At 49.4% G+C, this 139139-nt stretch overlaps 5 protein-coding genes and 2 long non-coding RNA genes across 17 annotated transcripts in view; 2 read left to right on the top strand and 5 right to left on the bottom strand.

Moving 5' to 3' along the window:
- Nucleotides 1-1270: 1270 nt before the first annotated feature.
- On the bottom strand, nucleotides 1271-8623 carry MRPL22 (mitochondrial ribosomal protein L22; the record flags this gene model as incomplete). The annotated part of the gene is made up of 7 exons (XM_048320289.1): nucleotides 1271-2998; nucleotides 4107-4176; nucleotides 4989-5066; nucleotides 5377-5442; nucleotides 6562-6697; nucleotides 7923-7968; nucleotides 8497-8623. Coding segments are annotated over 7 exons (735 nt in total), but the record flags the coding sequence as incomplete, so codon positions are not given.
- A 59-nt stretch (nucleotides 8624-8682) lies between these two features.
- On the top strand, nucleotides 8683-25756 carry GEMIN5 (gem nuclear organelle associated protein 5). The gene is made up of 28 exons (XM_048319430.1): nucleotides 8683-8855; nucleotides 9042-9196; nucleotides 9696-9877; nucleotides 10204-10355; nucleotides 10573-10704; nucleotides 10870-11002; nucleotides 11399-11558; nucleotides 12163-12375; nucleotides 13056-13141; nucleotides 13620-13714; nucleotides 14405-14541; nucleotides 15730-15803; nucleotides 16188-16369; nucleotides 16476-16615; nucleotides 17037-17208; nucleotides 17431-17658; nucleotides 18151-18264; nucleotides 18460-18588; nucleotides 18905-19000; nucleotides 19279-19416; nucleotides 19773-19920; nucleotides 20033-20152; nucleotides 21033-21243; nucleotides 21798-22055; nucleotides 22711-22873; nucleotides 23478-24051; nucleotides 24489-24585; nucleotides 25152-25756. The coding sequence occupies exons 1-28, from the start codon at nucleotides 8711-8713 to the stop codon at nucleotides 25305-25307; spliced, it is 4590 nt and encodes a 1529-aa protein (XP_048175387.1). The 5' UTR covers nucleotides 8683-8710; the 3' UTR covers nucleotides 25308-25756.
- A 947-nt stretch (nucleotides 25757-26703) lies between these two features.
- Nucleotides 26704-34551, bottom strand: CNOT8 (CCR4-NOT transcription complex subunit 8). 2 transcript variants are annotated; one of them, XM_048319441.1, is made up of 7 exons: nucleotides 34462-34551; nucleotides 33010-33212; nucleotides 31575-31768; nucleotides 29969-30130; nucleotides 29063-29207; nucleotides 28315-28425; nucleotides 26704-28009 (listed from the first exon to the last, which is right to left on the bottom strand). In XM_048319441.1, exons 2-7 carry the CDS (start codon nucleotides 33124-33126, stop codon nucleotides 27860-27862), a joined length of 879 nt encoding a protein of 292 aa, XP_048175398.1. In that variant the 5' UTR covers nucleotides 33127-33212; nucleotides 34462-34551; the 3' UTR covers nucleotides 26704-27859. The 2 variants fall into 2 exon arrangements, with proteins under 2 accessions (XP_048175398.1, XP_048175399.1); XM_048319442.1 differs by having other exon boundaries at nucleotides 33010-33209; nucleotides 34462-34532.
- A 253-nt stretch (nucleotides 34552-34804) lies between these two features.
- Nucleotides 34805-51478, top strand: FAXDC2 (fatty acid hydroxylase domain containing 2). 7 transcript variants are annotated; one of them, XM_048319437.1, is made up of 13 exons: nucleotides 34805-34986; nucleotides 37126-37318; nucleotides 38526-38657; nucleotides 40048-40163; nucleotides 41465-41529; nucleotides 42645-42692; nucleotides 45061-45152; nucleotides 45253-45350; nucleotides 46065-46186; nucleotides 46504-46709; nucleotides 47599-47704; nucleotides 48749-48915; nucleotides 49871-51478. In XM_048319437.1, the coding sequence occupies exons 4-13, from the start codon at nucleotides 40091-40093 to the stop codon at nucleotides 50025-50027; spliced, it is 1134 nt and encodes a 377-aa protein (XP_048175394.1). In that variant the 5' UTR covers nucleotides 34805-34986; nucleotides 37126-37318; nucleotides 38526-38657; nucleotides 40048-40090; the 3' UTR covers nucleotides 50028-51478. The 7 variants fall into 7 exon arrangements, with proteins under 7 accessions (XP_048175394.1, XP_048175391.1, XP_048175390.1 ...); XM_048319434.1 differs by lacking the exon at nucleotides 37126-37318; XM_048319433.1 differs by lacking the exon at nucleotides 37126-37318 and having other exon boundaries at nucleotides 38537-38657.
- A 1090-nt stretch (nucleotides 51479-52568) lies between these two features.
- Nucleotides 52569-97398, bottom strand: LARP1 (La ribonucleoprotein 1, translational regulator). Of its 2 annotated transcripts, none has more exons than XM_048319432.1 (20): nucleotides 96981-97398; nucleotides 81211-81237; nucleotides 68325-68386; nucleotides 66722-66787; nucleotides 65810-65978; nucleotides 65093-65224; nucleotides 64776-64919; nucleotides 63950-64112; nucleotides 63575-63719; nucleotides 63181-63355; nucleotides 62167-62336; nucleotides 61536-61895; nucleotides 60273-60396; nucleotides 59465-59670; nucleotides 59263-59369; nucleotides 58746-58897; nucleotides 58328-58472; nucleotides 58037-58146; nucleotides 57417-57544; nucleotides 52569-56856 (listed from the first exon to the last, which is right to left on the bottom strand). In XM_048319432.1, the coding sequence occupies exons 1-20, from the start codon at nucleotides 97321-97323 to the stop codon at nucleotides 56635-56637; spliced, it is 3150 nt and encodes a 1049-aa protein (XP_048175389.1). In that variant the 5' UTR covers nucleotides 97324-97398; the 3' UTR covers nucleotides 52569-56634. The 2 variants fall into 2 exon arrangements, with proteins under 2 accessions (XP_048175389.1, XP_048175388.1); XM_048319431.1 differs by having other exon boundaries at nucleotides 65810-65981.
- Nucleotides 97399-98357: 959 nt separating this feature from the next.
- On the bottom strand, nucleotides 98358-99779 carry LOC125333811. The gene is made up of 2 exons (XR_007206975.1): nucleotides 99516-99779; nucleotides 98358-98588 (listed from the first exon to the last, which is right to left on the bottom strand). It is a non-coding gene; the product is annotated as an uncharacterized LOC125333811 (long non-coding RNA).
- A 33024-nt stretch (nucleotides 99780-132803) lies between these two features.
- The window catches only part of LOC125333985, an 8705-nt gene continuing 2369 nt past the window's right edge, over nucleotides 132804-139139 (bottom strand). Inside the window, exons 1-5 of one of the 3 annotated variants that reach the window (XR_007207038.1) lie at nucleotides 138060-139139; nucleotides 134673-134852; nucleotides 134346-134421; nucleotides 134126-134260; nucleotides 132804-133777 (exon numbers count right to left, since the gene is read on the bottom strand). The exon at nucleotides 138060-139139 is cut by the window's right edge and continues 591 nt beyond it. This is a non-coding gene — a long non-coding RNA (uncharacterized LOC125333985). Of the gene's footprint in view, nucleotides 134261-134345; nucleotides 134422-134672; nucleotides 134853-138059 lie in introns of all 3 variants that reach the window. The other 2 variants (XR_007207037.1, XR_007207036.1) reach the window with 2 other exon arrangements.

Genomic DNA, 139139 nt, shown 5'->3' on the forward strand with positions numbered 1-139139 from the left:
AAAAGGAAAAAAAAAACCAAACCACACAGGTCCATAAAAATATCAGGCTGCCTGACAAAAGTACTTCTACTTTCTCATTGGATACTTCAAAACATTTATGAACAAGCCCAACAGCAGGTTTGCAAGTTTTTCCTCAGTTAAATCTCACATTGCTGAGCAGAGCTCACAGTTCTGCTCTCTTCAGATTTCCCTTCACATGTACTTGCTCCTTTTCCCATTTCTGTACCACCAGCACAAACACACATCAGTGGTGAGTTTACAGTGCCCCCACCTGTTAATCATGAAATCAGCACCAAGTAGAGGCCTCACTGCCTCTCCCTCCTGGTGACAGTTCATTTAAAGACATTCTTTTACAATAAATTATCTTCTGCTAAAAGCTTGTTGCAGTTAGCATGGAATTTTGTGTCTGAATCTGTATCAAATACCTGAGGTGCCAATGTACTAATTAACAAGAAAGCACAGTAGAATCAAACCTCTAAAATTTATATATATACAATTATATATAGAACTTGCCAGTATAAAGTTGTATATCACTAGGTCTTACTGAATTGGAAAAGGTTCAGGCTCCCAACACGCTGATGCACCTACCACAGAAACCACTCCAGACATCCTTACCATCCTACCAGGGAAAGGCAGGGACCAAGCCAGTTCCTCAGCTCACCCAATCCCCCATCACTCCTGTTACAGCTGTGGAGCTTCCTCAGCCACCTCTTTAAAGATCAGCTCTGGGTTATGCATGTTTAAGACAGCAGAAAAGGCTATTAAGGAACAGAAGAATACTAAAACCATGCCAAAAAGGAATTTTCCCACTTATGGTCTTGAGGAAGAAAACAAGCATGACAAGCAACAACCTTGCTTTTTAACTGAGAAATTCTTAAAGCCCAGGTCTGTTTGTTTAAAGGAGTTTCAGGGCCACCTGCTACATCATAAAGAAGCTGGAAAATACATCAGTCACATTCTCACTTCCCTCCCTGTCTGCAGATTCATAACCAGAGTAATGATATCTCTAAGGACACAGCCTTCTCTGGAGGTCCAGAAAAGACCTGAAGCAAAATCTACAGCATGCAGGAGAAATAGGTACTGGAATAAAATTCCTAGAAACCAGGTTTTAGATATTTAGATGTTTCTAAGCATAATATATGTGAGTGCTTATTAAACTTGGATTATTTTGCAATTCTTTAGTCTTCTCCCAGATCACTGATCCCCAAAAAGATTATGAGCAATTCAAGTTTGCTACAACTTGTAAGAGATTCACTCTGACAGAGAGGAGTTTAAGGGCAGCTGGCAGAGCCCAGCACAGCTGTTTATCACAGTACAACAGAAACAGTTCTTCAAACACACATCAGGGACTACAGAGATAGAGAGTTTTATCAGAACACACCTTTCAGGCAAGTTACTAAATCGTGGCTTTACAGCAAGAAATGTGTTTGAAAGTGCACTGCAGAAAACCAGACTGCAAATACACCCCCATTAATGGTACTGAGCTCTCATCATGCTTGTTGTGTAACTTCACCATCCCCTCATAATCTTCAACATCATAAGACCCTTTCTTTGGTAGCCAAAAGAAATCACTCTGTACCAACATTTTTTAAGACAATAAAAATAATTTGTTTCCTTATAGGAACTGTCCCTTTGCCATCATCCAAGTACTGATCAAAGTAAACACATGTAAGAAAAGCTACCATGAGTTGGCGTGGCAGAAAGACCCAAATGAGGTAAACAATCTATCTCCCACTCTAATGTTCCCAGAATGGAAAAGAAAGGTCTAAATATCAGACATTTGCATTGACAAGCAGTTGCCCATTCACTTTTTATGCTGATGTTCATCAACTCTGGCCATCTGGATTTGAAAATTTGACTGGGTGAAATGAGATTCCCCCTATCAACCTCAGTCTTTTTCTCTTCAAAGAAGTAATGATAAAAATGTTTTCAGAGAACAGAAAGCCTGATTTGTATATGCAACAAGCAATTCCATATTCAATCCATGGAGTGTTTTACTTTCCTCAATGCTAAAAAAGCAATTTGTTTCCAGACAATGCAGAATTAGTTCACTCTTCACCAAAACAAGCTTTTCTCCATAATTTGCCTGTTACCCACACTGAGTTTCCAGAGAGAACAGCCTGAACTCCATGCCCATATCAGATTATTAATGCCAAGGGCAAAATCCAAAACGGTTTGACCATGCTGGAAGTTTTCACTGCCACTTCCTCTCTGACAAACTAAACATTGCCACCTACTGACTCCCAAAGCCTGAACTTCCACGGATTTCTTTTATTTTCCACTCCCAGACACAATGTCCAAGATGCACAACAAAGGCTGTTATAGCCCAGATAAACCAAAAATTGATGTCTAAAATTCTGAAATATTATTACTTGGTTTTGCCCACTGTTACTTGTTTTTTTCCAAATGCTGTAAACTACTTTAAGACGTCAAATTTTAGTTTGAGGCTTGATCTTGCAACATGACTGTCAAGCACACAGTTTTACAATAAAAGACCCACCATACATAACAGAGACACCAAGCTTTATCACAGTACCATATTTTCTAGATTTGGCAGTCCAGGGTCGAGCTTGAATAATGTGGTCCAAGTACCTCAGAAAAAGTAACAGCTGCAGCTCCAAGATTTTTCCATACCCACGACTTCACAAATAAGAAAAAACCCTATGATTGTTCTCACATCATCCAGCTCCAGCAGCACCAAAGATATGACTAAACCATGATTTTAATCATTCTTTTACACAATTACATTGCCCAACCAGAGATACCTATACAGCCACAAGAGTGTGTCACAGTGTATGAACAAGAGTTCTGTTTCGCAGCTGCTGCACATATTCCTTTGCTTGGTCAAAGCCAGTCCTTGGTGGCTCTGGGGGAGGAGGAGGACCTTCCACCAGCTTCACAAAGTAGTGGCACCTGCTGATTTTCATGATGCCAAACATGCCCTTGCCGTGGCACCGCACCCGCTTCACGTAGCGGCCTCTGCCCGTCAGCGACTCCGCTGAAGTGAAAAGGAGAGGGGAGAGAAGATTATTCAGTCAAGAACAAACTGCCACAGCTGCAATAAAACACCTGTCTTGCCAGTGTATTTTTCATGGCTGCTTCTAGAAAGTTAATTCTACTCAGGATTCTCCCCTCCATCTTTCTTCTGTTACATTTAGCAGATCACTGCTACAGAGAAACCCGTGAGCTGCACTTAACGCTCTTCAGGAGCACCAAAAAGGTGAATTTAGAAAGCAAGCACACCAAGATAAATATGTGGGGAAGGACAAATCACACTGAGCATTTACTAGATTATACAGCTCTTCTGAAGGTGGTATTCATTTCATTGCCTTTCAGTAGTTTGTCTCATGAATTCCTGTGAAGTCTTACAGACTTCATTTTCCCTCCTTTCTCCCTTTATTGCATTTATCACAGGTATTTTCATTATCTGCACATCCAGTCCTGCACTAGCATCTCAGTCTTCTTGTGGCAGAGGCCTGGAAGGCTCCAAAGAATTCTAATCAAATCTGCTTTACCGTCCAGGTGACTTTTAGCTTATGAGGTCAGTTTGGTAAAATTTATACCATATTAGACAAAATGAGTATGTTTTTCTCGGTCCTAAAAACACCTATGAGGAAACACTTCTATAATATTTTTCTAGATTAAAAAGTGCTTTAGTTACAAGCTTATCCTGCAAATCATCTATAGCAAAGTCTTTTTATTAATAAGTTTACAGTCAATACCCATTTACTTTTATACTGTTTCTGATGGAAGTTTACCTTTGATCCTGCAAATCTAATTGTACCAGCCACAGACAAAGCTCCCAGCATCTCTGACTGGCAACATTAAAAACTAGAAACAGTTTGCTTCTTGCTGGTCTTTCATATTCATGGCAAGCATCTTCCTCTTCAGGACCTTATGTTCGATAGGGAGCAGAAATTCTGCTCTCCATCTTAAAAATGCTGCAAACATGTGCCTTTCACATTTTGGTAAAGTTTAGCAGAAACTGTCCTCTATTCACTTCTGGTGATTTGAAGCATCAAAACTTTATTAAATATAAAACATTTTCATAGGGTAGGATAGAGTAGGATGACATTTTTCTAATGTACTAAATTTTAAAAATGTACCTATATGTAAATTTGATTTGAATTCCACATTGTGCTTTCTTACAGCCATTTCCTGTGCTTCTAGTAGAACCTGTAACAAAAAGAAAAGAAATAGAAATACTGAGGAGGAATTTAAGCAATGGTATTTCTTATCTCTAGATAACATGGAAGCAATTGAAAGTTTAAGTAAGTGATAGAAAAAGTATTTCATAGAGATAAAAAGACAAACATCTTTTAGGTAAGATGTTCCTTGCATAGAATGAAAAAGCCTCAGGACAATTCTATTACATTTTTGGGGAGATGGTTTCCACCAGCATTAGTCAGCCTTCCATCCATGGACCTTTGTGTAATTAGACATCAGACTAGAAATAAATTCCAAGGTGGGCAAAATGAACTTGGTCCATTCAATATTTTCAGCTAATACAGGACACCTCTTTGCCATGACTGTCAGAAATCAACGCTTCAGCCAAGAAAATGAGTAATTTGAGAATCCAAACTACTGTATTCAAAGCTTTTGTGCCTTTAGAGAACTCAGCAGCCTCCTTAACAATATCCTTCATCTCACACAGTTTAAGAACCAAAGCATACAGATGTAGCAGCCATTAGTGACCAGGATTCTGCACCATTTACCATGAACTTAACACCAAGCACTGCTAGACAGGACACCCACATGGAATTTCTCATCATGACAAATTAAAACAGCCAGCACAAGTGAGCCCAACATATTCATAAGCCACAACAGTACATGATTGCAATGAAAATATGTTGCTAGAATGTGCTCCCAACAGGCTTACTTGAAACATAAAACCCCACAGAAGTAGAAACACCTCCAAACTTCTGGTGACAGGTATTGATTTTAAAGTTTTCTGGAAACCAGGAGTGTTAAAAAATACTTCTACTTACCTCTTTGATCACCTTTGCTCCCTTTTTGTCACTGAATTCCAACTGAGCGAGAGCCTGATCAATGGACATTCCTTTTATCTGCAATCAAAGTGTTAAAATTAACTTCTGCAATTACAAATATTTCCTTTCTCTTATTCAGAAGACATTCCTTAAATTATACTGCTATTATAAAAGCAAAAATACTGTAGTTTCCTTAACTACCATTTCTTCAGTGTAATATCTTACAGCTAAACCAAACCACAGCCATTCCCTGCCCAGATCCATGCTCATCCCCAGGACTCTGTTATAAAGACATTGATTAAACTGTGATTGAATGAGGCTGTTAAGACAAATACAGTAATTAAATTTTGCATTCTAACAAGCCCAGTACAAAGTACTCTTGGCTTACCAGTTTTGCCAGATACCACATCTTATCTTTGCTGTATTTTATTTCCCTCCGACAGTGATATATTTCCTAGGGGCAAAAAAATAAAAAGTGAAAGGATGAATAATTTTGCTGTGAAAACAGAATGGAGCATCCATGTCTGATCCACAATCTATGTTCTTACTAGGAATAAAAAGGCATGGCTCTGCCTACTATGAGAACAGCATATCAAGCATAGCTTTGACATTTGAAACTAAAAGCACTAAAAAAAGGTGCTGGCACACAGGAGATTTTAATACAATCTTATGACACTTCGTTTATAAGCAGAAGTCCCTGAAAAGGATAATCAGAAGGTTTTTCACCATCTTTTCCTCTCATCCTCTCCACCTTTAGAAGCAAAGACTGACATGCCCATTCAGCCTTAAAAATATTACCCTGCTGTCAACTCAACCTACTGGCAGAGCAAATAAACAATATTACCAGAATGAACTTAATTAGCTCTTCAGAAGTGAAGGGGGTTTCAAGTTTGATTGGCACAAAAAGCTGCCTCCACAGACCCATTTAACATTATTACTAACAGGGACCAACACCAGCTAGTAGAATCTAACATCAATACAAGTTTGAAAGAGATGGCACTCTATGAACAGGTAAAACACTGATTTAATAAACGAGTCTGTCAATAGCTGCATTTTCACACACACTGCATCAGTCAGCACAGTCCACAGCAGGGATTTTTATGTCCCAGGCCATAATGTTCACAGGAAAAATTACTAAATGCCCATGGCCCACAAAATACATGCCTTAAAAAACCCTTTCCTTTTGAGATGTAAATACTTTTACTTTGCTGAGCAGTGTGTCTAACAGAAGCCACAACACATTAATTCCCAATGAAGAAAAATTATAACAATGGAATTCCAAAATATCAGTTGTTTGACAGTACAAATTCTACCTCCTTGTAGTTCAGAGACTTCTACAGAGGATGGGCCCCTTACAGCTTGAACCACACAAGGCTCCAATATAATTTAGAGATGGAACACATTCGAAGTGATATTAACTTCTACAATACAGCCAAACTGAATAAAATCCTGAATAATGAGCAAATAAGCTTTCAAACTAGTGCCTTGTGCAGTCACCCTGTGCAGACAGTGACAGTCTGTTCAGAAATTGCCAAACATTCACAGGTAAGGCCATTCACAGGTGGATCCTTACAGCTGGTCTGCGAGGCTCTCCAGGCAGCTGTGGAGGGTAAACAATCCTGTTCTTTTTCTCCCACTTCCCAATTTTCTGCAGAGATGTGCTTGTGTGGATGCATGACAGAGGAAAAAGGCTACCAGATGCCAGCCACCTGCAAGACAAGACCACAGCCTCAGCTGCTGAACACAAGAGTTCTTTGTCCCTGCCCAGCCTATCTGGAAAATTGTGAATTTGCTGTCTTGATAAAGAACTGACACATTTGCCTACTCACAAAATGAAATTGTTAAAGTCCTTTATAGTTTATGCTGAAAGGCCTTTTTAATTCAACAAAAAGCTTCAGGCTTCCTAAAGCAAGCTATGAACACTGGCATATAATGAGATTCCACATTAAGTGTCCTCAGATTGCCACACAAAGTCACAGCCACCTCTGTTCTGATGTTCTCATGGGGCTCAGGACTGACACAAACCATTTATAACTTTTCCAAGGTACTTTCCATACTTAACTTTTACCAACAACATCTTTAGCAGTCAAAACTTCTAGCTTTTCAAGGGGCTGAGTATCTCAGAGCATCAGAGGTCAATAAACATTGTGAAATTTGAAAGGAGAGGTGTTCTAAAGTACTTCCAAAACACAATCAACTCAATACAAAAACCAGACAGCTAATAGCAAAAACTGGTTTTCAGGCATTTTGCTCACCTCAGATTCTGAAAAACCAAGCTGCATTTTGCCCCCTGCTGCCTGGATAAAGCAGCACTGGGCAGCCACTCCTGACTACAACAAACAGATGAGTTCAAGACCAAATACTGTGGGTTTTACTAAGCCTTGAACGTCTTTGTGTGTGTGGCCAACCCGTGCAAAGCATCTTAAAAATGACAGGCAAACAGAGCATGCTGATTTCAAAAGGGCATTGTACACCATTGTTCACATCCTAAAAGCAGAGATTAGCATAACACACATATTTCAATGTCATGGAATACTTTTTTCAGATATTTGCAGGGATACAGCTGGCAGTACCAGTGCACCTACAGCACAACTATGTGATTCCTCCAGAAAGAGGGGAAACTTCAGCAACTAAGAAAAGCAGTGACTGGGGACAGCACAGGTACCACATTACTGTGACCCGAACCATAAAGTCAGAGAAAATATGGATGTCCAACAGAAAGAAGTGAGGAGAGAGACGCTTCCATCATGGCACAAGCTCTAAATACACAGAAGGACACCACAGGGACAGAGGGTTACCTGTTCCCAGCTCCAGGGCTGGGTGAGAAGGCCAAACCAGGCAACACCAGGCACCCAGCCCCAGGTACCCCTGAGCAGGGCAGTGCCTGTCCCACTGCCCAGGGCAGCGAGGGATGGGTGACAAAGCTAGACTCACCTCTCTGGTCGTGCCCAGCTGAGGAGACCCCGCGCCCAGGCAGCTCCTGAAGAGAAGGAACAGTGAACGAGGCATGAACAGAACCATAAAATCACTGAATGGTTTGGGCCGGAAGGGACCTTGAAGAACATCTAGTCCCACGCCCTGCCATGGGCAGGGACACATTCCTCTATCCCAGGTTGCTCCAAGCCCCATCCAGCCTGGCCTTGGACACTTCCAGGGATGGGGCAGCCACAGCTGCTCTGGGCACCCTATGCCAGGGCCTCACCTCCGTCACAGGGAACAATTTTTTCGTAATATCTAATCCAAACCTACTCTCTGTCAGTTTGAAGCCATCCCCCCTTGTCCTGTCACTCCAGATCCTTGTAAATAGTCTCTTCCCGTCTTTCCTGTAGGCTCCCTTCAGGCATTGGAAGGCTACAACTTGGTCGTTGAAGCTTCTCTTCTCCAGGCTGAACAATCCCAATTCTCCCAGCCTTTCCTCATAAGTGAGCTGCTCCCTCCCTCCGATCAATTCGGTGGCCTCCTCTCAAGCGAGACCCCCCAAACCAGAGCCGCGTCCCCTCAGCCTCACCCGCGCCCAGCGCCCAGCGCGCCGCCATCTTCCCGGCCTCGCTTTGCGGCAGAGCCCCGGGCGGGAGCACGGACCGGGGCGCGGTTTGCGACAGTTTGCGGCGGCGTGCGCGGCGCTCGGCGGCAACGCCCGGGGCACGTGGGGCGGCGCGGGGGGACCCGGGGCGATGGCGGCGGGGAGCGGAACGGGGACGGGAACGGGGACGGGAACGGGGATGGGGGTGCGGGCACTGCCCGCCTCCCCCAACTGGTACAGCAGCCGCTGCAGCGACGCCAGCAGCGACGGCCGCCTCTTCGGCTTCGCGGCGAGGCACCGCGTCTGCCTTCTGGATGTCGCCGCCGCCGCGCCCGCGTTTTACGGTACCGTCACAACCTTCCCTCGCGTCCCTGTCCCCCGCGCTGTACAGCGGGGACGTGGGGCCTCCCCGCCACCGGGAGCCCAGGGAGGGCACATGGGAGGCGGCGGCGGGAGCCCCGGGATTTTGGGATCCGGGAGGTATGGGAAGGCTCCGGGTGTCCCGTGACGATTTCTCGCTGTCGCTGCAGGGGAGCTCATCGAGCACACGGACAGGATCTCCGGGTTCGCCTTTTGCCCCTGCCCCGGGCAGAGCAGCCTCTGCGCCAGCAGCTCCGACGACGGAAGCGTCAAAATCTGGGACACCGGGACGCTGTCGCCGGTGCTGGAGTACAGCCTGCACCAGGTACAGCCGGGCACGGCGAGGCAGAGGCAGAGCGGGGCACTCGCGGGCGGGGGTGCGGTGTATTAGAGCTCGCACTCAAAGCACGGTGAGGCTGCTTTGCCCGAAAGTGAATTTCAAGCCCGGTGGAATTAAATCCGTTGGATTTTGCTGGCCGGCTCTTTGTTCTTAGCCTGCAGCGCTGTTGCATCACCTTAATGAGCTGCTGGTTACCATCAAAGCCGCAGTGAACCAGCGTGCTCGTGCTTTGGACTCATTGCCGCCTAAGCCAGCTCGCTTAAAATGATCTCAGCAAGTTACTGTTGCCCACAGGACAGACTGAATGTATATTTGAAGAAGTTCCTGTGGCTCAGGATTCCCCATCAGCAGCTACATCCATCCTAAAAGAACTCAGGAACAAACAGAACTGGTGCTGGGGAGTGCTCACAGATTATTTTCTGCCTGTTATCCTAGGCTAGATAGTAGTAAGCCAGCTTTAAACGTTTTCAATCCTTTTTTTCAGAATGCAATCTCGGCGCTGCATTGGTCACCTCTTGTGAAAGATCTGATTGTGTCTGGTGATGAGAAAGGTGTCATTGTTTGTTACTGGCACAACAGAAATGACAGCCAGCAGTTCTTCCCAGAGCCTCGGACAGTTTTCTGCCTCACCTGTTCTCCTCATCATGAAAACCTGGTGGCCATTGGGTAAATGCTCATTAGTAAATATTCGTTATGTTTTGTTTTCCACTCTTCTTCTGCAAGAATTTATTGGGAGGTTTTGCTACATGGTTGAAAGACTAACTTTAAGAGGTCTTGGTGGCTGTTCTTTTACTTTAGGAGTAAAACAAATTAGAAATAACATCTAGATGTGGTAAACCTGCATAGGCAAAGCACTCTGTAACAGTGTAATGGTACGGGTTGTCTTCTCTGTGATAGGGTGATAGTGACCTGGAAAGAGCTTGTAAATCACCTCAGATATTATTCCACAAGCATCCAAGAATCTCTTCATTTGTTTAAATCTCTGCTTTCAGCTACAAGGATGGCATGGTGGTTGTAATTGATATCAGCAGGAAGAGAGAAGTTGTGCACCGGCTGAGAGGCCACGAGGATGAAATACATTGCCTGGCCTGGTGCCCTGTGCCTGGGGAAGAAAGGTTACCTGCTTGGCAGGATGAGCTCCAGGGTATGTAGACATGATTAACAGTTTGTGGAGTAGTTTTTAGTTCATGTAAATGTCCTTCCAGAGGACTGAATTCCTTACAGAAGGCTAGTAAGTAGCTAAGCAACTGATAAGTTCAATATCAGAAAATACGTTCTGATACAAATCAAGGTAATATTCAGCTCATTTTTATAAAGCTTTGAATTTGAAAGCATAATAACATGATTTCAATGGTATTCAGCAGCTCCTTCAGAGGAAGGCAAGGTTCCAAATGGGGAGCTGACACAGGACACAGCCACGAAGAAAGGTTGTTACCTGGCCTCTGGAAGCAAGGATCAAACCATACGAATATGGAGCTGTACCAGAGGCAGGAGTAAGTAAGATATAAACAGTAACAAGGTGTGGAACAGCTCTTGAACTGCAGCCTTGGTGTGCTTAAAGCATGGGGAATGTACTTCAAGCTGCAGATTCACAGAACTCCTCTGTCTGTGTGAGATTTTTGATGTGTCAGGTCCAGTGATCCCTCTTGGTTCTGCAGGTGTGATGACTCTGAAGCTGCCACCCACCAAGAGGAGAGGTGGAGCTGTGGATCCGGCGGTCAAGGAGCGCATTTGGCTGACTGTGCACTGGCCTCCTGGCCATCCCACTGAGATTGTGTCCAGTGGCTTTGGGTAAGTGGGCCACTCAGCAGCCTGGGGACCAGCAGCAGCTGCATTCGTTTGTTGATACTGAAGGAAGTACTGAATAGAAGACAACTCCTTCCTTTCCAGTGTAAGAGCAGAAAACAGGCCAAGAGTTCAGACTTTGAGAAAGTTACTGTTTGTCCCATAATTTGTCCAAGAATCTGACTGAGTATTGACTGCTAATAGCACTAATTGTGGTTTATGCCCATCTACTGGGAAAAAATGTCAGTTTTCAGGTGGTGTTTGTGTGTGTAGCTTTGTACAGGCATTGGATGTCTGCAGAGCTCTGTTACTCCTGACTTGTAGGGTATTTGTGATATAGTCTGTAAAGAGCCTGTGTTGTTCTTCTGAAGTGAAGAATCTAAATAAATTTCAATTTTGCAGAGGAGAACTGCTCCTTTGGAATTTGACCCAGCCTGGCAAACGCAAATGGACTCTTCTGGGATCTTCAGAAGGACAAAACCACTCCCGAATTGTGTTCAATCTCAGTTCTGTGAAGCACCAAGACAAAGAGCTCCTTTTTTCCATTTCAATGGACAGAGATGTAAGAACCATTTAAAAATTAACATAGAAATGCCTGTACTATGCAGTTTGAGGGAGTGAGAGTAACCCTTTTAGGGCCACAGTTTTTCTCTTGAAGTGGGTTAATTGCAGCAATTTATAACATTTGTTCTGAGCACAGGTTGTGTATGTTTCTGTTAGTTTATAAGCTCAACCTCTTACCATGGTGGAATGAATGTTTATGATGCTCTGGACTTGCATAGTACGGTTTAATGAAAGGTGTTTTCCACTTCATTTCCTCTATGTTTCCCTTTTAAAAGGCCTGGTTTTCCTTCTTAAAATCATTTAATTGTACAAAGTAATGCATCTATTTTTTTATGGGGTTTTTTTGCAATCTTTGGGGTTTTACAGGCAGCAGAGTGTCTCCTGTTCTGAAATTGGAAGAGCAACTTAGTAAAATGTATTCATTGTGTCCATTCCAGTCTTGCAGCTACTGCAGCCCTGTCTGTGACGTGGAATCCTCTGGGATCACATCCTGTCAAGCCTTGCATTCGACCTTTTGATTCTTCATTGCACTTCTGCTTTGTTCTTTCTTGTCCTATCAGTCACTGTATTTGACCACTCCTTGCTCCTTAAATATTCTTCAGGTGAAATGCTGGGATCTGTCAACTCTGGATTGCAGCTGGACCATGCCCTCCCTTGGAGGATTTGTCTACAGCCTTGCTTTCTCCCCTGTGGACACAGGCTGTCTTGCCATCGGGGTTGGAGACAGCATGATCCGCGTGTGGAATACTTTGTCCATGAACAATATTTATGATGTCAAAACCTTCTGGCAAAGCATAAAGTCTAAGGTTACAGCAGTAAGTGTGCTTTGGATTCCTGTTTTTTCCCCCTTATCTCTTCTTTTCAATGAATTTTTTTCAAGTATGTTTTTCTCACTCTGAAGGTTTTTCCCAACGAAAACGAGATAAAGCCAAGTTGTTCATTTTATACTCAATTCTTTCTGTATACAATACATTTTAGAATCTGGCAACAAATTTTTAGACCTATTTACAATCCTCGAAGCTTGCATTTACATCTAGTGGAAATAAGCTGAAGTCCAGCTGGCTGTTATGTTACTTTTTCACTTTTATCCTCCATGATTCTTCCTTGCTTCATCCGTGGTTACCCTTGCTGTGCTAGGAAGTTTGACAGATACAAAAACCAGTACAACCAACACAGGTCTCTTCAGCTGGGGTTTAACCAGTGGTTGGTCAAAAGTTACTGCCTGGTAAAAGAGCTGGTAGCTATTTCTGTTTTGTAATGTAGGTATTAAATAGCATTTTAATGATTTTAGTCCCTTTCATCTTATCCTATCAAAAATGGAAGGGGGAGAGCCTTTGATACTCAGAGCAGAGTGATCAAATCAAGTGGCTGTGGTTGGAAGGGTGGGTATAGGGCATGGTCCTTCTTCATCAGTTTCTGCATTTTCCTTTTGTTTATTGTTTAGCAATAAAGTGTAACTTAGGCCATTATGTGTCTCTTTCTGTTTTTCTCACAGTTATCCTGGCATCCAACTAAGGAAGGCTCCTTGGCTTTTGGAACAGACGATGGAAAAGTTGGCATATTTGACACCTTGTCCAGCAGGTAAAAAAGCAGCTTTCAAATTCATTAGTGTCAGATCCTGCTGGTGTGTTACCATACAGGGGTGTGGTGTGGTCTTTCCTGAGAGATACCTTTGCTGTTAGATGAGTAGGATTTAATTAAAATTAGTCGAGCAGTTGGATTTTTTCATCTGCATTATATCTGAGCTTCTGTGGTAAACTTGCCATAAGTTAAAATTGCATGACCCGAGATCACCTGTGGGAGGACATCAGTTCAGGAAGACTTTATCCAGAAAGACATTTTCAGGGAAGGAGGAGCAGCAAGGAGGAGAAGGTCACCAGCACAATTGGGTTACAATTTTAGTAGTGTCCTACAGCAGATTTTAAAGAAAGCTTGGTTGAGCCATGGCTTTAGAATATTAAAGCACCTGGTGTCTCAAGTATGTTGCTTTGATTCTATCTTTTTTTAATTTCTATTTGGTGAAATGTGACTGCCCCTGCTTCCTTATCTTCCTGCCCAGTGCTAAGAATAAGCCACCTCAGATCTCCAGTACTTACCACAAGAAGACTGTGTACACATTAGCCTGGGGGCCTCCAACTCCTCCTCTGACTTCTGGTGAGTCTTCCAACACCTTGTGGCAAAATAAAACGCCCATGCAGAGCACAGGGATGCCATGAAGCTGCTATTCCCTCCCTTCTTTGGAGAAGGAGCCCCATTTGCTTGGTGGCAATCCTTTAGAGCAGCTAAGAATGTGTTCTGCTTGAGGAACTCGTAACAGTTTTGCAAGGGTACAAACTCCTGTAGTTTGTGAATTCTGGTACCTTCAGGAAATAGGTGAGAGTAGTGCTCCACACCTCTGGGCTTGCTTCAGGGTGGTACAGACCAGGAACTTCACAGGCTTCCTGCAGCAATTGTATCAAATCAAATACGCCTTCCAGAGTTTCTGCCATTTGAACTTCAGCTCTTCTCACACAACTTGGATTTTTTTTTCTTTTAAGGACCAAAATTTAAAGGAAATTTTAGTGTTTGCAGTGATTGTGCTATGAGGGATCTGTTGGTAGAAATGAGAGCTCCTTTCAGAGGGTTGTACTGTGAGAATTTCCTGCTGCTGGACTGCAGGCCAGATGGATACTGCTTTTTAAAGCTGTGAATTGTGTATATGTATATATATATATACACACACACACACACAGAAGGATGTATATTGCTTTTTGAAATAATGTTTTGATTTATAGTGGGAGGGATTAGTTCTGTGAAGACTGATGAAGAACAGAGTATAATTAGCTCTTTTTCTCTGTTGGATAGGAGAAGAAAGTGAACAGCCCTCTGTAACTTTGTACAGTTGTGCTGGAGAAGGAATTGTTTTTCAACACAATCCCTGGAAGCTTAATGGAGAAGCAAATGACATCAACAAAGTCATCCGAGACACCAATTCAATCAAAGTGAGTATGAATTTGAGGGGGTTTTATGGATTCATAGTAACCATGCCAGAGTTACCATGGCCTTGTAGTTGTAAGTTTCTGATTTTGCCTTTGTGATGTCTATAACAAAAAACTTGAACCCCTCAGTCTCCACAGATGAACTTCAGAGACACTAGCTGACTCAAACTATTTAAACAGTTCATATATTTGTGTCTGAAGAGGGTGGTTGGTATTTTTTTTCTCCCAGTGTCAACATGGCACATCTTTTTCTGGCATCAGTTGCTTAATTTTCTACACTATAATTTGCTTAACTGGGAAAGGTAAATTGGAGGATAGAGTTTGGTTTTAAAGCTGTGTGTGGCTGCTTAAAGTAGTAGGTTCATACAGAGCTTTCCAGCTCCAAAGCACTTGAAGTGATAACCTGAATCATGTCCTAGCTTTCACCACATCGTGGGCATGCATAAGTTATTTACCTCAATTCCTTTAGTTCCCTTGCTTCAACCATGAACCTTTTAAGACAAATTTTTCATTAAAAACAATTATGATTTTGCAGGAGGCTGTTTCCATTTATACTGCAGCCAGTGCAGAGTGGTTGGTGATCACTGAGTATCTTCTCAAGTGTGATCAGTCATTTCCTAGTTGAAAGTATAAAATAAGTGGAGTGGGTTGGATCTTCAGTTCTTTTAAGTCAGTTGAAGTTAGTCAAAGGGTATTGATTTGTATCAGCTGGGTTTTGGCTTCTTTCTTGAGTGAAGACTCGTTGGGAGTTAAGAGAGTAATGTTACAGGCATTGAAATGATCATATTTAGGCATCTAAATTGTAAATTGTAAGTACTTTTTGTCTGAATTAGAATGAATAGGGATAATTACAAGTAAACTTTGGTTTCTTTTGAAATGCGATAGAATTTGGTTGCAATGTCTGGTGCTTTCCAAGGAGTGTAAGGAGATGAAACATCCAGGTCCTACTGGAATCCAGACAAAACTTCAAAATATTTCCCAGAACTGATAGAAACAATCATTGGTTCTTGCATCAGTTCTTTCAGTCTTAATTGCTCAGGTTTATGTCACTGTTACAAAAGCAATGGACACTTCTATGATTTCCATTTTGCAGACTAATTGCAGCTCTGTCCAGTTGCCAGCCTTGTTCTGTTGAATGTATATGAGAGAGATTTAAGAGGTTTTGGCAATAATTGTGTCTTCTTTCTGCAGCACAAGCTGCCTGCACGTACAGAGATCAGCTGGAAACCAGATGGCAAACTCCTGGCTCTTGGCAATGAGGATGGGTATGTTCCATTTGTAGGTTAAGGTGGTGTCTGTGCTGATCTTGACTGGAGTCACTGTGGTGAAGCAAAAGCACTTTTTGTTGCCCTGGTTTGTATCTGTTCTTCCACTGCTGATGTGTTTGAATCATCATAATTCAGCATTCCCTGCTGTTATTTGTTGTACCTGCTCTTGGCATGGAGGATCCTCATTATCACATTAAATTCTTTTTCAAGGATCCACTCATGGTTGAAATGCACTTTTGCTGGGTTTGAGTTGAATCCAGAAAGCACAAACTCAGTGACTCTTAATTCACGTGCTCCAATTCTGCTCATGCAAGATAACAAAAAAGTTTTCCCATTTTCTCCAACTACTGGAATTCTTACACTGTTGTTCTTATATTTCAGCTCAATTGAAATATTTCAGGCACCAAACTTGAAGCTGCTCTGCACTATCCAGCAGCATCACAAGCTGATCAATGCCATTCGTTGGCACCATGAGCACGGGACCCAGCCAGAGCTGAGTTACCTGATAGCTTCAGGCTCCATCAATGCCACCATTTATGTGCATAATCTGAAGAATGTTGTAGGTAACAGTTTGCAGATTATATTCCAAGTCTTGGCATATTTTTTTTTTTTGTTTATTTCTGTTTTTGTCTTTCTGGCCATACTTAATAATTTTCTTTTTTCTTTCAGAGAACTCTTCAGAAAGTCCTTTGACAATAACAGAGCCTTTTCGAACTCTGGCTGGGCACACAGCTAAAATCACAAGTCTTTCTTGGAGCCCCCACCATGAGGGGAGATTGGTGTCTGCTTGCTATGATGGCACTGCACAGGTATTGTCCAAAGCATCTCAGAATTGTATTTCAAATCATCCATTCCACAGCTGACTAAAGAGCAAAACTTGTTTTTGTGACATAAACTTTTGAAGTACTGCAAATTTACCTTTGGTAACCATCTGCTGGTTCTGGATACCTGATATCCAGATTACTTTGTGATTTGTGAATTGATTTTTAAGTCCAGTCATTAAGGTTTTCGTATTAGCACTTTCAGATCCTTAGAAAAGGAAGACATTGTGCAGCTGTATCAGTGCAAGCAAAGGAAGCCCTACATTTTCTCCATTTGCGTGTTGGTATTTGAAATACCCCTGCAAAATCCCAATAGAGAAGTTCCTGCATGTGCACATCATGAGAAAATGCAGAGTATTAGGTGAAGAAGAGACTTTCTGAGTAAGTGGATTTCTGTCTTGTTGCCAAGGTGTGGGATGTGATGAAGGAAGAGCCACTCTGCAACTACCGAGGGCACCAGGGCCGCCTGCTGAGTGTCCAGTGGTCACCAGTGGATTCAGATTGTGTTTATACAGGAGCAGATGATTTTTCTGTTCACAAGTGGCACATCTCCAGGCAGGAACATACACGGCCTCCTCAGGGTGAGTGTATTCAAACAGAAGACCTTTCCTGAAGGTGATGTTGGAGCTAAGAAATGGAGGGTTGCCTTGTTGAAATTATGCAAGTTCTTGTGCTGAATTCCAAATCTGCTTCCTCTTCAGGAATAAACTGTGTCTAGGTTTACATTGAGTTTTATCCTTACTTGGAAAGTGTTGATCTTGAGATACAGGCAGCTAATTCACTAAAATTGCCACCTTTTACAGGCAAAAAGAGTGTAGAATTAGAGAAGAAAAGAAGTATGCAGCCAAAAGTCAAAGCCAAGAAGAAGAAAAAGCCAACAGGCAAGAGTCCAGGCAAGCAGGATGCAAATGATGCCATGAATGGAGATGACAGCATGAAGGAAATGTTGCTGGAGGAAAATGGAGTGTCAGACCATGAAGGAGAAAAAGAAGCTCAGGAGGCAGAGTTGGCTGATAAAGTCTCTGTGACTGGTAATAATCAAATCATCTTAGTTCAATGTTTCCAGACTGTTCAGCCCTCAGAGCATCACCAAGTTTAATTTTCATGCAGATTTTCTCATTGTATGGTTTTATTGAAATTGTCCACTTGAAGGAAAAAGGCTCTGGAATGCCTTTTGTAATTTCCCAAACTAGTTTGGGGCTAGTTGTCTTTAGATAACAAGATTCTGGCCTCATGAACAGTTACCATGTTTGGCTTGAAACAGTGTCATTTTTGATCAGCAGTGATAAATCTTATAATACTGGTGCATCTTCATTGGTGTCTTTTGACATCTCATTTAGCCTTCTGACAGTTCTCTGTTTTCTTGATGTTTCCTTTCCCTAAAAAGCTGTTAAGTTCTACGGCAAAGCAAAGCTTGGTTTCTGTATGTTTCAAAATTAGTGTACCAGAATGTGAATATGTGAATTATTCTGTGTGCATTTCCATTCATTGCTTTTCCTTTTTTAAATCACTTGGCTCCACAGTGTCCAGGGATACATCTTCATCTGCATGTGATTATTCTTCATTCAGCTCACCAAAGCCTTTTGTGACCCAGAAAGCTGCTCCCGTGAAAAAGGATCCACCTAAAGAGAAGCCAGGTTAGTATGTTTCAGGGATTTTTTACCGTCCTGTATCAAGGCAGAGTTCCCCATTCTGGACTTGTTTGGCTGGAGCTTCTCTTCTTAATGTGACACCAAATAAATGCCAGAGAAAGAAGAGGGTGCTTTTAAAATATGTTGAGGAGCTCTGCTGTAACTGCAGCAGCAGTGACTAAAATGTGTCTGATCTTTCAGCTCCTGATGCCTCTCTAAAGAAGAAGAAGCCTCGTTCTATTCTGCCCTTCAGCACATTAATGGATCACAGATCAAAAGATGAATTGCATCAGGACTGCTTGAAGCTGGCTGCATGTCTGAAAACTAAAGGTATCAGTATAAAACTTAAAATACCGAGAGGGTAGGTGCTCTCAAGTACTCAGAATAAGTGTCCAGGGACTTGACTTCAACCACAGGACATTATTTTTCTTAAATCCTCACCTTTATCAAAGAGTGTGACTAGTTGTGGTATCAAACTTACATCTAAGTACTGAGTGTTGACCAGCAAATTGTTAAATCTGCTATACAGGAAAGAAAGTAGAAAACAGAAGTACTTGCCAACAGTTGAGTGGTACAGTGACTTGGCACATTCCAGTTCCCAGTTTTGTATTAAATCCTAAATATTCATTCTTCTTATCTGGTTTAGATAATAATGAAGATGTATCCCCTGACCTCAAGGATTGCATCCACTTGGGGCTGTTCACAGACAGGGATTCTCTGCACAAGATGATTGATATGGAAGGTAAGTGGCATAAAGAGTGTGTCCACTCTAACTTGTATTCAAGTAGAAAATAAATTGGGAAAAATGCTTGAGTTTTCTTTACTGTGGATTACAGTCTAGGATTAAGAATGCAGCTCTGTGTGAGAAGATACATCTTTTTCCCAGATAGTTTTTACATCTTTCAGTTGCAAACCTGCCATACCTTAAGCTTGAGTTATTTCACTTCTCCCAAGCTATTTTACTGTGACAAATGATGCTGTTGCACTCATGCTGATGGGAAGTGTGTTTGCTTCCAACAGGAAAGCACCACTTGGAGAATGGGCACGCAGAGCTCTTCCAGCAGCTCATGCTATGGAAAGGAGACTTGAAGGGTGTTCTCCAGGCAGCTGCTGAGAGGGGGGAGCTGACAGACCAGCTCGTAGCCATGTCACCCATGGGTATGTTTGCTCTTGGCATCACATAAGCTGGTGGAACTGGCTGCCAAAGGTCCCCTCATTCTGGTGGTTCTGGACAGAAGCTCAAGAATTGGTTCTTTGTAATATGATTAGCATTCCTTACAGCTTGCTGCTGGCTTAAATATCCTTGTAAGTTATTTTACTGGCAGTGAAGTCCTGCAGTCATGTTCAAGGCCTAATTTTGCCCCACTTCATTGACTTGTGTTAGGATGGTTAAGAAATAAGAAACTACTCTGGGGCAGAGAAGAGGTACATATTGAAGAAACAAGTGATGGTATCCCACAGGAATTCTTCCAGTTATAAAACTGTCTCCAATGGTGTTGCCTTCTCTTTTACAGCTGGATACCAGGCCTGGGTTTGGACAGTGGAAGCCTTTGCCAAGCAGCTGTGTTTCCAGGAGCAATATGTGAAGGCTGCCTCCCATCTCCTGTCCATCCATAAAGTCTATGAGGCTATTGAGCTCCTGAAAGTGAACAATTTTTACAGGTTGCTGTATATTTATGTTTATCTTGGTTTTCTTGTGGGGTGGATTTGTCATTTTGGTTCACTCTTTGCACACAGATTAACTTTTCTGTCTGGTTTCCCTTATGTGCATTAGGGAAGCGATTGTAATGGCTAAGGCCAGGCTGCGTCCAGAAGATCCAATTCTGAAGGATCTCTACACCAGCTGGGCAGCTCTGCTAGAGAAAGATGGTCATTATTCCATGGCTGCCAAATGGTGAGTGTTACTGGGGAGAAGACAGAGTTGGTTCTATGCCTACAACAAAGAAAGTTCTTGGGTTTGTAGCAGTTGAAATCTGTTAACTGGTCCAGTCATTGGTTGTATAAGGTGCTTTCTGAGCCTGATCTCACTAAATTTCCTCTAATATAGGTAGGAAAAGAAGCTCCAGAGAGCAGTTCAGAGCAAAAGATCCAAATGTCATATTACAGTAGAGCTATCTCTTTCCACAGACATTACTGGAAGTTTTTGAAAACTAGTCTAGCAAGACTAAGATTAGGTTGTCTACAAAAAGACTATGTGAGATTTCCAACCTTTCCACTGGAAACATGCAGTGCAGCAGTTCATCTTGAGTTTCTTGAAGCCTCATCTAATATCCTGGTCATTGGGTTATCCTGCTCCAACTGGAGTGTTTATCCTTTGTGACTACCAAAATTACTAATACCACTTGAAATATTTTGGCTGGAGTAGTGTCCTCTGCTTGATGCTGATTTCAGTTCTGGCATTTTTGTGGATAATCACAGTTGTGAAAGGATTTGCATGAAACCCAGACAAATGCAGTAGGGACAAACAGCTGCATATAACCTTTGTCTATTGAATCTGTTTCGTTTTATTGCTCATCCAAGCCATGTGTGGTATGCAGACCACCAGAAATTTCAGTCCCTGACTTTAAGGCTGTGTGACTTCCCCTTGGTAGCTTTGCATCAGATTGTTCACCATATGTCTATAGTAAACTTTGATAAGAAAAAGTGGTGAGAGCTCTGAGAACCTGTGGAAAATCCACAATCATCTTCATTTGCATATTTGTGATACTGTGTTGCAACACAATTTAAAAACTATTTTAGTAACAATCAATTTGTTTTGCTTTTATCTTTTTCAGTTATCTGGGGGCTTCCTCACCCTATGATGCGGTTAAAGTGTTGTCAAAGAAGGGGGATGTGACATCCCTTAAAACTGCTGCTGAGCTTGCTCTGATATCTGGGGAGGAGGAGTTGTCAGCAACTTTGTCTTTGAGATGTGCCCAAGACCTGCTGTTATCCAGGAACTGGGTGGGAGCTCAGGAAGTCCTTCAGCAACATAAAACTTTATTTGTGAGTCTGGTCCTTTCCACCTTCTTCAGTGTTGTCTCTCTCTAGATTAACTTAACTTGGCACCACTTCCCATACCTGAAGAGTCCACAAGTGGTCCTTTGAGCTGGTTTTGCCTCAAAATATTTTTCTGGGAGTATATTGCAATGACCCTGTGGAAAAGTGTGCACCTTTGCAGAGGGCCATGGTGGGGTGGTATGTAGGCTCTGCTTCTTAGTTACATGAGAGGTGGTTGAGAAAGTGGGATTCATTTTTAAGTGTAATACTGATCATGAGAAGAAAGAGGTAAAGCATTTGCTGTTTACATTAAAGGAACAAATGAGCCAACTCTAAGTCCATCTGCTGGAGGTTTGAATTTGAAATCTCTTGTGGACTCAGAAGCAGGTGGCTACCTTGGCTTGCTCTGACGTTCCCGTCTGACTTCCCTTAGGCTCTGTCACCAAGAAGCTGCTACCAGCCATGATGTTCTTAAGTCACTCTACCTGCTGTGGTCAGCAAGGGATTGTTTTTCGTGTTGCAACAGCTCAGTGGTTTGTTTTTTTTCCTCCTTGTCAAAGGGACAAAGCCTTGTTTTCTGCCTGAACGAACTGCTCTGCAGGTGCCTCAGTGAAAGGAATCCCTGTGAGCGAAAGAGCCCCGTGCCCCCCTGTTACCACAACTGGGAGCTGAACAGACAGGCCTCGTTTTTTGACATGGTGACAGAAGTGTGGCAGAATGTGCTGGGCATGGACACCACTGAACGAGCCACATGTGCACAGGAGCAGCTGCACAGGATTGAGCATCCTCCTTCAACCAGCAACACACACCCAAAGCAGGTAAATGGATTTCAGTCTGTGCAGGCATGAAGCCTTACTGTGGCATAGGCAGTAAACCCAGCCACTTTGTGGTGTTGCACCAGCCATTCCCAGGGAACTGATGTCTGCACCCCGCTGCAGCATGGGGTTATAGTCTGGGAGAGATGATCAGCAGCTGGGGCAGCTTTGTGTAGCCACCAGTTAGTTTCTGCATTTGTTTGTGTGCAGGGTAAGAACTGACATAGGGTGTTGGGAGTCAGCCTGAGGTCACTGAGATGTGCTGGCTCGGAATTACTGACAGAGCTGAGGAGTCTCAGCACTGATTCGGGGGTTGTAGTGGACTGTTAGGGAGGCAGGGCTGCTTGTTGTCAAAAATCCTGGTGTTCACAAGGTCTGTCCATAGACCAGTGCTCCTGCAGCTCCTCTGTGTGACCACAGTGAATCACCGCTCCCGCTTCTCATCTGCTTAGCAGGACACAGGCAAGCACAGTGGCTGATTTTGCAGCTCAAAGTGATGTAGAAATGCTCTATCTCCTGCATGAAGGAGACTGTGTAAATTGCATTGTCATTAAAATTGCTTTTGGTCAAGTCATGTGCTCCTGGGCTCTTCCATGATGGTCATAAGCTCACACTTGGCAGTATAACTTTTAACTGTGCTCTCTGGTGCTTCCTGTAGGTGCTTTTCCATATCTCCCATGACCTGGCCCTTGCAGCCCTGAGCTGTCACTTGGGTACGTGGGATGAGGCAGTGAAAAATATTCTTGGAGCTGTGACCCGCAGTTTTGATGCTGGGAATTTCACTCTGATGCAGGAGATTTGCAGTATCATCCTTCCTGAGGGTAAGTGTCCTTGTGTCTCTTCTGCTGGCACTGACAGGGCTCTTCCTTGCCAACACAGCTGTGTCCATTAATGTTCCTAGGCTAAACAATGTTTGGAAGCAGCAAGACATACACATATGTGTGGAATTTGGCTAGTGAAAAGGCCACTGGGCGATGAAAATTCCTGACTGTGGAAGGAAGCTCAGCTATGTCCACCTGGTGTGAGTGATGTAGGAAACTTGAGTGAATTCTCTTCTGTGAGGGAGATGGGGAACATTAGAATGCTGTGTTCATTTCGTAGCTACACATACTCCAACCTGTCCTCCATTCTCTTTAGAGTATGCAGTGCATTTAGTTTGTGGCTCTTGATTATGTGAGTCTTGTGTTTTGCAGCTTGGGACCAAGGAAATTTGCTGTAGCTGATGAGAACATTTTAGCTAGAACAGAGTATTGTGTTCACAAAGATGCCAAAGATGTTTTTGCTTTCATACTTAGTGTACTGCTCTGCCAGTATCTGAGTAAATCCCTGATTGGGGTTTCCAGGGTTTCCTGGTTCATTTACCAGATCTGCTCTTTGTCTTTGGAAAGTTCTATGAACTATTTGTAATCCTTGTCTCATTATTAGGCTGTGATGACCTGAGACACAAACTGGACAGCACAAATTCTCAGAGCATGGATGCCTGCAGGAGTTTGGAGGGCTTCGTGGCTTACAGACTGCTCTATGACCTGTGGTGGAACCCACCCAAAGACTGCCTTGGCCTGCAGAAGGCTGTGTTGGGTCCTGTGCTGTGTCCCAGTGAGCAGACAGCTCCTGAGAAGAGTTGTGTTTCAGGTGACCCATCCTCTGAGGAAACGGTTCGAACTGCAGCTGAGATGGGTGAAAACCTCTGCAGTACAACTGACGTTCACAAGTGTGAGACACAAAGTGACTCAGGAACTGACTCGACTGATATGGTAGACAGACAGTCAAAACTGAAGGGTTGCCAAGTGCTCCTTTCAGAAGAGATGGCTGCCTTGCAGAACACCCAGAGAGACATAGCTGAGGTCCAGGAGACTTTAGCAGAAATGATCCGGCAGCATCAGCAGCAGAGGAACAATCTCCAGGAAAACACAAATGGAAACACGCAGGGAAGCAACCTGGAACAGAGTTCAGAGACTGAATCAGACAAACGATGCTCTGACAGCAACCAGATGAATTGGTAAGATTCAGCACATAAATGAGTGGATTAAAAAGTGCTGCTTGTTTGTGTGTTTGTGCAGGAAATTTCTTGTTTAGCCTAGACTAGCTCTAACCTCAATCTCATCCCCCAGGGGCACTTGAATATACAGCTCAGAAATCTTGCATTTCCCTTGGGGTGAACCACCATGTGCATAAACTCAGCTGAACAGTTTTGTGATGCATGAGGTGTTGTTACAGTGAATAAACAAGGCAGCTTGAAAGAGGGAGGATAATGAAAAGGCCAAGCATGACCTAAGAGTTCTGTTTCTTTGTTGAACATTGATTTGGGACTTTGGCAAGAACAAGCTCGAGCATAAAACACTTGGCCAGTTCTCTCCTGTGCTCCTTGTCCAGGAGGGAGGCTACACAGGCAACTAACAAAACAGTTACTCATGACACCTGCTCTTCTCTTGACAGCAAAGATGAAGTAAAGCAACCGATTACGCTCCCTGAGCTCACAAAGCAGCTTCTGAAAGCAAAGCAGAAATTAGCTGAATTCCCAGACAATTTAAAGGTAAGTTTTCAGAAGAGCCACTGCAGTTCTGAAAAAAGACAGTCATTCTGTAAGGGCAGCATCATCACAGAATCCTTTTTGTACAGATAGGAACAGTGATGTTCCTTGTGATCCTGTGGCAGTTTTGGGAGAGAACTGACACATGGCATCAGGGTGGTATTTTTCTTTCAAGCGTAATTTTCCCCATGCAGTCGGAAAGCATAGCTAAAGTTCCTGTGTGGGAGAACTCAATGAGACATCCTGTATGGATCATCCCATGCATTTTAAGAGTAATCCCTTGCTACTTATGTATGAAAAAATTTATAAACAATGAAATCAAAACTTTAAGCTATAAAATGGCCTTTATAGATTAGGAGCTGTAGACAGTACACACCACATGCTTGAAAATATGTCACCGTGGTGACTGGGCAAGAGGAGGCAAACCTGGATAAATGTGAGGAGAAAATGCATCTCACTCCTGACTGTTCTGAGGATGCTACAAAGCAGTGTCTTTAGAGAGCTGGCTGATTATGTGGAACAACTGTAATATAAACTTTAGACATCATCTCATGTTCCTTTTTTTGCAGGTCTTCCCCTTCCCTGACGTGCTGGAGTGCTGCCTTGTACTCCTTCACCTTGGATCCCAGTGTCCTTCTGAGCTGCAGGAAGAGGCTCTCGCTCTCCTTAGGAAACACGGTAGTGCTGGGATTTACAAAAAGGCTGGCAGGAGCTTCTTGACATGACATGGAGACCACACTGTCTCCCTTGAGCTGCCTCCAGCTGCTTAACACCAAGGCTGTTCTTTCTTCAAGTGAAGGCTTCTTTTGATGGCTGTGGCTGTTACTGATACAAAATGTCAGGTTTATACACATCCACTTGTGCTCATCCACTGATACTATTTAAGGAGACTGTTAGAAAATTGAAAAGCAGTAGAGTGTGGGCTTGAACTGTTATAATGGATTTTTGTATAGTTTTTTATTTGTTGGACATTATGCTAATGAAAGCTCTTGCTCTTCACGTGCAAGAGAAAGTTTTGAGCAGCTGTATAGTCTTTCAGCAGAGGAGGAAGAGTGAGCTGCCCTCAGGAAAATCAATGGTTTCTGTAAGCAAACTGACCCTTAGGCCAGTATTGTTCTTTAAGCATTGTGAGTTTATTTTCTCTCCTTTAAATAAAGTCTTCTACCACCATGAATTGGTATTAAATTTGATGTACAGAAATTAGTTCTCTAGACCGGTGCTATTCTAGACAGTGCCAAAACCAATCCTGGATTTTGCAGTCTTGAACATGCAGTATTTTGACCAGTCTTGCAGCTTACTTAAATGCTTTGTGTGGCTTGTTAGAAAAAGTAACTTTTCCCATTAAAAACACAAGGCTGCATAAGTGTCAGTGAACACAGCATCTGTCTTAGTCATTTTTAAAGGCAAGGTTTTAAATGCAGCAAAGAAAGTTGATGGGAGAGCATGCATCATGAATTTAGAAAGTTTCAAGTAAAGATTATTGCTTAAGAGTGTTTAAAAGGAGGAGTGATGGATTTTTTAGATCAAAAACTATTCCAGATTCTTCCAGCCAAAATGCAGACTTAATCCTGACAGAATTCCTGCTTCAAGCTGAGTAAAGCCTGAGAACAACTTCCAGAGCAGCAGGTGAAAGCCAGGGGTTAGACTGAAACAAGATCCTGCTGTAGATGTGTTAATCAGTAAAGTGTTGCCACCAATTTGAATTTGCTAAATTCTGTACGAAGCACCCGAAAACCAGGCGGGGGAGCCAGTGCTTAACCAAACTGCCTTCCTGCACTTACAGCAGGAGCCACTGGAGTTTAGGTGGAGCAGGAAAACTTCACACACAAGTTTGTCCCTTTAAGTGGCCACTCTGCACTGCAGGAATACTGCACCATACTGTGAGCTGTGCTGAGAGACCAGCAGGGAGAGAATACAACTCTCCAGAGCTCTTCAGCTCAGCTTTCCTCAGCTACTGTACAATAAGCTCAAAAGACATTTTACTAAGAACTACCCCAGTAGCACATCATAAACAGTAAAAGAAACAAACTTGAGCATCTTTATGCATGTATCTCCCAAATTCAGACTCCAAAGCCTCAACTGTGGAAATTTTAGTGCTTGATGGAAAATCCGAAACAAAGCCTGGTTTAAAAAAATTTATTTTACAAAAAATAAAAACTAGTCTTTACAAACATTTCAAATACCAGCTCTAAACCTCAACTTTTAATAGTGGATTACGTTTGTTCAAAATGCCAGTCTTAAAAATTTTTAAGTTTGACATGTCCAAAAGGGTTTGTTCTTTTAAGAAATGTCATTACAGAGCTGTTGAAAAAAAAATACTATAGAATGTTTTTCAAAGTCAGAATCCCAAGTTCTTCATCCTCTTAACTACTTTTCAGGTGATTATAATGAAAAGAAACAGCTGTTTTATCTGTTAAGCATGCCATAAAATTAGGGGCTGGAGAGGCAGGGGGGAACAAATATTTTTCCATCTGCTGACCTAGTTGTGTTGCAGGAGAAGAATAAAATTTGTAGGTTTAAGTTGAAGAAAACTGAAGTCAGAGTATTGGTCCAATCCCCTGTCAAAGGTGAACTTGTGGGCCTCTGAATGTATTTCCAGAACAGTTCCTTAATACCCGTAAGAACAAAGCTGAGGCTTAGTATGGGTCAAACCTGTAACATAGAGAATTAGAAACTAAGGAGTGCTGATCAAATCAGCTCCATTACTCTCCATTCCCTCTGTTGTTAAAGCAAATCTCTGAGTATTTTTAGCTGCAAGGATCATTTTTAATGTCATCCGTTCCCAAACTTCTGCAGTGATCAAAGGGAGCAATTTCCACAGAGAGAGATAAAATAAGCAACACATGAGGTGAAGCTGTCACCCTCACAACATGCAGAAGTTTTAAAATAAGCTTTATAAAACACAAATTACAAATTTGTGTGTATGTCTGTGTCCATTTTCACTGCATTTCCCAACCCATAGCTCTACCCAGTATTCTACCGGTAAACCTTCCTTGCAGATTCTGTACAGTATAAAGAGGAAAAAAACAGAGGTATACACAGTAGATTCTGTCCTTTGCCCTTGGTATTAAAAATATGGCAAACCACAAATGCTGGCATTAGGAATTCAGTCAACTCTTCTGGGTTTCAAAGGAAAATGCAGCTCTTCAGCAAAACTGCAGGCTTGGTGCAACCTGTGCACTGAAGATGCTTTTTGTTTGAGATACTGTTTAGGGAAAATGGCTGAGGACAGCAGCTGCCAATATGGTAAACATGTTCTGCTGAGGGGCACCGCTCATCACGGGTGCATGTTGTTGATAATGGCCAAAATGCTCATTTTCTCTTGGGCTGAGTCCACATCTTCATTTTGTTTCTGAGCCACTCCTGTGCCAAGGCCATACAGTCGTCCACAATACTTTGCATCATCAATTGTATCCTCAAAAAATAACTGCAGATTTAAAAAAAAAGAAGAGAAACAGGTATTGTTTAATTGTGCCTCTAAATCAGAAAACATCCAGTGTTAATTAACAGCTCATTTAAATCAGCCACCTCCAAGATGGAGTGTGTAAATTAAAGTAAGTACATGAAAGGTAAGTAAACAGAACAAGTCTGTGCCAGTATCAGCAATTCCTATTCCTGACAGTTTGAAGTGTAACGGCCACAAGGCTCAAAAATCCCAAACCAAAACAAACACCACATTGTACATGTTGACAGTTATGGATAGGAAGTGGAGAAGGAGGAACACTGCAGTACCTCTTTCATTCTGAAGAACGCCATTCCTGTGAGAAGAGAGTCTGATCCTGCCTGGTGCTGTCGTCCAATTCGCTGCAAATCCAGCTGATCTGCCACTTCCTGAAGGCCACCCTGCAAAGAGAACAGAAGAGATTTTATTTTGGCAGATCCATCTCTTGCCAAAATTGCCACGTTTCTCCAAAACATGAGGGCAAACAGGCTGTGATGAACCAGTGCAGATCCCAGCAGTACACACACTCCAGCTGTGAGCAAAACACAGTGGGAAATGGTGTTCAAGAGTCCATAAATAACTCTTTGGAAATTTAGGTGCCTTCCTTTCCTGTTGCAGATACTTGAGATAACTGTGGGTACATTCATAGGTTACACATGCTGGGCCTTTCCCTCCCTTTACTCAAGGCTGTGATTCAGTAGATAAATTACCTTCAACCCTCTTACCAGTTAATCAAGTCAGAGTATTTCATGTAAAAGAAATAGCCTTGCATAGGAAGCATAAATACGCTGAATTATAATTAGCCTCTGATACACAAACCAGGAGGCTGTGGCAATGTCCCCTTTATAATAAACACTTGGTAAGTCTGAAACTGGGGAGGGCAGCATCCATTAGACACAAACTGTGTCTCAGGTGCTTCTGTGTCAGTACTGGCTTTTATACAAATTCCAGTTCTAAGACAACATCTGCAGGAGTTCTGCCACTTGTATTCCTGTACATTTAGTGTTGATGCCCATCACCTGCATGCTGGGGAGATACCTTAAGGTTTTTGCAGCTCTTCATTAAGTACTTCACATCATAGATAGATGGGAAGAAAAGATTTAAGATATGGAAAAATTCATGTTCCTCTTCTGGTAACCTGGAATCTGTCAACAACTTCACCATGTAGCCAAAGTCATAACCACTGAAAACAAAACCATAGAGAAACCAGGTAAGCAGGCAGCACCTATAACCCAATCAGTCCTGTATCTCCTTTTTCAATAGCATTTTACTTGCTGTGCCTTTCAAGCCTTAACATTTTCTGACATTCATAAAATTCTAGATCCCAGCCAGAACACATCCTGATTTTCTATGTCAATGTAGGATTTTGGGATGCTCCCCAAGTGCCTTCACTGGCCTTTTGTGGAACAGCTAAGCCATTGGGAAGGATACACGTTTCTTCCCAACTCTGTACATTTCTGCAGCTAAGGGCAATACAGAAAAGCAGGAAACCCTGCAAGTATCTGTTGAGGGAGAAGGAGGTGGTGCCAAGTCCTTTCATTTGTGATAGTATCAAGGACCAGAGGCTTCCTAATCAAGTTGGTTGAAATGCTACAAGAAAGATGTCTTAACCACACAGATGGAAGTTCAGAGCACCACCAACACTGGAAGGAAAAAGAAACAAAATCCTTACTTTACAATGCATTTACTAAGTGTAGAAATCACATTTCAACTTGTTAGTAGCTTCTTCAAGAGAGGGAGACTGTAACAGCAAAAGGATTCGCAAGCAGTCAGAAAGTCAGACTATGAAGTGTCCTTACTTCTTAAACTTGGCCTTTGTATCTTGATGTTTATTTTAAGAACTACAGGACTGCTAATTTTTCTCCTTAAAATCTGTCAATTTCCATGGAAAATGCAGAGAATTAAGAAGAGATTTAACAGGGTCAGTGACCATCCTGGACCCACCTGTGGAAGGACAGCCATTTCACACTGTCACTGAGAACAACCCCAGATGTCATCAGCAACTCAGCAAAATGCAGGGTATCGATCCCTTCTTCTTCATGCTTCTGGAACTGCAGCCCAGAGCTGGCAAGGAGGTCTATGGAATCCTGAGAGTACATGTCTTCCCTGAAGGGAAAAAAAGCAGGTTTGCACTCAGGGTGCTGCCAAGACAAGCTCATTTTAGAAAAATTCTCCCCACACTGTATGTCAAGAATTGGACTAACCAGTAGGATACCTGTGGGTTCCACTCTGTCTCTCTAGAATTCAAACTGACTCAGTTTTAATACCACTACGGCAGCCTCCTACATCCGTAACAAGCTGTGATCACAACTAGTTAACAATTCCATTGCTAGTGCAAATTCCAAAGATTCCACCTCCATAGGACTGAAACTGAGAGTTTTGAACAATGTCGCTTCTGCAAGGCGAAGGGAAGCACCACAGATGAGGGCCCAGAGAAAAGGGGAGTTTTCCCAAACGGGAAGATGTGCAACTCTGAAGCACTGACCATCATTCCTGTCTACATTTTTCCATTTCACTCCACAGCAGGTACCACCTCATCAGCACCTCCACTTCCATCTCTGGGAGTAAACAGAATTGCATCATCCTTGACTCAGGAAGGAGGACAAGAATGATGCGCTCGGTGGAGAGCTGAGCAGGAACCTGACTTCTTTACTGGTTTGTGTCATTTGAGGGGGAGGAAACACACAGAGCAAAGTTCTATCAATATGATAACTCATTTAATGAAATGATTACACAGCAAAAACCACCTCACTCTGATTTCTATACTTTTAAGAAGCTCACAAATTTGTGGAGTAAATAGTGAAATTTTTGGGTTCAAGAACTGGATGATCTGCACATAGTAGCTACAAATTTTTGTAATGCTTTCCAATGAGAGTTTCATAAAAATAGATTGATTTCCTCTACACGTGTGGTTTTGCCAGATAAACCCTTTCTTTATTTCCAGACAGCTCTAGTGGTAATTATGCTGAGTTTATCTTTATAATTACAGGGGAAGGGATAATGAAACTTGTTTCAGCTGCAACCCAGAATATTACAGTATGGAGGAGACAAGAATGGCCACACTCCATTTAATGGCCACACTCCATTTAATGGCCACACTCCATTTAATGGCCACACTCATTCTCCTGAACAGATGTGATGATTACACCAACTTAAGCATGCATCTGTAAAGAGGTCTTTTTCTTTTTGATGAGACCAGCACATCCATTTATTTTTAGCAGAAAGAGATGGAGTGTGCATATATATATATATATATATATATATATATATATATATGAAGTTTCAAACATTGTTCCAGAAAAAAAAGGCACATAAAATTATCAAGAGAAAGGGTAATAAGGATAGAATTTTAGCACGGCTTTGAACTCCAGGAGCATTGTTAACTCCTGGCACTCCAAAATAGGTTCCCACATAATCTGTATTAGAATCTAAATTCTTATTACTCAGAACCAGCCAGCAATGAGGAGCACATGGACACTGGTATTCACCAAAGGAAAGCATCACTCCAGCAGAAGGGAACAGGAAATTATTCCCTAGCTCAAAGACTCACGTAAGGTTGAATTTGAAGTTGAACTGCCAGGTATTGATGCCAGAAGGATATTCCCCTTTCTCATTTGTGAAAGTCAGGCCCAGCTGGATAATTTTCAGCAGGTCAACGTTACAGCGAAGGAGCTGGTACTGATAATCTATGGAGCTGCGGAATTCACCGATCGGCCTGACAACAACTCCAGGAAACTCCGTGTCCTAGGAGAGAAGGGAAAATTGATTTCACCATGGATTCTATTAGGAGTCATTACTAGCACTCTGTTAGGAGGATAGTCCAGACAGTGAAAACCTTCACTGCTTCTGAGGAACAGTCAATGCCTACATTAACAAAAACTACTGCCAGTCAAAACACATGTTAACAACAGCAGCCATCTATTAGATGAAAAGCCTCTTACTTAGCCAGTGATTGTCTGCTGTCTTTGCTGAAAACCAACCTGCCACGCTATTTTTACCCTCAGATTAGGTCACTTAATTTCTACTGACTATACACAAAATCTTTCACAACGAACCCAGTGTTGTGCACCTGACACAATCTCTTCCTTGCCCAAGAGGTATTTCTGTCCACTCTTACTGCACAGCCACTAAAGCTGGTCCTAAGCACACTTTCAGTGAGATTATAAAGAAGCAAAAAGTTAATTTCCCATTGACAAATGTTAACAAAAAAATCATATTCACTTCCAAAGCTGAAATTGACACCAAAATCCTACACACTCTGCAGAGGCATCTGTCTTTATGCCACACTTTTAATAAGGACTTTTCCTAGCTTGAGTTTCAGTGTTCCTAAGCAAAACTGACAGAACTTACAGTATCACAGCTAAAACCAGTTCTTTATCTAACACACTGGGTGCTGCCAAGCAGATACAGACTTGTAAGAGCAGGAGGAGATTCCTCCCACCTGGGGGAGATTATGCTCTTCTTAAACAAAGCTTTCTGAACACTGTCTTATCTATAGCCAGAATACTTTTCTTCCCTAAGAATCAACATAAGCACTCATTAAAAGGGAGGCAGCCCAGCTGGCTGGCAGTCACTTGCAGGCCTTTTGACCTCCAGTCCCATGGCATCTTCCATAGCCAAATGGAGAAACATGTACACAGGACAAACACACCAGTGGAAAAATAGGGATTTAAACCCAATTGTGACTTGTTTCATTTTCCTGTTGCACAAAGTAATACACAATGAAGAGGTAAATATTAAATAAATTCCTGTTTTTAAGTTGGTCTCCCTCTTCCCCTTCTTTCAATCAACCCATACTCAGCATTGTATGTTTGTATTAAATTCTGGAAAGCTACTGAACAGCTTTTTATTTTTTCACCTCTTCTAGTTCAGTTTGACTGGGGGTAGGGAGAAATACTTTCACCTTCTCACTCAATAATCAACTTTGTCCCCAACCCAAAAAAATCCCTTGACTAAGGCAATTAGGTCAAGTATAAAACATTTACCATGGCAATGTAGCTGTAACTCAGAACAATCTCCCGAATTTTCCTCATTTCTTCCTCCAGGTTGTTGGCCCATACTTCACAGATAACCTGGCTGTTCTCTGCAAGGGCTGCTGGCATCTTGCAGGGACCAGAAGAAAGGCAGCTGATGCTGACCTCAAATGATAGCGTAGAATCACAAGCTGTGCAATCTTATCAGTGTGCTGCTGTAAAGAGATAAATAAATAATGCTTTAAGTGAAGGAAGTGACATGTGAATAAATGCTCTGTAGGAGTCAGCCACACATCCACCTTCAAATAACCCATTTAAAGCTTACACCAAGTTCTTTCTTGATCACTTTCTGTAAACATGCTGAATGAAATCTAGAGCATTTGTTCACAATATAAGAGCAGATGCACAGTCAACAGTGCAGTTATTTATGTAAAGAATCATTATCCCTATCTTCCTTTTCCTGGCATAAGCTTTGAAACTTCGGGCACAAGATGCACAGGCAACGAATGCCCATCTTTAATCCTCAGCTACTGCTCCATCCCTGGAAGTGTTGAGGGCCAGGCTGGATGGAGCTCTGAGCAACCTGGTCTAGTGGAAGGTGTCCCTGCCCACAGCAGGGGGGTGGAATAAGATGATCTTGAAGGCCTCCTTCAATCCAAACCACTCTCTGATTCTATGATGAAGACAATTGTTTAAACACAGTAACAGAACGCATTAGAGAGAACCCTCAGTGGCACGAGTTTCAATGTGTATGAATACCTAAAGGGCGGGTGCCAGGCTCATCTTGGTGATGCCAAACAATAGGACAAGAGATAATGGGCAGAAACTGATGCACAGAAAGTTTCAGGGGAAACCCTGAACACGAGGAAGAACATGACCAAAAACCGTGCAGTGACCGGGAACGGACTGCCCAGAAAGGTTTAGGAGTCTGCCTCAATGAAGACATTCCAGAACTGTCTGGACACAATCTTGTGCTATACGCTCGGGGATGACCCTCCTCGAGCAGGGAGGTTGGACCAGGTGACCCACTGTGGTCCCGTCTAACCTGCCCCATGCCGGGATTTTATGGTTCTCTGACGTAACTCGAGACACTCCGCACCGCGGTGTTTCAGCTGAAACCACCGGCAGTGTCCGAAGTGCTACAGCCCGGCTGAGCCCCCGGCTGGTGCCCACTTCCCGCAGTAACACCGGCGAACCGCCCCCAGGCGCCTGCAAGGGAGCTCCAGCCCAGCCCACGGCCGGGCCCTGCGCCACCAGTTACCCGGAGGGACCGAACGCACCGCCACAGCCCGGCGCGGCCCGGGGTCACCTCAGGGTCCCCTCACAGCCTGGGGGCGGCCGGACACGGTTCATCACGGCCGGGAAGCGGAAAGACCGCTGTCCCCGCCGCCGCCCCAGCCCCTCAGTGCCTGCCCCGGTGGCTGTCCCGGTGCCTGCCCGCCCGCCCGTCCCAGTCCCCGGTACCTCCCGGCAGCCTCGGCCGGGCCGCGCCGCTCTCACCCCGCGCAGCCGCGATGGCTCCGAGTCCCCCCCGCCGCGAGGGGCGGCGCTTCCGGGTCTCGCGCCGCTTTGGCTCTCGCGAGAGACAGCGAGAGACGGCGGAGCCGGCGGCGCGCGCGACGGGACGGGGGAGGGGGAGGGTCCGTTACTGCGCGTGGCCGTGGTGCCCGTACTGCGCATGTGCCCGGCTCCGGCTGACTCGTGATTCTCCTCCTCCCTCCCCCCCGCAGTGCCGCTAATGGGCTCGCCCGGGCTCCCCGCGCTGCAAACGGCGGGCGAGTCCAAAGTCCGCGGGCGGGGGGTAGGGATGAGGGAGCTGGATGCCTCCGCTCCGTGAGGGAACCGGCGCCATAACGCCCACTGGGGCTGGGCTAGGCTCCCAGCATGGGGAGCCCCCAGCACCCCGATCCCTTGGGACACGGGCGGCCCCGGGCCCTGGCTGAGCGTCCCCGAAAGAAGCAGAGGCCACCCCTCCCTCACCAAGGGGAGGTGAGGGGGTCCCCGGGTCGGGGTTAGGCCCGAGCCCCCCCGGGCTCCCAGGCCACGGGCGCGCAGGGTGGGAGTGGGATGAGGGTTTGTTTCCCAACGGGGATTTTCTAAAGCCCAGAGAGCAAACCACTGCTGTCCTAGCACGCGTTGCTCCTATGGTGTAGTGGGTATGAAGCTCATTAATTGAGCAAGTTCTGCTTCTTCCTGCAGGAGCTTAGAAGTCATTTAAGTTCCTACTACACCTGCAGACTTTTAGTGTGGCTTCTCCTGTTCCAGGAATGGAATTTAAATTACGTTAGCAACAGAAGGTTGTAGCTGGTAAAGCAGCTACTGCTTGTGGAACACGGCTGCCAACACTTGCTTTGCTGGCTGATGCTGATGGCAGATAGGCAGTTCATTTGGAAGCTTGTCTACTAATTAAGCTTAGATAGTATTTCCTTTGTTTTAGACTGCCTTCCTTCTGGACAGGGTTGCATCTGTTGTAAAATACGTGTGTGCCTATATCTCTATATGTTCTGGCACTGGGTTATCTGCCCACCATATGGGAGTCTTTCCTCTCCCTGAATCTCAGCTACTTGCCCAGCGTTTTGATCAAAGTATCTGGAAAACCAGATATTGGTATCTTTCACATGTCAGACATCGTTCAGTGTCTCAAGTTTAATGTTCATGCCTCAGCAGAAATGTTACCTTTCGAAAAGAAGAGCGTTTTTCACGTGCTGCTCTGTCAAGTGACCTTGCTGCTGTCAGCATCTTAGTACGTCCCATTATTGAGCATTATTTTGATTCAGAGTTTATCTTCAGAGATGATGGAGAGTTACCGTTTTGCCTTAGCTCTGCAGTCTCTAGGGTTGCATTATTTATGCAGCATGCAGTATGCTACACTGCCAGAAAGTAATCACCTTTCTTCCTGTGGTCAGTTGAGTCTGGGATTCTCTACAAGGAAATCTATATTGTTAGCAGGTAAATTTAGCAGGCTGGATTACAGCACCCTGTAAGTATAAGGTCAAGTTTTTATTTCCCGAAAGAGTTCAGAGTAATTTTTCTTACTCGTAAACCCAGTGCTTGAAGGGATGTTGAATCTAGGGGAAAAGGGAGGATGCATCTCTTCAGGCCGTTGTAAATATCTGTGCCTTGGTACTGTAATAAAAATGTGTTGCAGGCAATAACCACCTGTGATAAATTACATTTGTAGTGTTTAAAAATTCGTGTGTAAAAAAAAAAAAGCTGTTCAAGGATGTTTGCAAGCACTGGTGGGAAGAGCTGGAGATGCATTTTGCTTGATGAGATCAGAATTCGTTTTTTTCAAACACGACATGGCTAATAAAGATTCAGAATAGCTGGAAAAGGCACCCTGCTCTTTAAAAAGTCCCATCATTTCTGTATGTGGAAGTTACCAATTTTGCCTCCAACTCCAGCACTCCAAAGCAGGTCTTGAAGAGTCCTCACATCTACACATGAATGTAGAGCTGCATTATAAAGTGGAGTAAAGGCCTTTAGCTCAACACTTTCACACTGGCCAGCTTGAGCTGCATGTCCTGTTGTGCCTTTCCTTTAGTCACACCACCACAGGAAAACTTAACTTGTGGGAATCCTGAAACGTGAACTTTTGTTGTCCTCACCCTTCCATTGTTCCGTAAAAGCAACCACTGTAGTGCTAGGTCGTGGCACACATGCCCTGGCAGGTGGTGAGAAATCTGGTTTAGAATGCAGGGAATTAGGCAATGGGTGATGTGTGCCAAGTTCAGATGCCTCTTCAGCCTTAGAGGAACTGTCAGTATGGGCTTGTACAACACTCTGAAAGATTCTTCATAGATTTTCCCCTGATGTTCCTTTTGAATAGTGAAACATCTAGTGGCTATTACAAAAACTGTGGGGAGTGAACAAAGTTATTTTATGAAGTGTCTGATCAAAAAGCTTTTTTGCTGAGAAGAAATCAGACTTTTTGCATGGCTCAGCAAAGATTGCACCAGCATTGGAGTGTCTGTGGTGGAGACATCAGCAGAGGGCACAGAGCAGCCAGAAGCAGCTGTTAGATGAGTGATAACCTGTGCTAGGCACAAAACTGCAGCAGAAGACAAATGGCATTTACAACCCTATGACTAATGTGCTGAGCTGTCCCTATGGGTATGAATATTTCAGAGATTACCCATGTTGGAATTGAACCGTGGTTAAAAAGGAACACTGAGGTCCAAAATTCACTGTCTTTTCACCTACTTTTGGCTGTTGGATGAACAGCCCTCCCCCTACAAGCTTAAATCCAAAGATGAGCTGAGGACATTATCCTTATGGCACCCCTCTCTTGAGATGCTCATTTCCACTTCCTCCTCTGCACGTGAGTAAATAGTTTGAAGGAATCACATTCCTCCCTGTTGAGTCTGCTCTGTGTGATAAATACCAATTGGTAGCAACTGCTAAGAATGACAACTTCTGTCCCTACCAGGGAATAGTTGGAATTAGGTAAGAGAAAGTGTCGATGGAAACAGTAACAGAGGGTTAAATCCTGTTCACTCTTGCAGAGCTCTCTGCAGTTGCAGCTCTCCTGGCATGGGGTGTTACTGAGAAGGAGCTTGTGTTACTTCACCTGTGAAGGGCAAACAAGGCTAACTGTGAGGCAGAGGTGATATTCCCTGTCTTTCCTCTTGTGGAAAAATAAATCTGGGGAGTTATGATAGTAACACCCTCAGTTCTCAGAGCTTAGTTCGTAATAGGGAACTATTTATGGGGTAAGTAACAGATTGGGGCCACATTTGCATAATAAAGACTAATGTTACTGTAAATTACATCTTGCTCTCTGCAATACTGTAATTACACTCTTTATGGTCTGTAAACATTATGTTTAAAGACAGCTGAGCCCAAGCACATGCTAACCTGTATGTATCTTCAGCGTACCCATGGAAGCAAAGTCTGTAACTGGTTGAGAGCACTGTGTAGCAACAGAGTTGGTGTAATTTTTAGACTTACTACAACAGCATGAAAGCTGGACTGCTGGTTTTTTGCCAAATTCCACAGTGACCCCTAATTGCTTTTAACAAATACACTTTTGACCCATTCAGTTGCACTGGCAGTAGCTATTTTGTGCTCCAGCCATGAGTTAGTGAATTATAAAAAATGCTTATCTTTAGGGGCATTGGTGGCTTTTCTGTTATCAGGTATAACGATGAAAAATTTACCTGCAGAGATTTATTCCACGTGCTTAACTGAGTAACAGTGTGCACATACCCACGGGGAACACTGCCAGCACTAACAGTGACATGGCACTGGCTTCACATGACTTGTCTGGGAGGGGACAGGCAGCACCGGCTTGGAAGCACACCCCCATCACCCTTCCCTAAACCCTCATAAAGTTTCGAGAGCAGTAGTGAAAAGTGAGGAGTTGAGCTCTGGGCTCTGAATAGACACAAAGGACCTCTCCTAGGCTACCATCAGCAGGAGGTGAGCAAAGAACAGGCAGCCAGAGTTCAAGGGTATAGCAGCTTGAAAAGATATGATAGAAACTTTGAGGAAGTCATTTAAAGGCAATGTCATGTGTCTGTGTGAAGTCCTTTGTCAGCTTTTCTAGGAGCAGTGGTTGCCCTAAGATCCATGCAGTGCTTGGTAGGACATCAAACACCACGTCTGGTCCTGTGTCTGTCCACATAGAGTGGCTGATATGCAGCTGTTCAGGTGACCAGGTAAGTGGTCCTGTGTTTTTTGTTCACTATGTTCTGTACTTTCATGGATAGTCACAGCCTTTTTTCTCCCAGGAGCAGTTTTCCACTGTCTGTGCCCTATAAAGGTTGATTTCAGTGAAGTAAGATCTACAACAGAAGCTTCAGGCAGGAAGGCAAAAGGAATCCCAAGGAGCTGTGGTGGGCAGCCAGTCCATCACAGCAGATGGAGCTGCTACTGAGCTGCACCTGCCATGCAGGTCTGTGGCTGGTGGCAGAAGGAGGTGGTGCAATGGGTACAGTACAGGGAAAGGGCACCCGTGCTGCCTCAGCTTGGGGCTGTCTGGGCACCAGAAATATAAGAGAACATCAGGCATGGGGCATAAATAATAATTCACATGTTATAAAAAATGTAAAAAATGCGTCAGAGATTTTTTCAGATTATACTCAGATTATGTTGAGCATTTTGAAACATGACGTAGACAAGCTAGCTTTTTTTGGTACCTGAAGTGGAAAATTCAGTGAAAACAAGATCTGTGACTTAATGAACAGTTTTTTTTAAAAAATGCATCAGAGATTTTTTCAGATTATACTCAGATTATGTTGAGCATTTTGAAACATGACGTAGACAAGCTAGCTTTTTTTGGTACCTGAAGTGGAAAATTCAGTGAAAACAAGATCTGTGACTTAATGAACAGTTTTTGGGCAAATGAAGTTATACATGGAAATAATAATATAAGAAAATGCATTAGAATCCTTGTTTGACTAGTGTATGTTCCCCCTTTAATGTCAGGAGACTGATTGGAAAAGCAATTATTTTACTTTATGGTTGAGAATTTGCTTTGGAGCAAATTTCAATTAACTAATTGGAAATAACTGGAAAGGAACTTTTTTTTTTTTAAGCAGCACTAGTTCTAGCTGATATTTGGAAATAGCTACAGGCAGCTGAGAGCTTCAGTGGTTGATTCAGGGCTGTAAAACATGCCAACATGAGAGCAGTGCCAAGCAGCTGAATGGCTTTTTTGTTTGCTGAAACAGCCATGGTTACATGAATGGTTTTTTAATGTATTTGCTGTATTCTGAATCAGGAGAGACATTATGCAATAAAAAAAGAGTAGGTAATGAGATGTTGGGGAAAACCTACTCTATCCAAATTTATCTGGGTTTAATGTAAGTAATGTAAAATCTTATCCTGAAAAGTGGCTTAATAAAGGCAGTGTTCTGAAACAGAGGGTAAGCAGATGTGGAAGCTCTGTTTTGAACGGGAAATCTTTGCCCAAGCCAGCCTTCTGTCATAAATTGATTATTTAAAAAAGAGTACTAGAAATGTGATCGTGATTTTAACTCTTTCCTAAATGCACAGAATACGTGACTCAATCAAGTAATAGCTCCTTCTCCTTCTAAAAACTCAAAGCAGAGTCACATTTTCTACAGTGCTCTGCTCTCTAGCTCTTCACATGCAAAGTTTCAGCAGGTTTGAGTCAGCACTGCTGGATACAGGAACCTCTGGAGCATCAGCCTTCCAGCTCAGTGAGGTTCCCCTTTTACACCTGCCTCACCTAGATCTAATGTTGTCTGCTACAAAGTCATCAGAGCAGAATTGGGGTCTCCTCTCCTAATCTCTTTTAACCACGGAAAACTATGGCCAGCACTATTTACTCTACTATCTGAGCAGAATAATTGGATATTGCTCTTTTCAGCTCCCTGCTGGGTGGTTGTAAAGATAGGGATGTGCACAGGGCAAATAATAGGAGTTATAACCAAAAAAATTCCAAGTGGAAAAAAATTACAGTGAAGGTTGTCAAATACTGGAACAGATTTCCCAGGGAAGCTGTGAAGTCTCCCTCTGTGCAGACAGTCAACTGTTCAAGGCTCTGAACAACCTGTTAAGGAAGCTGGAATGGAGCAAAGCCTCAAAGGAATGGATTGTTTGAGCCTGACATATTTCAAGCATTAGTAGTGTTTTCTTGGAGACAGTGGGCACACCTGCCCTGAGGGGACTTGTGTGACAAGATGGGCACGTAGTGGATGTTACGTAACGGACGTGATTAGAAGGTCTTTTAAAAATTAAGATAAGATCCATTTAAATTTGACCTGTGGCATGTTATTTATGCTGTTCTGTTCAGGCTAGAGGCTATTTTTAGTTGTTTCTTATGGGTATTCTTCATCAGATATGTTGGAGTTCAACTGTATTTTATCAATAAAGATGTGGTTGGCAAACAATATGAGAGGAAAAGAAAATCCCGCAGACTGGCTCTGGTAGCTGACAAAGTCCAGTAGTGAGGAGCTCCATATCTGGGGAAGGACAAGAAGCCCTGGGACACTGCAGGTTCCCTAGCACATCCTCATTTTAAGCAATAGCACCTTAGGGCACCTCTCACGCTACTTTTTTTTGCCAAGGGAGACAAACTAAACTTGGATTTGGTTTCTTTTTTAAGACGGCTACTGAAAGTTAGCATTTCCCATAGGAGTACTTCCAACCCTAGTGTTGAAATTCGGGGTTGGGAGTTGGCCTCAGGGTTTCAAGTTTCAAATCCCTTTCCGCCTTATTTTTCTTTTTTCCTCCTCAGAACTGTCTAACATCAGTTTCTTCCACTAAAGTGTGTGGTGTAGTGGGCTGGCCTTGCTCTTTTTGTGTCTGTGAGTAAGCAGGAAGAAGGTGTCTAATTCATCTGTCTCGTGCCCTTTAACTTGCATACTAATATATAACGTAACAGAGCTGGAAACACTTGTAAATAAACACAGTTGTATTTGTAAGAACATACCCAGAAGGCTGTAATTTCAAATCTAAACTATAACCTCCTGACTAATACAGGACTTCTTCTTGGCAGTTTATTCCTCCTCTCTGAAACGCTGCAAGAAGAGTACTCCCAAGAGGCTTCCCTCCATTATCAAGGTAATAGAATATCACCTTCCTAATGAGTAATTTTCCAACTATTTGTACCCTACACAGGGACCTTTGAACCTTCTCTGTGCTTGCCTTTGTACTTTAGGTAACAGTTTGCCTGTGCTTGAATGTTCTGCTGATTAGGAAAAGCAAAATGGATTAAATTCTGCAATCCTCAGTAATCTGGCCGTCATATTATTAGAAGTTGTGTGTTTGTTCTTAAAAGACCATGTGAAACCAAGAAAACATTAAGGAATGTTTCGTTAACTTTTGCTAATTATATTTGACGATAAGAGTGCAGAAATATAAAACCAGCTACGCAATAATCCCTAGGACAGCCAGAACATGGCCTGAAATACAGAACCCTTCATGGCCATGGCCAGCAGTGAAGCCTCAGCAGCTACTTAAATCTTGGGTTTGGTTTATTTTTTTAATTTTTTTATAACAAAATCATCAACAAATGGTCAAGCCAGAGCCAAATGCAGGGAGATTTATTATGAGATGGCCACGTGCCCATTTAGGACCTTAACCCTCTAAGTGAGCGTAGCAGGACTTGAAGCAAAGATGATTTTGTTACTTACCATATTCTTAAACTGTAACTTAGAGTTTGAGCAAAGGCTGTGGGGCTCTACTGTGTTAATTCTCTGTGGCACAAACTCACTTTGTTTTCATCCCTGTTCATTTAATTGCATGTTGTCATTATGGAAGAACATATGTCCCACATTATCATTTCCTTACAGCCTGGGAAGGGCTGGAGTAGCTACTGAGTGCTGCAGTGTATTCCTGGGCCAGATCAAGGGAGGAAGTCTTACCACAACACACCAGTGACACAATCAAAAATCTTTGGTTTTGGCTGTTCTCCCATTTTTCTTTGTTATCCTTGCATCCCTGTTAATCTTCTGGGATACTACTAGCTCCTCAGGAAATAAGGGCATTTTTCTTCTCAAGAACTTAGCTTTGCTTGATGGCCAACACATGAAGGATGGAGCAGGACAGGACAGGGCACAGAGAGTAAATGTTTTACACTTTTACCACTGAGCTGCAAGTGGACGGGATTTGGTGTTGTCAGCATCATATTCTGCCACTCTCCAACTGTACAAGGTTCACTTCACCTTTTATTTCAGATGGAAAGAGACTCTGGATATTCCTCCACTGCTGAGCTGCAGAAGCAGGTAAAGGCTCAAGGTCATCTTTTAAAGGAAGCGTTATGCAGATGCTTTGGAAGGCTGGATGTGTTGAATCATCTTCTAAGAGAAGTGACAGACATCCTCATTCCAAACATTTTAGTGCAATTAGGAGCTCACCTCTTATCACTAAAGCAACATTTCCCCAGCATTTTTCCCTTCCAGTGGACTGCAGCTACAGCAGCAAGTGGGGAAGGGCCTGTTATCTTTGCTTGCATGGCAAGAACCCACCACAGTCCCCCATAACCAGAAGCTGTGCCACCTCATTGGGCCTGGTCCTCAGAGTGGTCCTGCTAAACACTTACTTCCCAGCTGATGTGCCCCAGTCTCTTTACCTTGCCAGCAGCAGCCCTGTCCTGCACTTAAGGAATTTGCCAACTTCTACAAGCACTTTAAGAACAAGAACTAGCAATTTAAGAGCAAGAACTCAAGCAATCCATGAATTAGTTTGGAAACTACTGTGCCATAGCTGTTGGCATGAGAAGAAGCAGGGTGTTAAGCACTTGGACTTGATGAACAAGATTTTTTTTTCTATGTAAACTTCTCTGCTTCTACTGCTCGTGTAATTATACTGTGTGGGATTCATATAATCACTTCATCACATGCAATAAAAACACAGGCTTAAAACAAGACATATCCTAGCCAAAGGGCTTTTAAAATAGATGAAGTGCTGAGCTTTAGCTCCTCTCTGTCCTGTCTCAAAGCACAACATGCACAGTGTCTGTGAGTATTATGAGTTACTAATGTTTGAAACTCTTGAGCTGGAGGATGCTAAAGCAACTGAAACTTTATTTGGTCTAACTGAAATATCTGACACTTGTAAGACAGAATTTTTGTTTGGTATGCTCTCTCATCATCCCAGGAGAAAAAGGATTTATAGGATACAAGTCTGTTAAAAAGCTCAAAGCTTTTCATAGCTTCTGTAACCTTTTTTTCTAAGGACTATGTAAGTGATGGTCCAGGGTCTAAAGGTTAAGAAAGTCTTACATCAGTATACATAGGGCATAATATGGATGCAACTGAAAGAGTGGAATTGCTAAGAGAGCAAATCTCTGGTCCAGGATCCAGCAGGCACTATCTGATGCTGGAGGAGAGGCTTTTGCCAGCCTGGCATTTGCACTTCAGTACACCCAGTGATAACAGTGGCAGCTGATTGCACTGCTCTCAAATAAATCCAGAGGGTTCACAAACATCAGACTGTAGGGCAAGAGTCATGGCAAGTTACTTCATCCCTGGCTGCTTTTTCGATTAAAAAAAAAGAGAGAGAGAAGGAGGTGATAGGAGGAAATGATTGGTTGGTTGTTTTAATAGTGAATGTTTCAGTGCTAATGAGCAAAGTTCTGTCCTGGGACAAATAAATATTGCTCATAAGTCCTGGGCCACGTTTAATGTACTGTAACTGTTACAGAATCTAAAAGCCATGTAAAGAGGATTCCTTTATATTGCATTACCCTAAACCACCTGCATTTGGCATTTCTCAGAGCTGCCTCTCTTGTTTGTCCTCTCTGACAGGAGGTGAGCAGGACAGCAGCTATGAATCACACTGTTTTTACTACAGTGTGTTTGTGCAGCACAACACCACAGTTAAAAAACAGGAAGGACAGAGGAATGAAGAAGACAATAGCTGGTTAATTATACTGTATCATTTTTGAATTGCATTGATTTTTTAAAAAACATTTATATTGCAGATAAATATAATTCATATTCACTCATGAAAACCAAATTAATTGCACTCCAGAACCAATTCCAACTTGGACTACTCTAAAAGACAGATAATTAGTTATAAATTTGTTGTGTATTTGCTAAACAACTTCATTTTGAATATTTAAATATTCAAATATATTGAATACTGCTTTTTGAACGTACTTATTCCTGTTAGCCAGGTCATCTGAACACAGCAGTTCTTGACTGCTGTGGGGAGAAAACACTGCATCTTGGGAGGGAGAAAATACTGAGGGAGGAAGGTGCTGAGATGGAGCAACATTCCTTATCGGCAGGTGTTCCTTTCCCACAGCTCTGAGTTATCCAGAAGCCCCTTGAGTTATAGCCCTCCAGGTACTGAGCAGCATGCCAAATAAAAAAAAAGAGGGAAAAAATCAGTGGTCCTTTCTCTCCCTTTGGTTATTCCAGAGAAATTCCACATCAGCCATGCATCAGGTCTCTGTAAGCATGGCAGATGGATGTGTGTGTACTCCCCCCTCCATTACACACCGTATCCCACAACAGCTTTGTTATTGTGTTCTTCAGAGTGTGTGAAGCAAAACAGGCCATCACAAGACTGCCTTCGTCATTTCAAATACCAAAAATGCCAGGGCAGGACACAGCAGCACGTGCTTACTCTTGTTGCTTCTCACAGGGAGAGAAGCTCTGGGATGCCTTGAAGATCAGTGCCTATGTCTTCAGTACAGGCCTGCTCATGTTCACTGCCTTAGTGAACTCTGTTTCTTGGTAAGAATGTTCAAACAAAACAGCTTGAGGAGAAACTTTTCTGTGGAAAGGGGGAAAGGCGGATGGAAAGATGGGCAACCAAGAACTGTTATTCCCACAGGTTTATGCAGAATATAACTTTAGGCAATTTCTGGCAAACAGCATGGCTGGAGTTCTACAACTATATGGAAGGAGATGAGTGGACAATCTTCCTCTTTGGTGAGTTTTAACAATGCTCCTCAGGAGAAACCATCTATGTATTACATATAAAAGGGGGACATGGACAAGGTTCCTGAACTCACTAATCCTCCCACTGACAAGCACTGGCTTGGAAGCCACCCACAGCTGATGTGGTGCAGCTGTTCTGCTTTTGGATGGGGTCATCATCAGAACCCTGTACAGATTAAAAATCTGATCTTTTTGCTGCTGCTGAAGTGGCTTCCCTGTGAAGACACTTTGCTCCTGTGAGAACCGAATGACTCAGTAGAACTAATTACTAAAAATGTAAGTAAAATCAGTGAATTTTACTCTTGCTGTAGTACTTACAAAACTCTCTTCTGTGATTAACAGCTGGTGAACAGAATTGGTAGGACCTTGCAAGGTGCTAGAGATCAACTCAACTTTATCCTACTTGCATTTAAAAGAAACAGAGACCTCCCAGCCACCTAGAAAAGCCTTTTCTTAGCTTCAGTTATGTCAAGTTTCAACCTCTGAGACATTTGTCTGCTCTAACCTCCTTCCCATTCTTTAATCTTACCTGAGTGTCAGAACTCACCCATATTCCATTTTTAAGCATCTTGGGGCAGGGGATGTGCACTTGGCACATCTGGGTCCCAGCAAGGTCCTCTGGGTACTATGCCAGTGTATTTTGTTCCTGATTTAGCCATTGCTTTCAATTCATTCACACATCTCTGCCCTTTCCTCATGCCACAGGGGCTGCATTGGTGCCTGCACTTGCTTTCTGGGGCTTCAATGGAATCCTTCTGGTGGCTGATATAACAGGAAAGCCAACTTTCATTACTCGCTATCGCATTCAGCTGGGCAAGAATGATCCTGTAAGTACTTCTCACTCTGCCTTTTCTGCTGGCTAAACACTTCCTGCAGTCTCTTAGGCCAGGAATGGGGAGAAGAACCTGTTCTGCTTTTCTCTTGCAACCAGATAGGATTCCAGGAGGATCAAGCCAAGTCTTGTATACCCACTGCAGGGAGGAAGGCAGATCCTGTAATGAGGCTACTGATCAGATCTGCATTGACTGCTTGTTAAAGAGCTGATCCCAAAACTAACTGCCTACAAATCTTAAAGCTTTTCATCCTTCCAACTGAAACTGCATCACTTCTTTCTTAGCCTCAAGTCCTGACTTCTCTTTTGCAGGTGGACACAAAGAAACTGTGGAAAGCCATCTACACGGCGCTGGGTAATCAGTTCTTTATCTCCTTTCCCATGCTTGTGCCCATGTTCTACATCATGAAATCGTGGGGCAACACCTTCAGCGAGGAATTACCAACCTTCCAGTGGTTTCTTGTGGAGCTAAGCATTTTTACTGTAGTAGAGGAAATTCTCTTCTATTATACACACAGGTGAGCTGAGCACAGGAACAGGACTCTCGATTTTCCTCCATGCCTTTAAGCTTATGCTCATATCCTACAACAGCAATAATCCTCGTCCCTCTCTTCCACCAATCTTGTATTTATGTGGGAAATCTTACAGGTCCTGAAATCCCCCCTCACAACATGAGGCCTTGGTGCTGCCAGTAAACAAAAATGTGTAGAATTTTAAAGGCGGAAAAGCTTAAAACACGAAGAAACATGCAGTTTTGCACAGAAGCTGTAACCCAGCATTCTTTGAAAAGAACAAGACTGGCTGTCCTGAAAGAAAATATCTCAGGGATCAGTGACTGATCTCCGTTCCCTTGTACAGCACCTACAAATCAGGGCCTGGCTCCCAACAGTGCAGGATTTCCAAGCACTGACACCAACATTGGAGGACAGAACTAAAGCAAGGAAGACGGAAGCCTGTGCAGAAGCAAGCACAGTACACTCAGAAATATGTAGGTTTCCCTTTAGGACAAATGCACCCAAAAAATGTAAATGCCATTTTTTACAAAGGACCTGCAGAAGTGAAAATTGTGATTCTTTGACAGTTTCCAGCAGAAAAAGTCAAACCGGTGAAAATACAAAGTGAGTCTTCCCCTAAGTAGTACTCCCAGATCTGAATAAATAAGTAATTCAGGGACTTTGATTTATGGGATTTATCTGGACTGTGTTTAACATCAGCCACCGGACACATTAATTAAGGGCCCAATACAAAGAGAGCAAAGGAGGCAAGGAGTCCTACACTCTCACTGCCAGCTGCTCTGAAATCTTTATGTTAGAGGAGACACGAGCAAGTCCCCTGTAGAAATTCTGTGTTCTGTTACTCCTTTCTTGCAGAGCTTAAAACCTGCCTTTCTCTGTTTGCTCTACCTAGGCTTGTTCACCACCCAGTCCTGTATAAGTACATTCACAAGAAGCATCACGAGTGGACAGCCCCCATCGGTGTGGTCTCCATTTATGCTCACCCAATAGAACACATAGTAAGTGGATTCTCCCATGGTCACCCTCCAGTTGCTGTGTGGAGTGTGATTTCCATGGGATGAGGTGGAATGGTAAGAGAAGAGAAGCAAATGTGCCCTTAGAGGCTTCTTCCTTAGGAAGAGGAAGCTGAGCTGCATTGCCGAGAAGCTCGGATCTAGGAGGGTTGCAGTAATTGTGTATACTGGACTCCAGTAGCTTTAAAAGCACAGATCCAAGGGCCTCCACTAGATAAGAAACTGACTGGACAGGGCTTCCATGAGCCCCAAGAGGCCTGGGAGCACAGACAGTGTTTTTAGCAAGAGATCTGACACACAGTCTGAGTAATTGTGTGGACTCAGAATTCTGTCAGGATTTTTGTGCTGGTGGCTGGGATCAGTATTTGCAAGGAGCGTATCCCAACACTCCTCCAGCTGAGACTTCTCAGGAAAACACATACTTCAAAAGATTCCACTTACAAATTCTATCTCCTGTTACCAATAGTCCTGGGCTGCAACACCAGCTCTGAGGGTCTCCCCAGCTGACAGTCTTTGGGCAGTATAATGATTGAGGAGCCCAGCTGAGCCATGCTGGTGCAGGCAGCTGGGTCTGGGCAGCCAGAGCCATTTGTGCCCCGGGCAGGAAGTGATGCAGCTGGGTTTTTCACATTGCCATGTGTGTCTGCAGGCCATGCCCTTTCACAGCAAGGTTTCCCAGGAGCAGCTTCAGCATCATTCCAAGGTGAACCTGAAATTTACACCTCAGATTCCAGGGTGATTTACTGGAATCATGCTGCCCTCACACCCACGGTTCGGTGTCATGTCTAACTTCTACTGCAGGCTTGGGGAGCTTGGGCTATGACAATGGTTTGCAGTTAGTAGAACTCTCTTATCTCTATTACTACTTTTGGGATTATTGCCTAACTTTAGTAAGGTGTTTGCAGAGGGATCTTCCCTTTACACTGCACAAAACAAGTGTGATGGATCACCAGGTGACAAAATTCAGCTCCTAGAGGAGAGTCTGCTGGTTGTGGACCCATTAATGAGGTAGTTTCTTCTCATTTCCAGATCTCCAACACTCTGCCTGTCATGACTGGCCCGATGATCATGGGATCTCATATTGTTTCAATCTCAGCATGGTTCTCCCTCGCTCTGGTAACAACAAGCATTTCTCACTGTGGCTACCACCTGCCCTTCCTGCCATCTCCAGAGTTCCATGACTTCCACCACCTCAAGTATGTCTGGGCACTGCTCAGCTTCCCATTCTCCTTCCTCTCCTGCCTGTGCCCTGGCACCGACAGGAAAAGCTCCTTTCTGAGGGTCAAGTGGGTCTGCTGAAGTCATGCACCAGCAGAGCAGCTCTGCAGTTCACCTGAGAGCAGGCTGAGTGCTGCCAGTTCTTACAGCAGTTAAATGGAGATTGGGATTTCAAGGGATTCCAGCCCTGTTAAGGACAGTTCTCTGCAAGGCTCTTCCTAGAAGTTTAGAAGACGCTTCATGTGATCTAAAGACAGAGCAAGGGCAAGTCACACAGTGAAATAAGCAAGCCTGCCTGTCTGTCCCTCTCCCATACCCTGGGATTAGTAACACTGATCAGATTACACTTTGCCCAGCCAATCACCATTAACCCTTCCTGACAGAGATTCTCAGCCTGTTGTGCTGGAGAGAGAGCAGTTGCAGCAGGTTGTTCGAGGATACATACCCAAGCAGCAGAGAAACATTCCCATCTCCCAGTGGGCACTACATTCAGACATACTCCCCAGAAAAGTCTGCCCCTCCTGCAGAACCAGCCCAGGGAACAGTTCAGTCACCACATGCCAGGACACAGATCACTGCAGAGCCGAAACGCTCTGAGTGGAACAGCTGTACCAGCTGGAAGCACATCTGCTCCATATCCCAGGACAGCCAGGTCTTGAGAACACATGGGCATGGTAACGTGGGTGTCCGGTGCTCCCACAGCTCTGAGCTGCCCAGGAGAAACACAGCTGCTGCTCAGTGCCACCACTTCTGGGCAGTGATGGCACCAGAGAGAAGCTGCAAAAGGTTCACCCAGGCTTCGACAGAGCTGCCAGGGAGCCTGTTGCAGGGACAAGAAATCACATGGAGAGATTATCAGGGCTCAGAAAGGAAAGAGGACGATAGGTAAGGTAACCTCAGTAACTTCCAGTGATGTTTATCTCTGGTTCCCAGGTTCAACCAGTGCTATGGAGTGCTGGGAGTGCTGGATTTTCTGCACGGCACGGACAGAGTGTTCAGACAAACCAAAGCCTTCGAGAGACACAAGGTCCTGCTCGGCCTCACGCCACTCTCCGAAAGCATCCCTGAGCTACCCAAGAAAGCTGAGTGAACCAGCCCAGCAGCTCCTGCCCAGCCTGATGATGAGCAGAGTGAGAGACAGTGATTTATGCCAAATAGTATTTTAATTGAGAAACAAGTTCTTGTCCACATATAACAAAATGTGAAGCTGAAGTTAAATATGCTGCTTGAAATGATTGCACTTTTGCTGCCATTATTTCCTACCCAAGACACACACACAAAAACCCCTGCTCTAGAAATCTTTTTTAAACTAAATTTAATGGTTTGTTCCTCTGTTAACTTGCGCTGGCCTTGGTTCCAGCTGCCTGTGTATGAGCCAGGTGTGTTCTGGGCCACGTGGCTCGGGGTTCTCGTTATCAAGGTTTTAGCACCAGACTCCGCAGGTGATGATTTGGCCTCTCTTATCACCACTCACTCTATAGAAACATCAAAGTCACTCCATCTACACATGATACAATTAAAACCAGTTTTTGTGACTCACAGCACCTGGGATCCAGGACGCAACCCCGTGGAAAATCACGGGGGCCACAGCTTTAGAAGCACTGCACATGCAACAAGGGCCTGACCTCCCATGAACAGTTGTTCTGCACAGGAAGTCAGTACAGGGCTGAACTGGGGCTGCCACAGCCTCATCACTGCTCCACAGACAGCTGCAAACAAAGGGAGTTTCCCCTCGTGGGACATGGAAGCAGAGCTGGGAGCTGATGTGCTCCAGGGTCACCTCCGCCTGCTGCACCTCCCCTTGCTCTGAGAGACAACCAAAACTCTGAGAAATTACAGAAAGATTTTCTAAGGAAAGCAGAGTCCCTGCTGCCCTGAGCTGTGTGGAGATGAATGAAACCTTCTAAGAGAAGAACAATATGCACATCCCCAAGTACCCACAGACCATCCGAAACACACTGTGAATTTTCTCAATGATCTCCAGTCTCAATCCTGCCTGGGGCCCTGGAAGAAACACATCCCATCTCTCCCCAGTGCTAGAGCAGCCCCTTGAGGAACAGGCACACAGGGCTGACCTGTGCTGCACTGACCAGTGGTCAGCCCAGCTCCACCCTTGGAACCGAAGTCACTTCCCCTGCTCCTCTCCAGTCCCTACAGCTGCACCAGGATGAACTCACCCCAGTCACCCACCCGCAGCTCCCTGGGGAGGGCAAGTCAGCAGAACAGAAAACCCAGGCACCACTGTCTTTTGAAGTTTTTATTTTTATACATTTTTTTTGTATTAAAAAGGAAAAAGCATAATTACCACAAATTACAAAGGACTAAAGCATTACTAGAATAATGAATCACATCAGCCTAGAAAGCAGATACTCTGAATAATATTAATGTTATAATACAAGCTCTCATTCAAGTATTTTACATTTTTCTCTTTTCCTTTTATATGCGATGATGATCCTAGCACATGGGTCAAAGATTATGTACTATCGACAGAGATGGATCATGTACAGCGGGCCATATTAACAAGATTTTCCTCCCAAGTGATACATGGTCTGTGATGAGTCATTTTAAGTTTGTCTCTACTATAAATGCAGCTGAAGAAGGTTGCACACACTCTCTAGTTTTGGGAAACAGAAGGCTGAGGTTGGACACACAGGGTTTGAGAAGGGTCAGCACATCGAACCATCACCCCTTTAGCTCCAGGCGAGCGAGCAGAAGGCTGCACTCGCTGGGATGCAGCTCAGTGGGTGTTTCTGAGCCACAGATCCAAAGGTTTCCAACCTCAATGGGACCAGGACAGGCTGGGGGGAAGATGGGGAGCAGGGCTGCACCAGGGAGGCCTGAAGGACCAAGTGGTGCCAAGCACCCCCTCCCACAAGGGGCACCACAGGCACAAGCCACCCTGGTGTAGGGCTGACACCTGGGGAGAGAGCAGGCTGACAGTGTGGGGAGCTGGAGGGTCCCCAGCACGCTCCACAGGGGCCGGCTGGCACCCAGGGCACTCCCTGCTCCTCTGGAGCTTCCCAAGGGGATGTGCTTGTCACAGATACATCGGTCCTATGTTCAAGTGTCTGCAGAAAGTGAAACTGTAAACTACTGGAAATGCTGCCCTCCAGCCACCTGCTCCATGCCACCGAGATGAACGTTTGCTTAGGAAAAAAAAAAGAAAGAAAGAAATTCTTTTATCTGTTACCTGTACTGGAAACTTTAAAAAAAGTCAGTGAGGCATTTAACATCAAGTGTAGCAACCCTCTCAAGAAGAGCCCAGTATCCATTTCAAACAGTGACAAGTGACATAACCAGCCTCAGAGGAGACAGGAGACAATAAGCATTGCAAACACAGCTTGCTACATTTACAGTTTTCCTTTTTTTTTTCCTTTTGATAAAGTAACTGGAAAGGCATTAACAGCTAGAAGGCCCCCTCTGCACTGCCATGGAACATGGCAGGACACTGAGGTTAAACACATCAGTTTGTTACAGTACAACGACCAGTCCCGAGCAGGTGCCGAAACTCGAGGGACCCCAAGGGCTACAGTGAGAAGGCGCCATCAGGGGTGCCAGGGGGGCAGCAGAAGAGAGATGGATAGGCAAAAACAGAGCAGCAGCATCATTACATTTTTTAGGGTTTTTTTTGTTTTGTTTTTTGTTGGTTTTTTTTTTCCACAAATGAGCATGGCAAAGCAACAAAGCCTCCTCAGAAACACACCTTCTACCTCCATTCTGACCCCACACCACAGCTCTGTACCTGTTGCAGCCACCTGCACTCCAAAGACAAGTTGACCTCAGCAAGGAGCCCCTAAGCTCCAGCAGCCTGGAGGACCTCCTAAGAAAAGGGGCAGGATGGGGAATGGTGCCCCAAGTCAGCCTCCCTCAGCCTTTCAAAAGCAGCTGGGGCTCCCCCCAGGCTGTGCCAGTGGCTGGATGCCAGCACCACACAGCCCTCGCGGGCTGTGGGACAATCAGCGCTCACAGGAGCACGTGTGCAACCACTCAGTCCTCTGAAATCAAAAAAAGCACAACACACAGTGGAGGTGAAGCATCCAAACTAAAAGCAAGGCCTAACTCCCTCCTCTACAGAAGGGCAAGAGCTTCCTCAAATGCAAACCCCCTCTGGACAGCTGTCCCTTCATCCAGTGGGGACATGAGCTGCATGTGATGCCTCCTGCGTGCAGCGGCAGCCTTGCTGCAGCCACTCCTGACCCAGCCGGGCATGGACCAGGCACCTGGAGAGCTCCCTGCCCTCCACCAGCACCCACCCCAGCACGGAGCGGGAGGGAACAGCTCTGTGTTCCCTTCCCTGGAGGAAGACAGGTGTGAGCAAGCAGCAGCTGCCTCAGGCTGTCATGTCCATCTTTGCTCTGTCCTGCCCACTGCTGTCCCATGGACAGCAAAACAAGGCACACAGTCCACAAACCTGGAGGGCACTGGGACCGCTGGGATCGCTCTTCTGACCCACCTTCCCCTGGGTGCACACATTAATGACAAACCACTGACTTGGCAGAGGGGGAAGGGAAAACACTTCCATGCTAAGACTAGAGCCTCAGGATCAGAAATTAAAAATTACTCAAAATCAATCAGTATTTTGGGAAATTCTCTGGGAAATGTCCTACCTCTTCTACCACCCAAGCAATTTCACAGTCTGCGCCACAAGCAACAACTCCATAGCAGCAGCCCATCCCTCCCCATCTCCTATTAATTTGTTGCTAAAACGCAGACAATTGGCTTCAAGAAAGAACAAGCACGAGAAAGGAGCACAGACACAGCAGCAAGGATCACCTGTGGCACATCCAGACCTGCCTGCACTCTCAAAAAACCAGCAACACATCTACAATGTCCTTGATCGACTCTCCAGCCTCCTCCTTCCCAAATCAGGGACAAACCCGCCTATATCCGTAACCTCAGAGATCTGACTCCAGCTCACGAGAGGGGGAAATCCAGAGATAACAGTCACGGCCGCAGCACTGTACAAGTGTTACTTTTGCCCATCTTGCCCAGTTCCCACCCCACAACCCCAGAGCACTGCTGCCATAACGGAGTTCACAGCCTCAGATGGGCTTTGCCTGCTGCAGCAATCAGGCCTGCGAGCGGTACCAGCTGCAGGGTGACATGGCAGGGGTGGACAAACCAGGGCAGGATCCCACCACCAGGAAATGGCCAAGCGGCAGCTCCCCAGCCTCTCAAACCCAGCTGTGCTTTCAATTTTAGCAGCAGTTCGTGAAGCCACTCCGCTTGGACCAGCCCACCTGCCCCCACCAAGGCAGCATCCTGGAAGCAGTGTCAGTTTGGGAAGTGATGACTTCAGCCAGGGCCCCACAAGCACCCCCAGCCACTGCTGATGGACAGCTTGTCCATGCTCCCCCTCTTGCTCCTGCTTTCAGTTCCTCGCTGCTCTCACTCACCCACTCTGCAGCCGCACAGGGACAGCCCTGGAGAGATGATGACTCCTCCCAGCTATGAGATGCAGCTCTGGCTCAACTGGATCCCTTGGGAAAACACTGTCCAGTACCAGCTTGTGACTTTGCAGAGAGGGCAACGCAATGAGCTGCACCTTTGGAGTGGTGCAGCACGTGCCCACTCCACACTGCACAGAAGAGCACAGCTCTGGAGCTCACAGGGATGGAGCCCCAGAGCCAGAGCCAAGCCAGGGATCCCAGGGACCCATCACAAGGAGCACAGTAGCAGCAAAGCAAGTGGGTCTGGCTGGAAAGGAACATGACTTTCCAGTGCTACCTCTGGAGCAGCTCCAGAGGTAGCACTGGACATCTCAGAGATACCATGTCTGACACATACCCCTCGCAAAGGATCCAGCTCACAGCCTGGGGAGGGTTTGCCTGCCAAAGCCCACCTGGTGCTGGATATAAGGATCTATCAAGTAAATGCCACAGCAGCTCTGCAGTCACCCCCTGCCTCAGCCAAGTAAGGAGCTACACGGTGTCATCTCAGCCCTTGGAAATGCACAGGGACTGTGCCCTGAGTGGGAGACTCCAGGCAGCCGCCTGCCACAATACAACACACAAGGAAACCCAGGTGAGAGCTCTCCTGTGCCAAGCAGGGCTCCTGCCTGCCCTGCACAAGTCCCAGCAGCAGCCCCGAGCCAGTGACTGCTGTGGGGCAGGTTTCCCAGGGCTGCCTCACTCCCTGTCAGGCTACAGCAGAAGCAGCCCTCGCTCACAGCCAGGACCAGTCCCCCCAGCTGCTGTGACAATCTCCCTGCTCACTCCCCAACCACGCTGGAAGCACAGACAGGAGCAGACCACCTCCCGCCCAGGGAGGGCCGGGGGCGCGAGCAAGGCCATGACAGGAACAGTCGCTGTCGTGGGGACAAGGCTGCCATGGTACAAACACGGCGGAGGGGCTGCGAGTACTGCGTGAGCACGAGTCTTGGATGTGACTGCCCTCAGCACCTTCCCCAGGAGACTCAGGCCTGGCAGGGAGGCATCCGAGAGAGCTGCGGGGTCAGAGGAAAGGCCGCAGGGAAGATCAGCTCGGCAGCAATGCCGTGAGGAGTCTCTGGGCCTGGGGGGAGCCAAGAGCCCAGTGCACCCCAGGGTACAGGAAGCCAACAAGCCTCCCCGGTCCAGCTCCACCATAAGGCAACTTTTTTTTGTGTGTTTTTGGGGTTTTTTGTTTGTTTTTTTTTTTTTTCTTTTTTTTCTTCAATAATATTTCCAAGGAAGAAAGCAAAGGGAGATGTGTCTTTTTAAAGAGTTTTTCTGTTGTTGTTGTAGAGGGGGTTGTGGGTTTGTTTTTTTTTTTTTTTGTCATTTTTTTTCCAAGGGAAAAGGAAGAGAAAAGCTCCTTTTGCAAAGTCCTGTCTTTGCATGCGATGGGCATTCCTGGGGCAGCGGGTGCACCGTCTAATGCAGGCTCGAGTCCAGGTGCCTGCCAGCCTCCCAACCAGCCATCCTCGCAGGAAGGAGTCAGAACAAGCCTATCCTTGGCAAAGGTCCTTTGGTTGACTTCCAAATTGTCCGTGGTGAAAGGGAGAGGTGGACAGAGGGAGAGCCAGACCCTCGGGAAGGTGAAGACATCAGGGAGAAGGGAGCGGGAGAACGAACAGGGCGATGCTCCTGTCGTGGAGGTCGGTGTCGGAGAGGCACCGCCGTACGTGGAATGGGAGACGCCAGCCGGGTCATGGAGATCAGAGGCTCCGCAGCATCGTCACACGCTGTGGCTTCGGTCCCCCACTGGGGAACCTCGCTCCTCCGAGCTTCCTGAGCGGCTGCCCCGTGATCCAAGGGGGGACACAGAGGGGACTCATTGGGGCCACACAGAGCACACTTCTTTTGGTAAATCCAGACGAACTTCTAGCAATAATTTAAAACTTGATATATATATATAATAATAAAAAAATCTCCCCTTTCCAACCCAGCCAGAACACATTTTTTTGAAGAGACACTAAGACATGAGTGTGTGCACAGGAGGAGAGGGAAGGGAAAGGGTGGGTCTGCTGGGAGTGGGTCTGGCTCTGGTCAGGGTAGTAACAGCAAAATGGTGTTTTGGATGCAGATCGTCTTTGCTTTCCAGCCACAAGAGAAGAAAATCGTGTGCGTTGAAGTTTCTCCCAAGCAGCCTATTCCTGGGAACCCACCTTCCAGCTCCCTTCCTGTCCCACCCCCTCATGTCTGCCCTTCTCCGAGCCATTCCCCACCAACCCAACCCACCCCACCCCCCGGCAGGAAGCAGATGCTGCAGCCTCTCTACTTCCCCACTGTCTGCGACTCTGCAGCTGATGGGGCAGGGGATTGCTGGCTCAGGTTTTTGGCATCCTCTTGTGCAGGCTGGCTGGGTGAGGCGTGGGCTTGGCTGGATGGGCACTGGCTGACCGTTTTGCTGGAAGACTGGGATGGGTAGCGCTTCCTGCCATCTCCCCCTGATGTCGTGGGGTATCTCTTGTGTCCACCTTCCTCCCCCATGGGTGGCTGGAAGAGAAGCACCCCAGTATGAGCACAGCCTCCTCCAAATTCCCGTCCCTTGGGATCAGGAAAAAAGCCCTCTTACAAGCCTCCAATTGCAACTTCCCTCCCTGGCCCACAAGGAACACACACATTCACCCCAAGCACTCAGTTACCCTTCTGTCCAAATTTCCCGCTGTCAGATTTGACAAAAAGACTGACTGACTTCCAAATTGACCACAATGGTGACAACTTGCTCATAGTCACCTGCTTCCCACACAGGGGCACAATCCAGAAGCTTGGGAGCCAAACCTCCCCACAAAGCTAGCTCTACTCAAACCATCAATGCTCCCTTTCCTCACCTCACCAGGGAGGACAGGCTCACCCAGCTCCTTATCCCACACCGAGTGGATTTGCCATATTCCAATCCCGCCGTTTGTTCCCAGCCTGGCTGCAATGACTGGGAGTGACAGTAGGTGTCACTGCCCCCCCTCCTGCCACCGCCTGGGGACCCCCAAAATCCTCCTTCCTCAGAGCGCTGTTTGCAGGGGCCATCCAGGAATGGTGCAGGAATTGTGTCTACTCACATCTACTCGGAAGTCCTCGAGGCGCTTGAACTTGCTGAGGTATTCTTGCAGTTTGCTGTTAATATCCAGATTTTTGGCTTTGGAATATTTTAAGAAGGCCCAGAACTTTTCCAGCCCATAGAGCTGCCCTGGAGAGAATAAAAAAAAATCCAGATGTCAGCAGGACAAAAAAACAAACAAGACACTTTTCCTCCAGGCTTCCCCACAAACCCTGCTGTCCTGCTGGTGGGCACAGCCTCGGCAAGATGGAGAACCTGGATGGAAGCAACCTACATCAGTCCTGGGCAGCCCCCTTGACTTGGGATGTCCCCAGGCTCCGCTGACTTGGTGGTGGCAAGGCTCAGCCACTGCGGGGCCTTGAGAAATCCCACAGGAAATGGTGCCACTAGAGGAAGGCTTTGGGAGAGCTGCAGCCTCCCACTGCCCTCCTCCAGCCCCCAGCAATCTTCAGGATGGTGAGGATCTACTCAACCCTCTCCTGAGAAATGAGCAACAGGACATCTCAGTCCCCAATGCACAGCACTATGTGGCTTCCCCAAAATGATGAGAAGAGGCTCAGGAGCACCATGCAGCTGAGCTACACCACTGCCAATCTTAGAGAAGCCAAAGGAGGCACCTACCAGCTTCATAATCCTTGATGGTCTCTTCTTGGAAGTCCTTAAATATGTCTGGCCGGAATTTCTTCTCCAGCCCGTAGCTGTAGTATCTGAAAAGGCACTCCAGACCGTACCTGGGAAGGGAGCAGCATGTGGAGCTCAGACACTGGCGCACACAACACAGGGCAGCAGCAGGTGACTGAAGGCAACCCCCAGACCCACCTTCAAGCAAGGCAGAGGCACTGCCTTAATCTGCTGTGAGCATTGTAAAAGGCCAAACCCTTAGAAAAGGCCACTCTGTCACTCCTCTCTTACCTGTATCCCTCCTTCCCATCCTCCACAGCCAGTTGCTTGAACTCCTCATACATTTTCTTGTTGAAGTGATCTCGGAGGAAGAAGGACCAGAACCGGAAAAGTGTGTTCATCTCCTGGGACTGACCAATGCCCAGTCGTTTCCGCTCTGTTTGGGGAAGAGGAGATGATTACAAGGCCAATCCTCTCCCACAGAGTCAGGGACTCACAGGCAGGAGGGCCCTGTGCCACTGTGATGACACCCAGCCCCAGCACTGGACACCCTGAGCACAGCCCACGCTCCCCACAAACCATGGGGACACAGCAGCTGCCAGCAGGGCTGTCCTGTAGGACCCTGCCTGTGTCCATCCCTGCCATGCTCCTGTCCCAAACACAGCAGCGCAGGGACACCCTGTCCCACCCCTCAGTGCAGTGTCCCTACCGTTAAGGCAGCGCCGCCGGTACTTGTGGTAGACGTGTTGTGTGAAGCCGTTCTCCTTGAGCAGCTCGTGCGAAGGATGCTGGAACTTGGGCAGGGACTGCGGGGTGCAGCCGTAGCTCCCGACAGCCGGGGTCCCCTCCGAGGGGCTGGAGCTGAGCGTGAGAGACTCCTGTCAACACCCTTCCTCGGCATCACCCAGCAGAGCACGGTCACACTCCACCCCACCTGTTGGTCCCACCCACGCCATCACTACCCTGGGTTTGGGACATGAGCCATGGAGCAGCCTACTAGGAAGGGAACCAGTGTTTCTAATCAAGTCTCATTTTGCTCTTCTGCAAGGCTACAGATTTTCCCCAAGCCTTTCCAGGAAGGGCAGGTTTGATCCCTGTCCTTTCTGCAGCCACCTAACAGGAGACATCCCCTGCAAGACCAGATGCTGCCTTTCCCCTTCCTTCCCACACTCCCTCCCTTTCCTGTTTCTGCCTCCTCCATGATCCCACACGCTTGTCTGTGGTACCTGATGGAGGCAGTCCGGGGCCTGTGCTCCCGAGAGTCCATAACCCAGCCCACGTGGCACTCCATCGGAGGGTTCGAACTGTGCCTCGTCTTCCTCTTACGTGGAGTCTGCAAGACACAGTGCATCACAGATGTGTTCCTTTCCTCCCTAGGCCCCAGCTGGGAGACCCCAGCTCCCATTCCCCAGCCCAGCCTGGTCCCACCTTGGCATCTATCGTCCTGCCCTCTTTCACCACTGGGTAGAACCGGGGCGTCTGTGTCGGGTCCTTGAGCTGCGGCGTGCGCGGGGTGCGGGGGGTCCTGGCGTTGCGGTAGTTGGGTGATTCTGGGACAGTCGTGGGCAAAGAGCGGGCAATGGTGGAAGGCTCAGGGACTCCGAAGAGCTTGTTGGCCAAAGCGTCTGTAGGTACTGCAGGGAGAAACCCCCGCCCTGTGTCAGGCTGGGCTCTGGGCACCAGAGCATCACTACCATCAGGCAGCTGGGAAGCAGCAGGGGCAGGAATGCAGGGACACATCCCCTCTCCCACACAAGCAGCTTCAAATCCAGTTTGGCTAGAAAGCACAAATCCTAGCAGCAGATGCAAAGACTGAGCTCCCCACAAGGTATCTGCTTCCTAGTGCTTAACAGCAGCAACAAATCCCTGTCCCCAAGGACACGGCCCTGGTGTCACACAGGCAAACAAGGCCCAGCAGGCAGCTGCCTCCCAAGTACTCAGAGAGGGTCCAAGAGGAGAGCCAAATCCACGGAAGTACATCAGAGTCTGCCAAGGTTTCCTCACTCCACTGGGACAAAGACTGTGAGTTCTAGATCCCCAAAGTATTCAGCTGGAAGAGCATCATTAATCTGGGAAAGATCCAACTCAGAATATTCTGTGAACTTTGTGAACTAGATAATCCACCACACCTGTGACCCCAGTTCCATCTCCCTAGCTGCCACCCAACCTCCAAGAACCTCTCACCATGAGGAGCAGGGACAAATTTAGTACCACCCATTCATGCCCCATCTCTTACCTTGCTGGAACCTGGGGGGACCAGGAGGGACTTCCTGGTTTGGATCCACAGGGGGCTCTGGGGTCAGGGTGTCAAACTGCTCCCTGCTGATCATATTCACCTTCTTGAAGTTCTCCACCTCTTGCTGCATTGGAGGAGGAAGATGGTGAAGAAACCACTCATCCCATCACAACCATGGCTCTGCTTGTGCAACAGCCACAACGCTGGGTCCTGAGTGCAGTCCCAGGGTCTGGGTGCCCAGAGGGCACCTGCTGCACAGGGGCAGGAAGGGGAGATGCAGCAGACACAAAACTGGGCACTGCATAGGCCAGGTCTGAGCCATTGCTGCTCCCAAGCTTTCAGGGATCCCACAATGCAGCTTCACTAACCAGCACCTGCTTCTTTCAGGCTTTTACCACCCAGGTCAGAGCCAGTGCAGTAACGTTCAAGATGAGCTCAGTGACCTATTTATGGCCAGGACCCCCCTGCCACCATCTTGGGTCCTTAGAGCCCCCCTCCCCAAATCTTCACAGCCACACTGGCAGCAGGGCACAACACTCCCATGGATCTGAAGGACCCACACCCCCAACACACTGTCCCTGTCACCCTCAGCTTCTGTCACCCCAGAGAGCACTGCTTCAGCAATGGGCCAGGTACCAGACATAGAAGCACTGAGCCCATCCCATCTCACAGCCATGATTTCTGTCACTGAGTGAGTCTAGGCAAGTCCCCAAAAGTGAGAGTCACCAAGCTGGGACCCATACATTTCAAAACAGCAGGTGGGCTTTCTATAAAAAGCCCATGTCCGTGCAAACTGACACCAAAATGGAGAAGAGCACAGGCCAAGACCAGCCCAGCCACCTATGAATTTGTTCCCAACACGTGTAGTCTCCAACAGCCTGCACCACAAAGCACAGGGCACTACGGGCAGCGCAGAGACACCCAGTTCCCCTCACAGATCTGGGACTGCCAGCCAAGGTCCTGGCAGACAGCAGAACAATGGACCCCACGTTCCAGGTCACCTCACTACTGGCACTTTGTTTACCTGGCTGCAGCCTCACGTCTGGTTACAGGGCTGTGTTTATCGCTGCTATGGCTGAGCATGATGCTGGGAGCCAAGAATCCCAAACATTGCAAGAGGACTAATCCCAGCTTAGTTCTACTCCACGAGTAGCCTGCAACCCGCTGCCCTGCCCTTTTCACTCCAGCCCAGCAGCCACTGCTGCAATGAGGCTCTCCACAGCCCACACGGATCCCTCCCATCCTTGCATCAGCCACTCTCACCTTGATCTGTGAATACTCCGGCTCAAACTGCTCTGTCCACAGGTCCTGCTCATAGTAGTAGAGCCCATCATTGATCACCTTGGCCAGCTCTGAGCTCATTTTAGCCCTGGAAGTGTGGTTGCCAGTCCGGTCCCCCCCAGGATGCCGGCGCAGGTATGGAGGGGTCTGCGTCACGATGAGGATCTTGTTCACGTCGCGGTCATCGATCTCGTAGTCCGAGTCTTCGTCTGACCAGTCGGTGAAGGTGTTCTTGCGGCCGTCCATCTGCTCCATCTCCTCATCGAAGAGGAAGTCGAGCTCCTCGGGTTCATCTTGGTCCTTTTGCTTCTGCTGCTGTGGTGTCTTTGACTCCTCTGGTTTCTGCAGGTAGGGGGGCAAGGGGGACACAGGGTGAAGACCACACACCGACATGAGACCCAGCTCTTGCCCCTTGTTTCTTTACCCCAGCCCATCTGGGGAGAACACCTCATTTACACCACTGAGGAGTAGCTCCAAAGGGGCTCAGATGGAAATGGGACAGACTGGGACATCACTCCCAACAGATCCTACTTGACTGAAGCCTGCCTATGCATGATCCAAGTCACCCCAACCACTGGGAGACTCCCACTCCAACAGCTCCTACATCACTTACCTTGGGCCTGGATGGGGAAGGTCGGGGTCTCTTCTTCACTTCAATCCATGTCTCTGAATCCAGGTCTGGCAGGCTTGTGGACAGGCCCTTGGGCATTGTCTTCAGGTTACTGACCTCCTCTGTTTTGGTAGGGACTGGGCTGGCAGGACGTGGGGAGCCTGGAGCGGACTCTGGAGCCAACAAGAGCCACAAGGTGCTTTAGAGGGAGGGAGGGAACCCAGGGGGTGTGTGTAGCTACGAACTACCCAACCATTCTGGAAGCATGGCACAGCCTGTAGGGCTAACTGGCATCCAGTGGCCAAGGCTTACCAGCACAGTGCCCACAAGTGCTGGAGTGGGAATCTCCAGTTAAGGCTGTGATGCCAGGGGTGGCCACAGAGCTTTGCAGGTAACATCTTCCCAGACACACAAAGCCCTAAAGCAGGTGCTCTGCTGCTCTCTGGGAAACCTTCCCAAGAGAGTCTGGAGCCAGAACTTCTCCTGTCAAAACTCTTAAAACAGCACCAAGAAGATCCTTACCTTGGGCTCTCAGGCCCAGCCCTGGGCTCCTGCCAGCCCCCGTGGGATGGGGTGACAAGAGCATGGGAAGCCCACAAAGGACAGAAGACCCTTCTGCAGCACTTGGTTGACAGCTCCACACCTGCTGCCCAATTTGTGCCCAGTATCTCCTCAACCAGTAAAGAAAGGCTGGATTCACAAGTGCCCTCTGCTCTGCCCAGCAGCTGTAGACTATTTCCAGGCAAGTCAAGAGACTTTCAGCAGGACTGACCCTCCCTGAATCCCTTCAGCCTCAACTGAGGAAAAGCCACACTCGGTCTCTCACACCACCCCCATGTCTAGAGGCATCAGCATTCTGGGGCTCCAAGGACAGAGCCCACACCAGCTCCCACCACCAAGGAGAAAGCCAACGGCAGAGCCCTGCCCTGGGGAACACTCCTGACTCTCAGGGTCTCAGTCGTGCTGCAGTCCCAGCACTGCATCCCACACCTCCCTCCACATTCCCCCAGGGCTCACCAGTCTCTTTCTGGAAGCTCTGCCGGGGCACAAACTCGGGGCAATTGATGAACTGTGAGAAGTCTGTCTGTGTGTAGTCTGCCATAGGGGGGCCAGGCAGAGCCCATTTTTCTGGCTGCTCTTTTCTCCTGATCTTCTCATCCACAATTTCCACCACCTTGCTGTCCTTCAGAGCCTGGAACCAAGCAATACTTGGTTAACTTAGGGCTTTGTTTTGGCATATTGAGGGCCTCAGCCCAAGTCATTCCTCCCTGGAAGCAGTAATAGGAGGCAGGAGCAAGTCAGGGACAAGAGAAGGCTCCACTTGCACCTCATCCACAGCAAACAGGCATCAATCACACAGGGGTGGTGAGAAGCAGAACAAGGAGGAAAGGTCACCTTTCCTTGCCCTCACCTTGATGATGAGGCTGATGTCGGTGGTCAGCGCCTGCACCCGGTGGAAGCTGGCGATCAGCGTGATGGGCAGGAAGCCATCCGAGTCCATCTTGCGGCGCAGGAAGAAGTCTCGCTCCAGGTTGTCCACGCTGAAGTAATATTCTCTGTATGGACAATGTGTCAGTGAGAGGAAGCTCCAAACCACCATCCTCTGGGCACCCCCACGGAAATAACCCACACACACACTGAGGGGAGCAAGCCTGGGGAGCCCAGGCGTGCTGGTGCTGGAAGCGAGGCAGGGACTCAGCACACCTCGGCTCTAACCCTTCCCGTGGGATTGGCTGCACAGTCCCCACCACCCAACACTGGGACAAGGACAGGAGGTGGTGCTCACATCTGCCTCTTGATGTAGTCCTTGAGCAGCTCCTGGTCCACACTGTAGAGCTCAGCACTGCTGATGTTGTCAAAGTAGTAGGTGATGTTGCTGGCGTACTTCTGGGTGCGGGAGCCGTCGGAGCCCTCGAATTTCCGGTATCCGTACTGATAGTCAAAGTGCCCTGGGGACACCAGGGAGGGTCAGCACAGAGCCCCTGGGATTTGCCGCACAGGCTGCACTGCCAGATGAGGCTGGACTCCTACACAAACAGTTCCCTCTTCCTAAGGGCCCCCTGGAAGCCCGCAGTGGGGCATCCACGTCCCTCATCCTCCTGCTCTCTGCCTTTGCCACAGAAGAGCCCAGGAACCCTCTTACCCAGGAGCAACTGGGCAGCCCAGTTGACACACAAAGGCCCTACACTGAAGCTGCATCAGGGCTAGCACAGACACTGCCCAGTCAAATGCTAGGGCACATGCTCTTCCTTATCCAAGCCACGACTCCTGCTTGGCTCTCCACATGGCATAAAGCCTTTACAGACTATCAACATGCTTCAACTCCTGCTCACAGAGGTATTGCAATGAGCAGAAAACAGGAAAAAGAGCTTGGCCTGAGTAGCAGGAAGACATTTGCTTTTATAAAAACACTAATAAGAATTATTTGCTTTGTTAAAAGCAGCTCAAGTTACCATCTGGAAAGACCTGCCACAATATTCCCCTGTATCCCTGGAGTGCTCTGCCCTCCCCAGCCCACATTAGAGCCCCAGGTCTCTCAGGCACACAGACACAGAGCCCTGCACACTGCGTCACTCTCCCTGCAGTCACAAGAGCACACACACAGTGATCACCTCCTCTGCCACGGCCACGGCCCCTGCCCCGGCCGCGGCCTCGGCCCCGGAAGGTGCCTCGCACGGCCCCTCCCTCGCTCTTCACGCTGGAGGTCTCGTCGTGGTCCTGCCAGCTGCGCTCGTGCTTGTTGTCAGGGTGCCAGCCTGCAGCACATGGGAAGGAGAGGCAGGAGGGGTATTAGGGCACAACAGCACCTCCCTGAAGCAAGCCCGCTGCACCCAGAGCCCTCTGAATGCAGGAAAGTTGCCCCCTGGTCACCGGGGCTTGCTCTGCCCCGCAAGCAGGCCAGGAGCGGGTGCCCAGCCCGAGCCCCCACCTTTGAGCTCGCTGCGGTTGTTGGAGGGGTGCCTGTGCTGCTCGTTTTGCCGGTTGTTCCGAGAGGCCGTTTTGTCCCTAGGTACCTCTGACTTCATGTCTATCTGCAAAGGGACCCACTTGTGTTTGTTGCCTGCAAAAGGACAGGGTTTGGGTGTGACACAGGTTCAGAGAGCATCTGCTTCCTCTCCCGCAGCCCCCTCTTGCCACGCAGCCCCCACACGTGGGGGAAAGAAAGCAGCAGGGCCTTTTGGACAGGCCCTGTCCTCTGACATCCCTCCAGGCCTTGCTGGGTGCAGAAAAGCTCTGACGAGGACTCTGAGACATGGAGGGACATGATTCAGAACTTGCCTGTGGCAATTATCACAGCACTTGTCCTTCTTCTGCCCTTTTCTGCCTGCCCAGGCTCAGGCCAGACTGAGCCCACGTGTCAACCACAGCTGATACAACCCACAATGAGGGGCTGTTCTGCACCACCATGGAGCACACAGGAGGGCAGGCTCCTGCCCTGCCCCTCCTTGGGCCCTGCTCCACCTGCTCCCACCAAAATGACACCTGAAGCCTGCAAACACCTTTCCCCACAGCTGTCCCAAGTGCTGGGATCGTGTCCTGCAGCAAGGCCCCCAGGGAAGGCAGAGGATGCTTCCACCTGCCTGTGGGTTGTGAAGGGGGAGACAAGCTGAGCCCAGGGGACAGTCCCCATCAGCTCCTGCCTTACCTTTCTTCTTCTGGGCTGACTTCTGGTTGTCATCGTCACCATTCTTCTCCTCCCCAGACTCATCAGATTTGGTTTTCAGGCTCTCTTTGCCATCACTCCCGTCCCCCTTTTCCTGCTCTTTCATGTCTTTCTTGACAGGTAGCTTCCGAAGGGATGGTGCTTTGTGTGGCTGCTGGGGACACATCAGTGCAGGAAAGATGTGAGAGAAGTGAGGAGCTGGAGGCAGACCCCAGCTGCCCCAGCAGGAACAGGAAGACCTTGCCCTAGGCTGCGTGCATCCCTGGTCTGTACCTCCCAGAGCTGTCCTGCTCCTAGGGAAGGGCTCGTGGCTGAGCAGGGCAAAGATGCTGGGAAGTGCTTGAGCTGAGACATCAAGATGGGCTGACAGGGAGACCTTGTGCTCATGGACGGGGTCGTCCTATAAGGAACCAGACTGTCCCAGTGGCAAAAGGGTGAGTGACCACCTTGCCCTGACAGACAGCCAGGAGCTGGCAGAGCAGCATCCAAAAATAGAAAGGTTACAATGACACCCATGTCCTCAGCAGGAAGGAAAGGCCAAGCCCCTCAGGCATATCAAACCTTTCTCATGCATTTTCAGTTCCTCCCACCAAACTCCTGACTTTGGCCCAGCCCCTTGCTGCACAAAGCAGCCCTGAGAAGAGCAGGTCTGGGAGTTGCCCTACCTGCTTCAGCCAACCCAGAGTTTAGACTGGGCTCCAGCTTCCCAGAATAGCACTGAGGGAGGGAGTCCACATGGGCAGCCCTAAAAGGAAATTCCCTGCACGCTATTCCTGGCTGCCTCCGCACTGACACTCAGCACCCCAAACGGCCTGGCTCAGCCAGTGCTTCCAGAGAGACAGGGAGGTCTGCAAGGGCCTTATCCTGCTCATCACAATGGTTCTGTGCTCTCACCTGGACACTCTTGTGGGCTATTTCTCCAGGTGTTGGCCAATTTGTGGCATCACCGAAGTCACCAACCTTGTACCAAAGAGAAAGGTCCTGTTAGTGCACAAAGCTGCAGGTGCTGTTCCCTGCAGCAGGGAAGAATCCTTTCCACCCACCACTGTCCCACAAACAGCTGTCGCCAGGAGGCTGGACGGGGACACTCACACTGCACATGCACAGTCCCTCTCCCCACCCAAGCAGGGTCCCTGAACTAATCCCAAGTAACTGCAGACAAGTTTATGTCCATCAGATATGGTAATGAGGCTGCCACGAGTCCTGCAAGCTCCCAGCCTCTCACCAAACATTCTCCCCCAGCAGCAAGTTGCCCAGGGTAATTCACTCAGTCACAGGCACCATCCCTTGGACAGGGAAAGCATTCAGCTTCCAGCATTCTAAATCCACCTCAAGCAACCACATCCCACTGAAGAAGCTCTTCCACCTAGCGGCAGTCACAGCCAGGCACAGCCCCACTGGAGTGCCCAGCTACAACCACCACGTGCTGCCAACAAAGTAAGGGAATGGTCTCGTGGCGGGGGAGAAAATTCAAGCAGGTGTTGAGGACTCCCTCATTCCAGTCACCCCATGGTCACACAGGGGAACATCAACTACTTCTCTGCTGAATAAATGACCTGGTCACTACTATTATATTTACCTCTTTCAGGTTTCAGAGAATCTGCAGGACAGAGGAAAGAAGCCAAACAGCTGCCCAGGTACCAAATGAATCATGGCTGGGCACTGAGTTTATGTGGGCACAGGGGCTCCTCCTTGCCCTTGTGGGATTGTTATTTCCAAATTAATGTGGAGTCAAATTAATTTTTTATCCCTCAAGAGATCACATCTTTACATGCAGGTGCCATGCTCCTCTGCCCAGGAGGCAAGTTTCCTGGGAAAACCAATTCCAGTGCAGGGCCATGCCTGTTTCACAGAGAGAAGCACCTTTCATCCCCAGGGCCCTCCTCTCTCCAAAATGGAACAGAGGAGAAAAGTCCTATCAAGTTGCAGATACATCTCCACTGGCTGCTGGGAGCCAACACCAACAACCCATGGCCCGAGCTGTGCCCCAGAAGGAACTGTCCCTCCATCACCACTGACTGCCTGGAACAAACTGCCCTGGTTCGTCCAGAGAAGTTGCTTTGTCTGACATCAATTCCTGTGGCTCTCTGTGTGCCAGTGAGGAACAGACTGCACAGGGAAGGACAGAGCTGCGGACACACCACTGTCACCACCCTGTCTGCACTGCAAAGCTGGGCACAGGCTGAGCCCACAAGGAATTTGGGATGTCCTCACAGTGGCATGAGATGTTTCCCACATCCTGGACTCCTCCAGGTGCCTCCCTGTTAGAGGGGAGGTGAGAAGGTCTCCCCTGACCTAGCTGGGCAGAAAGCCAGTCAAAGCAACATGCAAGACCCCTAAAATGCTGAAGAGGATATAGAGAACAAGGCCAGCACACTAGCCCCTCCACAACCAAGCTTGTGAAGGGAGAGCTCTCCAGACCTTCAAGAGGCTCATGCAGCACTGACAACTGCACCGGAAATAGGGGGCCATCGAGAGGAGAGCAGCACAGCCTTACCTTGCTTCCTTTCCTCTGTCTTGGGTTGGCAGCCCTCACCACTTTCGCTGGAGTTGTAAGTTCTGCAAGAGAAGGACAACAAAAGTGTTAAAACACAGCTGAGGGCTGTGGGTGGGAGTGTTGGCTCTGGAGAGAAGTGGGTAGGAAGCAAAGCAGCTCCCCCTTTATCAAAGGAGGGCTAAGAGGAAAAGGTGAGTAGAGAACACAGCTAGCTCCTGACTTGAGTCTCAGAACAGCCCCATTAAGATCAGAAAACTCCTGACCAATCCAGGTGGGTCAGAGATGGACTTTTAACCCTAACCTGCTGCAGGAAGGCACTCCCTGCCTTAGCTCTGCCCTCCCCTCTTGGCCTTGCCAGCCAGGGAGGAAGGGGGACAAGGAGCTCAGCTCATTCTGCAAAGCACCCACAGAACAGCAAAACAAACATGCCCTTGAAGAGCCAAGGCCCATCACGGCACCATGAGGCCGGTGCTGCCCAGGGAGCAGAGCAGGGCTCCAACAGAGGGATGCAAAAGTCTCTGGCTGCTGAATCCTGGTTTGAACTCAGGCATCCCAGCAGGGACAGCAAGTTCACAAGAGGAAATGTACAGAGAGAATGAGCCAGATACATCAAGTGCCTAAATCCTGCTACAGCTGAAAGTATTTAGGCACTGAAGCACCTCTGGGGTGTTTTAACACATCAGAGTGAGACCGTTGGGGTTCACACCACCAAAGACCTCACAGCAAGTCAAGATCTCAACCTCACCATGGCCCATCTTGGGTCCTGCTCACACACCACCTCCTCACAAGCAGAAATAGGAACTCAATTTGCTTTCTCCCTCAGGTTTGGCTGCGAGGTCTCCCCATCAGGCTCACACACGGCACGCAGAGTCCAAGCAACAGAGCAGCACGACTCTACCAAACACAAACCAGCCCCACAAGGACCACGAGGAGGGTCTCCTCCAGGACACTGGTGCTCCACAGGGGGAGGAGAGCCTGCTGGGCCTTGCCCCAAGGGACAGCCTGTGCCAGGTGCCAGGCTCCAGCAGTGAGGATTTCTGCTGACTCACTGGCTTTGTTTAGAAGAAAAGCAGCCCTGACTGGGGTAGGGAGAGAGGATCAGCAGAGGCTATCTGGGGATGCCCCGGGAAACACCCTGAGTAGCCTACTCAGCTCTGCTCAAAGCTGCCTTTGATCTCCTGCGCAAGGCTGGACAACTTTGCCTGGATGATCAAAACCGGTCCCCTTCTGAGCCTCAAAACCAGTGATTCATCCTGGCCTTGCTCAGAGCAGGAGGCTTTGAAGTGTCAATAAGGCAGAGTCAGACACGGCAGGACAGAACCATGTGCACTCCCCTTCCCCAATTGCTTTCTCTAAGGCTCCCACATAGGGATTTCAACTGCAGAAGAGTCCAAGCTCTCAGCTGGGTCCCTGAACCCTCCCTTTTTCCCCCAGGACCTCCCCAACCCACCTGCAGTGCCTCCCTTCATGAGCAGCGGCAGTCCCACGTGTGCCTCATTTATTCCATGTGCACTTCATTGAGAATCCTGGCTCCACGGCACAAAGCTTGCCACAAGCCTTTTAAACTTCCCTGCTAGTGTAGGAAGAGCCAGCGCTTTCAAAACAGCCCCCAAAATCCTCCACTCAACGCCCACAGATGTCACCAACTAAATATAGCTTCAAAAGGCACCAGGAGCTACAGCACAAACCCACAGCCAGCCCGGTTTTCCACAGATACAGAGCACCCCTGCCTGCTCCAACAGCACTGATGGGACTGGCACAGCCTCATCAGGCTCCGATCTCGGGGCTGGGGCACAGCAGGGCTCTCTCTCTCCCTGCAAGGATCCCATCCAGGCGCCTGCTCCCACCACAGAAATGGCATCCAGCCCTTTCCTCCAGCTGCTTCAGCTCAGGAGCCCTCAAGGCCATAGATGTTCTTGTGCTTTTTTTTTGGGAACCAGTCAGAGAAGGGGCCCTCACAAGTACCCGTGAAAGAGGATGAAGGGGCACAGGCTGCAGGGGCGGGTGCTGCAGACTCCATCATCTCTGCGGGGGAGGGAGGAGATTGTTTGAAACAAGTTCTGCCGCTTTCCTTATCTGCAAGATATGAACAGGGATCCCTTATCTCGCTGAGGTGCTGAGAAGACTAATTAGCATTTGCAGAGCATTGCGGAAGACAAAACACAAAGCAAAGGACTGCTGCCCGGCAGCGAGGGAGGAAGGGAGGCTGCTCCGGGCTGTGGCTGCGGGCAGCTCTGGCCAGCTTGGAGCATGGATGGAGCTGAGATCCAGCAATTCACGGTGGAGACCGAGAGGGTGTGACTGCGCTGGTGGACACATGGTCAGACACACCATCCTCTGAGTCAAGACCACGGTATGCACAGGCCACGCATGGCTGGCACCCTCCAGGGCACAGTGACATAATCAAGGGCACCAGCAACATGTCTTGTGGTCCTCAGCTGAAAAGACCCATTGCAGGAAAACCTCACTGCATCCGCCTGAGACATGGAGAGCAAGTCAGTGCTGCTCATCCCACACAGGAGCTCAGGACAGGCAGGGAGGGATACTGCCTTGGTTCACAGCCGAGCCTTTAAAAGCTGCTGACAGATGTCTCAGACCCCTGGGCGTCTCACAACCCTCCTTTTGCATCTGTTTGGTGGCAGTAAGTAATTTCAGTTGCACTAGCAGTGCCTGACCACCTCCCGAAAAACAGGGCCTCTCTGTGTGAGGGGACAGACAGAACAGCTGCAGCAGGAGCCAGAGTTTCAGTGGTGTGAGGCTGGCACGGGGACAGCGGGCAGGGAAGCAAGGAGCAGCTTTGCCTGCAGCCACAGGGCAGATGCTGGCACAGCCAAGAACAGAAAAGCAGGTCTTGAGTTTTGATCTGCTGCCTGCAGCCAGAACCTGATCGTTTGCCTAGCCGTGGGGTTGCCCAGCCACGAGGAGACTACATCTTAGCAACCAAGGGGATGAGGCACAGGTGGCAGCACCCACAGCAGCCCCAATGCTGCTATCACAGTCAAACCCTTCCCGTGGCTGTGCCACAGCCACAGCACTCGCCAACACACCTGACAAACACCAAGGGCAAGGCTGTGCAGACACCTCGTGCCTTCCTTCAGCCCACACCTGTCTGGGGCACAGAGCCATCGAGGTGGAAGGCTCACAGGGGCATCCAGGTGAGCACATGCCTCTTATCTGGAAGAGGAGCCCATGCACAAGGACCAGACAGCCAGAGCGACAGCAGATCCACAGCTAAATGTCCCTCCACCCCAACAGGGACATGTGACATAGGACCACTGAGCTCAGCCAAGGAAACATATTTACTGCCTTATCTGGGAAAATGAAACCAAACACCCAGCAGTCTCATTTCCTGCCTTTTCTTGCATCCAATGACATTTATAATGGAATTTTAGAGAAGGTAAATGAAGAGAGGGAATAAATCTGAAGTGCTGGGCAGAGACCTGGCATTATTGGAGAAATACCTGTACCTATAGCAAGAACGCTGTAATGCCTGCTCCAGGTGTACCACTCATGTGCAGTGCAGACCAGGGCTCAGAGAACCCCAGCAGCAGCTAGGACAGCCTCAGGGGGCAGCTCAGGCTCCCAGCAGGAGCGCAGAGTCCTCAGCTCTGGCACACTGTCCCTGACACAGCACCCCCTCCTTACCCAGCAGCCAGGTTGACAGAAAGGAGCCATCCTGCTCCCTGCTCCACAGCCTGGCACCTACGAGAAACTGCTGATAAAGGTGGTTCCAAGCCAAGAGCCCGGACTTTGTGCTGAAGAGGCTGAGGCAGGGGCGCATGCTCTGTGATGCAGGTCATGATGGAGCTGGAAGAGCCAGACCAGTATCCCCAGTTTCCCCAGAGCCCTGGCAGGAGCTTGACGGTGCCGCGTGGGACAGACGGCCACGTGCCCAGCAGTCCACCAGGATCCACTTCAACTCTTCTGTCTCCAAACAAACCTCCCTCCTTCCCACACTCCACGGGACACTCTTGGCACATGTGAAGACTGTAAGTCACAACCAACACAATGCTCCTTTGAGGTTTTTAGGTGAGAAAGAGCAAATGGAGCTTGGGCAAGGGTGAGCTGAGAAAAACGTCTGAGAAAAAGGGAAAAGGGTGAACTGAGAAAAATGTTTCTGCCTGGGATTAGCTGTTCTCCCTGGAGAGAGATAGCTCCTTTGGAATCATTCTGTGAGGGCAGGGGAGTCCCTCCTGGGATACTGACCACAACCTGCAAAGAAATTCCCTTAAGACAGACCCAGCAGGCAGCTAGCCACAGCCAAGCCTGCCAGGACCCCACCGTGGCGGCAAGAATCCCCTTCCGGGCCTAGGAGAAGACTTAGGGAGCCAACAGAGAACAGCTCCAAAGGTGCATCCCCACCATGCCAACATGGGAAACTCAGGGCACCAACCCTGTCCCTGTCCTTGCTCCAGGCCTCAAGCAATCTCTCTCTCAGGGTGGCCTAATCTGCACAGCAGCAGAGGCACGACATGGATTCAGAGACTCTCCTGTGGCACTCCTCACTGTCCATGCACTCCATGCAGGACATGGAGTCTGAGCCTGACCAAGCCATCAGAGGACACAGCTGGTGAGCTTCATGTCCACCAACAGCACACAGAGACATTTGCAGGACGAGTCCTGCAGGCCAGATGTGACCTGCAAGCCAACAACAGTCCCCGCTCCCACCAGCAGCCTGTCTCCTGCAGACAGTGACAAAGCTCTTTTCTTTCTGAGTCCATCCCAAGAGGACCCCCTGAACTTAACTTAAAGGCAGAGAAGCCTTGAGGGATGGGCAAATGCCCCTTTTGTGGGTGCTGCACCCGTTTCTGCATCAGTAAGAAGCTGTGGTGGGCAACACACCCTTGCTGTAAAGGGGCTGGGAAGAAGCAGCAGCAGATGGGAGGGGACCTCAGGCTCCCCAGGGAGCCATCTGGTAGCACCCCTGTGTGCAGAGAGGTGCAGATACCCCCAGACACCAGCAGATCCACCTCTGCCCTGCCTCCCAAGGAGCTGCTCCCAGCACGGCCTCAGCCATGTGCCAGAGCTAATGCCAGACTGAGATGGGAAACACTTGTCGCTGCAGCTCCACACATGAGCGGAAAAGCCTGGGATTTATAGCACTAACTGCTTGGCATGCTCACATTTTGCTGAAGGCATCACAAGGCACACAAAGCCAGAAAGGTTCAGGACAGGCTCAGCCCGCAGACTGCACCTCCTCTAGGTTTGCAATGTTTTACAGCTCTACCTCCCACCAAATCACAGCCACAGGCGTGTGAGTGCATGGAGGAGGAAACGAGGGAGCACTGGATGGAGTTCTCCAACAGCTTTAAATGAGATGTTATCACAAGGAATCTTCCAGCACAAAGGGGTTGGTGTCTCCACAACAGGGGCTCCCACCTGCTCCTGGGGACTGTGGAGAACCACAGTCAGCCTCATCATTTGCAGCATGAGGTCTCACAGCTCCCAGCTGGCAGCATTTGGCCTTGCTTACAAAGGTAAGAGGAATATCTGCAACACCTCAGCAATATCAGAAGTTTCCTGTACATGCAAGAAAAACTGCAGTAGTATGGCCAAGGTCAGGATCAAGCAGAAGACTGGATCCTTCAGGTGAATGGTTGAGCAGTATTCAGGCTTGTAAATCATGTGGAAAGCCCGGAGCAGGAGATAAGCTGCAGGTACCACAGCTCAAAGCCTTCCAAGCAATTTTCCACAGCTCCTCAGCAGAAGCTCCACTGTACAAGCCCTACTGTAACAGCAAAGGAAGCAAGGAGCTGCCTACACCTCTCTGCAATGCAAGCTCTGCAACTGCTGCAGAGATCACTCGCTAAAAATAACTTCAAAAAGGGCATCTGACAGCCCCACAGAGAGCATGAGAACACTCCCACCTGGGTGCCCTAGGCAGCTCCAAGAGCTCAGGAGTTTGCCCTGGAAAAGCACAGGGAGGGAGGCTGGGGTACAGGCAGGTAGAGCGAGGACAGCGCTGTCACAGGCTGAGTGTGGGCATCCGAGTTATAATCCCAGCTCTCCAAGCCCTCACATCCCTCAGCTGATAGTCCTGAAAGCCCTGGAACAGGAGGAGCAGCTCAAGACACGTGCAGAGCCCATATCTGCTGACAGCACAAACGGGCAGCACAGATCCTCACAGCAAGCAGGGGCTCCAGGCAGATCACAGCCCTTCTCAGGGAGCTGAGGAACAGCACTGCTCCTTTAAACACACAAAGCTGCTACAAGCTCTACACATGTGCGTTATCTGCAGGGTCTGACTTTTATTTCCAGAGCAAATGAGGGGCAGGAAGGGTCTGGACTTACCAAAAATGCACTATCATCTTCCCTGCAGCCTCTCAGTCCAAGACAGAAATGCTCCAACTTGTGACCAAGCTACACTCCAGGAGGAGCGGGTTAGGAAACGCCAACAGGCGTTTCTAACATTAACAGTGTCAGTGAGGGCACCCTGGATTCTTCCTGGCACAGACAGCTACTATTAAAGGTAGCAAATGAACTCCCTCTTAAGGGCAAGTGACATCTTTCCACCGCCTTTTCAAGCAAACCTCTTTCCTGAGGAGGATTTCTAGGAAACTCCTGACACACAACCCATGCTCACAGCGCTGCACACGATCCCTGAGATGCCAGGCACACACGGAATGAGACAGCACATGAACCACCCCCCAACCACTTTTCTACAAAAAAAAAAAAAAAAAAAAAAAAAAAAAAAAAAAAAAAAAAAAAAAAAAAAGGAATCCTAAACTAAGGGCTCTCCAGGGGAAGCCAGTGGTTCCCAGAAACCAAGAAGCATCACACAGGGGATACAGCCAAGGTCATCCAGCTGACAAGACTTCAGAAACTCAAAATGAGGAAGCTGGGCTGGCTCAGGTCCCCGCAGCTGCTGAGCCGCCCTGTTGTCTCTGAGCAGGGAAAATGCACTCACCACCCCCGCAGGAGAGGCTATTCCAGCATCAGTGCCTGACCCAGCACGTCTGGTGCAGACACATCTCCAGCTGGCAGAGCATGTCACCAGCAATTCCTCTGCCAGCATGGAAGACAGAAAAGCCTTCAAGGACACCTGTGAACACTGGGTCAGGTTAAATGGTTCAGGGAGAGGGGCTGGAAAAGCCGGCCGCGCTCCAGGGAAAACACTCCAGGGAAAACGCCGCGTCAGTCTGGGCCCCTGAGAAAAGGCTCGAGTTGATCCAGCTGCCGCTCCAGGCACGAGGCACAGCAAGGACACCTCAGCGCTGGGACAGGAGGGCACCTGAGGCAAGGCTGCAGGGGCCCAGGGTATGCAAGTGAGCCAAATCGTGGAGGAGATGGAGGGTCAGGCCCTCCTTCAAGCCAGCTCACAGACCAGTTGATAGTTCACGACCTAAAAAATAAAATCAGTCACGGGGGAGAGGGAGGGCTGACATGAACGGGAACTACAAGACAGCAAAGACAGACACCAGACTCATAACTCCTTATAAAACAGAAAAAATCCCACCCCACTCACCTCTGGGGACAACTGATTTGCAAATTAAAAGGGGGTGTCCACCCTCCAGGAGGGATCAGGAGCAGTTCCCTCAGCTCCCGTAGCTCTGCCAGGCTCTAATGAAAAGCTAGTTAACAGTTAATTATTACCCATTCAGACACACGATCCCCTACTCTTGACTGCCGATCCCCTACTCTTGACTGCCGGCTGGGAGGGATAAGACAGTCACGTGATGCAAAAATCCCGACCTTATGAAAGCACGGGCAACTATATTTAGTTGGAAAAACGATGACCTAGCGAGCCTGTTCCTCCCTGGCCCCCCCCTCAGAGGAGCAGACCTGCCACCTCCCGAGATCTTACCTCCACGGCACCCTGGAAGATCCTCATCCAGCAGGAGTTGTAATACTTAAAACAGGGACACCTGGCACGGGAGCAAGCCCTGTGTGCATGTCCAGGTTATCCCGGGTGGAGGGGCCAGACCAGCACATAGTCCAGGCTGGGGGGACCCTCCCTCTCCATCCTCAGTGCTCTGGAATGGGTCACCTTGTCAGCAGCAAAAGCTGATAAGCAGCAAGAGCAACAAACAGGGGCCTAGCCCAAGGTCCTGGACCTTATCTTGAAAGCAGGAGGCACACTGGGAACCTGACCAGTGTGACCAGCACAGGAGAGGCATTCAGCAGCAATGCTCCAGCTGCTGGCTTCTCCATGCCAGAGCTGGTGACAGGAGTTTGCCTCCCTCTCAGAGTACCTGGGTGACCAAGACAGACACCGGCGTGCTGAGAATGGAGTGGGAGCCAAGGCAGCACCACTGCGGAGAGATGGCCCCAGAAACAAAATCCAAGAGCATCACCTGCTCCCTCTGCAGTGAAAGAGCGTCAAAGCAGAAGAAAAACAAAAAGCCTTAGGACCAGACATCATTAATCTGTTGTCATCAGCAGAAGGGTGCTCTCTGCCTGCATCCCGCTGCGGCTGATGAGACAGCACAACCGGCGGCGCCCGTGGCACGAGCGAGAGGAGGTCACTGCATCGCTGCCGAACCCAGGGCGCCGTGCTGACACGATCCCTTTAATGGCCGTCAGCCTCTTCTGCAGCTGCATCTGGGGACTTGGAAGCTGACAAAACCCTTCCTGGGAAGCATCTGGTACGTCTCACTGTAAATATTTAACAACAAAGAGACAGGAATCGAGAGCCAAGCGCCTGCAGAGAGACCCTCCAGCTCCAAGCGTTCGCACTGTCTAGGAGGAGACTGTGCAGCTCCCACTGTGCCAGTGGAGGGGGAGAGGGGTTGTACAAGGCAAAAGTACAAACTCTGCACAAAATATGCCTCTGGAAAACCTGTCATCTCAAAGAGAATGGGTTTCCAGAGAGGAGACGGTGACGTAATTTAAATAACATCATTCCGAGTTCCTCCCACTGTGATTCCTGTACCTGACCAGCAACTTTTGCAGCAGCATCCCTGCAAGGCCAGAGTGTCCCCTGAGCAGTGGCCACTTGCTAAGTGACCACTTAACCTCACCCTCAGCCTACACAGCTGCAAACTTGCCTCCCTGACTGCATAGAACAAGAAGAGACTGAGCAGCAGCTCGGCTTGTGAGGCCAAGGAAGACAAGGCCAGCACCATGCAGAAATCCAGCCCCATCTCCTGGGGCAGGAGAAAGCAACAGGGATTTGGTGGTAGGAGCAGGTGCAGCAAACTTTCCCAGGAATTTAGGGAGGTCAGACCTAGGTCACCCACTAATCAAGGTGTCTCCATAAATGCGCTGAAGAAATCTTACAGTCCCGTAACCACCTGGATTAAACTAAGCACAGGTATGGGGGCTTCCTCCTGTTGGTGAATCCAGAGTATTAAAACCATGACAAGGTACTCAAATATCCCTGTGATCTTTGAGTGCAAGCAGAAGGGCTTCTTTTTGTGTTACTTCAGGATTACTGTACCTCAGCTGAGCTGATTTCAGGGCATGCTTTCCAAGCACAAGATACACCATCCTCACTTATGCCCCCCAGCTTAAGTGAGATGCAGTGACATTCTGGGTTATTTATAAATCACTCTGATATAGCAGCTTCCTTCCTGGGTTCGCAATCACATGAATCCTGATGCATAAACCACTCTCTAACAAAGCTAATTCCTGTGCTACAGGTGGCTACCTCCCATGTCAATACAGAGCATAAAAAGAGTACAACACCCTAATCCAACTAAGTTTTCCCACAGGAGTCAGGAATACCCAATTACAAAAGAGTGCAACATAGCACTTTCCTAATTTAAAGATCTATCTCCCCTCCTTTTCTTTCTAAAGGATTAAAAACCACTTCCTTGCAGTGGTAGCATCACCCTCATCTCTTTACGGAAAACTTCACAGCATTTAATTCAAAGGCGCATTTATAAACTCAAGAAAGATATCTCAGACACTGCTGACAATTGTATAAAATGATCAGGTCAGGGTGCAGCAGATGAAAAGAGTCATCAGGAGTGGTGAAACCAAGACAGAGCATCACTTGCTGCTCTGTTGAACATCAGCGCATCCACAACTGCACCCTGCAGTCAGCTCTGGTCTCTAGAATTCAACAAGGGCACAGAGCTGTTACAGCTGCTCAAAGAAAAGCAATTAAACCACCCAGAGGCAGCTCCTCCAGAGGCGAGACTAAAAAGGCTGGGATCCTCCACCACGGAGAGGCGGAGGGCTGGCTGCAGCACACAGCAGGCCAGGAGGGCACAGGCACAGCACACTAAGCTAGCAGGAGATCCATTTGAAGTGGCAAAAGTATTCCCTTCCAGAGCAGGCAGCAAATTTCACATAGTAGCAAGTCCTGGGAGCTGAACAGCATCGGTCACCTGGCAGAGGAGTTTGGTGTTCACACCAAAGTTGTCCGCAGACATCCAGCTACAAATGCGCCCCCCCAGTCCTCCTCAACAGCAGAAGTGGGAATGTCAAAGTGCATCCCTCTGCCCACCAAGCCCAACCCTGCATCTCTCAAGGGTGTTGAAGTCTCCCAACTTTCCATCTGAACTCCAGATCACATGGTTTGAAGTGGCTTCTTCTGAAAAGCACCCTACAGCTGCTGAATCCTGGTTGTGGGATGTGGGATGTGGGAGAGGAGAGGACAGAGGAACTGCTGTGCCAGACAGAAGGAAAGTGAGGCCTCTCTCCAACAACTGCTTTATTTGCAAACACTATTAGGTAACTGGGATGCAAACACTGCTGCCCTTCCACCTCCATAGCGCTTGCACGTGACATGGGGATGATCCAGGCTGAGGGCAGGACACCACTGGCATCCATATGCTAACAAGCAGGAACATGCTCTGGGGCACACTACAGCTACTGAGCCTACAAAATGGCAGATTTTTGGCTCAGGCGCCCCACCTATGCAATTCCCAACCCTGATACTGCAACTCAGCATCTTCCATCACTCTGCTAACCACTTCCTTGGGAGAAGAACAGACTTCTCACCTGGAGGGAAAACCAGCCATAGAAACCCACCTGACTTTTTAGGATTAACCTTAAAAAATAGACCAGACACGGGTGTGGGAGTTCTGGTGACCAAAGCAAATCAACTCATTCAGTAACCTCAGCAATGAAAAGGAGGTGAGGGAGTCAAACCCAACAACCTCAGGAGTGCACAACAGCTCTGGTAGCAGGAGCAGTGCTACTCTGCCTTCGCCTGCTGCCTTCACACTTCAATGTGTTTTGAGATACCAGAGCTTCCAGATAAGCTTAGTGCATGGGAAGAAAAAGCAAGGCACCAGCTTTAAGCCTTTTCTGAGAAAGACTGCACAGCGTCTTGTGCAGCCACCATTTAGAGGAATCCTGTTTAAGCTTTAACTTATCTCCTAAAAAACATACAGAATTGTAAAAAAGCCCCCAGCTCTGTAGGTAATGTCTTCTGCAACACTACTGACATGTAACAAACACTCTCTGAAGCACTATCATCTGCTGCAGACACACACTCATGCCCCACCCTGGAGACAGCTGTGCAAGGTCCCCAACCAGCTGGAGAACAGAGGATGGAGCTGTGCCAAACAAAGGACATCTCTGAGTTTGCAGCACAGGCAGACAAAACCCAATACCCAAAGAAGACAGATCTTCAGCAGGGTGAAGAAAAGCCTCCTATTAACTCAACAGATGGGAATATACCTTTGCTGCTTCAAAACCTTAATATTTAACTCTCACATGTTGAGAAAGCAACAGAATCATGAGAAACTTACAACTGTGGAATCAAAGCCTTAATCCAGTGCATCTAGTTGTATACCACGGCCTTGTTAGCTGGCTAGAGCTCTGGAAACACATCCACAAATTCCATCCCTCTGATCAGTTCAGGAACTTAAATTACAGTGCCTCCAATGTTACACCAGACCACCTTTTTTTTTACTGAAATCAGCTTTAAGGCAACAGAGCTGATTTCCATACTTCCAACACCTCCACCATCAACAGCAATTTACCCTCACACTATCCATGAACTGGTGAAATGGGATCCCATGAAAAGCCAAAGATGGGCATCAGAGGTGGACACAGTGACATGCCTAGGGTGACACAAGGCCACATCAGGCACTGACTTCCATTCCCAGTGCCTTTGCTATAGGACATCCCCACATGGCACCACAGCTCTGAGACAACAGGCTCCCACTGAATGATCTTGGTATCACTGGTTAAAACACAAACCTTTCCTTCAGTCTTGGCACTTCCACAACACCAACCTGGATGAGGAGCTTCTGGCAATTTGGGAAAGGCATGAATTGAGATCATCAGTATCTGCTTCAGAAAACTAATTCCTTTCCTGATTTGAAACCTCCATCCAGAGCAACCTCCCTCCCAGCAAGGCTGCACACACCACTGGGGCCAGGAAGTCTTTTCTCTGCACTGATGGCAACACAGTGAGTTGTCTTGGTTGTCCTTAACAGCAATACTCAACAGCAACACACAGACTACAAGCCATGGGGGAGGTCTGTGTCTTCCCGAAGTATTGCAAATTCAAATATATAACCTCGGGTTCATAGGCACGTCCATCTGTACACAGGTAACGTATAAACAACAACAATCTGAGCTACATTTGCATCTTGACACATCAGTGTTTTCAATTATGTGTGATGACCAAGACCTACAAGTTCCCAAACTCTTTCACCCTGGACATCCAAATTTGCTATGCTACAATGTACGGGAGGAAAGAACCTTCCAGCAGTTTAGTCATCACTACATGAAAGCATAAAAGATCTCCCTGCTATACAGGAATGGCCAAATATTAAAGGTCTGTACTTTCTTTACGAAGTTGTTTTGCTTTGGTTTTTTGGGGGTTTTTGTTGGTTTGGAGTTTTTTTGTTACATTAATGTCCATTGCATATTCTTGTACCAGTCTTTTAAGTCTGGTTAGCGCTGACTCTGAAGGAAGAGAAGTGCAGGGAAGGCAAGGGAGAAGGAGGTTTCAAGAGCTCCATTTTTATTTAGTACATACCAGACTGGCCATCAGTTGGAAATATATCTGTAAAAGAAAAAAAAAAAAAAAATCAGTATTGGTTACAGCTGGAGTGCAAATCACATTTAAAAGGTCTCATCTCTCGATTTGTTTGCTTTAGCTAAACAGAGGAAGTATTTTCTTAGTATCTCAAGTTAAACATCAATCCAGCTTGGAACCCACCACAATTCAACCACTTGTTGTGAGAAAGATTTTGAAGGGGTCTGTGTTTACCTGAATGCGTTGCTCTCATAAATAACCTTCTGTATTGGCTTCTAGCAGACAGCAGTGAGCAATAAAAAAGGTTGTTGAGATGTACAGAGATCCACACAATGAGCTTGGTGGCACCCCACACTCTCCATGAGCAGCAATATCAGATGGAAATCTACAGAGAACATCTAACAGGGAGCACAGCTGGAAGCCAAGGCAAAAGCCAAGTAAGCATTCTCCTGATGGTCCTTGGTTTTTGCAGCCACAAGGGACATCAGCAGCTGTGCCTGGCTCTAACACAGCACCTACACCAGACATACACACACTCATCACCAAATGGACACCCAGGGCCTTGGCACAACACCCATCACACCAGGAGAACCCCTTCCCAGCTCAGGAGTCTGTGTCAGCAGGCACAGCCAGCTGCACAGGACAGATGGAGTCTGGAGGGTTCAAACCCCAAAACAGATTATTCAACCTCCCCAGCCCCCCAAGCTCTTTCCACTTAGAGGTACAGGCCCTTCTCTTGGAAGACCTTATGTATTGCTGGGAAGATATTTACTTAAGTAGCTGTGAAGGACCTGACTTTTCATCTGAGGAGCACACAGGACAGTGTGTGTGGAAAAACCCTGTTGATAACAGCTCCCCCAGAAGATATGAAAACAGTACTTTTGAGAGAGCAATACATTATGTTTTCTTCAAGGATCCTGAAAGATGAGGGGGAAGGAAGGCTGCCAGCAAGGCAAGGTCCTCCTGGGACAGGGGCAGACCCCTGGCTCCTGCTTATCAGCTACCCAAAACACACATTCAGCTGGAAAATCACAAGAGTTGCAGCAAGGACTACCTCTGAGGCGGGGCAATGCTCTCTGGCCTGGGCTCAGCTCATGCAGAAACAGCAAAAACACCCCTCTGCCAAAATAACTTCTCTTCCTTTGACTTGCACCATGTTCAATGCATCCTCAGGCAGGGATGCTTTCATCCCACATAAGAACGGGAAGAGCCAAGCGGAGCAAAAATACCCAGAAGTTAAATCAAGACTCCCTCCATCCCTATTACAGTTATGGTCTGTGGCCATTTGAAGGCATGATATCAAGGACAGCCCAGCACATCCAGAACAGTCTCCAAGCACCAGTTTGGATCCTTTGCAAGGTGGATGTTCTACTGCAATCCTCCACCAGCCCATGTCCCAAATGCATTTAAACATCTTATATTTCTGTGATGGCCACTGATGAGTTCAGGCTTCTCCATCAGCAAGCTGAAACACCCTGTACTTCACAGAATCATAAAATGGTTAAGGTTGGAAAAGACCTTTAACATCTCAAACGAGATACAATTTATTTCCCTACTTGGGCTTCTCTGCAAAGGAACAAGGTGGTAACACTGACATCCCACCTGTTTGGATCAGCCAGCGGTACCAGATGTTACCAAAAACCAAAATAAATAACAACAACACAATGGTTGATAAAATAAATTCCTTTGTGCCAGTCAGGAATTCAGCAAAGCCCGGCTTTGGCAAACATTCCCCTTGCTGTGCCCTGAGGGGTGCAGTTGTCCAGTCTGCATTCCTGCTAGGCTGTCCAGCCGACTCTTCATCAAACACACACCACAGAACCAAGCCACTCACAATAGGCTCTGGACACCACAAGTGCCACCAAATCAGGCAGCAGCTGCAGGTGACCCCTCAGCAATATCTCCTATCAGACATGTCACCACCACAACTCCAAACCTGCATTCTCTCAAGGTCTCCTCTCAGCTCACCGCTGTATTCCCCACTGCCCTGTCCTGCTCTAGATGTGCAGCAAGGCTCTCCTGGCTCCTCCTGAGCTCAGCCACAACTCTAGAGCAGCTTTGCCACTACACTTACTAGAAAAGCAATGACTCTACTCAGTGGCTGAGGTCCGTAGAAAGCAAGGACCACATGTGACGGCCAAGGGCAGATACAGCTCACATTCACCTCAAGGGGTTTGCCGGGGCAACTCCTGTTAAGGAAGGACACTTGCATCCAGTGCTCAGCCCCCTTGTCTGGGAGAGGCTGAGCATGTCCAACTCATCACACCTACTACTAATACAGATTTGACTCCAAGCTCTCCAGAGCAGACACTGAGGACACTGGGCTTGCAGGCAGCTTTTCCCGGAGCTGAGAGCAAGCACAGAGCAATCAGTCTGCAGGACTTGCTCTGAAAAACGGTGCTGCTGGGAGGACACATCTGAGGCAGGGCTAGTCAGGGACCGGCAAGCACAACGACCCTTTGGGACACCTTCTTCCCCCGCAAGCACAAGTAACTTAAATTAAAAATTAGCCTTCCAATTAAGGGCAGCACCTCAGGTGCCCAAGAGAAGTCTAAATCAGGCAGTGCTTTCTTTTCCCAAGAAAGTCATGGTAGGGAAGGAGGCAGAAACATATGTGGCCAATGGGTAAAGCCGTGGACTGCTCTCCAAGGAGCCCATCTCCTACACTGCAGGACTGAGGCTGCCTGCCCAGCTCAGCTGCTCCTTTTTCAGCTCTCCCAAGGCTAAAACTCAAACACAAAGGACCCAGGCACAGAGACTGGGATGGGATTTTGCTCCAAGTCCCAACACAGAAAGGTGAAGCCAGCAAACCAGCCCCACCAATTCCTCCCACCACACACACCTGCTACCTTGCAAGGCACCCCGATGCCAGGTATCCCAACACTGGCCAGATGCTGCAGGACAGTGCTTCACAGCAGCTCTTCATCATCCCATCAGCCACCTGCTCAGCAGCAGGTAATCCCTACATGGGACCCAGGCAGCTCTGCCCCTGCCTGCACAACACCCTCCCAGCCATGCCCAGCCTGCCCTCCAGGCAGCTCAGTGGGAAGGAGCACAAAATAACAGTATCACAATGCAAATGAGCAGACCCACGAAATTTGGACCCTATGGTCTCACATTTCCTTCCCCTTCTTGCATGCAGACACTTTTGTTTCTCAGCATGTGCTCAAAATCAAAAACTGGTGTCTGAACAAAGGGACTGTAGTCACCACAGGAACCAGTGATCTCTTCACTGCAGCACCAGTCTCTGCAGAGCCAGGTACTTCCCAAGCCCCTGACCATTCTCTTCAGCCCTGCAGAGTATCCATACAGCCTACAACAGATCAGCAGAAAACACATTCTGTGAATCTTCCTATTATCAGGAAGGGGCGGGTGGGGGAGGGGGGCTGGAGGAAGGAGTGAGGAGGATGAGGTCAGGGGTGTGCATGGCAGCTGGCAGGATGTTGGGACAGAGCCTTTCAGGACCATCACGTGAAGGTGCAGATGTGGTACAGGGGTGCTTGCTCTGAGCACCAATACCCAGAGTTGCTGCACACTGAGCCCAGGAGATATAACTAAATTGAGGGCAGTTGTCCTTAATTTAGGTGGTGCTGGGGGTGGATCTCAATTTCAATTTCTGCCTGATGGTATTTTTACACAAAGGAGAAGACCGTATGCTAAAATGGGGCATTTAAAGAGAAAAGCTGATGCATCCACACACATACCCCCTCCCCAGGGGCTATCTGGCTACTGCTGCTATTCAGGTATCTGGGACAGGTCCAGAAAAGTCACCCCATTTATGAGCCCTCATCTCCCCTCCGCTGCTCTCTGCGGAAGCATGCGCCAACCATGCTCCTCCACCAGCCACGCTTCACAGTGCTGAATCCAAACGCCTGCACAGGAAGCCTGTCTTCTCCCAGCTCAGGAGCTACAGCTGGGAAGGGACCTCCACCACCCACTCCAGCCACCCTTTTCCAGTACAGACACTGCTTCCTCCTGGCAGGGCCTGGGAGGCAGCGGCTGAAGAGCAGCTCACTATCCCTGACGCAAGAGAAACACTGACTCGTTATTACAGCAACCTGCAGCCATAACTGCCGAGGGGCCGCGTGGCCGCAGGCCAAGCCCCAGCAGGAACCAACTCCCTGCTGGCCCCCACCTCCCATTACCCTTCTGCTCTCCGAACAGGGGGAAAAACGACCTCAGAGTGCTTTATGTCACCTGCCAGTCACCAAAGCGCACTGACTGGTACCAGCACACCAGTGTGCTGGGTGAGCGCTGTGCCTCTGCACGCACAGGTACAAGTGCAGAGATGACAGCCAGCTCCTCGGCTGCTCCCAGTGGGACATGGGGCTCATCCACACTGCCACAGGAAGACACCAGCTGATTTATTCTGGCTTTCGACCCATGAAGTTGTAACCAAATCATCCTCCACGTTTTGCAGACAAAAGACTCAGACGTCAGCAAAAAAAATGACCTCTCCAAGGTCACGCGGGGACTCGGCAGCAGAGACGTGACCAGAACTTCATGACAATGGCTCGAAAGCTGCAAGGCAGCACTGACTGCCCAGGAGAGGGACCGGGGAAGGAAGTGCTGGCGGATGGCAGGATCGATTGGTATCTCTCCTCCTAACCTGACCTGCTGCCTGGCAGGGACGATCCAGGCAGGGAAAAGGTCCAAATTACATAGTTTAGCATGTAGTGCAAAGAGACCAGAGCTGCTTGAATCTCTTCTCCAGCTCCATGCAACACTTCAGTTCAAACCTCTGCCACCTGGCTCCCCCTCGGAGGCCAAGGCAGTGTCTGCACAGGTCCCGAGACAGTTACAGGCCTCTTCAAAGCAGCACTCAGGAGAAGGCGGTGAGGTCTGCTAGGGAAAAGTAGCAAAGCAAGAAACCCTAAACCCGAAGATTAGCATGGCCAATTATATCCCTCCCTAGATCTTGTTTGTTTCCTGTTCCCTTCCTTTGTTACCTGCTGAGCAGGATCAGGGACGGTTCAGCTCTCAGTCACCCAGATCGTCCCAACCCTCTCCAGCTGCCAGATGCATGCAAACACCTCCCATGCCTCTCAACTTACTATAATATCTTTACCCCCTTGAAGAGAAGCTGAAGCATGAGACAGATGGATCAATCCTAACATGATGCTGGCTAGGTCCCAAGACACCACTAAGGTCTGTGCAAGAGGAACAAAAAAAAGCTACGTAAGGGTTTATCCCAAATCAGTTCCTCTGCAAGGGTATCCAGACCACCAGTACCTGGTAAGGGGTTTTCTGTTCTCTGTCCAGAGGAGAGGTTAGATTTGTTCTCAGACACCCCCATCACCTGCACTGGCTCAAGAGCTGCAGCCACTGTGAGCTCTGACATCAATTTCCCACAAACCACACAGAAACAAATGCTTGAAATAGGTTTTCAGTGTATGAACAGCTGTGGGTTCAGTGAAGTTCAGCTGTGGCGCTCGTGATATCTTCATGTACTTGAAAAGTAGTGAAGACTTCCAACATCACAGAGTTTCAAGAGGAACAACCCTGGGGAAAACATCACCTACTCCAAAATCAGAGCATTATCTGAGGTAACTCCCTAACTTCACACCACACACTAAATGAGTACCTCAGTGCTGACGTTCAGTCTCCTCCAGACCGAAGGGGAGCAGTGCAGACCCAGCAGGGCTGTGCCACCAGCTGAACACACAGTCGCCAGAAGGACCAGCACTGTGCCCAGCAAAAACACCTTTCAGAGATCCATATGGAAGAGGGTCCAGGTCTCTTCTCCCAACACCAGAGATGCCAATGGGGTTCTGGGGAACCTGACCAGAAGAACGAAAGCTCTCCAAACAGACAGTCCTGTGAATCCAATGCTCACATATGCACAGGCACACAAGGAATAACTGGAAGGTCACAGGCTGTTGTTTCTCCCATCCACTTATCAGTGTTCGAACTGGAGAGAACAAACACCGGGTGTTCTCTCCCATTAACCCCTTCCTCTCATCTCCAAAATGGAGAAGCAGCGAAGTGCTGCTGCTCCACAGCACGAATCCCAACATTCCTGATCACGAACCCAAGAAGGGGCTTCAAAGAAAGTCCAAGGCAACTTAAAGGTGCTCAATTACTGTTCCCATAGAGCAGCTGGTGACCCAGCTCTCTGCCTCACATCCTTTAATCACCAGTAAGCATGGAGTGACACCACTGGAGGCCTTAGGCCTTCTAAGAGAACAACCCTACGTGAGTCTGGGCCCAAAGATCACAATCACCCTCCCCAAACTGCTCTTTAAGCCACTGGATATTGAACAGGCAGTAAAATTTCTGGCACGATCAAGCAAAATATACATGTCTTAAAGATTCTTGTTGAAATACAGGAGCCATTTTGGTGTGGCCCACAAGCCAGCTGAGTCCCACACTATGGAAACTGATATAGGATGGTGTTTCCCTCTGACAAGGTTGTTGCACTCAGCACTGTAACACACTTTTCTGCTTGCACATCAAAGGCAGACCCAAACTCCAGAGAAGCTTTGCCCAAGGACAGCTTAATAAGCTACGGGCAGGACAGATCTATCCCCCCACAAAGGAGAATCCATTAATGCACCCAGAAATCCAGTCTCTCCATGAAAGAGGATCCCACACCACCTCCTCAAATGCACCAGTATCATGGTAATGCCCCATAACATCAGACGAAGATGCCATAAACCCCTATGAAAAGCCCAAAAACTGAACATTGCAAGGCTCTTCACACCTTTGGGCTGCAGGCAGAGGGCCAAGCAGGGGGCTGTAGGATACACAAGGCAGCACAGTGAAGACAACATAATTAAATCTCTTAACTGAATTACAAATCATCAGACTCGGAGTCTGAGGCATTGCCTCCCTCTGGTCCAGGCTAACTGCTTGATTTTAATCAAACACTCAGCCATTCCAATCACCTTCTAAACTCTATCCTTGCTTGATTCCACTCTCTGCTGACAATTAGATCAACTCAGATTTCACCTCCAACTGAAGCTAAGAGGGTTATCTCGCTGTAATCTGCCATGTCTCCTCTCACAATTGTTTTTACAGGTTTAATTTTAAAATTTAAAACCATGGCTCATTTACAGCAAAGTCCTCCTGGCAGAGCATGCAAATGTCACATTTAACATTCCACAGTTAAAAAAAAAAAAAAAACAACAAAAAAAACCAAAAAAACAGAAACAGTGAGCTTAGAGAGCTCACTTGAGACTGAAAAAGCCAAAAGAAAACAGTCCCCTTTTTGTTCAGCTCAGTTCAAGACCCTCTGCAGTGGCAGAGGATTTCTGAGCACTCAGAAGATGCATGAGATCATAGTCGGTATTCCCCCGAGCTCTCAAGGTTGAGCTGGGAGTTGGGAAGTGAAATTCAGTATGATTACAGACAGTGAAGTCTCATGCTTTGTCATCTGAGCACATGGTGGAGACACCTCCGTGATTCGCTCTTCTGTCTTGCTGGGTGGAACCTCATGCATAAACATCCCATCACTTCTGTTTCAGTCACAGTAAAAACCTCCCAACAGCATTTTTGGGATGTGTTTATCCACATTTCAGTATCTGCTGCTACAGACACATCATTTCTCAACATCACACATACTGGTGTCACTCCTTACACTTAATTCTTCATGCTGTTTTTCCCTCTACTCTCCCTCTTGCAAAGCCCTGCAGCTGACCTGCCAACATGAGCCCACCTGGAGGTAACACAGCTACGGTAAAGTGCTTCAGTCACTCCTTTAGGTGTCTCTTTTTGTGCCACATGAGGCCAAGAGCATTGCTATTTGTTATTGTGGTTGTCTTCATTTTCAGTAGGCTTGTTCTGTGAGGTCAGGAGAGCTGACACAGACTTTTTGACTACTTGGAAGTGTAACCTTTCCAGTTACAGCAAAGGCATAAAAATTGCAGTGAGAATATGAAGGGTCTTGCAGGAATAAATTCAAGTGCTTCTTTTGCAACATTTAATAAAAAAAAAAAAAAGGAAGATGTGACCTTGGAGAATCTAAAGAAATTAGTATCTTGTAGTTCAAGTGAACATTGGCTTATCAAACATTTGAGTGTTGCTTACTAACTGTAACTGTTTTATTCTGTCACTAGCTTCCTCATCTGAAAGCATGCAAACCAGATAGTTTGCTAGTTAAGAGCTGCTAAAATAATCACTCGTTTATATCACTGACCAGAAGCTTTCAAAAGCACACGCAAAGAAAAAGAAAATAAAAAAGGCTGTGTGATTTAGTGTGGAGGCTGACTATAGATCATAAATAATCTGCCTAAAGACAGTGCTCAGTATTTAGCAACATACCCACCTCTGGCAGCACCTCTGAGTTACCAGGCAGGTAAAACACCAATCTCCCCACACACCTTTTCTCTTACTTTCCCATCAAAAAAACTCTACCCTTCCCTCATTTTTGTGGTTTTTCCAATTTCATACTTGTTTCCCCACATTATTTAGCCAGGGAAAAAACTCACCTCTTCTGGTTTTTTTCAGACTTCTTAAAAGCTACCTTATCTAGCCCTGAAAACCCCCTGTTCTTTCCATGCATTCACGCTGCAGGTGAGTCAAAGAAGTCAAAAACGACTACCAGGAAAGGAGAAGATGTAAGAGCCCCCCGCGCCCGCCCGTGGCCGCGGCTCGCTCCGGCGCAGCCGTGCCCTGCAGACTGCAGAGTCACTCTGCAGGAGCTCGGCACACGCCGCCGCTCAGCTGGAAAAACGTGCTCAGCAGTGTGCCTGGGACAGGCTCTGCTTCCTCCCATCCCGCCGCCCCCCCGAGCTGCGCCCCCATACCTGGGGCCGGGAAGAGCGGAGCAGCGCCCGTGTCCCACTGGCCGGACCCCACCTCGGGCTCGCCAGCCCCTCCCGACCAGCAGGAAGGGCACACAGCACATTTCCGCCCCCTGTCCAGCTTCCCAAGCTCGCTTTAACTCTGCTTCGTATGTCAAGGACACGTGGGGTTCACAAGCCCCAGCCGAGACCCCATTTCTCCCGGTTGTCCCCCAGCTGTCACAGTCACCAAGAGATCTCTGCAGAGCCTGCCAAAGTGACACTGAGGAGCACCATAGATGCTTCTCCTCCAACATCTTCCTGGTGGGGCAGGGATGCCTCTCCTGGGCCCCGTCAGAGGCCAGGGCTGCTTTGGGGAGCAAGTTGGGAGAGGAGAGAAGCAAGCACCTGCTACAGCAGCAGGTTGCAGACCTGTTCCCAGCCACTTCAAGGGCTGTTCAGCAGGAAGCAAACGTGCATCCCCAGGAGCACAGGTCAGGGCAGGCTGTGCCCACCCGCACGTTCTGAGTGTCACACGTATTCTGGAGGAACCAGAGTGATGTTTTCTAGATCAAGAGAACAAAGGGCATTTGTGTCACCTCTGAGTGTCACCAGAGCCAGAGTGAGCAGGATCAAGACCTCAGTCACACCAACAACCAGCCCCATTGACCATTTCTAAAGTAAATTAAGGTTTCCACCTGGCCTGTTGTGACACAGCACCAACCCAGCCAGGGCCACCATGGTCACCTCCAACACATCATCTGCAGCAGAGAACTCTACCAAACCTTATGGTTTGTCACCACATAGAGGAACAGGGTGACTTGAACCCACAAAATAAAAATAAAATCACAACCACTGTAGAGCACTGAACCGTGCTGGGTGTTCCCATACAATGCTGAAACACATGGAAGCGTCAAGGCAATCTTCTGCTCCTAAGTCAGCTTTGCTCCCCAAGGACAGTGAAGGTAACCCACTGATAAAGCAGGTATTAGATGAGCCAGTTCCCAGCCCTTCCTCCCTCTCTGCACGTCTCAGCAGAACATCCCCCAGCACACGTAGCTTTAATGCCGCAGGAAGAGCTCTTGATCCTGGCAATACCCACAGTGAGTGCCACACCGAAGTTGGGCCAGATGACTTGCTAAGGATGGTTCCAGCAGCTCACCTAGCACCATCAGCCTGGTGCAATACTCAAACCAGCAGAGGCACAACACATCACACACCAGTTTGCTCAGGAAAGGCAATTCACCCACAAAGCCCCCACAAAGTGCAGCACAAATGAGTGCTCTGATAGAGGAAAGTTCAGTTAAGAGGATCTTCTGGGAACCTCCAATTACAGGATGAGCTTTCTGTAGAAACATGTTGACACTTGACCACAGTTTCCACAACCTTTCCCAAAAACAAAAGTTTATCTTGCACAGCATTAGAATTGCCATCAGCAAGCCTATTTCCATCAAACACCTCATGCCAGTTTTTGCTCCACAGCTGCAGGACATTCATGTGCACACCCACCTCTCCTTTCTGCCAAGCAATCCAGACTGACCCTGACCCAAAACTTTCCCCACAAAGAAATCTCGTAATTGATTTATTCAAGGCCAAGTTCAGTTCCCATTTGTTCTGGTCACCCATTAGTGTTACCTAAATACACAAGTAGCTGTAAGTTATCCCAGCACTGCCTTAACTTCTTTGAAGCCCTTCTTTTTCCCCTCTCCTCTGACCTCAAGTCATGCAGCTGAATCATTTGATACAAGATATTCAGATTAGCCAGTTATTTCAATGCAAAGAGATAAGTCTCCCAGCTCCATTCAGACCTCACTAACAAGGACCTGGACCTGCAGAACAAGTGGAACCGAAGTGAGAAAAGGAACAAATGCAGAGCTGGCCATGCCAGAGACCACAGAGTGGATCCAGAAATCCACCCACAGCTTTAGCCAACCCCAGGAGACAACTTCTCGGCCATAAAAAGCTCCACCTAGACGGCACTATCACCATGGGAGAGCTCAGTAGGTATCACTAAGGTTGCATCACCTCTTTCCCCAAGCTCCCTGTGTACACAGCAAGCCAGGGATTTGACAGAGCCAGCAGTGCAGAGACTCAGGCCCCTGGCAGGAAGTCAGCAAAGGGTCCAATGCCAAGATGACCAGAGGATAAGTTAACATATTAAAGACCGTAATGTAAATGTGTGTTGCAGCTGGGAATGAACAAAGCTTACCAGTCCCAACTGGACCTACAGTAAGAGCACATGTAATAACTGTTAGGGTTAAAACGTTCAGCCTGGTCTGAACAGCAAGCACAGCTTTCTACTAAAATGCCCATTCCTTATTTTGCCAAACAAGCACAACCACAGAGATGGTGTTGGAGATTCACTATAGTCTCAAGTATTTAAAGAGCAACCTAACTCTATCCAAGTCGGCATTTGGCATTGCCCTGAGGATAATTTCACACTGTTCAAGCACAGCAAAAAGATCAGGTGTCATAATTTGGAAGGGAGAGCAGAGCATTGCAGCCCCAGTGCCCCCATTCCCAGTCCTGCTTTCTGGACTCAATTTGTCTTCACATCTGAACCAAGTCCTTCTGCTGCCCAACCCAGTGATCCCTGATGCAATGCTGGTGGAAACCTCCATGGCACCATGAGCAATATAAAGTTTAAAAGAAGAGTTGTGAGGCTAAGGAGATGGTTGGAGAGAATCCTTCAGCGATGCCTCAGACCCGGCAATCTGGAACAGGAGGTCGCAGCAGAAGCAGGCGCTGAAGCCCAGCAACCAGGCCGAGTGAGTCAGCTCCCAGGAGCTGCGCTGCATTCCCCAGCCTTCTCTCCCCGAAACAAACAGTGCAGAACAGGGCAAAGGTCCAGCACAAAGCTGAAGGGCAAAGGTATGCGGGGGAGGGAAAACACTAAGCCTCACGTTTTTTTGAGCAAAAAGTTCCAGTTACCCTCATCCTCCTCAACAAGATGGGAAGAGTTACTCAAACGTGAGTTGAGGGATCGGAACAAAACAGTATTTTGGAGAGGAAGCTTAGGGTAGTGGGGGGAGGCCTCCTGCTGCGATAGCAGCTCTGTTGCAACAGCCAGAACAGCTCCACAATTACGTGCCACGACAGAGTGAGAATTGCCCAACACTTTGGAAATAGGTGTGTGCAGGACTACCAAACTGGATACCTGAGCAAGCAGATGTGCATGTCTACTCTGAACGTGAAGAAATGCCAATGTAAAACAAGCTTCCCATCCATCTTATCTCCTGCACTGGAGGCTGGTTTCAAGGAAGGCCCTATGGGGAGTTAGTCAGCGAGGGCTGAGATGCTAATGAATCTTCCCCTGCCTTGTCCTCAGTACCGGTAGCCAAGTCAGCCTCTGCTCAGGCATAAAGCAACATGCACTCTCTCTGAACAATAGTCAGCTCACCCCTGGTGCTTGCTGCTAGCAACTAAGGTGTGCCTTCTGGAAAGTACTGCTTATCCACCCAGCACGTTTGCCGAACAGCACGCAGGAAACTCTACTCAAGAAATCAAAGCATCTCCTGCATCTCCACTAGGAAATGCACCGCTTTCCCTGGCCAAGCACTTGCAAGGAGAATGAAAAAAGTTAGCACATGCAAAGCTCAGCGACTGCAGTGCCGGTCATTAAAACCTGCGCGTTCTTACTTCCAAGATGTAAATGGCTTTAAAAATAAAGAAGTGCCAAGTGCCTTGATGCAACATTTCTTGAAATACATCCAGCAGGTTTTCAAAACGGGGTGCTGTTAACACCTGTCCACACCAATGCTTGCATCAGCACCAGCCCTAGTGCAGGGCACAGCAGACGAGTACAACATGTTCCAGAAGGTCGAGCTGTTTTAACTGTAAGCCACACTTCTCATCTACAGAAGAACTGGAGAAAACACTTTGAATTTGGTTTATAGCCAGTAGTGCAAAGCTGGTTTTGCCAGAAAATGTTTTCTTCTCTACCGCAGACACACACACAACACCATCATGTGTCAGTCAGGTTGCTGGCTGCACTTATTTACATGATAAGAAGGGAACATGTAATAACAAGGGCATGGTCACACAGACCTTGCTACTAGATCATTAGAGAGTAAAAATGAGGCATCATTACAGCTCTGCAGCGACCCTCACAAGCAGTCAGCAGCGTCAAGTACAAGCCTTGCCACACAGGACAGGACCATGTGTATCTCAGGACTCAAAGGATCCCCCCCTCTGCTCTTTGCACTTTGCACCCCGACTCTGAAACACACATGAATAAAAAGGTAACGTGCATCTTGTCAAGACACCACAAAAATTTTCTGGTGTGCCACTCCAGCTGAGCCTCGGCCTCTGCTCACAGCATCAGCAATATCACTGCTGTCTAACTCAACCTAATGGTTGCCCCACTTACTGCCAAGCCATTGCGCTTTTGGGAGGTTAAGAAGCAAGGAGAAGCTTTGCTTTAAGAGCCCTCCTTCCTGAAAAAGCAGAAATGTTTGCTCAAACATCCTATTATATCACAGGCTTCACTGCCAACTTCGAGCATAAAAATACTGCAGCAGGTAGGCAAGGCACAAGCTTCTGAAGGTAAATCCTAATCCATGAAAAAAGGACCCTGTTCTTCAGTCCCTGTGTCAGGCCCCCAATGCACTCAACGTGCCCAGCCATGGTGAGTGTTCAAAACAACCTGGTGTTCTGACCACCTGGAGGTGGACTTAAGCTCTTCCCTATCCATATTCCAACACACACAGCAGAAACTCAGCAAGATCTGTGGCTCTGTTATCCCTGAGCTCAATGCTTTTGCTTTATTCTAAGCACCAATTCCAACACAGGCCATTACAGAATGCGTGAACACCTAAGGAGAAGGTCTTGTCCATTAAATCTGCTCTATGGCTCTATAATTAATATAATCATTATAAAAAAAACTAGGGCTTTCAAAGCCTGTAAAACAAGTCATAGAGGGATCCCTTTATCTTTACAGAGCTGTCTTCACTACACTGTCTGGTCTCCTCGCTACCTCTGGCAGATCAGGGCTGGAAACATTTCCCATGTACCTCCAGCACAGAAGCACTGCACTGGGAACACAGCTGGATTACGAGCCAAGGCTTTGTAAGCTCTGCTGAGAAACCAAAGACTTCCAGCAATGACTTTCCACAGTTTAGAAGTTCTCAATCCACTGCAAGCATAGAAAAGAGTTGCTTTCCTTCGGTGATCGTCCTGGAGGTCACAACATGACAACTCACCTCACCAGCTGATTCTTTCACACACATTCACGTTCCAGATCTTTTTTGGTAAGTGTCTGCCAAAACAAATCCTCCACCCAATGAAATGAAGACACAACATGAGCCTGCAAACTCTAAAAGAAGGTACTTCGGTGCAGGGCTGCCAAGCAAGGTCAGCTGCCAGCCTGCCTCTCGTGGGAGCTCACCAGCCATGTTTATTTTACACATTTTCTCTTCTGCTAATGAACAGGCAGCAAAAGAAACAATGGCTCAAGAGAGGAGAGCCAGGTAGCAGCACTGGGGGCATTGCTGGAACCAGTCGCTCCTGCCAAGAGTCCCAGAACACACCACTAACAAATTCCAATTTTTAAACACCTTTGGGAATATAGAGACAACTGTGCTGGGCCCAAGGACAATTCTGAGTGTTGCAGCATTACTCCCTTACCCTGCAACTGTGTGGACACGCTCATGACACACTCTCACTCTCTCCCTCAAAAAATCATCCCAGGAGTTGCAAGGGCCCCCTGCTTGTGCTGGGCAGCTGCCTCGTTGCTGCTGACTCTGACAAATCATGCACCTTTGCGACTGACAGGCCTGGTAATGAATCTGGACACCCCTTACACAAGAGACTCAAAGAGGAACGTTTAATCTCGCAACTTTGCATTTTTTGGTTTATTTCTCAGGATCATTATCTCAGAAGGCATCACAATAGAGTGCAACCTTCACACAAAGGAGCGATGTGACCAGTTTTGTGTCATAACGCACGAGGCGAATGCAGACAGTGACACTGTCCTGGATTTCCTTAAGCTTTGCTTATGTCCATGACTACAATGACAAACCACCAAACAATCCGAACAGAGACTTCTACCTGCCACGATTAACTTGTCCTCTATACTTTCCATTAAGATGACAGCTTTCCAGGTGGAAATTGCAGAGCTGTCCGTCTCCCAAAGATCAATAACTCCGATGAATCATCATGCTAGGCAGTAACAGTTCCTACAAAACACTAGCACATACAGTAATTGGGAATCTGATGTCACATCTGGCAGTGTGATTTCAGAGTTAACAGAATCAGGTAGAAAAAGATTAAGTCTTTCCCAAACAAGACGCTTAGTGAAAACTTCTGTGTTTTCCTCCTACTCCCGATTCACTTGAAGCAGATACGAGGGGAGCACAGCACCCATCCCGACAGGCGAGGAAATGGTGTTCTGCAGTTTCAGCCTTTGCTGACGACAGCAGCGTGTTACAAGCGCGATTTGGACAGCGCAGCCCCTCCGCTTCCCTTTTCGGGGACCCCCGTTCCCCAGCCGTGCCCCTAACGCAGGGCAGCGACCGCGCTGGGCAGAGCCGCGCTCGGCCGCGGCCCCCGGCCCCGCCGCCGCCATGAGTCGGCAGAGAAAGGCGGCGCGGCCTGCGCGGGGGAGCCGCGGCCGCGCACACGTGGGCAGCGCAGGCCGCGGCCCGGGGAAGGGCCCCCGCGGGGGCGACGGGACCGCGCTCCCGGGGGAGCCGCACGCCGGGAACCGACCACGTTGCCGGCGCTGCTGCGGCGGAATGCCGGGAGCGGGAGGGGAGGGGGAGGGGGGCGCCGCGTGTCCGCCGCCGGGCCCGCCCGCCGCCGCCGGGCCCCCGGCGCCCTCCGCTCCCCGCCGCCGCATGGCCGGGCCGCGCTGCCCTCCCCGCCTCGTGGCCGCGGCCGGCGCCGCCGCTCCCCCCCGCTCCCAGCGCGCCCCCCGCCCCGCCGCGGCCCCGCAGGCCGCGGGCGCGGCCCCACGCCGTGTGTGCCGCATGGCGCGGCCGCCCGGGGCGCGGTCGCCGGCGCACCCGGCCCCCCCCGCTCCGCTCCCAACGACCCCCGAGCACCCACCGGGAGGCGACTGCCCGTTCACGGCCGGCGCGTTCTTCGTCCAGGGGTTCACCTTGGGCGGCGGGGCCTCGATGAACTCCCGGCGCCCCGCGCCGCCCGCTTCGCCGCCGTCCTCCGCCTCGCCGCCGGCCCTCAGCAGGCTCTCCTTCTCCTGGTTGTTGCTCTCCTCCTTCTGCTGCTTGGCGCTGGGCGGCCTCGGCGCCGCCGGCCCGCCGTCGGGGCCCATGGGCGGCTCGCCCTTCTCCCGGCCGCCGTCCTGCGGCGGCTTCAGCACCAGGGCGCGCTCCTCGGCGGGCAGCAGCGGGGCCGTGCCGGGCAGCAGCGCCTCCACCTGCGTCGCCATCTGCGCGCCCCCGAGCCCCGCCGGGAACCCCCCGACCCCGGTGCCGCCGCAATATGGAGCCGCGCGGGGACCACGCGACTGCCGCGGGGGCGCGCACCGCCCGCCCGTGCGCGCCGCCGGCGAGGGGAGGGGCCGCGCGGGGCGCGCCCCCGCGGGGCGGCCGGCGGCGCGCACGGGCCTGATGCAACGCCCGGCTGAGCTGGGGGGGGGCTTAAAGGGCACCGGCCCCTTCCCCGACTTGCCGGCCTCACTGTCCAGCCGGGAGATGCCGGGCTCAGGCCAGGGGTGCCGCTGCCGGCTCGGGGACTCCGGGGACGAACGCACCGGTGGAGCCCCGGAGTCCCCGAGCCGGCTTCGACAGTCTCCCCGGCCGGCATCCGACAGTATCCCCGGCCGGGGATAACGGATAACCTGGTTGGAAAGTGCAGAAAGGGACTCGGTGCGTGTCCTGTGGAACACAGAATCACAGAAACGGTCTGGTTGGGCCATCTGGTCCCACCTCCCTGTGTAAACAGGGTCGTCCCAGAGCACATGGCACAGGGTTGTATCCAGACGGTTCTTGAATATCTCCATTGAGGGAGACTCCGCAGCCTCTCTGGTTTCTGTTCCAGTGAGGGTCACTGCACAGTAAAGAAGTTCTTCCTTATATTCCAGGTGGAACTTCCCGTGCATCAATTTTTGCCCATTGCCTGTGTCCTATTGCTCAACACCACCGAGAAGAGCCCTGCTCCATCTCCTTGGCACCCCCCCTTCAGATATTTATACACATTGATGGGGGAGAGACCACCTCTTGTCTCCTGTGCCCAGAAAAACCTTCGTTTGAGGAGGTTAAAATACATAATTGATCTCTAGCTAATAGAATGTCACATGCTCATCACCATCATTAATGTTTCTGGTATTTGTCCTCAGTTCTTGCAGCCAGCAAGACAGTGGCTGCAGACTCTGTGTGTATGTGCACATGAATTATACACGTTTAAAAGGCAACCTGCATTGCTGTTACCATTTAGCACAACCTGCCTAATTCACAGCAGCCCTTACTTGATGCCTTTTTTATTCAATGCAAGCCTCTCCCAGCCTCTTCCCTCATCACAGCAACCACGCGACTCTGCTTCTGCCCGGAAAGGTTCATCTGGAAGTCCCAGCATGTCCCGCAGCCCCAGGGACACATCTATGCAATCCCTGCAGGAGACCCGTCAGCATGACAAGGCACTGAAGACGTAGCTCCCAGCTGCTGATGCGTGGAGAAGGATGAAAAGCTGATTTCACTGTTGGAAGGAAAGAAGAAAGTGAGAAACAAACGTGAGCTCAGCACAACATTTGGAAGGGCAACAGCGTCAGGGCTCTGGTAGATCCATAGAGGGAGTCCCAGGCTGTCAGGGATGCTCCACTGAGACCATCTCGGCTCTCTGCATCCCTTGGTACCCAACCTCTTGGCAAAGAGAGTACCCTCCTGTGCCACAGCCTCAGGAATCATGAGCAGTTATCCCAAATCATTCAAGAACTTGGCCAGTAAAATTCCAAAAGGAAGTTTAAATATAACTCCAGTGAGCTGTCTGCTGGCCTGGCTGCCTGGCTGGCTCAGTACCTCAACTGCAGTAACCCAGGCCACACCCTGTGCTCTGTATGGCCCAGTCCGTGATGTGCCAGGCGTCCCTGCGCTCCTCATGAGTGTGACTTGGGAGCTGCACAACCCCCAGCCAGTCTCCCACCTACACCCTCTCTAGGAGCAGCTCCTTGGGTGGGGAGCACAGTGGGGTGAGGAAGGTGGCTGCAGCCAGGGGAGCTGCAGCCCAGTGGTGTCCCTCACCTGTCCCCCAGCCAGTGTGCAGCATTCCAGTTCGGTCCCTTTGGGACGCTGCTCTGCTGCCACGTGAGCGGGAAGGAGCCCGCGGTGGCCAAGAGCCAAACTGGCTCCAGAGCTGCCAGGCAGGAGGGAGCTGGGCGAGTCTCACCCTCATGCTGTGCCCAGCCAGGCCAAACCCTGGCAGGGTTTCAGTGCTAGAAAATAAATGCACAAGCGAGGGGGGAGAGAGGGAAGTGTCCATGCAAGCTTCCTGCATCAGCCGTAGGGAACATCACCTTGGCAGGTCAGCTCTCAAACACCCCATCCTTCATGGGAAGGGAAGCTGAGTGTGCACCACCTCCAGCTGGTGTAAACACACCGGCCATGTCTCTCCCCTTGGTGTCCTCACCTCTGTTGGACCCATCTTCCCCTGCTCTGCCCAGCATCCACGGCACTTGGATATTCTGCTCCTCCCTCCAGGGGCTTGCTGAGAAGCAGCCAAGGAGTCTCCACATTTCTGCAGGAAGTAATCCATCTCCGCTTTCCCCAAATTCAATGAAAGCACCTGACCAGCATCCCCAGTCCTGCTTCTCCACCTCATCCTTCACCCCAGATGTGTCCCTGTGCCTGCCCAGACCACATCAAGCAGCTCTGGGTGCTGCCTCCCAGCGCTGTGCTGGCCCTGCGCAGGCTCCGAGGAAGCAGTCTCCAGGGAAACTCCTCTGCTGAGCAGTGATTTGGGCAGGAGCTCCCCACCTCCCTTGCTCCATGTACAACAGCTTATTTATTTCTCCCCGACTGAAGCGTGGCTTGCATATTTATCACAGACAGCCGGCTGCTTTGGTGCTGGCCTGCAGGTTTAAAGATGCTTTGATGGTGGCCATTAATGTCTCTGAGCATCTCTGGGTCTTGCTTGGCTGGAATATCCCCAGCTTAATTTCTGCTGGTCTGGCAAGCTCACCTAGGGTCCCAACCTTCCCTTTGGGAACAGCTTTAGTTCAGTGGTGTGGAGCAAGGCTGTGCATGGCAAGGAGCACAAAGCAGCCAATGTGACTGATACGCTCCTTAACTTCACCATCCTGTTTGGCTGGTAGTTCAGCCCCTTTCTCAGGTTCTACTTTCCTAATTTTGTCCAGCGCTGTGGCAACGAGGTCACCGTTAAAAGTGTTTCCTGCAGTTTCACCTTTGCTCTAGTCTGGTGCCAAATGCTGATCAGCGTCTGCAGCACACTCCTGATCACACCTCTTCTCCCTGCATCCAGGGGCTGTGCAGACCTCGCAGTCAGCTCAGATTTGAAGTGTGCTTCCCAAGGGAATTTTCTCTGCCCAGCACCTCCAGACCAGTTTGCCTGCTGCCAGTGCTGGTCACGCTGTTCCCTGGTGAGATGCCCAAGCTTTACACGTGGATGGCAGAATATTAAGGCTCAGGCATCTTTAATGCTTTGCAAAAGAGAAAGAGGATTTTGCCAAGGCAAGTCCAAGCTTCCTATCCTGAGTCATATGCTTTGACTTATTTATGTGGTTGTTATTGCTCCATGAACCCTGCCAGGCAAAAACATTGTCAGGGACAATGCACACAAGGCTGGGCTGACTTTCCTGCAGCAGCCCTGCAGTGTTGCCCTCCAACAAACCCCACTGCCCCTGAGGGGTGTCAAAGTCCTGCTCCCAAAGGACTTGCAAATGCAGCCTGACCATCCAATTGCTGGTGCCCACAGGGAAAAGCTTTTCAAAGAACACCCAGAGCTCATTCCTAGAAGAGAAACATCTTCTCTTTGAGAGGGTGGTATGCTGGTGCAGAACCATTATCAGGACTCCGGGCCAGCATTTACAACTCTGAGACTGAAATGGGAATTTTCAATTTCAGGAAACCTGACTGTTTCCCATTGAAAAATACTCAGCTTGCCCTGAAGTTGCTCATCAGGATAATCTGACCCAACCTTTTCAGTCTGGGTGAGATTCTTTCCCACAAGGCAGTGGAAACCCAAATTCCAGTCCTGGTTTGCTGTCCCACTGGTGAGTGGGGCTGAGGGCAGGCTGCCAGCAAATCCCTGACACCGTGCCATGGCAAGTGCCTCCCAACCCCAGCAGACACCTATTAGTGGCACATTGTGGCCACCACAAAGGACTCAAGTACTTTTAAAATAAAACACCCAAACCTTTTATTCTACTACTCAAAATACTCACATTTCAAGCTGCTTCAGCTCAGAACCAGAAGAAAGTGCCCATTCCTGCAGGTTTCTGCCAGAGAGACTTCCAACATCCCATTGTTTAACCCAGATTTTAGCCTCTCCTTGCTCTGTGTTTTTAACCCCAGAGCTCCCACCCCTGATCTGGAGTGAGGGACCGTGTACTAAAGCACAACACGCAGCCTCTTCTCCACTTCTGCTGCCAGGGCCCAGGAGTGAGAACACACTGAGTGCTCCCAGACAGTCCCACAAGCTTTTTCTATCTGCAGCCATGTGATGCACAGAGATGGAAGACACTCCCTGGCTCTGAGATTAATTCACTTTTGGACCATTCTAGCAAAGCATATGAAAGATCAGCATGAAGAGTGAGCACATTCCCACCAATAAGTAATTTTCAACCTGCATAATAAAACAGCAGACGCTAACGAGTTCCATTACATGCCCATTAAAAAGTGCTTTCACTTAGCAGGACTCCACAGCCCAGGGGCTGGGGCTCAGTGGTTTGATGCCAAAGCCACTGTGCTCTCAGGGCACTCATGCCATGCATGGGGTAGGAACCAACTCCTGGAGTCGCCGGCCCCTCGCTGCTTCCACCCATCCTCTGCACACTGGGAAGTGGTGCTGCAGATGTGTTCGTGCCTGAGAGTGCACCCCATGGGTTTTCCTGGTGTTAGGAAGTTAGATTGAAATGTGAGCAAATATCCTGTAATTAAAAGTCTGAAGACTGCCATGGAGTTTTTGCATGTTTTTAATAAGCGGATTGGAGGGAGGGATATCAAATGATACATAACTGCTTCTACCATCCCAACTCTTCCCTCCAAAAGCCACAGTTCTTGTAGGACTCCCCCAAAGCCAATAAATAATCTTGACTGCTTGAGAAAAATTCCCCCATTTCCTAGTTATTGATGACATGGGCTTTTGAAAGCAATATGTCCTCTAGAGCACAATTTCTCACTTTGTATATTTTGCTGGAGATATATTAGCCCAAGGTTTCTTATGTCCCCTAAACTACTTCCATTTCCAGGATCTCGTGAAAACATGACATAAGATGACCACTGAGCCTGATATTTGCTCTGAAGGATATTTACCCTCCATGCCACCCCTCTACCATCAGGAATTTCAGCAGAAATATTTCAGACACTTCTACAAAGAGAAAGGAGATATAAGACCTCTACATCCTTGTTCAAGATGCCTTAAACTCTGCTTGCTTCAGATGCGATGTCCTGCATCCTTCCCAGGTCCCAACCACCTACAGCAGTGCTGGAGGTCCCTGACTCAGCTCGCCCAAGGATGTGCCATTCCTATGGAGAAACAAAGCATGCTGGCAATGTGCTGTGATTCCCAGGAATTTGTGTTTCCCTGCCATCAGCTCCTTGCACCAGCACTGGCCAGGGTCATACATCTTTCTGCCTTGTGCTTGATGTGCAGGGAGGCACCAGCCAGCAGCTACTCTGCAGAGCTCAATTAATTCAAGCAGTGGCAGCTTGTGCAGGTGCCCTAAAAGCTCCCAAAGACTCAAGGTGAGAATCAATAAGATTGATGGGTGGAATTGCTGGGATATTTTCCTCTAAGCACCTAAGGATAATTAACAGCCAAAATGCTTGGAGTCAACCACCAAACTTATGAAATACTAAATCAGAGGCAGCTCCCAGCAGCTTCGCTTGCTCCCTTTGCAGGTTGTACATTTGTGATGAAGCCATCAGCCACGCATGGCCGCAAATTCTCTCTTTTCCCGTGGGACTTCTGCTCCTTTCAGGGGCTGGCAGTTATTTAAATACTGTTTTACCCCTCTGCAGTCAAAGCAAAGCCCTGGGCTTTGCCATTCAAATCCTGGCCTGACCCACAGCACAAGGATTTCACTGCCAGGTGTTTCCCTGGCAGGCAGCACGCTGGGATCTGTGCGTTGCACCAGTAGGTACAGATCCAATGGGTGCTGCTCTCCTCCTCGGATAGCCAGGGGACTGAAAACTGGTGAGAAGTTAAAATCATTTTGCTCTTTTGTGTGCAAGAGTTCAGACTTCTGCTCCCCCACTTTTGAGGGCACTGGGCATCCTACCCCAAATGCTTTCCTTCCCACTTTTGCAGCCCCATTGACTCTGGTGCCAGGCACAAGCAGCCAGCAGCCTGGACTCCAACAGGCGTCCTGGGGGTACCAGAGGAGGTGGAACCAGGCAGGAACCCCATCAAGAGCCAGTCTGCAGTGGTGGGGCTGAGCTGCCTGCCCAGCTGTCCCACACAGAGTTCAGGTCTCCTCCTGTGACCCGCAGCAGAGGGTCAGCACACACCCACTCCCTGTCCAGCCGGTCCTGGCTGCCTGCCCTGAGCACCAGCCATCACATCATGAGTGACGAAGGACCCCAGGAGGGTACAGCACATCTCTGTGTCCAAAAGCTGCACCGTGCACGTAAGCAAAGGGGCTGGAGCAGGGGCAGCTCCATGCCTGACTCCACCTGACCCCCAGGCATGACTAAATGAGCCTCCTTTAATTTTGGGATGTGCTGTGTGGGCCTGTTGTGCTCCTGGTATCACGAAGTTCTTCCTCCACTGCATATGTTTCTGCTCCCATTCCATTGCAGGGAAGCTTCAGTTTTCAGGTTTTCCTGCCTTTCCTCCCCACGCTGTGACTTGGGAGGGCTCCATCCTGCACAGATGCTCCCCGTGCAGCCAGCACAGCTCTCCCGTGCACCCAGCACCCAGGGAGCATGGAGGGGACATGGCTCCATGCTCTGAGCATCCCCTCCCCTCGGGCTCTGCCTCGAGCCAGGCCCTCCGGCTGTGACTCCCACTCAGCCTTGCCAGCTTTGTGTTTGCTTTCCCAAATATTTTGCTGGTGCAAAGGAAACATCAGCCTGCTGAATCATGAGCTAAGCCACCTCCACCTTCGAGCTGAAGCCCATGAAGTGGGAGAGACGATAAATTAGAAGCAAAGCAACGCCAAAGCGTAGAGCAACATACACCAGTCCTCTTCGCCCCCTGGCAGTCTGCCCTGGTGCCACCAAGTGAAGCTGGGGACAGTCCCCGTAGCCAGGATGCTGGCATTGCCACTGCACCCACCACAGCCTCCTGATAACACCCTGTCAGCAGCTAATCAGCGAGTCAGAGGTAAAAGGGCTTCAGCAAAGTGCAGTGCCAGCACCCAGCCGTGGCCACCGCTGTACAAGCATGGCCTGTGGGACACAGGCAGGGGGATTAAGAGATCTGTGTCAGCAGTGGGCTTGTGTACACAAACACGGCAGCTAAAAGGGCTCGTGTTCATGCTTTGTCCCCAGGGAGGTCAGTGGGGATGGAAAAGGGTCGTGGAGGGCTGGACATGCAGTGTCTGTGTCAGTCCTCTCAGCCAGAGGAGGAACAGGGCTGGGGATGGCAGAGTGAGATTGGCCTCAGGCAAGGGAACTGTACCCCAGCTCCCCTCCCCGCAGAGACCCAGCCTGGGGATGGCAGATAATGCTGTAGTGCCTGGAAGGTTGCAAGGAACTCCCTGGCTCTGTAGTGGCCCTCAGGAGGGCTGGAGAACCTCACCTGGTTCTGGAGATGGGAGCAAAGGAAAGGAATTGTTCCACCAGTGGTTTTAAAAAGCCCGGAGCTGTTGCTGTAGGAAAGAGTCATCGAGGTCAGCAGCTGCAATGGCATTAACCAGAGTATCTCTAAGTAACCCCAGGATATAGCTTGTCTGCTTTCCCAGCTCCAGGGGGCAAGCAAGACTATGGGATGCTCATGGACATGCTCCTGTAAAGCTTCCAGGAAGATCTTGAATCCATAGACCACAGAGAGCCAGTGGACCAGGAGCCCAGGCTTCAAGATACTGTATTTTATGAATTTATATATTTCCCCTTGCCTCTTCTGTCCCTGTGCTTCCCAATGAGCTCCTGAGGTTCTTGACAGCCGAACAAGCAACAAGGGGAAAAGAGACTAACCTCAGGGACCTGAAATATCCTCTGCCTCCAATGCTGTCAGGGGAAATTAATGTGGGATGAGAAGTTTAATTGCAAATCTGGGGATGCAGTGGCCATGTTCTGCATCAATGAATTCATTTCTACAATTACATCAAGCAATATCAATTACATCCAGTGATTGAGGAAGTCCTGAGGATGTTAGGTGATGGAGATTGATGCAGGAGTGACAATGACTGACCAGCTCCAGCCACATTTGGTGAAAGAATCTCAGGCCAGAAGTGCAGAATTTGCAGGTGGATTTTGTTATATTTTGGCTGCCCAGTTTGGCGGTGATACAAGAGCTTTCCCTTGTCTGGTGAGAGGAACAGTGCTGACCTGTAAGGGAGTCTGTCCTCCTGCCAGGCTTGTTGTTAGACTTTGAAGTCAAATTATGAGCAAAATAAATGTGAAGTCGTGAGCAGTCAGAGCCAGGATTTCTCGCCTGTGTTTCAGTCTGTTCAATTTTCATGCTTCTCAGCTAACACTGTTTGTTCCTAAACACATTTTCATCCGACAGCAAGCAAGGCCAGGACTTCAGAGTGGAAACAACAGGAGCCAGAGAGGAGTTTATCCTCTTCAGAGAGAGACATTGTTCAGGTTGTCTCCATCCTCAGAAAAAGAACAAGGAGAAAAGCACATATTGCCCCTCTCCAGCCCACCAAGTTACTTAAGCTCCTGTTCCCACAGTGAAATCTTGCCTCTGTTTCAGTACAGCCAGCACAAGGTCAGCACAGTTCCACCTCAAGGTGGTCTTTCCAGCTTTCCAGAAACCCTTGACAGCAATTTCTGTCCTAAACCAAGATCACCCTGTAAGTCTGCCCAGCAGGAGAGACATCTTTACTCTTGGAACGGGATTTTTTTGAGCTTGCTTCCAGTCTACAGCCTTATCTTATTATTTTGTAATTCCTCTCCTAAAGACACAAAACCAAAGCTCGTGCCAAACCAAAACATCCCTGCAGTTTATCCGAGCAGGGAGGAGCATGTGATGGTGGCCCAGAGCCTGGAGCAGGATGGCAGCTGGAGCCTGGAGAGCAGCTAGGGATGGTTAATGCTAGTGGGCCACAAGACCTCCCCAGGACGACACGACACAAAACCCACGTTAGTGGCTGCTTTTGACTTTCTCTCCTGCCTGGTGGGATGGGGACACCAGAGAGGGGAAACCCCAGGGCAGTGTCCCTGCACACACATCCCTCCCTCCCTGCACCTGCCAAATCCAGCCCCATTTCTCCTCCCAGCAGGTCCTGAGGTGGTTTTGCCTGAACACTCCCTGTGGCAGGCAGGAGCCATCCTGCTCCGCGTGGCACTGCCGTTCCTGTGCCAGCACTGGCCGTCTCTGCAGCTGTACTGTCTAAGCTGTTAATTTAATAATTAACTTTAGCGAGCCTCATTAAGGCACCTCCTGCCTTTCTCCACATGGTGATGGCGTGTTATGGTCACTGATAATCCCAGCCAAGGCCGGGGCACTGAGCTGCTGCTGCTGTGAGGCACTGGGGCATGCTGTCTGCTTCATCCTCAAACACAGACATGTCCTCCCAGGGTCCTCAGCATTTCTCCTCCTCCCCACACTCTCTGGGGGCTAAACACTTCCATGTTGTCCCCTTTCGAAGCAGGGGGTCCACTGACAGATGCAGTGCAATCGCTTTTTGAGGACTATTTGGGATGGCAGTGTAAGATGAATCCATGGAGTTCCCCAAGTGCTGCTGTTTGGGATGCTTTGCCTACTGAAGCTGTTCTCTTTGTAATCCCTCTAGTGTCCTGCTCACTTGTGTGGTAGCCCAAACACCAGGAAAACTCCCAGGAAATTGCAGTGAGGTTGGCTGCTCACATTTAAACTTTTTCTAACACACTTTTGTCCCATCTTGAAGGTCTGCTGGCTACTGGAGGGCAATCCTGTCCATTCATCCCACTCCCAGGGACAGGACAGGGTTTGGAGGCAGCTCCTGAGCTGCACCTGTCCCAGGAGCAGCTGCTGGTGTTTGGGGGTTTGCAATGCCAGCACCAGAGCAATCAGGATCTGTCCTTCCCTGGAAGAACCAGTTCCCCAGGTAGCAGCAAATGGGACTTTCCCTTGGGCAGAGGCCAGGGACCCTGTCCTGCTCAGCAGGGCTCTGCAGATAGGCAGGCTGCAAGGCGTGCAGTTCACATGAGGAGGGGAGATAGCACAGCCGGGCTCTGAGCACTCGGAGAGGCCAGAGGGATGGAGTGAGCCAGCAGGGCTTTGCCCATGATAAAAGCTTCAGCACCCCTGTGTGTAATCAGGAGAGGGCAGCCCCAGCTCTTAACTGCATCTGTGGTGAGCCAGGCTGGGTGGGGTGACACAGGCAGCCAGGATGGCAGTGCCGGAGATAACTCGGTGTGCCAGGAGACAGAGCCGGCAAGGGAGAGAGGGGCTGCCTCTGACAGGGAGGATTTCCCACCGTGGCAGGTGCCAGTGCGGCCCAAGAAGTTGTGCAGCTGTGGTGGGCTTCCCTGCATGGTCAGTCCTTTGGGAATTGGCAGTGCCATTCTCGTGCCCTCTCCCTCACCCTGGGCCTCTGCAGTGGAAATTCCCCCGTCCCTGCTTCCAGGGAGAGGTGATCCAGGGAGTAAAAGGGAGATATTTGAGGTTGGCTCAGCACCATCTGAGGCTGCAGATCCTCCATCACCAGCATCCCCATCCCCAACCACCTCCTGTCCTGCTCAGAAGCACATACAAGCTCAGAGACTCTCTCCTTGCTTGCAGCAGTTTTCATGTGCCTCTGTGGCCACATTTGGGCTTCCTAAAATCATATGGCTCCAAATCAGGACCTGGTCCCAGCTTTGCAGCCCACACCATGACTCTCAGGATAGCTTGATCCCATTCCTGTGCCCACGCTCCTGGCAGGAGCTGCTCCACCAGCCAGGGATCTGTGCTCTCAAAACAGAGTTTTTTCCTCTCCCTGTTTTTAATTTATTCCTTTTTTGACCAAGCAGGGTGTTAGAGGAGCATGGCAGTCTGGGGAGGATGCTCCCAGCTCCCTGCCAGGGGTTACAGTTCTTTCCCCCTCTATTTCTTTGAGGATAGCACAGCCCCAAGCCTCCATCCAGCTGATGTTGCAGCTCTGGGCACTTGCCAGCCCTGCCCCGTGACTCAACAAAACCACCTGACCCTGTAAACAGGCACCCCAGAGCACCCCAAGGATGAAGGGGGGTGTCCTTGGCCCCCTCCCAGCATTGCACCGGAGCCAAGTGAGAGCTTTGGTTGGTGCCTTGGCCAGCCATGCTCTGCCGTGGGTTCTGGCTGAGCTCCCAGCAGGTGGTAGGTGCCATGGAAAACCCACTGAAAACCTGTTTATGGCTCCCGCAGCCTTGTGCTGTGCTTTTTTTTTCTGTTTTGTTTTCCAGAGAGTATTTGGAGGTGAGAGGAGGTTCCCCCTCTCCCTGGTCCCCGGGGCTCTCTCTTGAGAGGCATTAGAAAATCGGTGCAGTGGGAATTAATTACCCTTTCCGGGAGGCATGAGACCCCAGGATGGTGCAGGCAGAGAGATGTTTGAACTGTCACCGTGCCCAGCAGGGCCCTGCCAAGGTCACGGTGGAAGCTTTGGAGTGGTTGAGGATGGGGAGCAGCACAGAGCCAGCTTCAATTTGCCTGGGGGCTTCCCCTTTCCTGCTGGGAAAGGAGCCAGGGCACGGCACAGTCAGCAGAGGAGCTCCTCGCGCCGCAAGGAAAATCGGCTTGGAAGGAAAAACTGCTGCTGGCTCGTTCCAGGACGGACCGGGGAGCGGGGGAGCCCCGGGATCAGGAAGTCCGGGGATGAGGGGAGCCCCGGGAGCGCAGCGCAGCCCCGGCTCGGCTCTGCTGCCATCTGCCGCCGGCAGCCCGGCCCGGGGGGAGCCCGGAACGCTGCTCAGCCCTTCTTCCAAAAACCGTGAAAACAAACCCTTTCTCTCTTTCCAAAGGGAAACACTTGTCCTGCGGGAACAAAGGATTTGCTTGAAAAGTAACTGCCCGGGGCAGGAAAGCAGAAAGCTTCCTCCTGCCTGGCTTCATCCCAGAAATACATCCCAGGAACACGCTGGGACGTTTGCAAGGTGTCCTCAGCACAGTACGGGTTGATACGCCCTGGCTCTGGCTGGGGCATCCCCGAGATAAGATCTCAGCTCCCAGAGCCGGCATCCCGCGGCTCCGGTGCCAGGCCAAGCAGCAGCGCTCTGCCAGAGCCTGCGTGTGCAGAGAGATGCAAATACCCGCTTGTGCAACAAATAAATCCCATTTTCCAAGGGTTCCCAAAAGAGGCGATTTTTTGTTTCTGCGTCCTCTGCTCTCAGGGCCAGTGAGCGCCAATTCCTCCCCCTCATTTCCCCAAATTTCAGCTCTACAGACAACACAGCTGCTTCCAACCCCAGCTACACCTGGAGGGCTGGGTTGGCAGAATCCCGAGGTGAAAAAGCCCAGAGGTTCTGTGCTCTTTGCAAATTTGGAGATAGTTTAAGGTAACAGTTCCTAAACCCTGCTGCTCCCTGCGGTGCCTTGCAGTCCTCAGGGATGGGAGAGCCAAACTCCCCAAACAGCAAGAGCCCAGCTGGGAGAATGCGCTTACAGGGCTGTGGGTTAAGTCACCCCACGACGCCCTTCGCCCAGAGTCCTGTCTCTGAGCCCCGCTGCCCCTTTGGGTCCCGCTGAGCCGGGAGAAGAGTCCCAGGAGTGCCAAATATCTCCGTGTCCCACCGCCAGCAGCCAGATTTGAGGCTCCTGCCGCGGGATCGGAGGTTTCCAGTCGGTTACGCCGAGTGTCCAGGGGGTGGCACATGTGGACTGCGGCTCCACTCGGGGCTTGGCCCGATTCCGCTCTCCTGGGTCCCGTCCTGGGGATGCTGCCGGCCAGGTGACGGTCACCTGTGAGAGGAAAATCCCTATAGCACGGTGAACGCACGCATCCTGCATCGCTCCTTTGAGTTGTTCCCACTGCGGGTGCGCAGGGAGGCAGATGGAGCTGCAGACAGGCCGGGATAACCCTCTTGGCCATCAGCTCCCGTCACGAACGGGTCTGGCACTGCCCTGTGCTGCTCTGCAGAGCCCTCTCCGGGGATCCTGCCTCCCCACCATTCCCTGAGCAGGGATGCACTATGGGATGCACTTGCTGCCAGCCTGCCTGCGCTCCCTGTGCCATGGGAGCTGTCCCCATCCTGCCCAACACAGCACTTTGAGCTGCCAGGATCATGTTCCAAGTGAGGCAGGGCATTCATCAGGTCTCCAAGGGTATGGCCAGCACTGAGCAGCTGCCTGAAAACATGCCCAGGTGGCAGTGCCAGAGTGGCAGCACACATCCTCCATTCTGGGCTGGATACTCCCCTCCTGCCTGCCATGAGGGTCCCAGGAGTGCTTCCTGCTAAACTGAAGGTGGACATGGATCACAACACTTCAAGCTGGAGCATCCATGCCTGGATGCCTCCCACAGGTTGGCTTGTGGACTGGGCAGGGATGGCCATTGTGTCTTCTAAGGAAACTGTTATGGCTGCAAAACCAGGATCTTTTCCCTTAAAAGTCCCTTGATCTTTCCTCCAAACATCAAATCACTCTGCTTGCTCAGGGACCACTCACCTGCCAGGAGGATGTTACAGCTGCTCTTGGATGTGTTCAGCAAGGCATCACAGCATTAGCTGTGCACTCTAGCTCAAACATTCATCCAGCTCCCAGGGCTACCATCTCTCCTCTCTGAAGTCCTGGTGGTGATTAATCATCTGGGGGAAAGCGTGTGGCACGGTGCCATTTGTGGGTGTTGGCATCGCCCAGGTGGGACATCTCGCTGCTGTCAGCCTGCAGTGGGTGTGATCCAGCACTTGGCACTGGAGGGAAGGGGCTGGGCTGGGGTGCAGGACACGCAGGTTGGACTAAAAGGAAGGGGCGACGGCTCAGGTAAAAAGTTTATGAACGCATTGGACTGTGGAGTTTGAGCGAGCTGCTGTCTCTCGTGGTAAGTGCAAAACGCTTCCAAAGGATCACTATCAATAGACATTAGCCCATGGGATGGAAACCGCATGGGGGGAAGCCCTGTAATGCCAGGGACATGCTCCGGTCCCAGGGAAGCTTGCACGCTTGTACTCCTGCACAGCAGCGCCTTGCACTGCAGGAGGGAGTGCCTCCCCGTCCCTGGCTGGGCAGGATGGGAGGCTTGGCAGCCACAATGGCACAGCTGATGACTGTCCCATGACCATGGAATGAACCATCCCATCTCTCTTTGCACACACACTGCTGCCAAGTGGCCGCCCGGCCGCACGGGATCTGGTGTGGGGGCACTGGGGAGAGCAGCCCGGAGGAGGGTGACGGGCACGAGTGGGAGCCCCGAGGCTGGGACAGGCTGAGGGAGTGCATGAAGGGTCCTGTGCTGGCTGGAGGAGCCAGATGTCAGGTCTCGTCCGTCTCCGAGGCTCGGGCTCCTCCGTGATTAACTGCTGGGCTGCGCTGCAGAGGAGCCGCGCGGCCGCTGCGTTTGATGTATGGAGCAGGAGGCGGCGAGGGATTTTCCTCCCCTTCTGGGGTTAATCCTTCCCTGCCTATCGCAGCCCTTTGATTGCAAAGCCCTGCAGATAAACCTCCTTAGTCACCAGCAGACTGCGACAGAAAGGATGCGGGCAGGAGCGTGAGCTGGGGAGATCCAGGATTTGGGAGCTTTCCTGCTGCAGACGGTAACTGTGGAGTGCGTGTGCTCCTTGCAGCCTGCGAAAGGGGAGGAAAGTGCTTTTCTTTTGATTAATCTTGATTAATTCTGCTTTTTTAACCAGAGATCCAAAGTCACATGAAAAGAACCACAAAACCCCAAACGAGCACCGCTCCCCACCGTCTCTGTTTGAACGAAACCTTTCCAAAGTCGGAGCGCTTCAACAAATCAGGACCCGTGAACATGCGGTTTGGGATATGGCAATAGCCACACCACTCTGCCGCTAGCCCCAGCCAGTTTTCATCACGCACAGGCAGCCATAAAAGCCAGCCTGGAACAAACGGGGTTGTTTTTGCAGGAGTGGTCGAGTTTTGGATTTTAATAAGCCTCAGCTTCCACATAATTTTTCTCTTTAAAATGCCAAAAGGCACCAGCCCAAAACAAGGCTTAGAAAATAGCTTGAAAATTCCTGTAAAATATCTTGTAAGTGTCTAAAAGCTGCCGAGCTTTGCTCTCCTGGGCTTAGAAATGCCACCTCCAGAGCAGAGCCACAGGGTGAGGGAGGGTTTGGGGAGATCTCTCTGGTCCCTGTCCCACTGCAGGGCAGGAGCTGCTGAGGGGACATTGAGTGGTTCAGGCTGTGCTGTGACAGAGGAGTGAATGGTTTGGGTCAAGCCTGTCCAGCCAATTAGGAGACAGAGCTGCTGGAATGGGGACAGCCAGGGATGCAGGACAAGGATGTCCTCAGTGCATGATGCCACTGTGTGTCCCCTGCCTGACCACCAAGCTCAGGGAATTAAAGCCCTTCTAAGCCCCACACTTGCACCTGACTGCCCTCCCACAGCCTTGTCCAGCTTGGTTTTACCCATCACATAACCTGGCACAGGCTTGACTGTCCTATGGTGCCTGAATCATTTGTCTTAATACCTGACCTGTGAGCTTTCTCATTGCAAACTAAGTTGATTACATTTTGTCCCAACTTCAGCAGACCCTGAGATCAACTGGTCACTGTTGTCTCAGAGGTCCTGGGAGACTCTTATCATGTCCCTCTCCATTTCCAGCTTTCTAGAGAAAACAAAGCCCATCTCTTTGGTCAGGTTGGACTACCCACTTTGTCATTCCTGCTGCTGCACTGACTCCTCTGAGTGTCTACACCCTTCCCTGAGCTGGCAGCCCTGAGCTCTTGGGGTTCACGTTGATCAGTGTTCAAAGTAGGGACCCCAACGCCCTGAGTCACTTGCTTTGCCTACGTACTCGAGTGCACACGTGAGTTGAGGCCAAATGCGGCTCCTCAACCCTTCAAGCCTTGAAGTCGAGGCAGGACATCCCCCTGCATCACATCTGGAACTGGAGGGACCAAGCTGCCCACATGCTCCAGGCTGAGGGGTCCTCAGACCCTCACCACCAAATGCACACTCACATCTGCATGAACATCTGCACGCCCAGAGCCACGTGCTGCCTGTCCAGCTTTTCAGTCGAGGATTCTCCAAGCCAAAGGTGGAGTGAGCTATCCCAGACTAGAGGATGCTGTGCTTCTTGACTTTATTATTCCCAGCAAACGACACCCCAAATCCCTCTCATTTGAGGTCAGCAGCTTTCCAGCTGCCCAGACTTCAATGCTGGGAACATAACATTTTTCACCCACCCCTCTGCCAATCATCCTCCCCTTCCCCCACTCTAGGATTTAAAGAAAGATCCACAGGACAAACAGCTCAGAGCCGGCACCCGAGCAATTAGAAAAGTGCTTTCTGCCAGCTGCTAGACTGCTCGTCACCAGTCTGATGGGTAGACTAAACAGCAAGGACCTGGGCTGATCCCCCTTGCGCTGCTCTGGCCTGGAAATGGGGGGGGATCGGGAGAGCGCAATGGTTTGCATCAAAACTGGCAGCAGCGTTCTAGAGGAGAAGGCCAAGGGAATCCTGTGGCTGCTTAAGGGAGGCGGGTGGGAGGAGGTGGAGAGAGGGCTGAAGGGACTCTGGAGGATGGAGCCCAGGCTGTGGGAAGTGGGGAGCCCCTGGATTGGAGTCACTTTCCTCCCTTGCTGCAGTCCAGCTTTGCATCACCCCTCTTCTGTTGCCAAACCTGTGTCCAACCCCAGCATGACAAGCCTGGGGCTTCAAAGGTGATTTTTTTTTCCCCCTTCAAATTTTTCCCTTTCAGCCCAAACTCTCTTCTTCCTCTTGCTCTACAGACAGACAACACAGACAGTTTTCCCCAGGGGCTGGGGGACTCATCTGGAGGAGCTGGCGCCATTATCTGGGAGTCATTCCCTTATCTGGCAGCCGATTTTGGCTCTGGAGAGTCAGCACCTCTCAGGTGAGGAAGGCCGGGACAGCAGCTGCTCGTGCTGTGCAGTCAGGGGGGGTTATCAGTCTGGCCACCCCCTCACCTGGCCAAGCCCCATCAGATAGCAGCTCTCAGACACCCCTGGGGTGACAGGGTGGAAATGGGACATTGCATCTGGGGAGCTCTGGGAAATGCCTGCTGCTTCCTTAAAATAAGGAAAGGAAAAAGCATAATTTGGGCTCGGGTCCCTCTTCCCACCAGTTCACAGCAGTGTGTGATTGTGCCAAAGCAAATGCAACGGCAGTGGCGCTGGAGAGAGCTGCGGCTTTTATTGCTCTTATCTCCCAGCTTCTGGAAGATCCCTCTGCCTGCGTGGGGGTCTGGGCAGGGACACGGTGCACACGCCACAGGGAGAGCAGCTGCCCCCTAAATCAAATTGCCATGATTTACACAGAGGCTCACAGGTTAGGTAACTGCAGTAAACAGAATAAACAGACCTCCCTCTGGATTTATGGACTGGCAAAAGGACCTTTAACCACAAAAGAAATGTGCTTTCCAGCCCTCTTCTATCACCAGATCCCAACCAAAGGCTTAAATGCTTATGTGAAGCCCACAGAGCTCAGGATTTGGTCTGGATTCAAACTATTCCTCCATCTTCCCTGCTACCCGGATAAGTCATCTCACAGTTCATCTCCCGTTCAGCTCCCAGCTGACACATGCACGTGTGGTGCCAGAGGAGCCAGAGGGAGCAGGGACAGGATTTTTCTGTTTGGGGCTTAGAATAAGTGACTCTTAAATGCACAAGCAGGCAAAGGTGTGCAAGTGCTCTGCAAAGGGGTTACTTTCTCCTGGAGCTTCCCATTCCTCCCCAGTAACTACCCCTGGTCAAGTGAGGAGCTTCGTCTGCTATTGCCGAGCTAAACCTTCCCAGCACAAGAGCTGCTGTCTAAAGAGAAATTAAGGGTGTTTTTTATATTTTCTTGGAGTAAAAGAGGTGTTAGATTTTGATGTGTTCTCAAATATCTCATGAGTTTCCCCCTGTAGACGTGGAAACTTGTATAATGATGCTATTACTAATGTTTCATGCCAAATCAAAGAGTGCAAAATGCCTGAGGAGTCCTTTGTTAGCGACCTTGAGACCATTATTTTTAATGTGGCACCCCCGAAAAGAAAGCAGCTGGAGAAGAGGAGCCTGTCCATCCCCAGACAGTCACAGCTCATGCCTGGGGAGCTGGTCCCACCAGTGGCAGGAGCACATTAGGGAGTGCCAGAGGTTAGAGTAAAACCAGAAACCAGGATGAAAAATTTTGGAAAGTTTGGCATTAATAGGACTTCTTGCTTTCTTATACTCCTCAGCTGAGTCAGCCAATGCATCAGCCACACAGAGCAGCCCACATGGCTACCAAAGAAGTTCTCAGAGCCCAGACTTACCCCTTCCCTTCATAGCCAGAGAGGGAAAAACATTCAGGAAAGTACTGCTTTCCCTCCATCTTGCACATCTTTATTTAATTCCATTGAAAGCAAGCACACATTTTTGAAATGGAACAATTTAAATCCATGAATTGTTCTGAATCCAGGAGAATTGCCAAACTTTCTGTTTTAATACATTTTCAAATTGCCTTTTCCGCCTGTCTTGGGGAGCCAAGATATGGCTATTTAATTATAAGCACAACCTCCATTTAAGAAACCCTCGTAATGAGGCTGGCGTGGAAAGGCATCCAATTTTTCCGTTGTCTGACTGAGGGGCTGGAATTAGTGTGTTTTATCCCAGGTTTGCATTTGGCAGGGCTCAGTGAGAGATGCTGTGGGGAATGGACTAGAGGCAATATCCGTGCTCTGGGCTCTTCGTTATCCTGCCTGTTAGAGGGAACCAGATCCAGACTCTTTCCAGGGGAAGAGGGTTTGGGCTGGCTGAATTCTGCAGCTCACACCTGAGAGCAGAGGCATTGAGTCCTCCATGGCACAGGTTGGGAGAAAGGGAGTGGGAAAGAAATACAAAAGGGAGGGAGGTTTGGGTCAAAGGCAGGCAAAGAAAACTTGTGGTAAGGGAGAGAAGCAAGAACAGCATTGCAAAGAAACTACAACATGGGCCTTGTGGTAGCTGCACAAAAATGTTTCCCTTGGCTTGCTTTGAGTCGGGAACAAGAGCTGGCCCATGGAGAGAGCAGTTCCAGGTATGTTTGCAGCAGCTCAGCTCTGAAAATCACTGCAAAAGCCTCCCTGAAGGCTGGGGAGACCCACATGTGATGCACCATCATTTCAAAGCTGGGATGCCCTAAACCCAGGGTAGGGACCCCTCAATGCTGGAGCCCACCCTCCTGAAGGGATCAGGGTGTGCAGAGCCCACTCAGACCTGCTCCCAACCCAGGAAGCCTAATTTAAACAAAAGCATCTCCCTGGCACAGCAAGTGAGGACCATCTGCTTGCAGGTCTCCCTACGGCATAACGCTGCTGCTAACAGATGTGGTGTCACCTCAGCAGCATGGTGGCAGTCCCCCCATCACCTGTCAAAGCCACCCACTGCCCTCATCCCATCGAGGGGACCAGGGTGGGCTGCAGAGCCACCCTGGAAGTGATGGAGCAGGGTGGGAGCATCCCCTCCCCACTGCTCCTCAACCAGGCTGTGGATTTGGATATGCACTGCCCACCCTGCTCCGTGGGCAAGGGGATATGGACAGGACCCTGACTGATGTGGTACCAACACCCCCTGTCAGGGCTGGTGGAGGGCCCAGCATCCCGTGCCGGCTCTCCATCCCAGGAACTCGCATTCCTGCAGGCTCAGGGAGCGCTGGGCCGGCTCTGGCTCCCAGTAAGCAGCCGGCCATGGTGGAGCCAAGCTCATCCCCATCCATCATCCTTATCAGGCGGCGCTGGCAGCCCGGCGGTCCCTGGCAGCGGGGCTGCACGGACAGCAGGCCGGAGCCATCGCCGAGAGACAGGCGGGAGCATCGCGGCGATAAGCACTCACAAACAAAAACAACAACTCCCCTCCTCGGGACTTCAAAGCGCCGAGCTGAAATTTATGTGGTCACAGAGACTGCGTGGGTGCTGGGAGGGTGCGGGCAGTCCAGGGTGGGGACATGGGCAGGACGTGGGGAGGGGACCGCGCTTTGCCTGCAGGAGCTGTGGATGTGACAAATGGAATGTAAAGGGAACGCAGGCAAGGAGCAGAGCAGGTTACCCTGCACTGAGATGGGCACAAGTGGTAAAAGCAGCTCAGCCCCAGACGGGGTTCTGCTCCATGGCCATGGGCTCTCTGTGCCTGCAGGCTCCCAAACCATCCCATAAAAATGTACTGCAAGTGATTTGCCAGGAGTGATGAGGGACAATTGCTTGTCACAGGCATAAAGTACCTTTGGAGACCGGCTCGAGGGCTGTCAGGAGGGAGATTGAGGGCTGTTCCCAGGGAACACTCCAACAGCCACACTCCACCTGCGTCTGAGAGGTCCCACGAGCGTTACTCCCGCTTGCATTAACAGGGATTTTATTCCTCCGATGGTCCCGATGAAATCCGTGAGACCTCTTGTGGCACGGGCCGAAACTCCACGCGCATCCATCAGGCATCACACCAGGGCATCCCGCGGTGGTGTCCCCACCCCTCCCGCGCTGCCACCGCACCCTTGGGGACGGCGTCTGGGCAGCACCAGAGGGACGTTTTTCAGGACTGACTGGCAAAAGAATTGTGTTGTGCTTAGTGCAGGGGTGAAAGCATCGCACACCTGAGATGGTGTCTGGATGATCCACTGCTGCAAGCTCCAGGGAAAGAGACCCTGACAGGAGATCCGAGAGGTGTTAAAGCCAGGCTGTGGTCTTGGGGAGGACAGCAATGTGGAGTGGAGGGATGATGTACAGCACATGTCCACTCACAAACACTTCTGCATACACATATGTTCAGACACTTATTAACTTCCAGCTGTACATACACATACCTGAATTTACAAGTGTCATAATGCTATTAAAACAAAAAGACACACAGTGTTGCTGGCAATTGGCTCTTGTCCTAGGATTCACTTTCATTGAACTTTGTCTCTATCCCAAGTCATGGTGAAAAATTAATGATCGTTAACTTTTTATAAAGTCTCTTGAATTTATATAATCATTACTTATCAAGGACTCTCTATTTGTCGACAAAATGACTCAGAATTAGAATTTTAATCACAATTTTATTTACTTTAATTTCCCCCAAATTTCAAAGGTTGTTCTCTTTCCTTTTTCTCCTCCTTCCTCATTTTCAGCGAATGAGAGGAGACTTAAAGAACAAGGGGATCCTCATCTATTTCACTTGAGTTGAATTTAATTGAAGCGGAACAATTGCTTATCATTTGATCTAGTCATCACAAATTAGAGCTATTCGATGAAGAAGTGTTTATTTCCCTCTGTATTTTGTGGAGTAAAAGCCCTTTTCCTCAGCTGCCTCCACAGGTGGTCTGGAGGAAAGCTCCCATCAAATACCCTTCGACAAAAGGCATCCGGATGCTGGAAGACTCCCATTCCCTGCCTCATCTCCTCCATCAGGACACCCCTTCTGCCATTCCCTTCCTCCCATGACCAAGGTCTGGGCTTCTCTTGTCACACTGCCACCTCTCCAGAGCCTTCCACTTTGCTCCCAGCAATGACATCACACACCAGCCCCACATATGGGCATCAACCACAATGCACCAGGATCATGGGCACCAACAACCACTGCACACCAGGATCATGGACATGAGCACCAGGATCACAGACATGAGCAACCACTGCACACCAGGATCACAGATGTAACCAAGCACCATGAACCAGGATCACGGACATGACCAACCACCATGAACCTAACACCATGAACCAGGATCATGGGCATGACCAAACACCATGAACCAGGATCATGGACATGACCAACCACCATGAACCAGGATCATGGGCATGACCAAACACCATGAACCAGGATCACGGATATGATGAACCACCATAAACCAGGATCATGGATGTAACCAACCCCATGAACCAGGGTCATGGATATGACCAACCACCATGAACCAGGGTCACGACCAACCACAATGTCCAATCACCACCCAGCAGAGCTCAGTGCTGTTACCTTTTCTAGCAGCTGTAGTGATGTCACAGGAATCTGTCACAGCCTGATTGGCTGTCAGATGCTGGAGGAGTGGTCTTCCTGCTCCACCACCCCTTAAAGGGACAAAACGCCCAGCCCAGGAGGGATGGTCCCTGCTGGGGACAGCCTGGCAGCACCCTGCTCTTTCCCTGCCAGGAGAGCCTGCCTGCACATATACATACTTACATACATTATGATATCTTGTTTTAATTACATTAGAGCAAATGACTCCTTCCCCTATGGTTTATATCAGTGCTTTAGGTTTGTAATTTATCTTGGCACAGTCTAGACTGGAGCCACTTTGAAGCTGTTTCAAACAGGATGAGAACAAACAATTTTTCCAAAGTGGCTGGATTAAGAAAACTGGCAGCCATTCATCTTTGGGGGAAGTCTTGTGGCAGTGCCATGTCCCTGCTGGAGTCCTGCCAGCCTCCTGCTCCCTGCCCTGAAGGGACGGAGAGGTCCTAACCCTGCAGAGAGTGGGAGATGACACCATCAGCTACTTTGTGCAGGGGGGCTGACAAAGGGCACCATCAGGGGGGTCTGCGCAAGGAAGAGCTGATTTATTGCTAGTTGTTCACACTGAGTTTATCCCCAAGTGTTAGAGGTGAGGATGGCTGAGCAGATGGTGCTGCAGCAAGAGATGCAGCATCCAGCATCGGGAGCATCAGCTGCAGGTGCAGGCCATGGTCTCCCCATCCCAGTCCCTGAGCATGGCTCCTTCACACATTCATCGACACGTGCACAGAGCTTTTCCTATAAACCTCATTGACATCCTTACTACAGGAAATCTCTCCTTATTTTCTTCAGATAAAAGTAATCCTGAAAATGTCTTGACTAACTTCTGCAGTTTCCCCAAGATATTTTTTGTCTTTAAATGAATAAACCAACACCTAACTCCTTCACTAATTGGGAATGGTGGTTTTCTTCTAGATCACTGTCTTCAGACACCCCAAAATTTGAAGGGCTCATTTTAGGACAAGCGCAGTAAAGGGAATATATCTCCTTAAACCTTGCACTGGGATTATATGGATGCCCTTCCATGGGCAGGGTGAGGGTCCCAGGGGGTCCTCAGGGTCACCCAGACCTAACAGTGTCCTTGAGCCCTGCCAGAGATGGCTCTTCATCACCTAGGACATGCCAGGCTCCACAGCTGCCCTGCACTGCCACAAAGCCAGCTCTGCACAGCAGCAGAGCTCGCATGGAAACACACGTGTTTTCTATATTTTTCCACCCAAATGCTGGGGGTTTAACTGTTCTAGCAGCACTGTTTGCTCAGTGAAAGCTGCCAGGGTTTATGACAGATCCTTCCTCCTTAAGGCTTTGAAATAAGGCTGTAAACATGCTCGCCAGGCTGAAGTGTTACCTGTAAAGGGGGTTGCTCCCCTCGTGATGTGCCTATTGGCTCCAATTAGCACTGGCAGGAGTCAACCGCAAAAAGAAGGCAGAGCTTATTCTGGGAGTGAACTGATTTATTTGCAGCATTTTCAAAGCAAGATGAATGTGGCCATTTTTACTTTTTCTGTTCTTTATGAAGCTACCCATTTGCAACAGAGAAAAAACCCCAAACCTTCAGCTATCCCCTAAATAGGTGGAAGCAGGAGGATGCTGTCTGCTTTCCCCAAGAAGGAAATTCAGCTTTGTTTAATAAGGGTGGGATAAGATTACCTGGTGTTTTACTGGCCGTTACCAGAGTGGGGGACAGGGAATCCTGCCCAGCCATGCTCAGAGCAGGGGACAAGCTTCCTGACACACCAGGAGGTCAGGAGCCAGGGCAAAGGAGCTGGATTTCCTCAAGATGCCACCAAGGTACCATGAAAGTTCACTTGGGCAGGTGCTGGAGGAGGTCAGCCCAGATAGATTTTAGATGCATCTCATCCAACCATCCTGTCACAGAGTTACTGTGTGGAAAATCTGTGGTAGCCCCATGAGGAGACAAATCTCCTCGTGCAGGAGAGCCAGGGAGTGGGATAGATGAGCCTCCCCATGGGGATTTCTGCTCCCATGACAGTGTCCTCAGTGAGAAGCAATGGAAGGGAAAATCTGAGCCCATGGGCTCAGCCATCCTCCCATCCCGCAACACCACATCCCACCACTGCTTCAGGTTTGCTTGGGTTCATTGCCCCACCAGCACACCCAGGCACCCACCTTCACTCTTCAGGCTCCTTTCACCTCCATTACTCCCCAGCCCAAAGTTCCCTTCTGTGTCAAAGCAGCTGCTTTCTGTCACAGTGCTGTTGGGAAGGAGCTGGGCAAGGAGGTGTTTAAATGTGTGGGAGTTACAGCCATGGCACCTCTGCTACCGATGGCACCTCTGCTCCCCCGGCAAGAGCCGAGAGTCACGGCCGTAACTCGGTGCTGAAGCTGCCTGGGTGAGGTGGCAGCTGACAATGGGGTTTATGGGCTTAGGAGGGGACTTGGTTAGTGGTAAACTCAGGGATCCTGGATGGCAGGAAATGCTGGGAGCTTGTTGTGATCGTTAAAGGAGGGGAGCAATGAAGTCGGGAAAGGTGGGCATGCTACCAAATGCTGCTCGCTGTGCCGTGTTCCTGCAGGTCCCTGTGTCACCATGGTGAGTGGCAGCTCCTTTCCTTGCTGGGGCTCAGGGTCCTCCAAGAGGAGCAAGCCCTTGGCCCCCTTTCTCATGCTCACCAGTGAAGGGAAAGGGTGGAGCACTGCTGGAAAATTAAAGAGGATAAAATCATGACTCCTTTGGGTCTGCCCAGGGATAACCTGTGCCTAAGTTTCCCTGCAAAACCTGCTTGTGACACACTGCTGCTCTCAAGACAGAGGGACAGCTGGAGCTCAGCTCTGCCTCTTGGGACAAAACAGGTGAGCCCGAGCCCTGGCACCCCAAAACTGACAGCAGGAGCATCAGCACCCCAGTGCTGACAGCAGGCGAGGGCCAAGGCCCTGCTTTGGAGCTGGGCTCTGCTCAGCAGCTGAATCAGCAAATAATTAGCAGCCCCAGAGCCGGGGGATTAACATCCCTCTCCTCTCCAGCCGTCCAGTCCGGCTTAACCCTTTCATCTGAGTGTCTCCGAAGTCCTGAAGCTTTGGGGTCTCCCAGGGGGAGATGCTACCGTGGGGATGGCGCCTCTGGGGGGGTGCCCAGGGTGTCACAGGCGGTGTCCCCTTGCCAGGTCGGTGTCCCCGTGGCAGCAGCAGCCGGGGAGCTGGCGCAGGGTCGGGGCGAGCCGTCAGTCCCGTGGCTGGCGGCTCGTTTGTTCACCTCCGGGCAGCCCGATGACAGCACTTCCCTTTACTACCAGCTGCAAAAACCTGGCAGCTGATTTAGGAGAGCTCCCGGGGCCCAAAATGTAAACCGTTTTTCACCAGGAATGTATAAGCAAGCCATAAAATAAGGGATTTGAGTCTGGTCACATGGGACAGGCCTCCCATAAAATTGAAGCATTGATCTGTATTTTAGTGAGCAGCTTCGAAACTGCCCAGATGATTGAAGACCTGAGTTTTAACAAACTCTGTAATCTCCCACCATACATCTGAAGTGGCATGTTTGAAGTCCGAGGAGGAGTTATTTATATTATTTGTATAATACACGGTGAAAGGACATTAGCCACAGCTCAAGCACCAGTGGTGGGTATTGCTGCTGGGCAGAGGGGAGCAGCTCTGTGAGGCGTCGCTCCTTGTCGGGCTGCTCCACATGTGGGCACGTGTGTGACAGCTGAGGTGGCCTGTCACCAAAGGATCTGGCCATGCTGCTGCACACCAATGCCATCCTGGGTGCCCTGTGCCGTCTGCAGCTGCTGGGCTGGGGTGCAGGGCCCTGCCCTGCTCTCCTGATGGGCATCATGTCTTTTCTGGCATGTGTCACTCCCTTCTCAATGTCTGTCACTCCCTTCTCAATGTCTGTCACTCCCTTCTTGATGTCCATCACCTCCTTCCCAGCAAGTGTCACCTGTTCTTGGCATGTGTCACACACTCCACAGCATCTGTGTCACCACCATCCTGGCTTGTGTCACCTCCTTCCCAGTGAGTGTCAGCCCCATCCTGGTATGTGTCACCCCTTTTGCAGTGTGCCACATCTTCCTGGCATGCATCACACCTTTCCCAGCATATGTCTTCCATTTCCAGCCTGTCACCCGCATTCCAGGATGGATCACCCTGTTCCCAGTGTGTGTCCCTGCTGTGGATGCTGTCCAGGCTCCACTGCTCATGGAGTTCCCTCTTCTTGGCAAAGTCATGCAGGGAAAAACCCCATTTCCACCCTTTCCTTTTCATGGCCCAAACTGCCCTTGCCCGTCAGCAACAAAAAAAAACTGTTGGAGAAGTATATATTCACTATAAAAAGTGTAAATTTGGAGGTAAGCAAAATTATTCATAAATTCTAATCAAACTCCTCTCAACTCAGGCAAGGCTGGATGCCTGGAGTATGGGCTGAGAAGGCCCAAGTGCCATTTAAAAATATGACTTGGTTTCCTATGTCTGGGAGAAGTTTCCTCTGTGCCCTAAGTGCACATTCTGTGATTTGAAGGGACTCAGCAAAAAAATGGTTAAATCTGGAAAGTGTCTCCTCCAAAACCAAACCAAACCAGTATAATTTGGATCACGTAAGCACATTGCAACCTTTAAATGAAGCTTCTTGGTAGCTTTCCTGTACCAAAATCACTGATTTCCCCACTATATATTTTTGGGGGGCGCTGTGAAACCCAAAGCAGTCAGTAAGTGTGTGGGAAAGGGAAGCTCTCAGTTTTGGTGGCAGTTCCCAAAATGCTGAGCTCAGTGAAACGCCATCTGCTTCCCCACTGTGCTGGAAGAACCCCCCCAAGGGTGATGCAGAGACACCCAAAATCCAATTTTTCTCTTTCCTGTTTCTCTCTCCTGGATTATCACTAATCACAACAATTAGTGATGTTATCATCCAAGTAACCAACAGCCCCTGGAAACCCTACAAGCCCCCATCATGCGAGCCACAGCTGGGGCAGGCGCCACAGCTCGAGCTCAGCCCCAGTTTCCCACTGTGGGCTTCAGGGATAGGTGGAAATCTGTGCAATATTCAGCCTCTGGAGAGTATTTTGTGGAGGCCAGAGCTGTGCTCCTGTGGCCTTGGCAGGACGATGGGAGGCTGTGATTACTAGATCCCTTGCCCGCTTAAGGCAGGCTCGGTGCTCCAGCCCACAGCGAGGCATATTTGAAATACTTCGGGCCAGATTCGGACTCCTGTGCTGCTCAGGCTTCCAAATGGTTTCCCAGGAAAAAATCCTCTCCAAAATAACCCCTGGCTGTAGCACTGTATGGAGATCCTTGGGGTGGGTGCTGCTATGCCCATGGGAGCGGGGACAGGGGGACAGGGAATGCTTTGTCTCATGGAGGCAGCCCCAAACAGAAAGAGCCAGGTGAGGCAGCCAGGGCTGGCTGCTCCCAGGGCTTTGGCACCCTCATAGTGGGGTCCAGGCACAGAGGGGCCATGGGGGGGTCACCATGACCCTCGTGGGGAGCATTTCTTCTCCCCCGAGCAATGCCCCAGGAAAGGGAGCCAGTTAACTCTGTGCCACTTTAAACAGGGATTAAGCACACAAGCCTGATAAGGGACTAGGAGGGTCATTCCTCACTCCCTCCCCAGTCAGCAGGAGGGGCTGGGGCTGCTGGTGATGGGGCTGAGCAGTGGGATGGGCGGGGTGTGTAGCCTCTGTTTGGGGAGAAGGTGGCAGAGCAAAGCCACAATGAGTGCCCCGTGTTTCATCACACAGGGAAATTATTAGGGCGGAGTTCTGGTGGGGCAGAGTGCCACTTTAACAGCAGTGACTTTAACAAGCATGTGTGTGTTTGCAAGATGTCTGTTAAGTTCCCTTATCCCAGGGAAAATGCTCCAGTTACCTGTTTGGCTTTCATGGACTGGGAAGAACTGGAAAGGACCAAGCCCATTGCTTCATCCATCCTGATGAGCAAAATTCCTTGCAGTCACTCGCTGCTTGGCCAGAGTTAAGCCTCAACCTGCATCTTGCAGGGAAATAAGACACATCAGCTCTGGGTATGACCTCTTCTGCAGGAAGGTACAGCCCAATCTTGTCCAGCCAGCTTGTCCTGCCCTCCCTGCATCCCTGCAGCTGGCTGAGGGGCAGCTTTTACACCAAAACTGCCAGAGTCCTGAAGTTCTGTTTTCTGCATGAGAAATCAGCTTTTCTTAAAAAAAAAAAAACAACCAAATATTTGAAAAGATTTAAGTGTGATCACTTAAAAAGGGGTGTGTGTGCATGTAAATAATTTTAAGTCAGTCTCAAGAGCTTTGCTTGCCTGACTCATGATCAGGGTTTTTTTATATATCACATCAGAAAGTACTGTAAAACATACTTTCAAAGCCTCAGAGGACCTTGGCCTCCTTGGAGTATTCAAAAGCATCAATTACACGAGCATTATGGGCAGGATAGTTTGTACGAACCCTGTTAAAAAGTCAACCTGAGACTTGTGCCTCTAAATCCCCTCACTGCCCCCAGGGCTGGAACTGATTTTTGCCCGGGCTTCGGCACTAGGAAATGTTTCAGTTTAAAAAACGTTGAAAAACATTAAAACCAGGCCGTATGCACTTATTATTGAGAAAATCCCACACAGATGGACTGCATTGAACCACGAGCAATTATTTTCTGCCGTTCTCGTGGTTAATGAGATGATCAGAAGTCCCCGGCGGCCTTCCTCTGCCTGCAGTCCTGTGCATCAACCTCCTCTTCTGCAGCCTGGGGCTGCACAGCTCTGGCACCAGCCCCTGCCAGCCTGGGGCTCCCTGCCAGCGGGCTGAGAAGGCAGCGTAGGCAGATTCTTGGTTTTCAGCAGCGGTAAAACCCAGAACACAGGGGGTTTTTTGGTCCTGAACGTGTTTGGGTGTGCCTGTGCATCAGGGACCCACGCGCTGGCAGGAGTTGGTGCCCTGTGGCAAACCCACGGCTGAGCGGGAGCTGCAGGGCTTTGGCACGGCACGGGTGGCCGAGACAAGAAAAAAAACCCCTTTATTTCCCTTTTCCCAAATCAGGTTTGGTGCTATGCTGCCGGCGAGGACGTGTTTGCCATGCTTGCTGAGCACACCCCGCTTTTGCTGAGCTCGGGGTGCGGCAGCGGTGGATGGAGAGCCCTGGCCGTGGTTGTTTACATCCCCCGGTGCCTCCGCGCCGCCGGAGCCCTGCGCACCCGGAGTGATGCATACTCACTGCTCTGGCATGAGCAGAGCCCAAGGTGGCTGAGCTCTGCGCCCTTATCAGCGCCAGAGCCCTAATTACTGTCCGAACCTCTAACACCGCAGGCTCGGCCGGTACCTCGCGGCCCCGGTTCCTGCAGACAGAAGCTGTTATTGTCCAGATGAGGGGTTTGAAGTCTTGCAAACACAAACCTACCCTCAAAGGGAATTTCTTTCGCTGACACTTCCCAAGACAAAGAAACATTTCTGCTTGGGTTTTTGCAGATGGATCTGGCTTTTTTTTTCTTCCCCCCCCCCCCCCCCCCCCCCCCCCCCCCCCGCCCCTCTGGATATTTGCTGGGCTGCCTGCGTCTGCTTTCAGTAAGGAAGGGATACGGGCAGGGGTCAGGACCACCACCCCCGTGTGGGGCAGGAGGGCAAACCCCACTGCCAGAGGGGCTGCAGCCTGTTTTTCTGGAGGGCTGGGCCCCATTTTAGTGGGACTCCGTGGTGGGATCCATCCCACGGCTCTGGGGCTGTGAGCCCTGCCACTGTGGGGATGCCGTGGGCTTGGGGTGGCAAGCATAAGAGCAGGGCTGGCAGCAGGCAGCTGCCAGTCAGGACAGTGAGGAGCTGCTCCAGGCTGCTTTTCACAAGGTATGGAGTTGAAAGTGTCACTTCCCCTGGTGCCATCACACAGGCACAGGCTGGATGTGGCCCCAGACAGCCACTTGCCAGCCCTCTCCCAAAATTCTGTTTATAACTGGGAAATGTCTGGATCCTTTCTTTGTACCATCCACCTGCTTCCAGCAGGATGGGACACTGCCTGCTCTGGCTGAGGTTGGTTGAGCAAAACAGTGAAGGGAAATCTGCAATGGGAGTTAATCAAATTGTGCCCTGTTAGTGGCACACGAGGTGAGAGCTCAGAGCAAAGCTCCTGCTGCCCGTGCTGGGCTAGAGCAGGCTCTCATAGACCAGTGGAATCAGCGATTTAAAGGAGTAATGTGATCAGATGTAGCCAGTTATTATAACGGCCTTGGTGACTTTAATGAGGTCCTGCACAGACTGGATTACCATGGTCACTCATCCATAGTTCATTAGAACCTGCGAAAGGGGATCCACAAGAAGTCATGAAATACGATCTCCTAATCTCCCCTAAGTAGGAGAAGCCCAGCTATAAAAAAAATGCCTTTTAAAAATACCCGTGGAGTGAATAAATCTCCGTTGTGCTAAAAGGCAACGACAGCGGACCCGTGAGAAGGGGATCTGCTCGTGGGATGTGTTTTCCATGCGCGCAGTTAGAGAGGCTTCGCACAAGGAGTGACATGCCTGGGTGGAGGAACAGGAGACTTTCTAATGGTTTTTCTGGGATTCCTGGGGAAAACAAATAAATAAATAATGGCTGGGAGGAGCAATGAGACAGGCAGACCTGCTGTCCCCATGGGCAGCAGTGGGCAGAAAGCCTAGAGGAGGAAGGTCTGCCCATCTTGGAGGGATGCCCAGTTTCTGGTGTCTCTTACTGTTCCAAATGCCCTCACCCAGTTTGGGGCTGGATACATCATTTATGGGCAGTAAATGGCAGCCAGCTGGCACCTGCTCCTCTCAGGCTGTTCCCAACCAATCTCTTTCCCAGGAAAGGTGGGCTTGGCATTACCCCAGGTATCTGCCCACCAGGACAGCTTATTGGGATGAGGATGATACTCTGAGCATAACACATCACCTCATGCCATCAGGTCATGTGTGCAAATTCCTGAGACTCACCTCAACTGGAATGTCTGGATCCTCTCTGTGGGGTGACATGGTGGCTGAGGGCTATTTTGCGGCAAGGAAGAACAAGGTATCCCCTGAGACCTGGAGGAAGAGGGATGGAGCAGCTGGGACAGAGCTGTTCCAAGAGCTGGCAGTGATTTCAACAGCTGGTTCTGTCGAGATGAGCTGTGTCCAGTCCCACTCTATGGGCAATGGAAAGTGGAACATCCCTATGAATGGAAGAGAAAGCAGAGCTTCAGAAAGTATAGGACCACATCCACAATCCCTGCATTATGGTGCAGGCAGCTCTCTTAACTGGGAAACCCACATCTCTCCATGGGCAACGGAGCTGGCATGGCAGCAGGGCTGCCAGTGTGGAGGGATGCCCCTGCAGGACTTCCCAAGCAGGACATGCAAAGAGAAACCTTGAGAAAGTTCCCTGTCCACCATAAACTATGCTGGCCCTTATCAGGGAGAGCATTCAGTAAGCGATTAAGTGAAGACTTTATTAATACTGCTGCAGCTGGGACTGCTCAGGGGCTTAACCTGAAGCATGTGCTCCTCTGGCTGAGGGTCTTAATGCACTTAGTGAACATCTGGATACGGCCCGCCCCTTCCAGACCTTTCTTCTCTCCACGGGCAGTCGGGTTATCTGGAGGGGAAGGAAGCCTGAAAGCTGACTCTGTCCTCCAGGGCCGCTTTCATTCCTCAGTAAGCCCAAGGGACAACTTGGCAGTAAGGAGCGTCGCGTAAAGGAATGTCCCGTGATGGACGGCGCTTAATGGGACACCTCCACATGCACCCCTGGCCACGGGTGCAAACCCTGAACTGTTCCCAGCAGCCTCCTGGTGTGGAGAGGTGATGGTGAGGCTGAAGGATGCCCACACTCACCCTCACAGTGGGGTGGATGCTTTCCCTGCAGACACCTCTGCACAGGCACTGGTACCTCTGGACGCGCAGGCTCTGCAGACTCCAAACGCCGAGAAATGTTTGACAGAGCAGCATACATATTCCAAACATTGTTTGATTCATGTTTTAAAGTCTCACTTGCAAGCATACTTCCCCAGCTCAGGCATCAATCACTGCAAATATGTTCTTATAAACAAAGCAACACAGACTGACTGTCTCTTCCACCCTTACCATACGCAGGTCACCGGGCAGCACCCCGGGGAGAGGCGCTTCCCGGCGCATCTGAGCCCCCCTCGGAGGACACCAGCACAGGTAGCTGGGGAAAAGCAATGGGAAACCTGTCCCCAGTAGCACGGTACCATCCAAGGATATGTATCCCAAAGGAAGGCAGTTGAGTCCATTGCTGTGCCAGGAATGACTCGCTCCTGCTGCACAAGGGTGGCTGTCCTCAAGGTTACAGCTGTGCCTTCATCTCCTCATCTCACTCCATGCCCCACCAAACACACATCCCTGCGAGATGAGATCTCCCCAGGCAGGGACAGGGGAGATGAAGTTCCTGAAAGACAGGATGAAGTATTTCCCAGCACATGGGCTGCACACATATATGGATAATGAGAGCAGAAGCATAATTTCATTTTATGTTTTAACCCTGAATGCCTGATTATCACATCTAATGGCTCAAGAGACCCCCCCTCCTCAGCATTAGGGACCTGCTGTGTGTGGTGTGGGCATGGGGGTGTCATAGCTGGCTGCTCCCCACTGTTGCTGCACAGTCACCACCAGAGTTTCCCTGTCCCTGCTGCCTGCAGGGACCCAGGGAGGTGCTGGGTCGTGGTTGTAGCTGCTTCCTCCACTACTGTGGACATCCCAGACCCTACAAGCCTCAGCCCTTGCTACCACACAGCAGGGACCCCAAAGTACATGGACCTCTGGGGCCGCCCCTGCCATCAACCAGGCACCCCAAGAATCTGGACAAAAGCGGTGAGACATGACAGGGACAGTGGAAAAAAATGTCTGCCCCAGACTCATAGGTTTGGACGCTTTTTAAAGTAAACTCCCTTTCTTTAGGACACTCCAGCAAAGTTCAGGATCCTGTTGGTAGGTGACTCTTGCACTTCTCAGTTCTCTGTTTAGGAAAAATAAATAGGAAAGAATCCAGAGGTGGTGCTTTCTCCCCGCTCCGCAAGATGGATCAGTGCTTGCCACTGCAGGAAAACTGTCCCACCGTGATCCAACCCAGTGCTTTGTCCTGAAATGCTCTGCCATGGCTGAATACATGACTCCTCTGGAGCAGGGTGACACATTCCAGCCCCAGACAGTGACACTAACAGATGCAATCAGCCTGCAAGGTTTAATGGGAACATGGTGCTGGTGGAGACGGCAGTGGGAAATTTATGAGGAATTCATGAGAGGAAGAGGAAAATGAACAGCATTTGCTGATGCAAAAGGGAGAAAGATCCCAACAGGGCAGCAACTGAGCCATGGGGTGGTGGCATTTACTGGGGGCAGTTTGGGTCCTGGCTGTGGGGAGGGAACAGCAGCATGGTTGGACCAAAAAGGGGCCCTGGCCCTCAGCCATAAAAAGAGCAATTGGGAGGCAGCTCTATGGCCATCTCCTGCAAGGGAAATGATGAGCCCCGAGTCCCACCACAACTCCTAGATTGAGTAAACCCCATCCTGCTGCCAAGCACATCCAGAGCTGCTTTTTCAGAGCATCAATGCTCTTTCTGCCTGGCTTTGGGCAGGCTCAAACTCTCCCAGGTCAGGAGCCACATCTAACAGGTCACTGGGACTCATCCAACCCAGGGCTGAACACCACACTGCTGATGGGAACCTGCTCACTGCCTAAGCTCCCTATTTTGGCCAAAGCACTAGGGCCAGGGAGATTTTAGATATGTGTATCCCAGGTTTTCTTCCTCCACTCTTGCCCTGCACCCCTGTCAGTCGGACAGAGGGTCTGTATCAGTCTGTATCTCTCCTGACTCAACCCAGCACCAGCTCTGATGGCCTGAGATAGCAGCAAGTGGCTCAGCCATAGGGCTCTGGGGGCAATTAGAGAGGAGACAGCTCCTGCCTGCACCCAGCTCCTTCCCACACCTCAGGGCAGGGCTCAGAGCCTCTGGAACCTGCTGGGATGCTCGGGGGGCTGCATGCTTTGGGATACTTCCCCACAGAGGGGTGAGGAGGGCGGCCCCACTACAGTTCCCGTAGCCAGCGTGGTCTGACAAGGCTGCGAGGAGGGAAGGAGAGGGGAAAAAATGTCTCACTGCTGTAAGGAGATTTACTGGGCTTGTTATCAGCACAGGAAGAGCCAGAGCTTAGGGGCAAATGGGAGATGCTTTGCCTATTGCGGTATTTTTTCCTACTGTGCTCTAAGCCGGCTCACGCGGCGCAGGCAGGCGGCACACCCGGCTCCACTGCTCCCTTTCCAGCAAGCTCCGTGTGAGCCCTGTCACCTCCAGCTTTCTGTTTGCCAAGGCAGGGGCTGCTCAGAGCCCAGAGCACCCGTGTTCATTTAAAAAGTGCTTTGTGTTTAGGTGCTGGTGTCCATGAGCATAGGAGAGGAGAGCCCCTGGCATGGCTGAATGCTGCAGCCCAGCTCACCTGGCTGGTGGCTGCTTCCCTCATCCACCCTATTTGGGTCTCAGCAGCTGCTTTTAACCTGGAATGGGGTTTGTAACCACAACCAGGACTGAGAGATGGGTGGTTATGGGGCTTTTGTGGGCCTTCCTGATCCTGCTGCCCGCTTGCACCTCACACCATTGTCACCACACCACTCCTGGGTTGGATCCTGGGGCTTATTTCCATGAGATCTCAAGGCTGTGGAAGGTTGAGAATGAGAGGGTTTTTTCCTGGTGAGAAAGAGGGTTATGCTTTCCGCTCATTTGAAGTCCCTGCAAACACCCGGGGGAGCACACGTGTGCTGGGGAGCCAGTGCATTTTAGGGGGCGCATTCATCCATTACGGATGCATGTGGGAGAGGGGGAGAAACAATTTCCTCATCCCATAGACTGCATAATAGCATCCATGGAATTAAAACAAGGTCTGAGCAAGAGAAATGCATCCGCAAAGGCCTTTATCTGGCAGAATCAGAGCTCAGCAGCGGCACGGGAAGCAGCGCGCGGCCCGCAGGAGACCCAGCCCATCTAGAGTTTCGGCTCTGGTTAATGACACAGCAAATCGAGCCTGTCATCTTCAGACATGATGTTTCTTGTCCTTTCGGCCCAAGAAAACAACTACCACCCTCTAAAACTGCAGTTTCACAGCAGTGTAGCCTCTTCTCCCCCTGTCCCCTCCACAGCAAAGGCAGTGGCGGCAGCTCTAGGGGTGGGAGGACGCGGTGCTGGGGGCTCACCACCCTCCATCCCACAATTTCAGCATCACACCGAGAGGATGATGCTGGGCCAGCTACCTCCTGGGGAGCCACAGCGAGGAGGAGTGCCCATCCAGAGAATCTCAGTTTCCCTCATAAGCTGGCGGGGTTCACTCAAATCCGTGAGGAACAACTTCTCCCTAATTCCATGAGTGCTGGGCTCCCAGCAGGGCTTCACCAGGATGGGCTTGCTGCACAGGAGGGGCAGCTGCATGGCAAAACTTCACTGCCAAAGACCCTGGGATAGAAATATTTGTGCCTAAATCACAGATTGATGCCGCTAGCAGAAAAAGCAGCACCATAAATACATATATATATATACACACACTATATATATATTTATTTATATTTACAACTGCAATTGTAATTATATTCATAGTTACATTTATTTTATTTTTATATATTAAAATATTGATTTATATAAGCAAGTATATTCTTATCTATCTGTAAATACAGTATCAGGATTGCTGGTGTGTATATTGCTGGCTTAGGAATTACTGCCTTTTTTTTTGTGCTCTAGGTATGACATGGAGCATGTTAAAAAAAAACTTTAAGAAGGGTTTAAACACCTTGTTGGAGAGTGGTTTTTGTTTGTCCCAGGGTGAGTGTTCTCAGCTCCTGCATATGATGGGCCCTTTAGAGAGGCCACAGGAGCTCTGGGGCAAGATCACAGCGGGGCTGAATGCTGGTACAAATCCCTCCCTGCCAGAACTCACCCCACAAGCCTTCACCCTGATGGAAAATGCACTGTGCTGAAGTCAGAGATACTCCAGCAGCTGGGATAATCAGCAGTGAAGTGCTGGTGGTGGCCATCACCTTGCCAGCACCCACCAGCTTTGTGCATGTCCCACAAAACATCCCTGGAGCCGCTGCACCGCCAGCACGGCAGATTTCACAACATTTCCCCAGGAGTGTTTGGATTTACGGTGTAAAACAAACCACTTTTGTCCAAACAAGATGCTCCTTGCAGAGATGGCTATTTTGGGTTGGGTGTTTTTTATTTTAATGGCCTTTCAAAGAGCAGAACTGATTCGCACGAAGCTGCTCCAAATGTTTCCAAGCAAAGTTTAAGAGAAAACTGGAGTTTCGCTTAAGCGTGTTTTAATGGGGAAGGCTTGTTTTTCCTTCATGTTCCCTGCTCTTCTTGGAAAACCAGGAGCCAAGGGAAGAAATGTCTTCAGCTCACAGCAAATGATTTTGTTTCAGTTTTGAGAAGTAGGGAGGGATCAGCATTTTTATGGGAGCAATTTATTTCCTTCCAATAAGCTCCATTTCAGACAGTTTTTTTCTCCAGAGCATGTTAGGAGGAGTCACATATTTACTGTATATATTGATATACAATAAAAGCGTTATTCTTTGGAGGTCTGGATTCACTTTTTACAGCATGTCCTCATCCTGTGACTCCCTAAAAGCAAGGAGGTAGTGATACCCATGGTGACACCATGGACCATAGTGACAAAAGGACACTCAGTGTCTCTGTGCCTTTTTGCCCCAAAATACCCCCACCTCCCCCTATGCCTGTGAAGGCAGCAGCACAGCCATGCTGGGTGCTGGATCCCAGCTTGGAATGGGGAATAATGAGCCCTGGGGAGGCTTCTGCCACCTCCCATTTATAAAACAGGGGAAAAAAGGGTGGGAAAAAGCACTAAAATTATTTAAAACCCCCAACTCCCAAATAATTTTCAGTTGCAAAAAAAGTATTAACAGATGCTTGTTAATTCTTAAAACCATCTCAATCTGCAAAAAACCCAACCTTGGAAAACCCGTCTTGAGAGTCTTGCTGTAATGGCTGGCCCGGAAGCTGCACAGACATCTCAGGATGCAGTGGGGGGAACCAAGGGAAAATCAATCCCTCTGCTCCCATGGAAGTGAGCAGTAACTCCTGCACCTGAGGGGAGAGAAAACCTGGAATTTTGAGAGAGCCAATGATAACCAGGATAATAAGGCACCACTAATTGTCCTCATCCTCCTACCCTGCAACAGCTGGGAAGGCATAGCCGGACCTGGCACGAGGCACTGTGTGATGAGACCTGGAGTTGCCCTGAAAATCTTTGAGACAAAATGAATTAAAAATCCCGTGTGGATCCACACAGAGGGGAAGGTGGGAGGTTGGGATACCAGGACATGGTCCCACCACAGGGAAGTATGGACAGGATGCTGTTCCCTGGCTCTGGTTGCTCCGCAGTGCCAGCACATCACACTGAGCCTGTGACACAGCAGAGCCCTGTTAAAAGCATCCCAACCTATTTCAGCGGTCTGAACCACTGTCAGCAGCCTTTTCCCACCACAAAGCCATTTACCTGCAATGTCACACAGACGCGGTGCAGAACAGGAGCTCACCCACCGAGTCATGTCAGTCTCTGTGCCAACGTGTCTCTGTAGCAATGGGACAGGAGGGAAGCCCCTCTTTCAAGGAATGTGGGATGCTGGTGTAAGCAGGGACCAGGGAAATCCCTCATGCACATGGGGCATCGTGGTACCTGGAGTTGGAAGGAGTGTGAAGAGAAGTCCCCACAGTGGCAGCACCAGGATGAGATGGAGAGCAGGGGGACAGGGAGAAAGAGACATCTCATGTCATGACCCACCTCCCTTTCCCCACCAGCACACAGGAGATGACCCAAACCTGCACTCATGTCTGACCAAGGGAAAAGTTGGAAGCAGCGAGTCCAGCTCTGCCCATCCAGACCCAGCAGTTCGTCTCCAGCTATGCCCCAAACCAGATGCTTTTGACGAAGACGCCAGGAGCTGCCTTAATAAGCGCTTATGCAATCCTTCTCAGCAGAGGAAATGTCTTTCCCAATCCCCAGCCATTAGCAGTTGGCTGATGCCCTGGAGCAGGACATTTTAGAGCCCTTGTAAATTTGCTTCAGGAGTGGAAAGTGGTTTGAGGAGGGAAAGGCACTGGTTTTTGTCAGGGACCTGAATCATCTGGGAGCTCTTCTCCACAACTTCCCACGAGTGGAGAGCTGCCACCACGTGTCAGCAGCCAAACCCTGCCCTGAGCCAGGTGATCAAGGATGGGAGAATGACAGTGGCAGCTTCTACTCCAGGGTCAGCAGCCAGCCTCAAGGCTTTGGGGAACAGTGTTTGTCTCAGCAAGGAATCTGAGTGGGGAAATAAGAGGTTTTAAGGTAGGAGCATCACTCCTGATTCTGTGCAAAATTTCCTCTAAGAAGAGAGGTCAACCAGGGAGCAACTGGATGGGCTCTCCAAGCATATGGCTCACCTGGGCTGCCAGTCAGAGCTCATGGGCTGGGTTTTTCTGTCATCTCCAATTACGTGCCTATGACAGATAATGTAATATAAAGAGAAATTCCCCTTATGGCAGGTGGAGCCTCCTTCCACTGATTTCCAGGGCAATCAGATGAGGGAACAGCTCTGTTTTAAGTGAGATTCAGAGCACCCATGCCAGCCTAGAGGAATGATTCTGGGGCTGGTTCCAGCAGTTAGGCTGCTGTTACCTTCCCTTTACCTATTGTTTGCATCCAAACTTAATTGCAAATTGACATGAGCCGTCTTTGGGGAGCTGCTGTTCTATCAGCACAATGAGCCATTGTTGAAATGGCCGCAGCAATTTTCCAGGTTAATTTATGGCCGCCACACCCCATTAGCAGCAATAAATGTGGAGCCCGGTTTTGCCGAAATTGTGAGTTACGATTTTTCAAATAAATACATTTTCCTATAAACCAGCTCTCTGTTTAGTTTGAATGTTCCTCACAGACACATCCATCTACATAAAATACACAGGAGAGGAAGCTGAGCTGTGACTTTGCTCTGATGACATAAAAACTTTTGTAAACACAGTGTCACTTACAGTACTAGCAAAGAGAGAGCCCAAAAAATAAACAGCGAGTGCCTGGCCCATCCCTGCAGGAGCACATGGAAAATTTAATACTTTTTTCCGTAAAGCTTTGTTTTCCTCTTGATTTATCCACGCAAGACAGTGGCTGTTTGGCCATAAATAGATGGTATTTCTTGAGGGGCAATGGTTGCAGTCACCCTTTGTGTCGCCATAGGGGCGGCATGGGAGGGGTGTGGACAGAGGAGATGCTGTGGGCTGCTGCTGAGAACAGGAACATCCAGGCACAGCACCGTGCTCACCCCCAGTTCCTCCTGCTCCTTCTGTGGGGCTTTAACAGACTGAACCCCACTTGGAGTCGCTCCTGTGATGCTGATGTAGGATCAAGCAGCCCAGTGAGGTAGTCTGGGGCACTCAGGCAGTGTGTGGGTGCAAGAGAGCATGGGCACCAGCAAGCATGAGCTCTGCTGCACTCCAGCACCTCCCACCCCTATGAAACCCATCCTGGCACAGCAGGACACGTGGCAAACCCTGCTGGGGTAGAGGGATGCCCTGAGTGGGCTTTTGCAGCCCAGCCTTAGCTGTGACCCCAGGGCTGAGTTCATTGCTGATCAAACTGACTTGATTTCATTCACTTCTGCAGGTTCTCTCGCTCCTCACATTGCCAGGAGGAAAATAATCCCCCAGAGCAGCTCTCTGCAGCTCTACTTGAAGCAGACTCTGCTCATGCCTCAGTTTCCCAAGGGTTTTTGCCACCATCCCCTGCGGCCTCTGAGAGCAGAACTGTTAGGAAGGTGCTGAGTGATTATTATTGCATTATTTCAGGCAAGTGCTATAAATACCCAGGGGCACCTTTAGACACAACCCAGCTGCCCAGGGGAGCTGGCTCAGCCCTGCTCTGCGCCTGCAGTGGCTGAGGAGGGGATCGAAGGCCGTGGCCGAGTGAGGAGGTACCCTGGGCATAACCTGATGGGGGACGTGGTGTGGGGCTGTGGGGTGACAGGGCTGGGACCCTCCTGGCCACACCCTGGGGCTGCAGTGGAGCTTGGGGTGGGGGGATGTGGGTGCAGGAGGGTGCTGGGATGCTGCAGGGAGATGCTAACAAGGAAGACAAGGGGAATATTTTACGGGGCTGCAATGTAAACAGAGCTGGAGCAGAGCCCCTTTTTATGGAGTCCCTGTCCTGCCAGGGCATCTGCCAAGGCCCTGATTTACGCTCCTATTTAGATAAGGGAGCCAGAGGGGGGGAGCAGAGCTGGCGTCAAAGTCACAGGACACCCGGGGCTGCCGCTCGCTGGGCGCTGATAAGGAGGTGGCTGAGGGGCCAGGGCCAAAACCTCAGCTCCCGTCCCAGAAATGGGGATGGATGCAGAGCATGGTGGCTCCACCTGGGTTTGGGGTGCTGGGGTTTACAGAGACCTGGGATAACCTCACTCCCAACATGCAGCATTGGCCCCCTCACCATTGCCTGGCCATGAGGGCAGAAAATCTTTCTCTGGGAAGGATTTGAAGGAAAACAGGTGGAGAGAAACGTGGTTCCGCCTGCCATGCCAGCCATAAATCGCCTAATCCAAACTGCCCGGCGTTTTCTCCCCCATGCGAGTGGGGAGATGTGAAATTAAAGAAACTCACCAAAAGTTTGAGAAGTGCTAAATTTGGACGCCATGACAAAGGCAGTCTGGTTTGATTTAGAAGGTGTCGGCATGAAAAGGGCTCTGGTTTTATTATTTTATTAAAACATGAAAGATTAGAATGATTTTCCAAAGGAAAATCAACCCTCTGGTCCCACTATTTGCTCAGCTGAGCACTTCCAAACTCTGCAGAGTCCAGGGACCTCCATCAGGGGGTGGATTAAGCAAGAGAATGCCCAGGCTTGGGCTGGACTTACCTGGCTCGGCAGCTGGAGGCTGGAGGTGATTCTGTTGCACGGCTCAAGGTGACAGCTCCCAGCAGGATGTGGCTGTAAGTGGCCTGTGCAATGCATAAAGGGATACAGGGATGAAAAGGGTATTTTTGAGGAGTGTTTCTAGAGATGGGGTTTGGTGGCACAGACTCTAATCTGGAAGTTTGCAGGGTTGGAGAGAAGCTCAGTGAGGAGCCTGGGGTTTCTAAGAAGAGCAGGGCTCCACAGGTGATGCTCTGCCAGCATGGAGGGGGTGAGGCATGAAGTGGGACCCCTGAACTTCTCCCAGATGGGCACTGGCTCCCACCGGCAGTCAGCCGGGCTCGGGGATCCCACCCAACCACGGCTGTTTTGAAGGAAATCGGGGACACGACGCCCTACCCAAGGCCTGGCTCTAACGGGAGAATAATCACTAGCAAATGTTTGCAGGGCGCTTGTTTTAAAGGGGGTGGGGAAGGGGGGTCTTTGCAGCAGCTGAGAACAAAGCAGGGGGGAACAAAGCTGGGCAGATCCAGCACGGCCGCTCCCCCCCAGCCGCCGGGGCCCGGCAGAACCGGAGACCTGCTTGCACCCTGCCCCGGCCCCCCCAGCCTCCTGCCTTTGCAACTCGCCTTGTAACAACTAACGATGGAAAATCCGAGGCATTTAAGTGGCTCCCGAATCCGCCCGGGAACCGTGATTGAGAGAAGTCAAATAAAATTTGTCATCTTTAAAATGCAGGAGGACGTTAATGGTGTGTTAGCCTGGATGATTAATACAAGCGCCTGCAAACAACCCTCCAACGTTTCCACCCTCTGCTGCAAGATGAATCGCTGGAAAGCGCCGTTAATCGCTAACATACCTTGGGCCCAAAGCCCCTTCCTGCCCCGCCGCGCTGTGATCACCACTGCCGTGCCCAGCCTGTCCTCACTGGGAGTCACTGCAGCAAGAGCAGGGGTCGGCTCCAATGCCACCAGGCAGGGCTGGGGGTGAAGCCCGAGCTCTGGGACGCATCCTCCTGGGGATCTGTCTCCCATGGGTGCAGAGAAGAGCAGGACGTGCTGTCCCCTTTAGGGCCCCACCCTG

The sequence above is a fragment of the Corvus hawaiiensis genome, chromosome 15 (genome assembly GCF_020740725.1).
Source record: "Corvus hawaiiensis isolate bCorHaw1 chromosome 15, bCorHaw1.pri.cur, whole genome shotgun sequence".
Lineage (NCBI taxonomy): Eukaryota > Metazoa > Chordata > Aves > Passeriformes > Corvidae > Corvus > Corvus hawaiiensis.

Coding starts and splice junctions, on each gene's coding strand:
- GEMIN5 (XM_048319430.1), top strand. CDS start 8,711: ATGGGGGTGCGGGCACTGCCCGCCTCCCCCAACTGGTACAGCAGCCGC. Junction 13,715..14,404: donor AACTCCTCCTCTGACTTCTG/GTGAGTCTTCCA, acceptor TCTGTTGGATAG/GAGAAGAAAGTGAACAGCCC. Junction 21,244..21,797: donor AGCAACATAAAACTTTATTT/GTGAGTCTGGTC, acceptor TCCTTGTCAAAG/GGACAAAGCCTTGTTTTCTG.
- FAXDC2 (XM_048319437.1), top strand. CDS start 40,091: ATGCAAAGTTTCAGCAGGTTTGAGTCAGCACTGCTGGATACAGGAACC. Junction 41,530..42,644: donor GGCTTCCCTCCATTATCAAG/GTAATAGAATAT, acceptor CTTTTATTTCAG/ATGGAAAGAGACTCTGGATA. Junction 46,187..46,503: donor AGCTGGGCAAGAATGATCCT/GTAAGTACTTCT, acceptor TCTCTTTTGCAG/GTGGACACAAAGAAACTGTG.
- CNOT8 (XM_048319441.1), bottom strand. CDS start 33,126: ATGCCAGCAGCCCTTGCAGAGAACAGCCAGGTTATCTGTGAAGTATGG. Junction 31,769..33,009: donor GTTACAGCTACATTGCCATG/GTAAATGTTTTA, acceptor CTTCTCTCCTAG/GACACGGAGTTTCCTGGAGT. Junction 28,010..28,314: donor CGTTCTTCAGAATGAAAGAG/GTACTGCAGTGT, acceptor TTAAATCTGCAG/TTATTTTTTGAGGATACAAT.
- LARP1 (XM_048319431.1), bottom strand. CDS start 97,323: ATGGCGACGCAGGTGGAGGCGCTGCTGCCCGGCACGGCCCCGCTGCTG. Junction 81,238..96,980: donor GAACGGGCAGTCGCCTCCCG/GTGGGTGCTCGG, acceptor TTTCTTTTACAG/ATATATTTCCAACTGATGGC. Junction 64,113..64,775: donor CCGTGGCCGTGGCAGAGGAG/GTGATCACTGTG, acceptor TGGTGTCCCCAG/GGCACTTTGACTATCAGTAC.